At 39.5% G+C, this 144,179-nt stretch overlaps 8 protein-coding genes across 11 annotated transcripts; 4 read left to right on the forward strand and 4 right to left on the reverse strand.

Annotated features, from left to right (window-relative positions):
* Positions 1-18,118: 18,118 nt before the first annotated feature.
* LOC310874711 (alpha-1,6-mannosylglycoprotein 6-beta-N-acetylglucosaminyltransferase B-like) lies at positions 18,119-41,107 on the reverse strand (the record flags this gene model as incomplete). Its single annotated transcript, XM_083787575.1, has 17 exons — positions 18,119-18,317; positions 19,747-19,907; positions 20,885-20,959; positions 21,101-21,217; positions 21,459-21,605; positions 22,278-22,433; positions 22,954-23,096; positions 26,177-26,310; positions 26,907-27,038; positions 27,702-27,865; positions 28,497-28,655; positions 28,784-28,957; positions 31,489-31,559; positions 33,527-33,669; positions 34,010-34,145; positions 38,215-38,330; positions 41,082-41,107. The coding sequence occupies 17 exons, from the start codon at positions 41,105-41,107 to the stop codon at positions 18,119-18,121; spliced, it is 2,253 nt and encodes a 750-aa protein (XP_083643701.1).
* Positions 41,108-49,556: 8,449 nt separating this feature from the next.
* Positions 49,557-61,778, forward strand: tbc1d24 (TBC1 domain family, member 24). Of its 2 annotated transcripts, XM_083788084.1 has the most exons (8): positions 49,557-49,614; positions 49,718-49,817; positions 53,038-54,162; positions 56,614-56,772; positions 57,815-57,878; positions 58,305-58,400; positions 59,421-59,667; positions 60,116-61,778. In XM_083788084.1, the coding sequence occupies exons 3-8, from the start codon at positions 53,171-53,173 to the stop codon at positions 60,271-60,273; spliced, it is 1,716 nt and encodes a 571-aa protein (XP_083644210.1). In that variant the 5' UTR covers positions 49,557-49,614; positions 49,718-49,817; positions 53,038-53,170; the 3' UTR covers positions 60,274-61,778. The 2 variants fall into 2 exon arrangements, with proteins under 2 accessions (XP_083644210.1, XP_083644211.1); XM_083788085.1 differs by lacking the exon at positions 49,557-49,614 and having other exon boundaries at positions 49,815-49,845.
* A 5,681-nt stretch (positions 61,779-67,459) lies between these two features.
* atp6v0cb (ATPase H+ transporting V0 subunit cb) lies at positions 67,460-76,854 on the forward strand. The gene is made up of 3 exons (XM_083787747.1): positions 67,460-67,742; positions 74,513-74,696; positions 75,801-76,854. Exons 1-3 carry the CDS (start codon positions 67,673-67,675, stop codon positions 76,003-76,005), a joined length of 459 nt encoding a protein of 152 aa, XP_083643873.1. The 5' UTR covers positions 67,460-67,672; the 3' UTR covers positions 76,006-76,854.
* Positions 76,855-77,006: 152 nt separating this feature from the next.
* nubp2 (nucleotide binding protein 2 (MinD homolog, E. coli)) lies at positions 77,007-82,991 on the reverse strand. 2 transcript variants are annotated; one of them, XM_083787746.1, is made up of 7 exons: positions 82,862-82,991; positions 82,223-82,338; positions 81,707-81,905; positions 80,822-80,976; positions 80,358-80,411; positions 79,433-79,502; positions 77,007-77,994 (listed from the first exon to the last, which is right to left on the reverse strand). In XM_083787746.1, exons 1-7 carry the CDS (start codon positions 82,872-82,874, stop codon positions 77,855-77,857), a joined length of 747 nt encoding a protein of 248 aa, XP_083643872.1. In that variant the 5' UTR covers positions 82,875-82,991; the 3' UTR covers positions 77,007-77,854. The 2 variants fall into 2 exon arrangements, with proteins under 2 accessions (XP_083643872.1, XP_083643871.1); XM_083787745.1 differs by having other exon boundaries at positions 80,301-80,411.
* A 460-nt stretch (positions 82,992-83,451) lies between these two features.
* On the forward strand, positions 83,452-90,927 carry spsb3b (splA/ryanodine receptor domain and SOCS box containing 3b). The gene is made up of 7 exons (XM_083787072.1): positions 83,452-83,570; positions 84,994-85,090; positions 88,716-88,929; positions 89,205-89,392; positions 89,497-89,599; positions 89,730-89,855; positions 89,992-90,927. Exons 1-7 carry the CDS (start codon positions 83,524-83,526, stop codon positions 90,507-90,509), a joined length of 1,293 nt encoding a protein of 430 aa, XP_083643198.1. The 5' UTR covers positions 83,452-83,523; the 3' UTR covers positions 90,510-90,927.
* Positions 86,669-87,750, reverse strand: LOC310874497 (small ribosomal subunit protein eS1-like). The gene has a single exon (XM_083787318.1). It carries the CDS (start codon positions 87,470-87,472, stop codon positions 86,681-86,683), a length of 792 nt encoding a protein of 263 aa, XP_083643444.1. The 5' UTR covers positions 87,473-87,750; the 3' UTR covers positions 86,669-86,680.
* A 137-nt stretch (positions 90,928-91,064) lies between the features above and the next one.
* eme2 (essential meiotic structure-specific endonuclease subunit 2) lies at positions 91,065-94,591 on the reverse strand. The gene is made up of 8 exons (XM_083787071.1): positions 94,042-94,591; positions 93,810-93,931; positions 93,580-93,675; positions 93,265-93,395; positions 92,798-92,879; positions 92,505-92,620; positions 92,068-92,257; positions 91,065-91,547 (listed from the first exon to the last, which is right to left on the reverse strand). Exons 1-8 carry the CDS (start codon positions 94,508-94,510, stop codon positions 91,392-91,394), a joined length of 1,362 nt encoding a protein of 453 aa, XP_083643197.1. The 5' UTR covers positions 94,511-94,591; the 3' UTR covers positions 91,065-91,391.
* Positions 94,592-98,031: 3,440 nt separating this feature from the next.
* mfsd1l (major facilitator superfamily domain containing 1-like) lies at positions 98,032-110,268 on the forward strand. 2 transcript variants are annotated; one of them, XM_083788337.1, is made up of 13 exons: positions 98,032-98,327; positions 98,695-98,805; positions 100,623-100,732; positions 100,961-101,016; positions 101,218-101,361; positions 101,467-101,625; positions 102,052-102,167; positions 102,438-102,538; positions 102,774-102,885; positions 103,996-104,133; positions 104,223-104,362; positions 106,500-106,611; positions 110,011-110,268. In XM_083788337.1, the coding sequence occupies exons 3-13, from the start codon at positions 100,686-100,688 to the stop codon at positions 110,161-110,163; spliced, it is 1,278 nt and encodes a 425-aa protein (XP_083644463.1). In that variant the 5' UTR covers positions 98,032-98,327; positions 98,695-98,805; positions 100,623-100,685; the 3' UTR covers positions 110,164-110,268. The 2 variants fall into 2 exon arrangements, with proteins under 2 accessions (XP_083644463.1, XP_083644462.1); XM_083788336.1 differs by having other exon boundaries at positions 98,695-98,795.
* The last annotated feature ends 33,911 nt before the right edge of the window (positions 110,269-144,179 follow it).

The following is a 144,179-nucleotide window of genomic DNA, read 5'->3' on the forward strand; positions in this document are numbered from 1 at the left end:
ATTCAAGTTCACGGTCGCATCAGGAAATGTCCTAATTCAAAAGCTTTGGCTTGGATTATATAGGCCTGCCCTACAGCCAGTTCAATGTCTTACATTCACGGTGTGTTCTCAGATGTAAAATAACCGTTTTGTACCCTGAATCTGAAGGCCTTTGAAAGGAAATACACAAAAGAGTTGGCAAATATTCCCTCACATTTCGGGCAAACCTTGAGATACCACAATTTAATCATGAATTGTCATCATCAATAATATGTTATCGGAGACAGTTCTTAGACGGGTGGGAGACTGAGTGTTACGGCTGGAGGAGAGGGGTAGCTGGGATGTGTGTGTGTGTGTGTGTGTGTGTGGGGGGGGGGGGGGGGGGAGGGGGGGCAGCCATGCTATGGGAAAGTGTTTTGGGGAAACCAAATTAGGGAACAGAAAGGCAGGACACAAAGGCCTTTGAGTGTGTCAGACAGTTCGCTTGACATGTGCCTTAAAAGAGATGCTGCTACTAATGCCAAGGAGGGGGGCGAACGAAAAGGAGAGAGGGAGAGAGAGGGAGAGAAATTGAAGAGATGTAGGGAGAAAGGGAATGAGATATCTAGGTTAAACATGGACTAAAATTAAGAGGGAAAGGAAAAGTGATGGCAGGTGACAGGATAAAACTCCAGGAGAGGAGAGTGAGGTCAGGGGGAAGAGGCAGTTGAGTGTGTATTATAACATGCTTGTTACAGAACATACTATAAGAATGCATTGTGTGTGTGTGTGTGTGTGTGTGTGTGTGTGTGTGTGTGTGTGTGTGTGTGTGTGTGTGTGTGTGTGTGTGTGTGTGTGTGTGTGTGTGTGTGTGTGTGTGTGTGTGTGTGCGCTTGGTGTGCGTGCACATACGTGTGTGTGCACATGCGTGAAAAGCTAATTCTTCTTAAATTGTAAAAAGTGGACAACTCTTTGCCAAGCCGTCCTACAATGCACAATAGACTTTAGGCAATCTGCAACAACTTAAATTATGCTCTTTGTTTTTGTTTGTTTGTCTTCTTGACGTGGATACTTTTTCAAAGTTTTATTGCAGCAATAATTTCTCTGTTAGCATTATCATTTCAATATCTCATGCAGTACTTCCTCAAGTTTTCTCTACATAATTTAACCCTTTGTAGAGACAAATCCTGACTGTATTCTCCATCAGAATTCAGCAAACCATCGTCAAGGGCGGGGAACCTTGTATATAGATTGGAGAACGTATTGGCTATTTTCAGCTTTTTTTGTGGATATTATCGACTATTTGAACAATTTCCGCACATGCAACAAAGTATAAAATAGGGTTTAAGTTGTTAATCGACTTGTTGAAATAAAAACATTGACAGACAGCATGGGTGAACTAGTTGCAGCCCTAACTGACAGACCGCATGGGGGTGAACTAGTTGCAGCCCTAACTGACAGACCGCATGGGTGAACTAGTTGCAGCCCTAACTGACAGACAGCATGGGTGAACTAGTTGCAGCCCTAACTGATAGACAGCATGGGTGAACTAGTTGCAGCCCTAACTGACAGACAGCATGGGTGAACTAGTTGCAGCCCTAACTGACAGACAGCATGGGTGAACTAGTTGCAGCCCTAACTGACAGACAGCATGGGTGAACTAGTTGCAGCCCTAACTGACAGACAGCATGGGTGAACTAGTTGCAGCCCTAACTGACAGACAGCATGGGTGAACTAGTTGCAGCCCTAACTGACAGACAGCATGGGTGAACTAGTTGCAGCCCTAACTGACAGACAGCATGGGTGAACGGCAGACGGCAGCATGCCGCAGGCTCTCCATCGCCACACAGAGACGGTAACATGCTTTTTTTCACATGCAGATCCACAGCCTTTGACGCTGCTCCGCCCCTTTATCTTCTGCTCACTCTTTCACTCTCCAGTCTCTTTCGTGCTCACTCTCATCAGCCATGTGCCATTGTGTGCCCCTCCGAATTCACCCTGGAGACACACGCACATGCACATGCACACACACACACACACACACACACACACACACACACACACACACACACACACACACACACACACACACACACACACACACACACACACACAAACACGTTTGTGTTACTATACTTGTACGGACATAGCCCTTTATAGGACGGTGATTTTATGAATGACACTTTTACACATACTTTCTGCCATTTCTATTTTCTAAACCTGGAAATAGTAAATGTATACAAGCTTACAACGCGTCGTGCTGGGATGTGTTGTGAGCTTGTAGATCTGCTATTTTCCTGCGCATGACACTGAGGCACAACTAAGCATGAATTAAGAATATATAACTCTGACCTCTAAATGTCCAATCTGAATATTTTCCTAATTGTAACGTCTAACTCGAAACATAATTTTTAACCATAAAACAATCTTTTGTCTTATGAGGACCAAGAAAAATGTCCTCACAAATTTCTCAAATTCTTCTCTAGCCTACTAGCTAGAACATTTGGTCCTCACAAGTATAGTAACACACACACTCACACGCACACACACTAGCCCTTCCTTGAGGCTGTGTCTGACTCCAGCATGAAATCGATTTCGGAGCCTCCACCCTCCCACCTCCATTCTTCGGCGCCCATTTTCTCTTGCCGTGAAGCGAAACCGTTGCTGTGCCAGGCTGAAGAAAAATACCCCTTCGAACCCACCCAACCCACCCACTCCCATCACATCCCACAATCCCTCAGTGCTGTACCCTCAAAGTGCCCAACTTCCACCTCCTTGTCCAGAATGTCCACCATCCCAACTACCATCTCCTCAAAGTATTTATGTTGTTGTTGTTTTTATGCAAAACTTAATGGAGGAGTTCACCCCAAAGATTACTTATTTTCTATCAATCAACACACCCCATAAAGCCCTGAATTTGTGGAGATGTTTTTGTTGCATTCCGAAGAAAATCATTTGACCGGCAGAGTCCATTTTATCATCAAATTATTGATGGCACCCACCGAGAGACACGCGCACGCACGCACACACACACACACACACACACACACACACACACACACACACACACACACACACACACACACACACACACAGTCACATTTGGAGACCACACATGGTGACTCAGTAACACCATGTGTCACGTTCAGGACAATTCACCTTAATGAGTTGTAGGCAGAACTCTGACCTTTATACGACGTGTATGTATGTGACTACTGAAGTCATCAACCAAAACTGCATAAGCCCATAAGGATACTTGTAGTCTACAAACACATGAAAAGGTTTGGGAATCCCGAAATTGGCCAAAAGTGACCCAAGTAAGAAACAAAAAAGTCCAAAACCAGATGAAAGAGGGATAGAAAGAGAGAAAGAGAGAGAGGTGCGTCGGCTCGGCTTTTATCACTTTTATGCCCCCTTGCCGACGCACACGGCTCCTTCCTAATCCACACTGACAGAGTTTTCACCATCCAGAAAGGTGTGTGCGTGTGTGTGTGTGTGTGTGTGTGTGTGTGTGTGGAGGAGGAGAGGGACTTTCCCCTCTCTCTCTCTCTTCCCCCCCCCCCCCCCCCCCAGCGGCAGTGTTGTTCATCCACCTGACCAGTCGGGGCCACCAAGGCCCCCATTGTCCCACTTATCACCTGGTGGTGAGTGACGGCAGCGCGGCCTCCCGCTCTCAAGAGGAGCGGTTGGGGGGGGGGGGGGGAGGCGGCGGGGGGGCGGGGGCTAGGGGCAAAGAGGAGAAGGTGCAGGAGAGGAGTAGCCTGGAATGTTCCCAGATGAGATGGAGAGGGTGGGGAATAAAACATAAGAGAGAAAAAAGGGAGGGGTGCGGGGTGATGCGGAGTCATATGAAGAAGGAAAAATGGCCGCGGCAAAAGAGGAGAGGCGTTGTATGGTGGGGTGGTTCTTCTTGTCTCTGGCTCGCAGGTGCACGTACGGCGGGAAAAGGAATGTGCTTTGTTGTGATGACTCAATAGAGCTCGACTCGTCAACGAAATTGTTAAAAATAAACACCCGGCGACATCAAACGGTGTGGGAACGGTCGGGGGTCTCGGGCCATTATCTTCCCAGCCCATCTCATAACCTTGTTTTATTTGACAGGATCCAATTTAGCGCGCTGATCTCATCCGAGACTCCGGCGAGGCATGTAGCGTGTTTCCTGAGCAATGAGTTCATGTCTTTAACTCAATTAGCCCCGTGGCTGAAACGGCGTCCTGAGCAGTGACTGACAGACGAGTGTCTAGACTAAACGACACTGCCAGGACGTTGTGACATATCCGAGTCACGGCACAGGTGGATCCCAGGGGTCCGCCCGGACGCTCCGCGGGGGTCAGAGGGCAGTCTGTCCTCTCCGCTCCCAGCCAGCTCCCACGCTTTCCTCTGTCACTCACACGCCTGCCTGTCTGTCTCCCTCTCTCGCAACCAGGTCCCCTTTCGCCCTATCTCTTCCTCTGTCACCATCCCTACACACACACACACACACACACACACACGCGCGAGCATGTGCACGGACGGACAGACGAACGCACTCACTGAGAAAATAACCATATCAAAAGCATTTCTCTCTCTCCTCCACTCACTATAACTCTCTCTCACTCTCCCTTGTGCGCACACGCACGGTCACGCACGGTCACGCACGCACGCACAATCACATTCTTAGCCGTCGCAGCTGCCTGTGCACCTGGGCAGGCAGCTATCATCACTGTGGTAACTGGCATATAGCTGGGCGTGTTACTATCACCTGGCTCATCTGCCAGGGAGAGAGAGAGAGAGAGAATGACAGAGAGAGGGAGGAGAGAGAATGAGAGGGAGAGAAAGGGGGGGACAGAGAATGAGATGAGAGAGAGAGAGAGAGAGAGAGAGAGGGCGGGGATGAGACTAGAGAGAGAGAGAACTAGAAGGGTGGTTGTCTCGACGCGAGTTGTGGGTTTGCGTGGGTTGCTGGGATGAATAGAGTTGGAGGCCATGCAACATGCCATTCAAATTTGGTGTTGATCAGATCCGGCGTTCATGATACTTGGCGTTTTGTTTTAAGAAATAGGCCCCTCCAACTATTTTTGCATGTCAATTAAATTGTCACATCACTCCTGAGATCATGTGCATTTCATTTTAAGGGGATTGACCCCCCCCCCAAGTTTGTGACATCGACAAAAAATATATAGGCCCCTCCCACTACTTTTGGATGCCAAATATACGGCCGAATGGTATGGAGTTATGGACTATCAAAATTCTGTATGATGCGTCAATTTGACAGTTGGAGTTGAGTTGGCGATTTGGAGTTGCAAAGGGAAATGTGGGTTCTACAACCTATGGTTCAAGACAAGAGTTATTATAGGCCTAGTGGGCTATAACGCCACCGTTGCCCCTATAGGGAGAGAGTGAGAGAGGGGGAGGGGAGCAAACTGGCAAATGAGCAATTATTTGCGTGTGTGCAGAGAGAGAGAGAGAGAGAGAGAGAGAGAGAGCATGTGAATACTATAGGGAGTCAGAGAGGCTCTAAGGTGTTGCAGACAGACAGACAGACAGACAGACAGACAGACAGACAGACAGACAGACAGACAGACAGGTAAAAAACCCCACCCACGGTTAAAAGACCACATTTTCCCCTTTTTTTGTTTTTATAAAGGTCAGGATCAAGTTTATAGCAAAACAGGGCAAGGCCACAGTCTTTTAGAAAGCCCCTTCATGGGCTGGTTTAATTAGAGCTGAGGAAGTGGCACAGCTTAACGTGAACCACTCTCCGTGGCTGTTACATCCCATGACTCTGAATGAAAGCAGAAACACTCTCCAATATCTTTGTGTGTGTGTGTGTGTGTGTGTGTGTGTGTGTGCGCGCGCGCGTGTGCGTGTGTCGCGCATATACTCTTATCCGTGTGTGGTATATAAAGGCACCATGTGGCATATGGGCAGGCTTGTCTGCACTGCCTGTTAACCAGGGGAGACATCAAAAGGTAGATTTTATACCCCCCCCCTCCTCCTCCTCCCTTCTCCTCACCCCATGCAACTCATTCCCACCCCCCACTATAAATCCCACGCCAAAAGGAGCCATTTATGGGACAATAACAGCCAATTTATGGGCCCCCAGAAAATGAAGGCAATGAAAAGATGGGGTGTGGGATGAAAGATGACAAGAGCTCTCCCTGAGCTGTAGCGAACGTTGGCTTGTTATTCTCTTCAGAACTTTCTCTTCTCAGGTCTGAGAGAATGCAACAGTGCAAATCAGCCAATGAGAATATGTTGTGTCTAGAGTAGTTTACTCTTCATCTTAAAGGGAAACTTCATCCTTTTTGCAAAAACATATATGTTAATGACGTTTATAAGATTTAGAACACTTTCCTGGGTGTCTTTATGTGTGTAATATGTGGGTTTTAGATATTTTAGATTTTAGCAGTGAGTCACTTACTTCCTGGACTACATGTTGTCTCAGTAAGACAGCCCCCCCCCCCCCCTATTCACAAGGAGGAGCAGTGCACCAAAGCATTATTGGAATTGTAGTCCAGGAAGGATGTGAGCCCAGTGTCCATGACATCAGAGACACTGCTCACTGCTAAAATATCTAAAACCACATATTACACACATAAAGACCCCCAGGAAAGTGTTATAAATCTTCTAAATGTCATTAATATATATATTTTAGCAAAAAGGGTTATTTTTGTTGTCCGGAACAATTCTGCCCCGAGTTTCACCTTTGCGCAGGTTATGTTTGGAGAAAATAACGATACTTAACGATATAAGACATTTTTGCACAAAAGAGTAACTTCACAAACTTTTATACTGGTTGTGGTACATTTTCATCTCGAATTAAACAACATTTGTACTAGTAACTGTAGGAATCTATTCTGGCTTGAATGTCCTTGTCCTTTGCCATAGGGGTTGATAGGAATTTTATCCTATCATGATAAAAAAATGTCAGGGGAGGACTGTAAAAAAAACCCTGTAACTGAATCTAAAGATAATAGCTCTCGTTAGCCGAAGAGCTATAAGCTGTGAGTCTCCGAAGCAAAAGCCCAAACTGCCCCGGATGCTCACAGAGTACATTTACTTTAGGAGCAATCCCATTACAATACTTATACTTAACTTTAGCTTTGACCAAAATACTTTAAGTAAATTAGCAAACATGAACAGAGGGATTACTCCATATAGCAAAAACATTACCTTATTTCCCCAGAAAGAGAGACGTCCATAGCAGAGGGAGGTTTTTAGTCGTTTTATATCGTTTCAGAGAGAAATAGAACATGGATTCACAAAACACAGCATGATAATCAAATACAGAGCCTAGACCCCCGTAGGGGGGGTCTGGTAGGTTGGGTTTCTCTCTACCGTCTCCCAAAATGGAATCCGGTATATATACTTTAACAATCAAAATGGAGGATGGTACAAAGCCGACGTGGCACGACCGAGGAGTATCGTACTCAAAGTATGGAAAAGTACTGGAATGGAAAAATACAAAACACAGAAGTCTATCTAGGCCTCAAAGGATAAATTTGTCAGGGAAGGGGGTGCCGGCCCGGTTGCTATGGCACCCGGCTGATAAGATAGCCATGCGAGGTCAAATTCATGTAGGGAGACAGAAACTGTACAACACTAACTAAGCGCCAAAAGACAGCGTGAAGTCACAGGGGCAACCAGATTAAAAGGGTCAAAAGGTCAAAGGAAAATGGTCAATCAAGCATAAAATATAAACAGATAGAAATTATCTATCAAACCCATCGCATTTTATGCGCGAATGATCATATGACCTTTGACAAAATCAAAACCTCAGGGGAAACTTTACTGGAACAATGAAAAATAAAAAACACAATGATTTCAACTTTACTAGGCATAAAATCCTTAATTAAATGGTACTCGTGGGAAAGAGAAAAAATGGCTTTTCTCTTTTGATGATGATGATGGAGATGATCTTCGGGAGTGGCACCCACCCCAGCAAACCGTTGCAGCCTACCTGGCCGGCGAGATGTGTCATTTGACCACATGAATGTTCATTTTTAGAGCAGTTCTTCTTTTGGCTCGTCATCAGTTCGTTGTCAGAACTGAATCTGCGAGAGTTCTTTTGGCTCGTTTGTCGGAGCCGATTCTTCGCCCCTTCCCCCCCTAATGACAGGTTCACAGATACACTCGATCTCTGCAAACAGACTTGGAGAGGGGAAACGGGGTATTCTGCATGCGCTCCAGCGCGATGTCGCAACAATGTCTTTGGGAGTCCCTTAAGTACCATATACAGGTCAGATATAGAATCAAGTTGATTCCGGGGTGAATTAAATGCCTAGTCCAATCAAACTCATGATGATAAAAACCAAACTAATAAAATGTAGAAGGAAATGTTCCTATATTATATAAATGAAATCAACAATAATGTAATTCAATTGGAGGTGATTAAACGTAGCCTGGAAAGCGTATATTAGCAAACAAATAACAACAACCACATAATAAATTTGTTCCAAATGGGAAATCTATGGGCAACTAGTTAGACTGTTCTGGGGTTGGGCCTAACCAGTGAATTTAGACAGATCTGCACTGGGGAGTCGGGTCTGGTGTCAAACCTTGTATACAAGAATGGAATTTCGAAGTCCACAATCCACCACAAACTTTTCAGAGACTTCCACGCAAAGAGGACTCTCCCTCCTAGTTGTGGGCTTTGAAATTCTCCGCTTGTCTCCCGACCAAGACTCCCACACAGCAGTCAGTCCGTTTCTGTAGATAACAGAACAAAAACAAAGTACAAACTGGTGAATGACATGAAAAACCACATTATATATGTATTCACCTCACTCTTAACCCGCCACAATCTATATCACTGAACTTTTATGGAGGGAGAGCATCTTTAGAACAACAGGTGTTGATCTTAATATACGTATATCACAGTTTATTATCAGGCGAGTGGCAGGAGAATAATAAATGAACAAAACTGGTTCTAAACAAAAATAATAATTACATAGTTTCAAAAAGAGCTAGATAGAGAGGAAAAGTATACATATTTCAGATTTTCAACTTCGACAGACATGTGGGCCTACGTTGGCAACACATGGTACAGAGAGTTAGAGAGAGATTGTCTTCTTGTAGTCAGAGAGAGAGAGTGATAGCTAGATCATTATTTGTCGGTAGACCCCCAAGTTTCTCCGTATCTAAGAGATCTATTTTACCCACCAAACATGTGTCTGTCTTCTGCTTCGATCAATACTCGTGATTTCAAAAAATAGGATAAGAGAGAGAGATGGAATTAGATAGAGAGGTTTGCGACCGTTGAATCCTAAACTATACATGTTATGTTTCAAACCACTGACGCCTCGAAACATTACGATGACTCGCTATGTGCCCGTGGCTTGACTACTGCCGCACACAGACAAATCACCTTTACAACAAATAGCGGCAGTCACGTCCGCTCCAGAGGTTGGCACACTAATCTGAGACACTAGTGGTACACTGTATTAAATCTAAATTGTTGCATATACTAGAAAAATAGTGAAGAGTCACTGAAAAATATCCTGACCTTCCTCCGACGTGTACGCCTACGCGTCGCAAAAGGCTCAGGAAACACAGAGATTATTATGATACTATGTATGGCAAACGGGGAATGCCAAAATGATGAATATTTAACTAATTTGACTATCAACTTGACTAAGAATGTTCATGATTCAAAATCTACATCTCTCTCCTCGTGTACACTCAAGGCAGAAACGAGATCTTGAAAAGGTAGAAAAACGATAAATTTATTGCCTTCTACTCACATACTTCAGAAAAGCTATGTTCCAGTAAAATGCGGGCAAGATATCGGAAATTCGACCTCTATAATGAACATTGATTAGCAACATGAGAAAACAGAAACCCAGAGCAGGCGTTCACAATGGAAACCTCGTAACAGACACGTTTCCAGACAGACAGAGAGAGAGCATGGAGGAAAGATCACCCCCCCCCCCTCACACACACACACACAGGCACAGAGAATGACTCCAAACAGGAAACTTTTTCACACAGGCAGGGAGAGGGAGAATGGAAGAACAGAGAGGTCCCCCCCCCCCTCCCCACACACACACACACACACCCACACACAGAGAGAGAGATAGCGAGAGACAGTACCATGCGTCCACAGAAACTGCCTCCCCCCCCTAATGACACACACAAATCACTGAATAATTATTTTTCAAAGAAATAAGATAAACGCTGAAGCTGTCCTACTTCTTTTAAACAATAATAACAGTTTAACACAAAAACAAATAGATTACTTAACTCAAGAATAGCGCAGGAGATCTCAGGAAGCAGATTTATGGTGCGGACTTATGGACACGCGTGGTCCACGGGTCCAGTTCGTGAAGGCATTCACGAACCCCATAGCTGGTAGTGTCCAAAAGGATAATCCAATGTTCCTGAAGCGATAATAACGAGCAAAAACCACCCCCTCTGAAGATAAATCAGCGGAGCTCTCGGGGAAAAAAAAAGGAAGAAGGAACATTTTTTCCTTATGTGATTCTTTTTGCCTTTTCGGTAGCAGCTAATTAAATAAATTAGACTTACGCACTTCAAAGGAGACTCGAACAGGACCAAGTTGATAGGAATTTTATCCTATCATGAGATAAATAACAGGGGAGGACTGTAAAAACCCCTTTAACTAAATAAAGATAATAGCTTCGTTTAGCAGAGTGCAAAATGAAGCTGCGAGCTGCTCCGGAACAGAACCAAAATGCTCCGGAAGGCTCACAATAATACTTTAGGAGTAATCCCATAACAATACTTATACTTAACTTTAGCTTTGACCAAAATACTTTAAGTAAATAGCCAATATGGACAGGAAGGATTACTCCATAACCAAAAACATTACCTTATTTCCCCAGAAAGAGAGACGTCCATAGCAGAGGGAGGTTTTTAGTCGTTTTATATCATCGTTTCAGAGAGAAATAGAACATGGATTCACAAAACACAGCATGATAATCAAATACAGAGCCTAGACCCCCGTAGGGGGGGTCTAGTAGAATGGTTGGGTTTCTCTCTACTGCCTCCAAAATGGCAGACAGTATTTATACTCTACAATACAAAATGGAGAATGGTACAAAGCCGACGTGGCACGACCGAGGAGTATCGTACTCAAAGTATGGAAAAGTACTGGAATGGAAAAATACAAAACACAGAAGTCTATCTAGGCCTCAAAGGATAAATTTGTCAGGGAAGGGGGTGCCGGCCCGGTTGCTATGGCACCCGGCTGATAAGATAGCCATGCGAGGTCAAATTCATGTAGGGAGACAGAAACTGTACAACACTAACTAAGCGCCAAAAGACAGCGTGAAGTCACAGGGGCAACCAGATTAAAAGGGTCAAAAGGTCAAAGGAAAATGGTCAATCAAGCATAAAATATAAACAGATAGAAATTATCTATCAGGGGTCACAAAATGCCTTGATTAACACAAACAATGGATTCAGCAGTGCTCATTATACTTATACACATACTCTCTCTCACACACACACACACACACACACACACAGACACACACATACACACACAGTATGCGCTCACATGTGAGTGTGAGAGCTAGACCGGATCATGTCTGCCTCAGAGTTACTCAGGTGTGGTGAGCCAGTATCCTTTGAAATTCGGAAAGGTCCATATATATGCTCCAAGCATTGAGGCATACAGAACAGCTCTCTGGATGTCTGCATGCATGTCTGCTGATGGATGTGACAGCATATCACACATGCAGAGCACTTCCTCTTTTAGTCTCGGTCATCGCTGAGTGCACATGGAACATGGCATCGGATGTACAAGCAATGCAGAGATTCACACAATCTCTCTTTCATATAGAGTAGATGGATGCGATGGATGTCGTTATCAAACAAACAAACACAGACTGGTGTTGACACGGATATCACAGTATGTACGTAGTTCTATGGATAACGTAAACATAATAGCTGCAACCAAAGAAAATGTGTTCCAAATTATTCTTCTAGAGAAGAAAAAAACTAAAGCGTAAAATAAGCATAATTTCTGACCAAAGCTGTTGCAGATTACCCGAAGAATGCTGTACATTGTAGGACAGACTGGCAAAGAGAGAGTACGGCACTGTACTATTTAAGAATAATTAGCATTTCAGACATTGTCCCATTTTGAATGCCTCTCTTTCTCACACACACACGCACGCATGCACAGTGCACACAAATGTTTACGTGTAGGCTACATGATTACACAACCTGTAGTTGACACACACTATAGTTGTCTTTGAGGTTCCCTTTGAGGTAACCTGATGACTCAGCAACCTAGAAAGATTCTCTTCTCAGCACTCCACCCTTGCTCACCCCCCCCCCCCCCCCCCCCCTCCCTCCCTCTCTCGCTCTCTCTCTCTTCTTCATTTGGTTTAATAGTGTGTAATAGTTACCAAGTATCATTAAGGCCAACCTCTGTGGCTTCTAGCAGCGTTGTAGGCAGGCCAAGTGTTTGTTGTCGACGTTTTACTGCCTTCCAGGGAGGGGGTTGTTGTTGTTCAGTGTAATCTTGGCACGCCAATAACAGGTTTCAATAAAAGCAGCTGCTTTCTTATGGTAGTAACAGCGCTCCAACACCCTCCCCTCCCCGCCCTGCTCTCCCTTTTCTTCTAGAGTGTTGGGTGGAATAAACAGAGTGGAAGCATCTAAACGTGCTCTAACATCAGTGGCACCCGCTTCTTATGTCTCTGGCTCTCCCTTTCTTCTTGTGCCCACACATGTGTGCATGTGCAATGTGCGGGTGCATCATGCACGCATGCACGCATGCACGCACACACACACGTGCGCGCACACACACACACACACACACACACACACACACACACACACACGCACACACAGACACTTCCCTGTCTTTTCTCTCTCCTCTTACTTTGAAATTTCTCTCCTGTGTCTGTTTATCTCACAAACACACTCACACACGCACATACACGCACGCGCGCGCACACGCACATGCACACGCACGCGCGCACACACACACACACACACACACACACACACACACACACACACACACACACACACACACACACACACACACTTTCACTCTGCTATGTGCCTGTGATACCTGCTCTAGTAGGCCTACAGTATTGTACGGCTTGACCACACTGCCCCCTGTCGGGAATGGTCTGTTAGTGCAGGTCCACAAAGCTGGAGCCTGAAAGATAAAATTAACTTACCACCACAGTAATTGATTAATTTATGGAACATTTTAAACATCATACCCATTTAGGTAGTCTGATTTTTTTCTAGCAACATGGAACAGAGTGGTGCGTTTGTTGGTACGTTACTGCATGGAGTTTGTTCCAGTGTAAGTAGACCTATATGCATGATTTGTATTTTAAAATAAACTAGTTTTTTAAGTGTACAAGACATTTGTATTTAGAGCACTTAACTGCACCAGACAGTGGCAGAAAACAATGGAGGAATGCTTGCACCTCTTTCTCACGCATAACTCAAGGCAAGTCCCAAAGTAAATAAGCAGACAAACTAAGTTACAAAACCAGTAAATCTCTTGCTCATCTATCACCACCAGCATGTCAACGTTTGATGTTAAAGAAACAAAAAAACAAGAAACTACATGCATAACCGTCTACTCTCTTAGTCCAAATGAGTCTTAATTCATTTGACAGCTATGCATGTACCTGACTGAGAAATTGAATATCTTATCAGTTGACACACTCGAGACAAAAAGCTATTTTGTGACTTACTGTATCTCTGATTCTATCTCTATCTCTGATTATGCTATAGCTTCCCCATAAAAGGAACCTAGCTTTCAATGGGGGTTTTTTCTCTGTTTATTTGATCCAGAGACATGACACCATCATTTTGGACAGAAAGCAAACTTACTCATTTTCTCCAAGTACTTTCTTCATCAGCCCCAGATGGTCTTGACTTGCATAATGAGCTATCGATGACTGTACGTTATTCAATCATATGATCTGAAGCATTTCATGAATACACAGTATGATTATGAAGATTAAATGCTCCAAGCTGATTTAATATGGGGTATGAAATTCTATATGACAACGCAGCACACAGAGAGTCATCGATAGTAGAGTGAAGCTGGAGGTTTTAAAACATGGACAGAACAAGGCTGAAGGTTAAAGAAACTCCCCTGTAGATTCTCCCAGAATCTTCACCCATTTTTCTTGGCACTCCTTATTGAACTCCTACCACATTCCTGGAGTTATACAAATGTATGGGAGACGGAGTCCCAGTGTGGCTGGTAAGAGTTCCTATCCTGTAAAATTAAAAAGCTCTCAGACAAACATTATTGAACCTCTACGTTCCAGAATGTCTAACGGGTCTTCTCAGTTTCTCTCCATGTTTCCCTCCAGCATCAATCATGCTTTTCTTTTCTTTTCTACCTTGGTCTGATCAGAAGTGTCGAGTGCAGAAGTGCTGAGTAGGCACATTTGCAGGTTGGCAGTAATGGCCGTTCAAATACCTTGAGATGTTTATGAATATGGAGTATGGAGGAATATTGAGGTACATTTCATTATACCATTTCACCTTTTGTCTTTGAACCTACAGTACTATGTTACGTATGAGATGGGTGGCTTATTTTCACTTACACTACTTATATACCAAATGTTATATTTATGTGATGTTTAAGAATGACACAAACTAAATGAAAATGGTGGTATAGCAGAGTAGCACTGAAGCCTAATATCTCCCTTGGCCAAGAATTTTTGGCCAACATTGAATTTGTGGTTCGAATCCAGATGGTTACAGTGGTGTTTGTAACACCTTTTTGGTTTTAACAGGCAATGACATTAATTTGAATTAATTTCAGTTATGCCGTGTTCAAGAATGAATTGTTCAATATGGTATGAATAATACAGTATAGTCAATATTATGTCTCCACACATAACTCCATGTAAACATTACCCAAGGACACTACAGTATAGTTCTTCTCGGTATGACAGTTTGTTCGAACTTCATACATATAATGGTATTTAATAAAAGAGTACAGATATCCTGGACATCTCATTTTATGTTTGCAGAACACATGCTTTGTTTCAGCAACACTGCCTCACACTTCCAGTAAACCTGGTAATTGCCCAGCACAACAGTAGGGCTATACTTTGACAAGCAGTGGAACATTCCACAAAGACTACAAAGAATATTTTGAATAAAAAAGACATATTCTTTTTTAAACTAAAAATAGTTCCTGAGCAAGTTCTTGATATCGCAATGGCAGAATGATTCACTTGATCCATATGGAAGCAGATTACCGTAGCTGTCAACCACGTACACAGTCACGCACGCACAAAAAGTGTCCTTGCGCAAGACACATCCCTAACCGGTTCCCATGGTGGTGCCTTGCATGGTTTTCTCTGCCGTCGGTGTGAGTGGGTGAATGTAAAATGCTTTTTGGATAAATGCACCTGGCATTTACCAATTATTGCACTGACAATGGACATTTAATCATCAGTGAGGTACTGTACAAAGCATTGGCCATTTTATTGTCTCTCCATTCCACTCTCCCTCTCCCTCTCTCTCTCTCTCTCTCTCTCTCTCTCTCTCTCTCTCTCGGGCTGAGCTCTCTCTCCCTCCCTCGCTATAGTACAAAGTACAGTATGTCCATATTTGAACATAATCAATTTGCACTGAAGTCAGGGAACTCCATGGGTATGTGACTTCAGACACAGACACGATACAACATGAGTGTTAAAATGTGTTCCTATGATAGCCGTTTTCATAGAAAAATAATTTCTCACTGTTTCAATCCACCACTTGACACCAGTTGTCCACTATGGAACAAGTGAGCGAATAGGAATGCAGAGATACAGCAATGCTCCTTGTTTGTTTTATTTGGTGAATTCAATCCATCCTTCTGTGGAAGTCAGTAGGACAATGTGAAACCTTATCAGTAGTTTCAAACACAACTCCTTTCTGTTCACGTCCAATGGCCAGCTGTATGGAACACTAAAAGCTTTGTTGCTACTCGCACAAAGACATTGTGCCGTGTTGTTTTCAAACCCTTTATTTGAACCCTCCGCTATCAGCCCCATGAAGATTGAAAGACAGCTTTTATATGCCAAAACACTTACTTACTTATATTGAATTAGCTTGACTCGTCCAAAAATTACACATAATTTTCCAGCATCTTGTTTCAGAGAAACAGAAGGTTCATGTCCATCATCTTTGGACAGTGCAGCCAATCAAGCAAAAGTCCCATTTGACAAGGCCAGCTGAATTTGCATAACGTCCACTAATGGCAGGTCCAGTGTTGTTTTAGTGGACAGTTTTACAGCCCTTCACCAGTCAGACATACTGTCAACCAGTCCTGGCATGGCAACCCTGAGCAGTCCAATCCCTGAGTGGCAATAAGTGTGGGTCATATAGAGTGTACGGGGGAGCGGGTCCCTCTTTGTTCTGCTAATATTCCCCAAACCGTCTGCCTCAAGAAAACCCCCTAACATTAGTCCAGTTAAAAACAGTGCCTTGTAGACGTCAGCACCAAAGTTGGAGTCGTCAATGCTAGCAGCTGCACCTTGTAAGCACAGCACCCCATCAGTTTCAACTGCGATTATGGGCTGTTGCTTAGCACTTAGTGGTTTAGATTTGTTTCTCTCACATTCTGTCTAGAAGACAGGGGTGATGGGAGAGGCCAGGGAGAGGACAGCATCCTTAACTGCCACACTCATTTGTGTGACCCCTCATTTAATTTTGGCCAAGGGCTGGTTCGGCTCATCGTGAACATTGAGCTAGGTCGTTCTTTACGTAATGGAAGTTGTCAAACATGTTTTCAAATTTGTCCCCGAAATAGTTATGCAGGACTCTACCTAAGGGCTGCACAGATCTCGGTTAGGTGTCGGGCCTTTTTTGGACACAGACCAAGAACGTAATCCAAGCATTTCAATGCATGCAGTGCATGGTAATATGACTAAAGAAAATGTCATTAAATCCTTCCTTCAGTGATTTTTATGAGTGGAAATGACATAATGTGTGTTTGAGAGGGTACGCCCCATGTGGCACTGTCAATAGTCCGGGAATGGGGTGTGGATTATCATGCAGAGGTGGGGGTGTTTTGAGGGGGCCCTGAGGAAAATGGAAATGTTGGGAACCAGTGGTTTACATGATAGTATAATCATACGCTTATGGCCTTGACCTCCCGAAGGCATCCCGAGGTCACCCCATGATTCATTCTGATAATAGCCCTCATCACTTTGGCTGTCAGCCTCTGTCCTCTGAGGCCCAGGCTAATATTCAGACCTGGTCATGCAGTAGAAAGGCTACATGGTAGTAATTCCATGCATCAGTGCCCAGTGTAATGTCAGCATTAGAAGTGATTAGATCCTCCAAGTGCTATGCTGGCCTGAGGTGTGCCTTTGCTGTTGTTATAGTTAAGTTAATACATATGGCTACAATTGGTAGCAAACTAAGAATACTGAAAAAGTATTTGTAGATGATCCCTCTGTCAATTTATGGTACAACTTGAATTATTAATGCTTTGTCTATTCCATTTTGCTCAAGGAGTCAAGGCATATTTAGTTAATTCACATTTGGGATGCCATGAAGCGTCAAATCTTGATCAGGTCTTCAACTTTTGATAATTAAGTAAAGAGGATATGACAGCCATTCAGTTTCTGGTTCCTCGTAATTGCTTTAATTTAGATTTTAAAGGAATCCTCTGTCCCATGGAAAGTTCCTTTTGGCCGATCAGATTAAGAGGAGAAGCCACATCTTTTTTTCACGTCCTGAAATGTGAGCAGGTTGACTGTAGACAGAAAGCTTAATGGATTAAGATAGGAAAGGTTTTGCCAAAACACATTACCCCTTGACAAATCTCCGCCACCTGCCTCTGCTATTGCAAGTGATACTTTTGGCATACATACTCTCAAATGGGTTCAGAAATAGGCTATAATAGCAGATAGATATTGTTTTTGTAATGAACTTTGTCCTGTGTTTTTAAGAAATTATATTCATAATTTTATTCTATCCATAATGAGAGGTGACCAGGGGTTGTCAAAGCCTCATTTTGGAAATCTGTGGCAGTGACGGTTGTAGGTTGACTTTTCCTGAGCTTAAATGTGACCCAGAACGGGCAGGTCTGTGAGTAATCCTTGTCCAAACAAGCCTTTTCTTTGGTCCATTTGGTCTTTGGTCTTTGCCTACACACATGGCTCTTTGGTGCTTACCAACTGTATTCCCGCTGCACATGAGTCCTCACGTTTAGTTGTTCCTAGACACAGTCAGGACACAGTGCCACCTGTCCAGGTAGATGTGCTCGGCAGGGACACAGCCTGCGGAGTGCAGCATCAGAGCCAGCGCAGCTGAACAGCAGCAGCTCTTGTTGCAGGCCGCAGCGGCGACCCCAGGGGCTGTAGGCAGGAAACAGGTGGTTGACTTCCTGCTCCATGTTGGAGCAACCCAGCCCCAGTCTACGAGGAAAACGGCAGGAATTTGATGAAGTTTAGTTACGGTTAAGTTGGTTTATACTTTGTTATCCCCTTGGGGAACTTTTTCTCTTTTTTGGTCTCTGCATTTCAGCCATCCTAACCAGTGTGCAACCACAGTGCAGCGTTTCGAGCCTAAACTGCTTAGGCTGGAAACATCACTTAAGGTGGAGAATACATTTGAAACGTTTAGAGCGTGATCCAGTGTGTGGGCTCTATTTTGGGGGGCAGTGCGGAGTGGCCAGTGGTTAATCAGACCAACGGTTTTCAAGAAACTAAAAAGCCGACAACGGGTACAACGAGTACATCAGATAAAATGAGTTTTGCACAATGGGTGGGGCATGCGTTTCTGACTTGAATCATGCCCGAGTTGGATGGCCGCTGTTTTTGAGGGGCGCTAGCTAGGTGTGTTTGTGTGAATAATAGTGATGATTTGATTGGCTGATCACCCCATAGCAATGATTTGATTGGCTGAGCAAAGTACATACTCACAGTCACACCTGTATACTACTAGCCTATATTTTACCTACTTTAATTAGAGGACAGCAACCCTGTCCTTTCAGATGTCCTAATACTGCCGGTATTCTATCCTACCTGATAGTTAAAGGGACACTTCACCCTTTTTGCAAAAAAATATATGTTAATGACGTTTAGAAGATTTAGAACACTTTCCTGGGGGTCTTTATGTGTGTAATATGTGGTTTTAGATATTTTAGATTTTAGCAGTGAGCCCGGTGTCTCTGATGTCATGGACACTGGGCTCACTTACTTCCTGGACTACATGTTGTCTCAGTAAGACAGCTCTCCCCCCTATCCACAAGGAGGAGCAGTGCACCAAATAATTATGGGAATTGTAGTCCAGGAAGGTAGTGAGACCTGTGTCCATGACATCAGAGACACTGGGCTCACTGCTAGAATCTAAAATATCTAAAACCACATACTGTATTATACACATAAAGACCCGCAGGAAAGTGTTCTAAATCTTCTAAACGTCATTAACATATATTTTTTAGTGTGTCCTCCCTTTAACCCATTCTGACCGGGCACCCATTTTGGTGTCGGCATCACGTTATGCTTTAGCTATTGAAAAATAGCAGATCTACAAGCTCATATCGCGCCACCGAGTGGCGCGATACGAGCTTGTAGGTCTGCTATTTTTGAAGAAAATCGAAGAACGACTGACATTTTTAGAATCTGATCTCAGGTCAGAATGGGTTCATCAGACCAGTGTGTGTGCGGCGGAAACCTCGTATGAATCTGATCTCAGGTCAGAATGGGTTAATTGAATTCAGATGGTTTTCTATGTCTAGTTGGCCATGCAGAAAAGCATCAGTTCTAACTAAAGCATCTCAGGAACAGGATGTACTGGTGACTGACCACAGGTCTTCTGTCTGGATGTTTGCAGTTCTCTCACCTGACGAACGCATCAGGGCTGTTGAGGTGGTGAAAGAGAGCAGCATCACACACCAAAGAGGAGCGCCGACACACACTCACACATGACTGACCCAGGGGGCCCAGGTGGGCCCTCAGAGAGCCCTCGGGTGGCCAGGACGGAGGAGATGCACTGCAGAAGTTCTGGATGGAAGTATACAGAATGAAAATGTTAAGGGTAAGGGGTTAGTGCTCTGCTTGTCTTATGTACTATAAGCCAGTGGTTCTCAACCTGTGCAATACCCCAGACATGACAGTAAAAGTAAAGTGACAATTTAAAGACTTTTAATGCCCAGAAAATTGTAATAATAATAATCAAAGTACTATAGGCCTACTATAAAATCTGGTCATTAATATAAGAAAGAGGCAACCGTGGACTGTGGAACAGAGTCAAACTGAATGTAATGCTTGCTTGTCAGGGTAATGCTTGCTTGTCAGTTCAAATATGATTATTTTAGGGGGTCACTAGTTCAAATATGATTTTTTTTGGGGGGTGTCACTAGTTCAAATATGATTATTTTGGGGGGTCACTAGTTCAAATATGATTATTTTGGGGGGTCACTAGTTCAAATATGATTTTTTTTGGGGGGTGTCACTAGTTCAAATATGATTATTTTGGGGGGTCACTAGTTCAAATATGATTATTTTTTGGGGTTGCGGCCTGAAAAGGTTGAAAAGCACTGCTGTAAGCCACATCTGGTCGTGAAAGCTCACATTTAATTTAACAATACAGTAAGTGAGGTGGCAAGGTCAAATGCCTGTGAGGGAAAGATTTGGTTGGGAAGCACATTTTAAGCACATTTTAACTACAAGTATTTCATTGACCTAGACGTCTATTATATACCAGGCCCTTTATTTTCGCCAAAATGTTCTCCTCAGAATAGGGACAGTCACAGTATGGTTCACGTCGTGTGTGTGTGTGTGTGTGTGTGTGTGTGTGTGTGTGTGTGTGTGTGTGTGTGTGTGTGTGTGTGTGTGTGTGTGTGTGTGTGTGTGTGTGTGTGTGTGTGTGTGTGTGTGTGTGTGTGTGTGTGTGTGTGTGTGTGTGTGTGTGTGTGTGTGAACATTGAACGTTCAAATTGTTGAGATATTATTATGCTGGTTTAATGTTTTAATGTTACCTGGTAAGTGATGTAGGCGTGAACTCTCTCCAGCATTCCATCACATGTAAACTCTCGAGGGGTGAATGGCTTTACCTGTAAAATTGGTTTCGCAATAATGATAAGTACTGTAGCTAAACCGTTTTTACTGTTTTTGAAAAACAATTCAAAAACATTTAAACAAATAAAACAATGGGACGCTAGGGTAAATGTTGTTAAGCACATGAGTTCTGGTACCTTTGTGTTTAGAATAGCCTTGACAGCCTCCTGCACTTCAGTCTTATTGGTCATATCCACTGTCCACACGTAGGGTTTACCGATGAACTCCTCGGCATAGGGATGCTGCGAGGAGATCTACACACATTTGAACCCATTTTGACCTGATATCAGATTCTAAAAATGTCTTCTACATCCTGACAGTTTTCTGAAAAAGCTATGTTTCTAGGTCAGTCGATTTTTCAAAAATAGCAGACCTACAAGCTCGTATGAGCTTGTAGATCTGCTATTTTTAAATAGCTAAAGCATAACATAATGCTAACACCAAAAGGGGTTCCCGCCCCAAAATAGATTACACTTTTTTTTTTTTTTTAAATACCTGTCTCGTGGTGGGTTTGCCTTTGTAAAAATCACTATTGTCAGCGGATCGCGGTGGATTGAAGTGCGGCTGAAGGAAGACGCAGCCCAGCGCTATGGCTTCTAGGGGGGCTGGGCCCTCATAGGGGAACCCAAGGCCTACAAACACCTGAGGGGGAAGCAATAGAGAGTTACACAACAAGATATAGTTAAATTATAGTGGCCCACTGGCCTCTGGATTTGGATGAGGACACTTGACTTGTTTGGACACACAAGACAAGCGAATATGACTCTGATGAAGGCCGCAAGGTCGAAACGTTAGTCTCTCTTTTTGTATGCTCAGCACCTAAATAAAAGGCTCAAATTGTCCGTGCTGCTCCAGTCTCTTCTCCTTATACAAGCGAATATGTGTTTGTGTTAGGATAGATTGAAAATTACTTTTATACTTGGCGTTAAAATACTTAAACCCCAGCATCTCTATTTTTTTTGGGGGGGGGGGGGGGGGCACATTCACCAAAAATAGCAGATCTGCAAACACACTTGTAGATCGGCTATTTTGGTGAAGAGACTTGTTGTAGTAGACTGAAAAAGAACACACCAACTAAAGAGCAAGTAACATTGATACATTCCAAATTTAATCAAGTATTCTGTTACACTAGCGTCACAGCACCCACTTTGAGAAACCCTGGCCTACAGTATGTACGAATATACGTTCATGTACGTACAGTATATGCATTTTTGTCAAGAAAAACATCAAATCGATGTAAACCCCCATATTCAACAGCTGCAGTGACAACCAGACATCTTCTGGTGCCCCTCTCAGATTCAGATATCATCTGACCTTGGCTCTCTGGAGCAGCTGTAAGAACTGTTCCTGGGTCAGTAGGCCGTGGTTTATCACAGAGCTGGGCAGCATGGCGGGATGTCCTGGAGGCTGGTAGACTGTGGCATGGGTCTCCAACGCCTCGCTGATAACATGCACATATTCAGCCTTACCCTGGTAGACATGCACGCACACACGCAGAGAGAGAGAGAGAGAGAGAGAGAGAGAGAAAGACACAATTAATTGTATTAATAATAATTAATACATAATAATAATAATAATAATAATTTTTGTTCTATTTTTATTCTTAATTGTTATATCATTTATTTGCCCTGAACTTTTCCCATGTTCTTGAGTTGCCAAAGTGCTAATTCACCCTTAAATGGTGTGATTTCTTAAGTGTGCATCACCAGCACTTCCGCTCATTGGCAGATCCTGTCTCATGAGCCCGAAAATGGAAGAATTCAATTTGGGGGAAACTGCTTATTGATTGACCATTGTGGATGCTAAACGCACACCAGTCTTAGTAGTGGTGCCAGCACACGGCAGAAACATCTAAAGAGTCTTAAAAAGAGTGGCCAAACTGATAGCCAAAGTGCCGATTATTTATTAGTATGCAGAGTAGGAACCAACGTTTCGGCAGATGCAACTGCCTTCTTCAGGGTATCGAATGAGGGTATTGATTGGCCATTACCTGCCACATGTAGTCCTGTTTGCCATAGACAACTGCCATGTTCTCCTTCCTGTTGTCTTTACGTTCCAGCTGTTCTTTGTCCATCTCTTCCTTTATCGCGTCCTCACTCACAAATCCCAGGAAAGAATTATCAGGAGTATGGGCTGCAGACAATAGAATACAGAGACAGGTTAGCCATGATTCAGTCCCTGTCCTTCGTATTTCTATTTGTGCATGTACTGTAGTATGGAAGAACCAGGCCATTTTAGATATTTTCCCACAAAATACTGCCAATTCTGTAATGGGAAAGGAAATCCAGACAAACGTTTGTTTTGGTGAACTTCATATTCCCTACTGCACCTGTTCTTCTGTTTTCTCCAAAGAATGAATGACCGCAAACATTTACAGCTCATGCCTCTCCGCCCATTTCCACTCTACCATAGCCTAGACCTAGACAGTATACAGTATCTATTCTCCAGGCCTAGTGGTGAAAATGCAATCTACAAATGTGTTAATTAAAGTGTGTGAATGTCCACGTTCACTGTCAAGTTCTCCCAGTAACATCTATCATCAGCAAGAGGGACCAGCAATTACTGTACTTTATGTTAACCATGACAGTCCTTCTCTATGGACATCTAGACATCTTGTTGGAAACACAGAGTCTGTGATGGAAAACACCTCTGTGGTCACATTCTCTTAAAAACAAGAAGAAAATGGCTTTTGGACAGGTAGCATTGATACCCAGGAGCAAGAACGCTAGCGACTGACAGATATATAGTATATGGGGAAAAAAAGAAAATCTGGAAGTTTCTGTAAGCTTGTGTCAAAAAGGAACGGTGCTCTCGGATCAGTCGCTGATGGAAGTGAGCACCGTAGTTATGGGGTCTTGTGTCTGACTGTTTGGATAGGTGGTTTAAACCTGACAACCCCCCCAACCCCTCTGGCCTCTGACACTATGGAGAAAAGGTGTGAGAGATGAGTATTTATTTAACACATGTACTGGAATGTGTCAGCAAGTGTCTGCGGGTGCACACAAGCGTGCAATATTGTGTGCGAACACTGTTTGTGCATTTGGGAGTATTCATGATGGGTACTGGTGTGTGTGTGTGTGTGTGTGTGTGTGTGTGTGTGTGCGTGTCGGACGGTGTGTGTCGGTGTGTGTGTGTTGCGTACATGCATCAAAGATATTTCTCTTCTCTCCACCTCCGCCGTTCCTCTCCTCTCCTTTCTCATCGTGCTTGTTTAAAAGACCTTGCCAAATAATTCTCCTCTCATATGGCCTTCCTCCGCCGCTGCCTAACGGCCCCATTTGTCCCCACTCGTCTCTAACACCTGTCTACAAGCGCCGCTTAACGCGCCTATCTGTCAGATTAGCAGGCAAGCATAGCGACATGCTGACATGTTGGAGATGGAAACATGCGGTCAATAGGGATTCCGCAGAGAAACACGCAGGAAGGACTTTGTTGTGTCTGTTTCTATGGTCTTGGGTTTCGATTGGCTGTTATGCCCGATTGTCACTCTGTCTGTTTGTTTGTTTGTGTGCCTGCCTTCTCTCTCTTTCAGCTGCAATCCATCACACTCAAAGGATGCTCTTCTTTCCTCTTCAAAACAACTCCAGACTCTTGCAAATGTCTCTCATTCCTCAAGACCTTTCTCATCAAGCTTGCCCTTTTCTTTCTTTCTGTCTGTCTGTCTGTCTGTCTGTCTGTCTGTCTGTCTGTCTGTCTGTCTGTCTGTCTGTCTGTCTGTCTGTCTGTCTGTCTGTCTGTCTGTCTGTCTGTCTGTCTGTCTGTCTGTCTGTCTGTCTGTCTCTGTCTCTGTCTCTGTCTCTGTCTCTGTCTCTGTCTCTCTCTGTCTCTCTCTCTCTCTCTGTCTCTCTCTCTCTCTCTCTCTCTCTCTCTCTCTCTCTCTCTCTCTCTCTCTCTCTCTCTCTCTCTCTCTCTCTCTCTCTCCCCCATCATGGTTGACAGACATCCCTCTCCTCCTCTCCCCCTCAACAGGACAAATAAACAGTGTCTCAGGCTGTGGGATGAAGTTTGCCTCTTAGATCACGCTGCTCCAGCTTGTCTCCGTCTCTCGGCAGGGTGGGAGAGGTGACTGGTAGAGGTGTCAGGATGAAAGCTTTGTCTAGGCACCAAGTTTATTTAACCTCAGCTATTAATCCTCCCACCCTGAGGACACTTTAGAGAGCCGTATGCGAGGGATCATCAGCCCTCGTGATGGTCAGAAAAAAGGCTTTTGTAAGCTATACGTAGGTTGCAGTTGTGTGTGTGTGTGTGTGTGTGTGTGTGTGTGTGTGTGTGTGTGTGTGTGTGTGTGTGTGTGTGTGTGTGTGTGTGTGTGTGTGTGTGTGTGTGTGTGTGTGTGTGTGTGTGTGTGTGTGTGTGTGTGTGTGTGTGTGTGTGTGTGTGTGTGTGTGCGTGTGCGTGCGCGCGCGCTCCGGTCTGTCTGGCACCAAGTGTGTACTGTATGAGTCACCGTACATCGCAGAGTCACCATCAGTTCAGCGCTGCAGTTTCACACAGACACAGGGACACATGCTTGTAGGAAGTACACATTTAAGGTGCATTACATGGCATCATTAGTCACACAAAAATGTATCCCGGCAGTGGCTCAGGAGTAGAGTTACCGGATGGAAACCGCAAGGTTCCCAGTTCAAACCCGGGCTCCCCAAGAGTTAATCATATTCAACGGCTTTTGGCATTCAGAGAGTGTAAAAATGTGTGTGTACAAATCACCAAACCAAATGGACCATAACAGGTCCATTTGGTTCCACTTGTACTCTCTCAGAGTTAAGTTGACATTGATTTTACGATATAAAATAAATAAATAAAAGTTATAATAAATTGAGGTCCCAGATATAAATTGCATTTGGGGGTCATTGGCCATGGGGGTCAGTAGCCTATGCTATCAAACTGGGCATCCTTCAAATTAAAATGATGAGAATCACTGCTAGAGCCCTGCCATATATTAGTTAGAGTTATATTAGAGTTAAAGATCTATAAGGGTCCATTTGGTTACCAACTCTCCATCATTTAGCTGGGGACCACCTGGAACCCCCTCAAGGATCACTGGTGGTCACAAGACCAATGGTTGAGAACCACAGTTCAACATCTATTCTAAGCTTAATTCATTCATGAAAATTGTTCGAGCGCGCGAACTCGGCCCCCAAAATATGGCCCTTGAGGAAAATGAATTGGGGAACCCGGATTTACAGACAGACAGACAGACAGACACAGCTTACGGAACATTGTCATGTACTGTAGAGGCTGCAGGTCCCAGCTGCCCCACAGTGTGTTGTAACCATGGCTTTGTGCATAGCTCCCCAGGTTAAAGGCTGGCTCGGTGCCGAATGAGTCCAGGATTCGGAAACGGCACCTGCATTGAGTTGAAGAATAAAGATTGATAGTGAGAAGCCATCCTACATTGAGTTGAAGAATGCAAATTATTACCAGATATTAACCTCGTTAACTACAACACAACGCAATGTGAGCTTTTTCTGTAGATTGGCTATTGGCTAAGAGATTTGAACTCAAGTTCAATAATATATTACATTTAAAAAAGAGAAAACATGCACTCAGTAGCAGGTATACCCCAGGATATGCATCTGTCAAGATGCCATTTACACCTGAGATGTGTATATGCCATTTTAATTTTTATACAGTGCTGTGTTTTTTTCAGACAGTATACCATAATTATTCCCTGCGTGACACGCGCACGTATAGGCTATAGGCTTGTGCGTGTTCAATGGATGAGATGATTAGCAGAAGGTACTGCTTTTATACACATAAAAGTTCATAATTTCTTCATGGTAGCCTACTGATGACGTAGTGTACCACCAGGTTTACAGACAATCCAGCCATTCATTTTCCAGTTATTTTCGGTCAAAAAGACAAACGGGCAGAATGGAGATGATAACCCCGTCCAAAGGGGTACACATTTGAAAAGTATTGCATTGAAAGTGGTAGTTTTACTGGTAGTGCTGGAAGGCCAATCCCATGGCTCCTTGCAGGTGGGCGAGGCCATGGTAGTCGGTATAAATGAGGTCAAAGGACAGGGGCCTCTGGATTGGACAGTTTCCTCGGCCTGGCGCGGCACCTATCAAGCTGAAGAACCAATCACATCAAAGTAACACATACTTCAGGCCAATGATAGAAGGTTAAGGTCGGTTCACACACAATTGACAAGCATGGGAGACAAACTGGATCTAATACATTAGAGTGAATGAGAGCTGGTTGGACCAGCTTGTGAACAAATATATTTCTGATCGATTGGGACCTTTGTCAGTTAGTCAGTCCAGGAATAAGACATATTACAACTACAAGTTGGATTGGATTTGGTTGTCAGACTATCATTGATCGTCAGCCTCACAATACTTTGGCGCATTCAGAAACATACTTTGTGCACGTTCAGAAACATCCATTCCATTGTTCACTTTAAGATACCTTAATAAAATTATACATTATGCACTGCACATAACAAAGCAACAGAGCGGAAACAATGTGTGACATGTCTTTTATTTTCCTCGGCCGATACTTTTACAATGTTTTTGCCATGTTTATAAACAAACTCCCTTCTCAACAGAGCATTTGGAAATGGTCAGTGATAGTGTCATTTCAAATATATATAAATATAAATGTGCAGGAGGCCCGATTCGTCAATCTTTCCAGATGGTCAGAAAGAAAAACATTGAACTCTGCTCCGTTTATAATTCCATGAAAAACCAGTTCGCGGAATTATGATTAATGATATGCTAATAAGAATGCTACCTGTGGAGGTGCTGTAGCGATGTGCTGATGGTCAGATTATGACCCAGGATGGTCAGACAGGCTCCAAGGTCAGCCCACTGGACCAGCTCTCCCAGAGGGCCCCCCCTGTCCACCATGGCCCCGAAGCGCTGCCCTGCAGCCAACACCCCAGGGTAGAGCAGCACCTACAGCGCAGAGGGTGGAGGAGACCCAGTGGGGAGGGGGTTACAAAGCTGGGATTGTACACTCTGAGACCCAAAATGTCTCTTAAATCACGACAGTTTTCTGAAAAACTATATCAGTGGTTCTCAAACTATTTAATGTCAAGGACCCCCAGAATGATCTGTATTTGGCCGCGGACCCCCATCTGAAAATATGTTTTGAGTTACACGTTCGGTGTGAAAGAATATATATTCAAATATGTGCGCACACTATACATTTGACTAATACTATATGTTTTGTTTCACTGATCCTCTGCTTCAATATCCACAGTTGAATCAGTCGGACTCCAGATATCAGCACCTTCAACTGAGGTGGGGTGGTCTTGCTCCTATTTGGACTCACCTTCAACTGAGGTGGGGTGGTCTTGCTCCTGTTTGGACTCACCTTCAACTGAGGTGGGGTGGTCTTGCTCCTGTTTGGACTCACCTTCAACTGAGGTGGAGTGGTCTTGCTCCTGTTTGGACTCACCTTCAACTGAGGTGGTGTGGTCTTGCTCCTGTTTGGACTCACCTTCAACTGAGGTGGGGTGGTCTTGCTCCTGTTTGGACTCACCTTCAACTGAGGTGGGGTGGTCTTGCTCCTGTTTGGACTCACCTTCAACTGAGGTGGGGTGGTGTTGCTCCTCATGTCCAAGGCGGCCCGCGTCCACTGCTCTGACATCCTCTCCACTCTGGAACGGATGAACCTCACTGCGGGACCATTGTTGTTGCTGATCGCCTCGTACAAGGAGCGGACACTGGTCCGTATCTCGGCCTGGGATACAGAAGTGAGATACTTGAGGTGAAGACATACATTTGATACTGTACAGTGTACACAACATAAATGCAATAATTTGATACCCACGCACACTATTAACATTTAAAAAGATCAGCCTGTTATACCTTTTGTGCATGTGAGGGCAGGTTCTGGCGCCATGGCAGTGCCAAATGGTTTGTTCCCGGACGAGGGGGACAGAAGTCTTCTGTTTGACTGAGGTAGGCCAGTATGGAACAGGTGCTACCATCCACCCCATAAAAAGAGTAGCAGGGGTCTGACTGCCAGTGGGACTGCAGGAACTGCATGGCAGCAGGCCAACAATGGAGAGGGAGGGAAATGGGGTTATAAAGAAATAATAGAAGGAGGCATATCCCAAAGTATAAGAGGCAAGTCTTCTTATTTTAACCACTTAAACCTTATTTGCTTTATTGTACGATGAATAGTTTAAATAGCCGACCTACAAGCTCATGTGACGTGTTAAAATGTTAAAACTGTTGTCTAATGACATGGCCAAAATAGGGAAAGTGGTTAAATTGGAAATAGATCCTTGTCATTTGATAACTATATGATTTTGTGCCAAAGGTTCCAAAATTATTAATGCAGTCATCATTATTATAAAAATATTTAGCATTGTCAAATTTATATAAACTACAGTAGTCTCTTGTCATGCATGGGGTTACTGTCAAAGTATTCTTTCTTTTTTCTTGCTACTGCCAACATGGAGAATGGGGTTTAATTACTTCATGGTGCTTTCAGCTTTGCAACACGCTGGGAGTAGAAATGGGAGGGATAGCATGTTCCTCCACACATATACATATGTTATGCCCCCACCCCGTGAAACTCAGGTGAAAATATGTTTATGCTGACTCCATGTGTATCGGAGGAGACGTGGTTGTCTACTAAAATGGTTCTCAACCTTTTCAGGCCGCGAGTCACAAACCCCCAAAAGAATCCTATTTGAACTGGGGACCCTCCACCCTGACAAGCACTTGGAATTTTAGGAGGTGAGGCATTACATTTGGTTTGACTCTGTTTGATAAATATTGTGAAAATAGCAAGCCTGCAATGCCTTGCAACATGAGGCGTTGTGAGCTTGTAGATCAGCTATTTTCTCAATTTATGCCTCTTTCTTATATTATTTGACAATCTGGCCAATGTGTTAATAATAATATTGTGTGTTGATTACTTTTGATACAGTGAAGGTCCCTATACACTGCTGCGTTTTTCTGATTTTTAGCAGCGTTTTTCCGTCGGTTTTACGAAAAATGCGTCCAGTCTGCAAGGACCTTAATGGTCTTTTGTTAAGAATTAAAAAGGTCTTAAAGGTACTGAAATTGTCACTTAACCCTCTAAGACCCGCATTAATTTCTACTTGCAAAAAAACCATGTGGGTCCCGACCCACAGGTTGAGAAGCGCTGGTATACTACAGCCACCTTAACCCATTTTGGGCGGGAACCCCTTTTGGTGTTAGCATTATGTTATGCTTTAGCTATTGAAAAATAGCAGATCTACAAGCTCGTAGCGCGCCACCGAGTGGCGCGCTACGAGCTTGTAGGTCTGCTATTTTTGAAAAAATCGTGAAAATGTGGCACAAATCCTGACAGAATTTAGAAGACATTTTATAAATGGGTTAAGACCAGCAGTAGGGGTTGACAGTGACAGGCCACTATAAACATGGAGAGGAATTGGCACTGACTGAATTGGGGAGAAAATGTAAAAAAAGATCAAAATGTTTTCTTCTTTCTTTCTTCTTTTTTTTTAAGACTGGTGCTTTGTTTATTATACATTTACAAATATTCACATCTGTGAGCGTTCCAGTGCAACCACAGAAGCCTTCTGTGGTTCCTGTTATTCAATCGAGTTCTCAGCTCAGATATATTATTCCTATTTGGGCATTACTCTTGTGCCTAAAAATAAAACATAATCAAAGTACAATATATATATATATATTTTTTTTTGATATTTTTTTGCGGCTTACGCCTTTAATTGGTTTTTTGAAGGGACAGACAGTAGGCTGACAGGAAACGGGAGAGAGATGGGGGATGACATGCAGTAAAGGCCGTGTCGGGCTCGGGAGTCGAACCCGCGGCACATTGCGACTGGATTACCAGTCGGGTGCCCAGACCGTTACGCCACCGCCTGGGCCACAAAGTACAATATTAAAGAAATATAGTGTATAAAAGTGCAGACTTGAGTTCTGTAGAGTTGATTTCTTCACTTAGTGGATCCAATGTACAACACCTTTGCATGTACAGTATGCAGTACCTATATCAATGTGTTTTTTATTTATTTCTTATTTTTTTTTACTTTTTGTACCCAAGTCACAAGGTTGGGCAAGTCAAAATCTGAAGTCACACCTGTATTCATAGTGAAAATGGCAGATCTAGAAGCACAGTATACACATACAGACTCGCGATACGTCTTGAGCTTATAGATAGGCTATTTTTGACACTATTATGATTACACTAACAATAATAATACATTATGCCTATAATGACATGCCTAAAATAGGGATGCCAGGTTGAAAGTGGTTAATATGTTTTCAGAGTATTTAATTTGCCACATATTGGGGAAAATGAGTGAAGCCTGGCTTCAGCCCCTGAATCTCTAAACCGTAAAAAAAAAACTAAAAAAAAATGGTTTTGGTTTCATTTTACACTCTTCAGAGTTAAATATATAGTAAGTGTCCATTTGGTTGCCAACTCTCGGGGACCACCTGGAACCCTAAGGACCACTGGTGGTCCCTGGACCACTGGTTGAAAACCACTGATATAGGTAGTTATTATACTGTACAGTGTACAGTATGTATGTACATTTTCACTTTCTCACCTCCACCTTCTCAGCGCAGACAGGATATGCACGATCCATTGGCACCTCACACTCCTCATCATGGGGGCCTTCTGCGATATCAACCATCACAAAAAAAATAAAAAACATATTTTACGTGGGCATTTTGAATGCATAATTATTCCACGAATACCTGGACTTTGCTAACAACAAGCACATTGTGAAGTTAGCCCAATGCAGGTAATGAACAACATTGGATAATAACAGCAATATATAATCTCTTGGCTGAGAGTGCTGTGAATAGCAGCCATGTATAGTGTTGCCATGCATAAAGGAAGCCCGAGACTAAAGGTACTGTGTTCTCAGAGGCCCCTTCCAGTAAGCCCCCCCACCCTCTCCAGCCAATGTCAATCAACTGGAATGAACTTACACACACACACACACACACACACACACACACACACACACAAACACACACCTGACCCACCTGCCTCCTACCAAACATTCTCCTTTACAATGCTAGCTGTTGCCAAAACACACAGTTCTTAACTGTGTAAAACAACCTAGTAAAAGTGAGAGAGGGGGGAGAGAGAGAGAGCGAGAGGGAGAGCAAAGACAAGAGAACTCGTATTAACAGCCAAGGTGCGAAGGCCTTAACACTGTGATATGCTGTAGACTAGAGAGACTTAGAGAGTGAGGTGGGGGGGGAGCACTTCGTTTGAGAAAACAGGGGAACGAGTCGACAAGCTGGTGAAAGGACTCCTGGGTAATTCAATCGTGGTTTATGGGTGTGAGGTAATGTGAGGGAAACAGGGTGAGGGGTGCTCACGGGGAAGGAGTGTGCGCGAGCTTGTGTGTGTGTGTGTGTGTGTGTGCGCGCTCGTGCGCAGGTGAGTGCTTGCGCTTCTGTGTATGAGGGAGTCTGTGTATATTTAGGAGTGCTTTCAGATTTCGAAAATGTGTGCCACGATTGTCAGCTCAATCGCAAGAACGGGTGTCTGTGGCCCCTGCTTCATGAATTCCCTTATTCAGTGTATAGTGTACACTCCCAAAACTGTCTCTCTCTGCCTCTCTCTGCCTTCCTCAGCACTTCCTCTTGTCCTCCCCTCCCCTCGGGTGTCAACCCGCCCCCACCCTCGCGTGCCAGCCAGGGTGTGTAACCCCATCTGACACCTCTCTGGAGGGCCGTTGCAGGGACATAAAGTTTTTCCTCCCCGTGGTCAGTCGAGCCACGTCAGCTCCGTGGGACCTGTTAAACCCCCCCTGTATTCTAGGACTCATCCCCCAGAACCACCTGCACTTGCTGGCCTTCAACCCCTCCGTTCACACCCTCCATCATCACAGCTTGTTAATTTCTCTGTGTGGTTAACCTCTAGTCTAGTGTGACCATGAACCATAGATTTGACTTAGGGAGTATAATATCACACCCAACCACCACAGATGGCCTGGTAATGAACTTGGCAATCAGTAGGGAGGGGGAAGGGATTTGGTTCCGTGCTTGCCAAAATGCTAAATTAATGCTAAAGTATTAACCACTTAAGCCCTTTATCAAAAAGTAGAATGGCGATCTACAAGTTAATGCATCGCGATTTTGGGGGAGATTCTTTTTGGTGCCTATAGAGCACCGAAGTCTGACATGTATCACATGACGAGTGACGTCAGGACTTCGGCGCTCTATAACGGCATGCCCAGAATATAAAGGGATACTAGGTTGAGAGTGGTTCATTCAGACCTCTCTGTCAAGGGTCAGGGGTGGGGGCAGTTTGACATGGGGTCCAGTTTTATTTAAGTTTAATATATAGCTGTTGTTGTATAGCTGTTATACAAAAAAACGTTCTGGCCTTCACTCCCTTCAGCCCATACATCCAAACAGAAAAGTCCTTTCTGATTGCATTAAACAACGTTAAACTCACTTTGCCATGCACTCGATTTGCCACTCACTTTATGCATGAGCATACCCTCTATACATTTTGTCATCAGATTTTCATATGGCTGAACATCTTTGCACTTTTTAAGGGGACTGTAAGGGGTTGTCTGTTAATTAAGTGGTTGTCTCAGAAAGTGCGTTCTGGTCTTATACCTGCTTGTGTTCCAGGTTCATCGTGTGTTGGTTCTGGTGTTTGAGACTGAGGATGAAGACGGTGGAGCTGTTCCAGTTTCTCGGACATTCTCCTCAGCTCCCTCTCTACTGATCGCACTATGCCTCGGTGGTCCTGTCTGAGACTGGTGTGATGCACACGCACGAGCGCACACACACACACACGCACGTAGGCACACACACACACAAAGAATATTTATTTCAACCACTTAAACCCCACCATCCGTACCGTGGGCAAAGCTTTTGCCGAAAATAGCGTATCGACAAGCTCAATACGCGGACGTATGAGAATGTACCATTATGACATTAATTTGCCATGACACATAGATTACAGTCAGTTATTGTATACTACTATACTCAATCAAGTGGATAGAAGTTCTTGTTTTTCACATGCCATAAGTGTGTGTGTGTCTGCCTGAGTGTGTGTGCGTGCCTGCGTGTGCGTGCATTGCGCCTATACTGTACCTCTGCAGTATTAGACTGATGTCATGTCCAGCAGGCTGTGCAGCGTCTCTCTGCCTGGTCAGCCTCTGTACCTGAGAGCTCAGAGCCTCCAGCCTCATGGACACCCGCTGCACGCTGCGGCCTCGTTGACCTGCAGCTGTGCAGTATAGGACACAATCACCACAAAGGTAATGGAAACAACAGCTTTTATCTCTTCCTGGAAAGTTATAGCATTCTGAAATAAAACACTTTATTTATAAAAATAATAATAATAAAAATGTAAAGAACTGTTTGACATTTTGTTTGAAATACCAAACCAATGATGTCACTGGTAGGCAGGTTTCTTTCATTCTTTTTTAACACTATTTGTATTTTCCATGTTTAACAGACGGTATATTATTCTGTATTATATATGATATGATATACTGTTATTCTGTATTATATATGATATGATATACTGTATTATTTCCCCAATTTCTGAATGAATATTTCTCCTCTTGTCTCTTAAATGAACCTGATTGATTAATACAATTAATCATTTAAAAAAGGAAACAAAGAAAGAATGTCCTAGTAATGCATAATGACAAGGTAAAATCTGTATAATTTGAAATAGTTGCACGCACGCACACACACACACACACACACACACACACACACACACACACACACACACACACACACACACACACACACACACACACACACACACACACATAGACTTATGGCAAGTGAAAAACAAGAACTTCTATCCACTTGATTTTGTATACAATAACTGACTGTAATCTATGTGTCATTGCAAATTAATGTCATAATGCCATATGGTACATTCTCATATTATATGTCCTTTCATACTGTTTCAGATTCTGCTGCACAATACCACACGCTACACTGTATTATGTCACTGCAAGTCCTTTAGTCTGAGAGCAAATGTTGTTCCCATATCATCAAGGCAGGCTTATGTAATGTAATGCTATTTATTTAGGTTGCTGATATAAGTAAAAACCTTGATTATGGTTATGGTGTGTTTTCCATATTATATTCATGGAGTAATGACATCCAATCATTTTTACAGGCTTAACATTTCCAGAAAGGACTATTTTAGGACAGATAAAGACAGTAATGACTTATAACTTCTGACAAGCAAATATTGTTGGAAGGGTAACTGGAGCTTTGCGAGTAATTACAGTCGTCTCGCATTGCTTTGCGGTCTGAGAGGGCCCCCCCCCATATGCACACAAACATGCACACACGTCACGTACGCGCACACATGCACATTAATGTTTATACAGATGCCTTGAAGGGTACGCGTAGCCCTCAGCTCAACTTGATGACGTCATGGCCTGCTGGTTGCTCAGGGGTGCCCAAAAGGTAGATCATGATCTACCAGTAGATCACAAAGGCTGTGCAGGTAGATCACATTTTTTAATTAAAAAAGCATATGCCACTTAAATTAAGGTGGCTTGATTTATTTACATAAAAAGAGCATGTGAGCTCAAACCCACAATTCAAGATTTTAGTTTTAAGAGTGTCTATTTCAAACAATGTGTTTTTTGACTTGGGGGGGGGGGGGGGGTGTCATATTTTGACAGCAGAAACTGCCTGTCATAATTTCACCCCCTCCCTATCTAAGTATTGGACAGTATTAGGATGTTGATATTCATTTTGTATCCATCTTTAGGGCCCCAAATCACACATTAGAAAGCACTAGAAACTGCCTGTCATAATTTCACCCCCTCCCTATTCCAAAGCCCCCCCAGGTACATTAGATTTTTAAACTATTTTCAGCAATGGTATATATCTTTTTTCGGTGGGTAGGTCTTGTTGAGCTCGTCATTTTGAAAGTAGATCTCACGTAAAAAATGCATGTGTGGTCACCTCTGCTCTATAGTCTATACAGTGTTGCTTTGAGGTCACGTTTCAGCACACGTTCTCTTCCCCATCGTTGCCCTGTCATGTTATTCACACATGATGCGTCCTGTACGCCACTCATGTTCTTGCATTTGTTGTGCACAATTGTTCATTCTTGCATTAAGAGAAAGAAATATCAATTTATCTTGTATTTTTAACTGAATAGCTTATCCCAGATTATCTGCAATATAGTTTATCCCATATTGCAGATAATCTGCAATATGGGATGGAAATGTGTAACGCATGCACTTACGCATGCACGACACACACACACGCACACGCAGGAGCGTGCGACATTACCACAAAAACTGTGTTAATGTCACTTGTCTGCTTGCTCAGGGTGTGTGTCAGCACTGAGCAGCTAGGGTGCTTTGTGTGTGTGTGTGTGTGTGTGTGTGTGTGTGTGTGTGTGTGTCGCACGCGCGCGCACACACACACACACACACACACACACACACGTGCATATGGTTGCGCGAGCATGTACGTGTTTGTGGCCTCATCGGTCCTATAGGTGTTTTAATGTGTTATCTTAAACACACTGATGCTAGGCCACCATAGATATACAATATTTAATCACATCATTGAAGTACTCTTTAGCATTTGTGTTTTTTTTTAGGCCTCTGGTAGTTTTGCTTATGTGAGAATTTGCCACAGGGACATACATGAAATGAAGAAACAACTGACAGTTTTGTTTAAGTGGTGCTGGATGAGGCCTTTGATTTTTTCATTTTATGTGCTTAACATTTGGCAGTAAATTTGAACCAGGGCGATCTGTGTGGGTGAACACAGCTTTAAATGTGAACCAGGGCGATCTGTGTGGGTGAACACAGCTTTAAATGTGAACCAGGGCGATCTGTGTGGGTGAACACAGCTTTAAATGTGAACCAGGGCGATCTGTGTGGGTGAACACAGCTTTCCTGGGTTGGGTTTATTTTCCGACATGACCTCAGGACTGGGTGGTTGTTTGTACACAACCCGTGGTGGGTCCCTGAAAGTGCAGAACAATTGTGGGTCTGTGGCTGAGATGCACCGGTGGTTTTGATTGTCTATTCAAACTATTTTCCTTGTATTGAGGATCCAATGGGTGGAATTGTTTATGTTACAAGCTTTCCTCCTGGGTTCTATTCTGAAACTGTTCTCATGCCTGGCTAACCACTGTATCTGAATCTTTCACAGAGTTGTCCATTTGTTTGTGAAACATCACTTTGTCCTGCTAATCCGTTCAATCCCATTGTATACAGACACTATTTTGGAAAATATCTTTGTGCCATGATCAGCTTTTGTCAGTTTATTGTTTATTGTTGTAATTGATTACCTATTAATTAATATAATGGGTCCCTCAAATTGTCAAATGACACACGCTGCCGAGTATGCAATGAGTTGTTCATTACTATTCTGATGTATGAATTATAATAACACATGATCTACTATGTCCTAGAGGTATAAGTATAGGTATAAGATGATACAAATTCCAAATGATGTATAGGCCTACTAGCCTTCTCTCATACCAACAATACTCATTGGGGGCATGCATATAAATAAGATCCATCGGGTATTAATAACTCAAAACTAAAACATTTCACAATATTTTCCAGAGTTTTCTGGGTCTGCTTTGTTGTTTGTTGTTTATTTTATCCATTGCCTGACAATGGCATGTGCAGCAAAAGTTCCATGACAGCCATGGCGCCGGAATATGCTAATTCATACATATTTACGAATTAATCCTCTGCAGGAGGTATGTTGACAATAATCCTCTCGTTGTAACCTTGGAGGAAGGCGCTCTACCCAAACGACCCCATCAACTGCCCCCTCAAATGCACCCCTTTAGGAAAACAGTTTGGCTAGACAAGTGATTTGAACATGCCGTATCTTGGCCACAAACCCACATACAATGATACAACTGTCAATTTGTTCAAGGACCCACCACGAGTTGTGTACAAACCTCCACCCAGCCATGGGCAGACAGCTGTCAGATCAGGTCTAGCCTCCCTAAAGGCACAATACATTTCTGGTAAACATAATAAAAACGATGGAAACTCTTCTGGTATTTTTAGATTCCCACAGTGAAGTGCTCAGCGCTGTATCAGCATGACCTAAAGACATTTTTGTCTTTTTTTTTTGGGATCAACATTATGATCTTGTGTAGCGATGCATGTCTATATGCATATAAGGAAGAAACCTTCTAGTTTGACCCTACAAAGACCCAGTTTCAGTTTCCACAATGCCGACGGAAATGGCGTGCGTGGGTGTGCACTCCATGATATATTGGTATTAAATGTTGTTTTTGTGAATTGTTCATGTATGTACTGTAGTCCTGCCTTGTTCTTCAGGTGCTCTTCCAGCAGGCTGATTGCTGCTCATCTCAGGAGGGACCCAGAGACTCTGCAACAGGAGGCTGAGAACTGACACACATAGACACAGCAGCAGGCAACCACTGGAGGGGGCACAACACACACGTATGCACTCATGCATGCACAAGCGCATACATGTGCACATTCAGGCACACACAGAGGTGGCAGGCCCATGCGCACACACACACACACACACACACACACACATACACACAGTCAGGGACACCAACTTTGCAACATACGATTCACAATTTTGGCACATATGACAGCTATTTCAACTTTCAGTGTAAAACAAGTACAATATTATCACAGTAAGTGACATGAACACTGATCAACAAATGACAAGATAACATTTAAATAACGTGCAAAGAAATCAATTACATTTCTCGGATCAGCATTGAAATTCTTAAAACTACGTGTTCATCCTCCAGACCTCCACATCATCTAGTCAGTTTTGCATTTCATAAAAGCAAATTTTCAGTTTTTTGTGTCTATTTTTCTTTTAAATGCACATGCTTTGGCACATTTATGATAATGATTATGGTCATGGACAATTGTCTGCTGTTTCGTACATTATCCGTTTCTTGTGTCATATATATTGATCAAAATGTACTATACTTGTTCTCTGCTGAATAGTCTTACCCCCAAAATAATCGAGGCATTAGTTCTTTGACAGATATTGGACAGGATGTGTTGCCAGTTTATTTCTTGGCTACTGCATGTTGTCATTGTATTTTTCAACAGCAGTCACTCACTTGTGTCAATTAGAAAAAACTTGCATGCTTTCAGTTTGCGTACCACTATTTTCACCCCCCTTTCAAAAAGTGAAAGAAGCTATAATCGCACTGAAACGTCATAAATCATAGATGTATTATAGACAACTGATCATGATTGATGTCCTATGCTGGACAATCAATCATTGTCATCAACACCATAGTCATTGTTTAGATTGAGAAATACAGAATACTCTGTTACAACATGGCCAAGCAACTTGTTTGTAAATAATGACACAATAACTTGTCTTTCTGATGGCAATTGCATGTTGATGATGATGAATATTTACTCTTGGGTGAAAAACTAGATTTTGAGCAAGTTGTGGTGTTTTGTAAGTAATCCATTGTGTGGTTGTGTTTGTACGAATTGTTTTGAGAAATACACTTGCTGTTTAGCAAATGTTGAGGATGATTTGAGAAATGTACCAAAGCAATTGAGAAGTTTTAAAGTAACTAGGATACCAGCTAAACATTACATATTTGAACAATCAGCCAACATGCATCTGCATAGTATAACAAGCATGATGTCCCTAATCAACTGGTTTGATTTCTAAAGGTTTCTGCAAAATGTCAGGAACACGCACGCACACATGCACGCACGCACGCACGCACGCATGCACGCATGCACGCACGCAAGCACGATCCTCACTCACTCAGTAAGTAATCTGCTTGAATACAACAACAAACAACCAGCATAAGGGACAAAATCTAATTCCTGTAAATTCCATTTGTTTTATATATCCCTGATGTTCAAAAGACCTTTGAAAGCCAAAGTCAGGCTATTTTTAACGAACCGCTGAAAATACAGAAACTGCACAATGGAATAAACAACTGCGGCTCAATGGTATTGTCTAATACATTACAGCCAAACAGCCAACCCTCCTCTGAACGTCCGAACTGCCTAGTGTGGTACAGACTCAAAACACCAAACAATGAATTTGAGTGAATAAAATAAAAATCCCCTCATAAACACACTCTGCTTTGCGTCAAGTGCATTGAGAGAAGGGAGACAAAATTCTTCCATGACCTCAAATTACGACCTCAGCGTGTCAAAATAAACATCTGAAGAGTGATGTGCCATTGTGGCGTGCGTTCATTTGATTCGCTGGTCCAATGGGCTCCCAGCTCTAGTTTTACTGGGGCAGAGAGAGCAATGTAGAAGCGTTTCATCAGGCCAGTCAACCCAGAAACCATGGTCCAAAGAAACATGGGGAATCCAAGCTAAACACATGCTAATACGCATGCATAATATATGCGTGTGCAAAACTGCATGTGTGCAGAATAGTATGAACACACACACACAATTTCAAGGTTGTCCAACTCCCTATAAAACATTTATTCAGCTCTATACCCTTCAATTCTCTTGCTAAAAGATGTGGTTAACTTCATTGTGGCACACAACGTCAGATAAAAGAACTTTGCGTTGGGTTGTTCATAATATATGAGGAAATAAAATGGTTGTGAGCTGCTCAGGGAGACATTTTTATAAAGATTTACATGAAAAGTCGTAGTTGATATACTGTAGATGATGTCATGTAATTTTTTATAAATTCCTTCCTGTTCCTTGTTTTATATCTTTGTGAGATTTTTTGTTTTATTAACTGCGCTCTGTAATGTTTCATATGATCAAAGCAGTTTTTTAGCCTTTCGGTGCAAGTCCAAGTCAAGTCTCAAGTCATTCAAGACAAGTCAAGCAAATGCTTTTTGTGACTCAGCTATAAGTCTGACTTGAGTTTTCTCAAGACTACAATTTACCCCATAATCCAATGTCCATACGCGCAAAGATTGCACTGTTCTTATAATAAGATGTTACTGCACTTCCTCACATGGTATGGCCCTGTGGTAAAGGGCCATAAAGCACAGCGAAAAACAATGTATTTTGCTCTCTGTTAGCACTGCAATAACAAGCAGATTATCCATCAGAGCAGAGATAGGAATAAGGTGATGTCACATGCACCAAGTATGTAAGTAAATGAATGAAACAAGATGCAGGAGTATACTCTGTTTTTTAACTTCCTGTCCTCACTTTCCCCAATTCAGGATTTGAGGCCTGAGTCTTACCTGCGCAGCCGCAGTCCAACACGCATGGCCTCAGGCTGTCAAGAGATGAACACTGCAGATATCTGTAAGTACAACAAATACATTGTGCATGGATATGTAGTACATTCACAGACTTCCACTCACACTATTAAGTGTGAGTGGAAGTCATTTCACTTCAGTCTTTGGGTATGAAAATGAATAATGAACGGTTGTTTCTCTCTTTCCTATGAATGGCAGGTCAGATTTTCCAGCTCAGACGAGCCAGAATAATTTGTTAGGCATAAATAGTGTGCAATAATTCTGTGGTAGAATTTTTATGTATGTAATGACTAAGTCTATTGCAGTGTTCCTGTTGAACAAGTTAATTAGAAAAAACATGAAGTGCTGAACTCAAACACAACCATTCTTCTTTTCACACCCAATGTGTGGTCAAAAAGGAACAGTCATAGAGATGTCTCAAGTCAACACATGCCAGCACGCACGCATGCACGCATGCACGCACGCACGCACGCACGCACGCACGCACGCACGCACGCACGCACGCACGCACGCACGCACGCACGCACACACACACACACACACACACACACACACACACACACACACACACACACACATCTATAGCCTCACCTCCTTTGGTCTTGGTCCCATCCCAAAGGCAACCATCACTCCCTTTTCAAAACAAAACAAGACCACAAAAATAAGGAAAGAATCCTGGGGTCTTGGAAGTCTCTAGCTTCATTTTTGGTTCCTTTTCTCTCTAATTTCCCTCCTTCTCTGGCCTTGCCTTTTCTGTGTCTCCAGGCCTGTGAGTAGCCATCCCGCAGTTGCCCGGGTAACCTGACTCGCCTCTACGGAACACAATACCCAGAGTGCTTCTTGCTCCTTTCAAAGATACAATGGAGCCCACGCTATTGGGTGACATGTTTTCTTTGAGCCGTGCTGGCCAAAGCCTCGGTTGTTGAATTGACACGCAACTGGGGAGCCCATTTTAATGTGTTTAATAAGGTAAATAAGGCCTTCAGCGACTGAAGAGACTCAGTAGACCACACAAATAATGAACTTGCCATACATACGTAATGTTAAGTTAGATGTGGCCTATTACTACAACAGAACCAGGGATCAACGGTCATTTAGACGTTTTAATTCACAGAATAGCCACCAAATCAGAATTAGCATGCTGTGTCAAAATTACAACTGTGAGCACATCTGATCAGGAACGTTTTGCAAAAAGGCAATACCACCAACCATGATCTATTTCTGAGGCCTTGCACGTACCATTGCTGTTAAGGCATTCTGTCTGTATACTGGCTGGTGCCCATGTCTAACAGTACAAAAGCCACTTCAGGTCATCTCAGGTCTCAGACATCTAATTGGTTGAATGGTTAACAGTTTACAAAAGGTACAGAGGTAAAAGGATAACAAGAAAAGCCCTGATGGCCTCATTGGCCTGTTTCCATCGTGGTCCTGTGTATTCAATTCATCAAGACGTATAAAGACATACAATACAGTACTATACAAGAAATCATGCATACTAAAACAGTGGGGGGTACATTTTTTGACAAGCTAGAAGACTTGTCTTGGAGGTCCAGTTGTAAATTGCAGACACGCCAGACAGGTGCTCTTTTATGGCGGTTTTGAGGGAGGGTATAGGTACATGGGCACTAGTCTGTTGAGAATCTTCAAAACAAGGACCATTGCTGTACTCTGTCCTAGTCTACCCTGAGCCATCCCGCCCTATAATGAGCAGGGATTAGGTGAGTCCAAGGTGTGAGGTCTAGTGAGCGGTTTGAGAGGTTAAAGGACAGGTGTGCTTTTTCCTCAATACAGTCGTGTCTACATTGTGGCAGAAGATTAGCATGACCACAGGGTCCTAGGTTAAATCCCGGGTACTGCATGCCAGCATATGAGAAGCAGGGCTAACTAACTAAGATTTGTGCTGCAGCATGCAGCAATCTCCCCATTGGTCTAGCTAGCACAAAAGCAGAAAAGGAGATAGAAACCCATCCATCTTCAACAGCTTATCCGTAGTCGGGTTGTGGGGGAAACAGCTCCACCAGAGAGCTCCAGACTTCCCTCTCCAGAGCAATGACCTCCCTAGGAGGCATCCTAGATGCCGAACCACCTAAGCTGGCTCCTTTCCAGGTGAAGAAGCAGCGACTTTATGCCGCTTATATTCGCAACCTTATTCTTTCGGTCATGACCCACACTTCATTACCATAGGTGAGAGTTGGAACGAAGATTTTGCTCGGTAGACAGAGAGCTTTGCCTTCTGGCTCTCTTTGCAGTGCGGTACAGCGACTGCAATACGGCCCCTGCTGCTCTGTTTCTCCGGCTGATCTCCTTCTCCGTCCTCCCCTCACTCATGAACAAGACCCTGAGATACTTAAACTCCTTCACCTGGGGTAATGTCTACTTGGACTGCACAATCCATCGGTTTCCTGCTGAGAACCATGGCCTCAGATTTGGAGATGCTACTCCTCATTCCAGCCGCCGTACACTCGACTGCAAACCGGTCCAATGAGAGTTGAAGGTCTTGGACCGATGGTGCCTTAAGGACCACATCATCTGTAGAAAGCAGTGAAGCAACCCTTAGCTCACCGAGCCATATCTCCGCCACGACTTTGCCTCGAGATCCTGTTCATGTAAATCACAAACAGGATAGGTGACAATGCGCAGCCATGGAGGAGGCCAACCCCCACCTGGAAACGAATCCGACTTACTCCCGAGCACGCAGCTCTCGCTTTGGGTGTACAGAGATTGGATGGCCCTCAACAAGGTCCCCCTCACCCCATACTCCTGCAGTACCTCCCACAGAACCTCCCGGGGGACCCGCTCATATGCCAAATCCACAAAACACAGACCGGATATGCAATTATGCATATACTCCCACGGTCCCACCTCCTTATATAACCCCCTTCTTTGTTCCCCAACCTGTACATATTTTTGTTATTTTTTACCTTTTATGGTGATTTGAAATTTGTTGTGGGGGTTGGAACAAGGGATGACAAGAAATATTGCTGATGAGTTCATGATGTTGCTGAATTCATGATGTTTATTGTTTATTGTTGAATGAGTAGCCTGGAGTTACTGTATAAATAATACAGCTATGCTGCAGAGAAGTGTAGCCTAACATATTTGACATCACATGGTACAGCTCCTTTGCATAAATGTCCCTTAGGAGCTCTGTAGATAAATATAGGCTACTCAAATATTGGTTATAAGTCTATGTAAACCGTATTAGGACTAATATAACTGCATGGTTTGAAGCAGGACGTCATCAGTTCTGCTTTGATCTGACAACATGACCAACCATCACTCCTGTGTGTCATCATCGGTAAGTAGACTCTTCAAAGCTTATTCATATGTCATGCTGGACAACATTTGATCCCCCCATTGTCTCCGCCGGGCTGGTGTTTTCAGTGTGAGTGAGTGAGTGAGTGAGCGAGAGAACGAGAGAGAGAGAGAGAGAGAGAAAGAAAACACCCACAAAAAACTAAACTAAATTGAAAAAGACGTAAGAAACAAAATAAACAACAAAGAAATCACTATAGAATACAAGACGCAGCAGAGTCAGCACACAGTGAATCAAAGCACAGACCACAGAACTGTCACAACAGAGACCACAGAACTGTCACAACAAATTAAGTAAATTGAATCCCACCACTTCTATTTCATGTATTTATTGTAACAAACATCAATCAATGAAATACAAAAGCCGATAGCTGTGAACAATTTAGGCTAAGTATTAGGACATTATGACTTAAAAGTTAAAACATTAAAATTAAGGACAGTATTGTATGTAATTGTTTTTATCTTCCATCACAGTTTTTATAGTCCTTTAACCAACATTAGCCAAGAATAGCCAATCTACAAGCACACAACATGCCATCGACTGAAAACGTGATCCAAGTACTTTACTAAGTCTATAGTGTTTAGGTTATTAAGTGTTGTTCTACATTTTAGCCTTCAAAACATGCTGCAAAGTCTCAAGACAAACAACCATGGTGGGGTTTGAACTGACAATGTTGGGAACTTGGGGAATCTAAACACTGAGAAAATATTCTCAGAGATGGAATATTATGTGGCCGGGTGGGGTGAGTAGTGTGGGCGTGTCTCTGGTGTGAACTAAAACTTCAGTGGCACCAGAGGAGAATATTCTCAGAGATGGATTCGAATTGCAATTATTGGGTCAAAAAAGGTGCAATGATAGTCAATTCATAGATTGATTGCCAAATTAATTATTGCCTATGCCAAGTGTTTTTCATGGTGTTTTTCATTAAATGAAAAATCTAAATTTTGGTAGTGTTATGGACCTTCGTCTAGGGTGAAGGGACATGACACAATTTGAGAGGAGACAGGGTGAAAAGAACAATTTATTTGTAGCTGCTCTTTTCTTTCAATTGCAGAGAATTTGTACAATTCTGGTTCACAATTCTTCCATTTTTTAACTTCAGAGTGCAGGTGCTGTTCTAACCAAACTAATCTAACTAGAAATCAAAAGTTTACCCCTACCTAAAGGCCCTAACAGAATGTTAAACAAAATTACAATTCTAAATCCCTAACTACCCTAACTAACCAAAATTACAATAAGTTAACAATAGAAAAGACCTGGCACCCCTACATGGTGGAGGTAGGAACCAGGCTTCTTATTTAACAAGGATAAATAATAGTTTACAGACTCACAGGCAACTTAAAGATTACTTCAAACAAAACTGGGCTAAACAAAGCAAATCATAACTTACGGCATAACGAACCAGAAACAAAACAAACAAAATAATAAGAGAGGACAAGAGGGATCGATTCTCTGCTGCTGAATGCTGTCGTCCCCTCCAGAGCAAAAGTTCAACTGAGCCTTTATACAGAGACAGGAAGAGTGCCCAGCCAACAGGAAACTGGTGTTGTCAGGGAGAACCAATAAGGAACAGAGGGGGCAGGTCCAATCAGGGACCTGTCACTCAGAGCAATGTCTGTCAATTCACTTGAGTACTGTAGTAAAAGAAAGACAACTTGTCACATGCCATAAAACATAATAACAAATACCAAACTTATAATTATTATCCTAATTTAATAGCCACCATAAATAATACTTATACTTAAACAAATAACAAATAATCAAAAGGACCGTGGTCCGTAACAGTAGGCAGACATAAATGTTTACCACATGAGTGTGACCGTCAGTAAACATTTTTGATTTAGGTTAAATGGCCTCTTTGCACCACTCAGAGATGGGCAAATGCTTTTTTGCCTTTTATCATTTGTATTTGGTTGGGACGGAACATTTTAAGGTTATTTTATTCATTTTTTAAACTTCAAGGCCTGTCACCGTCTTATCTTTCCGGACTATTACAGCCCTATATCCGAATCAGACCCCTGAGGTCTGCTGACAGGCAGTTGCTATAGTTTCACAAAACCAGGCTAAAATGTAAGCTTTTGTAGCAGCTTTTGCTGCTGCTGTCTCCAGGCTCTGGAACAACCTACCCCTTCTAATTAGATCAGCGTAGTCAACTTCTTCACCCTTGCCTTTCAGCAGACATGTGAGCATGTTTGCTTATGATAATTTATTTTGTTGCATTCATGTGTTAACAGTAATGTAAAATCAGTATAATTATATTATCTCTGGGGTCATTTGATCAAGATGTAGCACTCAGATTTGCTGCCACTCAAATGCTGCTTTCCAATGTTTGCAGGACCTGGGTAGGCAACCCGGTCTGGCGGAGACCTGTGCTCCAATGATATTTATATTTATTAAAGCATCAGGGACCAAACAACACATTGCCAATATCTTGTAAATGCTCTCTTTTTAGAATCCAAGGCACAGGTGAATATGAACTAGGTAGCTTATGTTTTGGTCTGCAGTGTATCAATCTGGAAACCCATTTGGTTAAAAGGGAATAATAAATTGTTGTTTTTAACAAAATATACCAAATATAAATTTCTCCTGCTGTTAGCAGAATCTAGAGATTATCAGTGGATTGACTCTAAATAAGGTCAAGTTCTCCTGGATGCCAGGAGAGGGCGCCCTAAGTCCACTTAAATGACGTACAAGGATAAATACATTGACCGACTGACTGACTGACTGACTGACTGATGGATCCCGCTAGGGAAATTCTGATGTCAGAGCAGCACTGTCTGCAAGCAATAGATATGAAACACAGGATAGGTAAAGGTTAAGAGTAGAGATACATTTAAGATTCAAGAATACAAAATAAGAACAAAAATACAAAATAAATAAAAAGTTGATAGCCTACATTCTGGTCTGGCCATCTACATTAGGGTCACTGGCCTAATTTATGAGCTGTAAGTAAATACCCCTATGGTAAATACTGTGTGTGTGTGTGTGTGTGTGTGTGTGTGTGTGTGTGTGTGTGTCAACGCTATTATGTCCTGCTACGTGCATAAGCGGAAGGATTTGATAAGGATAAATCCCTATAAGCTATAACCTAAGGCTTACTGGCTCACCGTACCATCTGTCTCTTTCTTTCTCTGCCTCGTGCATGCGCGCACGCACACTATCCATCTGTACTGTATCCAATTCAGGAGTTAAAATGTCTCCTGATTCTATGCCCATTACACGCCACCAATGTACTCCCTCCCTGAACATGATGTGATGTTGTCCCAGTGGGCAGTGGAACACGGTGGCCTACTGGCCTCATGTGACATGACAGTCAGCAGTCTTCAATGGCTGCTGGGTCAGTACCAGCAACAGCCCCAAGCTCACAGCAGCCTGCTCTCCTGTTCAAATAGCCTACTGGGTGCATGGTGTTATTTGATTCTGGGTCAAATGAACTCATACTGTTGTATATCATCCCTATGCCATTTGGGGAAACTATCCAAACCACCAGCCAAATTGTTGGCTGTGACTGATACACTTACTCAGCCATTTTTACAGGTAATTATAAGCATCATTTCATGGTTCTTTCCAAATTTTAAAAAAAAAACTCCGGCTGAAGAACCACTCTGGAACCCGTTATATTGTTAAATAGGAAATAAGATTTACCCATATAAATAAAAGGGTACCCAAGTACCCTTTGTTCAAACACAGATTTCCTAAATATATTTAAACTTATTTAATATTCATGAGTATTCCAAATGATAATTAACATAGGTAATGGGGATAACATAGGTGGTTGGGTATTGGGGCGAGATATCCACGCTTTGGGGGCGAGCTACGACTTGGGGCGAGCCGTCTTCACTTTTCGAAATTCCGGGGCGAGCCGTCTTCACTTTTCGCGGGGGCGAGTTGGCAATGTTACCTTGTTCTTCACATATGAGTTTCCAGCATTAATGATCTGTTGCTCTGTCTTTAACAGTGGCTGTGTAACCCACAAACCACAGTGGTTTGCACTTTGCAGAGAAAAACATTTGTGTCCTTTCTCAATTCCAAAGAGGGAAAAAAACAGAGTTGATTTCTCGAGAGGTATAGGCTACACGTACACATTTGCTTTTAAACACCACCAACTCTAGACAGATCAATCAGGGAAACACAAAATAAAGACATGAAAAACCTCAGCAGAATTCAAGAGGAGCCCATGGAAAACACAGGAAGGAAAAACAACCTTTTAGCCCAAGTCTTACTGAGAGGCAATTATTGTCCCATATTATTGAATTATCAGTAATAACTGTCATGTGTTCTGGCGGGTGCTTTGAGAAGTGGACAAAGCAGGGTGTTGTTGCCTTTGGTTGGGTACTTCCTGACCTTGTCAGTGCCTGCCATTACCTGGACAGCGTTGCTAGTAAACAAGGCAAATTTCACATGTAACCAAAGCAAAGTCTTCAGAGAAAGCCTAAGGTTAGATGTCATTTCATGTCAAGCTGCAGGTCGTGGTGAGAATACATGATCTGTATCCTATTCTTTACCAATAATAATGCTGCCATAATGTATGTAGGCCTACAGCTCACAAAGTGCTTTACATACAATAAAAATCAACAAAAACACAAACTGTACAATAGAAAACAGCAGACAGAATTACACACAAAGAAGATAAAAATCAAGGACATTCCGCAAATGCTTGTTTAAACAGAAGTGGGTTTTTTTTCTCCCAATGCCCACAGAAGCTGCAGTGCTTAGAACCTGTGGAAGGGCATTCCAGAGTATGAGAGCTACAGAAAGGCTTTGGTTATTTATTTGGTACGAGTGATGACTACTACTAGACAACCTGGGCGACTTAACTTTTCTTATAGGGTCCTGCTCAGCAGGTCAGTTGGATATGCCGGTGCTTTACCATGCTCTATATGTGAGCACCACCAGCCCCCAGGACCTTGAACCCAACCCTGAAAACAACAGGAGGCAAGGAATGATGTGGCACGTGACCTTTGGCTGGACCTGGTTTGACTTTGTGTATGTGCGTGCGACGCGTGCGTGTGTGTGAGTGAGAGAGAGTGACACAGTCTAGACAATTGTGGACAAACTATATAACATTATACAACAGCAGATGAGTTTGAAATAAAGTGCAAACTGTGTGTACTGATAGGATAATGTGTTTTTTCTTTTAGGTGCAGTGACAAAGTTTTGAAGCTGAAAGGAGGCCATTTCCATTTCCAAGGATGTTGTGTAAGCATAAGTTGGTGTAACTGTGACTATGTGTGTGCTATATATTGCTAAATACCTCGGATGATTTTAGCATCTGTGACCTGAACTATCTTGTCTGTTTCAGTGTTCCACCATGGATCCTCCCAGAGGCTCACTGCGCATGCGCGAGCGAACTGGATATGAATGCTGCTGCTCCACACGTCTCCAAGACATCTCATATCCAGGTAGGAGTGTCTCTTCTTATCTTCACAGGTATTCTTTCGTGTCTTTTAATATGTTGTCTTTCGACTTTTTAAGGAAAACAAAAACCCGTTGGCCCTGTCTTTCGTTTGGTCTAATATGTACATTGGCTTGCAGCAAATCAACTCCACACAAGAGCAAACTCGGCGAAAGCCCTGGGACCAAATTTCATTTGGGGTTGGCATGTTTATGTTAGCTAGCAGAGATAGAGATTGTAACGTTGCTGCGTTGAAACAGATGTGGTGTTATTTGATATGTGCATTAATGTATGTGTGTCGCGCAATGTGCATGTAACGTAGCTCTGCTGGTGTGGACTGTACTTGCTGTTCAATGCGCTGAAAAGGTTTCTTGCCTGGCTAGCTAGCTTGCTAACTACAGGTATGAATGAAAAGGGTGAATTAGCTTAGTTTGTGTGGTAAATCCTTAACTGAGACACGGTGTTTTATATAGAATGTTCGGAACTTGCCAGTTTTCACAGTTTGGTTCCGCGAATAGCCGAAAGATGCTTATTACAGTGATGCTTCCATTTTACCAAGCTATCCATTTAAGAAGAACAACATGTATAAAAATTCAAAAGCTGAACGATTACTTTTAAATGTCAGTGTACACGCCATTGCTGCAGTGGTGTGACTGTGAAGTGTGAACTACTTGATAAACATTGACAGCTGTACACTGCAGATTCTCGTTTGTACTGTCTATGCAATAGCTGTGCTGGGATCAGTTCTTACTGCTGCACTGGCTCTGTGGCTCAGTTCCCAACCGAGCTTGTGTTAGTTAAAACCTCCAAGCTTTACAGTAATTAACCGGTGACGTAGTCCATGACCTGCGGTGGCACTGGCAATAAGATTCACGCCCCTATTCCTAATCGGCACAACAAGAGAAAAGTAATTTAACTGAATTTCTGAACGACGCATTTCTTTAACTTTCAGTTAACTAATTCTTGTTGTTGCATCATGTTAACATCTGGCCAAGTATGATGACATCGGACCAGTGCATATCTTATTAAAACTATGATGGCAGTCCCAACTGGTTTTGGCCAAAAACAAAGTTGGTGCATTAAAAGGTTGTGCACATTTCCCCTTGGTATTCAACAGTAGATGTGCAATGTGCATGTCTAATTCAGAAGCATAACACTCTTTGGTGCAGTGCAGCTCACCAGGTGGACTTTAGAAGAACACTGGCCCCATGCAGTTCATCCTACTCCAATATGATGCTAGTGTCTGTCACATCACATGACCCTAGCCATTAACCTTTTGTTGATGCTGACTTTGCTGTTCTAATATTTGATGAGACCTCACTGACTTGACTTGGTGTTGCTTAACTTCCATTCATGCATAAGTTTGAAGGTGGGTTTTCGTGTCATCCTCAAGATGCCTTGACATTTTTTTGTATTTGCTATGCCATACAATCATACATGGTATAGGTAGGTAGTCTACACTGGAATACGACAGATGACACGAGGGCTTTGCTTTGTGAACGTTTTTCAAGTCCATTTTAGGCCTAGCACAATTCTTACTTAATTCAGTGTGCTTTCCATTAAAAGAGTAAAAGAAAACATTCTGAACAAAACATACATACAACATATACTAAGTACTATTAACCCCCTTGCCCCATCTTAACACTGCATGTAACGCCCGGAATTCAAACTCGGGTGTCCCGCATGAAAGTCCAATATCCTAACCACTAGACCAAAGGGATATCCCTATATGGACCCATTGGACCGGGGGAGATAATAGACTTTTGAGGCCATCAGGCAGAGGCTCTGAGCCACCCTGCTACACACACGACACAAAATGTTGGATGTTGAGCCAGGCAGATGGATTCTGAGACACTTTTATTGCATGAGCTGAGCTCAAGTATATGAAACACAGGCCAATGTGTAGTTCTCTGGAAAGAGAAACTAGACCATATTATTTATATGTTTATTTATTTGATATGGACATAACACTTTGCAATTGCTCATTGCACAGTTGTACAAATTGTAGATGCATCGTTTACAGTGTGTTAGCACATGTGCTAATTTTCACCACTTGTCCACAGGAGACTTTTCAAAAAAATACAGTGACACTAATAGTTTAAAAAACCCAATCAAATAAAAAAATTTGACATTCTAATAATATATATACACATCCGTTTATGTCATAGTCACAATATGTACTCGTAAAACATATCATACAGTGCCAGGTCAGCATGGAGGGGCATCTTGATTGAGTTTTACAATGTAGTGATTGTTAAAGAATATCGTAAGGCCAAAGATGAATCACAGCCTTACGTCAATGTTTGTCACAAGACAGCTCCTTCATAATCGAGCATAATGGCACTCTCAAGGAAACATATAGGCCAGGGTGGCTACTGGGCACCTGCCTAGTTATTGCATAAACCCGAGTTCCAAATCCAACTCCCTTCCCTCTGACTTTGATTTCCTTCCTCTCTATGTACTACTATCTAATACAACAACAACAACAGGAAAACTTAGAATAATAATCTTGACAAGTTATGATCAGTATCAAAAGATCAGGTTATCAGCAATGTTTGGAGATTGGACCTATTGTATCTTTTGGAGATTTTTGGATTATCTGCGATTCTGCATTCAGATTTGGTTCAGTTTAGTAACATCCAGAGTCAGATACTTTTGCCATGTATTGTCTTTGCTTTCATCCAGAATTGTCCGGACGGACAGTAGGTGCAGTGGCCAATCTGACCATAATCACTAACATAGGCTTGCCTATAAACCCTGTAAGTTATATTTCTGCATCAAAGGTCGTCTTCTGCAGTTTTCTTTCTTATCACGTGGCATGACTAGGAAACCTCACACAGTTCTGTTCTATTTAGGCTATGCATCAGTGATTTTGCTAGCATTTCTAATCTCTAGATGTGTGACATACAAAATGTCCATGTCTCCAATTTGCTTTCTACGGTGAACCCAGATCCTGACATACCTCCTTGTATGAACTGAAACCCAGTGGCAGAACAGATCTGGTTAAACATGCCTGCAAATTGTATGTCTTGGTCTTCTATTTAGATAAAATGGATACAGATTACCAAGTCGGCCAATTAAATAGGAACCGAGAAGCTAGGACGACTCTTAACAAGAAGTTGACCTTCCTTTTTCTCAGAGTCTGAAATACAGATAATTCCACCATAATTGTCTAACCTTTTTCAGAATAATATATTCTCATTAATTCTCTTTTATCTGCATTTCAGGGGCCACATCATGGGCAGCTAAAGGATCATTAGAACTAGTCCGTTGTGTGGAGGACGGAAGACTTGGTATACACCAGTCCCTTGACCCACTGTGGTCACTGTGGCCTTGGCCATAGCTTCAGGTTCTGGTACAATGGCTGAGGAAGACTATGGCAGCTTTGTGGACTGGGATCAGATGGGGGAGATGGCTAAAAGCAGCGGCCCCACCAATGTGGACTGTAAGGACCTGAAGGAGTTCAAGCAGATGGCTCGGCAGGGCTACTGGTCCAAGAACCACAAACTGCGTGCACAGGTCCTTCAGCAGCTCATCAAAGCCATTCCCTGTCGCACAGTAACCCCAGATGCAGCTGTCTACCGGGACCTCATGGGAAGTGCAGCCACCAAGAAGCCCTCCTCAGCCATGCCGCTGCCTGACTTTGTGGATGGGAGCCCCGTCCCACATTACTGCCTGAAGTCTGAGGCCGTAGCATCCGTTCACCGGGTCATCTCCTGTGTGGCGGGACAGTTTCCGGACATTTCCTACTGCCCGTCGCTGCCTGCTATCACGGCGTTGCTCCTGCACTTCAGTGCAGACGAGGCACAGTGTTTTGAGCATGTCAGCCGCATGCTCTCCTGCAACGAGCAAAGCAGACGACTACTGGATCAGACCTATCTGGCCTATGAGTCCAGTTGCATGACCTTCGGTGACCTGGCCAACAAGTATTGCCAGGCAGGTCACAAGCTGATCGTGGCCACAGCACAGGATGTGATGGAGGTCTATGTAGACTGGCAGCGCTGGGTGCTGGGGGACCTTCCCTTCAGCCATGTTGCCAGAGTCCTTGACGTCTACCTGGTGGAAGGTTACAAGGTCCTCTTCCGGGTGGCCCTGGCCCTCCTCAAGTTCTACCGCAAGCACAAGGTGGGTGCTCAGGCGAGCCAGGCAGGCCAACAGGAAAAGCAGGACACGGGGGGAGTGAGGAAAGACATTCAGGCCTTCATTAAAGGCATCGCATCCACTGTCACCCCGGAGAAGTTACTCGAGAAGGCCTTCTCTATCCGCCTGTTTAGCCGCAAGGAGATCACCCTTCTGCAGAACGCCAATGAAAAGGCCCTGCAGCAGAAGGGCATCACTGTCAAACAGAAGCGGTATGGTGTACTTTTGTATGCACTACACTGGGAGGATTGTTATGTTCTTTGTTTGTATGCATGTCTTTCAGGCTCATCTATTCTTTGTCAAGTAAGATTGAATCCCACATTCTTGAACTTCTTTCAGAAATGGTAGTTGATGCCACAAACGTGACAATTATCCAAACTTAATTTGCATATGATCATTGAATGTGTACACTACACACCACGGTGAATGAGTTTGCAGTATATTCTGTTCTGGCAAAGCAAGGGATCTGGTCTCTCCGTAGTCATGTTTGAGAATAGAATGCGTTCATATGCATCACACACCTTGTGTGTCTCAGCTGGGTTAAATCATTTGCACAGGATGATGTCAGTTGACGGGGTCATACACATTGTAAACCTGCATGGGCCTACGTGACTCATGCTAGTCACGTAGGCTGAATATGGTATTCTCCATGACGAGATGTACTGATGTAACGGTACTGGCCAATATCTACTGGCTGTCCAAGTCGTTTTCCCCTGCTTTCAAAATCTGGCCTAAGTCATGGTGTTGTCCTCCTCGACCTTCCTTAACAGATTTGTTGAAACAACCGTGGCATCTCCCACGCTCTGTAAATGCTGCTGACTCCTATCTCAGACCCATTACCCAATGCTGTGCTTTGCTGTCTTAAGGCAGGATGGCTTCTAACTGCACTTTGGCAAATGATCTGGATGTGTACAAAAAGGCAGCTTAGCCTTTTACTACCCTACCTGTACAGTTTGTTTGTAGTGACATGACAATATCCGCTGCAAAGCCTAACCAATAAACCAATAAAGACATTTCTGACATTTCTTTGAGACTATTTTAAACTAGTTTTGTACTTTCTGTACAAATAAATTACTACATGTAAATAACATTCTGTATCTGGAACAGGAATAAAGGAATTTGGTTTAGGCCATTATGACACTTAAAGTAACTGTTAATGCTAGCATAAATAAAGAGAGAGACTGTCAAATCCAATTGGAGGTGGTATGCTAGGAATGAGAGTTATGCCTTAGAATTGCACAGAAACGGTTACTATAAGCAGGTCTTTCGGTTAGTAGCAAGCAATTTCAATTGGTAAATTGGTCAGGGAGTCCAGTCTTTTTACAGTATGGCTTCAGGGCCCAGCCATATAGAACAATGTTGGTCTGTAATGTATGCATGTCCCCACTCCCCACGAAGGTAGTGTATGTCTCCATAAAATGAACCAATCACAGTGTACTACGCACATAGACACAGAAATACTTCGGTCTTTCCTATCTTATCTCTCTTTAAGGGGGAGACAGTGCATCACAGCCTCGATACTTATATAGCCCTACCACTCCAAGCTTTCATTCCATGTGTCACATCATATATGTTATATTAATATCTATATAAAACTCTTGTGAAATTGCTGATGCTTGAACCCGGCACACTGCTCTGCATGGTGAATTCGTCCTACAGTCTCTTGAAGCAGATCTATCACGTAAATGTCAACATCTTCATAAATATACAATTTAAAGTTGGCAAAGGGCGTTAGTGAGGGACCTGACCAACTATTATTGATGCTGCATTCACATGGAATCAGGCAAGCGGTAGACGGCAAACCGGAAGTCATTTTAGTGGACGGGAGCAGGACGGTAAACGGAACAGGACGGCAGTCGGAAACGGCGACGGTAACGGCAGACAGCATCAATGTTAAAATATTTAATCTTTTTACCGTTATGTGCCGTCCAGCAGGTTTTTCTGTCTACCCCTTGCCTGATTCCATGTGAATGCAGCCCTTGCCTGATTCCATGTGAATGCAGCATTAGTCAGTTTGTTGATGCAGTCAAAGCAGTCTGCCATTGAAATGAGGGACTTATTGTTCCCTGAAGGCTTGTGTAAAAATGTAGTGTAAAGTTGTGCATCTGGTGACTTGCATGGTGACTTACATTACACGTATACCTACAAAGTGCAGAGAAGCAACGGCGTTATTATACTTTGTCTTGTTGTTAGATAATGCTTTCTGGCACGCAGTGGTTTAATTTGTACATCCTTTTGTCTCACCATTCTGTTTGTCTTTTCTCTGGGTTTCCCGCCTTTTTCCATCCACTGTCTCATCTTCTCTCCTACACATCATGCACATCCCACCACTTCCTGTTCGTTGGTTCTTTTACAGTAATAGGTGGGTTTTATTGCATTCCATTTTATTCTATTCCATCTGAACCTCTATTCTTTTAAACTATTTTTTCCCCCTCATTTGTGAATGAATGCTCATCAAGTCTAAAGTTCCTTGCACTAATGTCTGCTTTAGTCATGCCCTGGCCTAGACTGTGTATACTATGTAGAAGTCGAATAGACAGTTCATCAGCAATCATAATATCCTTCAATATCTCAGCCACACATGTGCTTTGCTTTTAACTGGTCAAAAGACAACATCACTAACACTGATCTTCCCTTTCTCCACCTTTTCTGGGGGTCTCCAGGGGGAATGTACAGCTGGCGCTGAATCCCGACACCTTCTCATCAGAGATAGTCAGCGCCAAGGAGATGCACGACATCTGGTCGTGGATCCCTGAACGATTCGCCCTCTGCCAACCCCAGCTCCTCTTTACCACCTCAACTCACGGCTGCAGCATTAACAGGTACACCACCCTGCTATGCTCACATTAGTACTGTTGGCATTATCCAAGGGTTAAGATTGTGGATTTGGAACCAGAAATTGCCTGTTTAAATCCCTGGACTTAGAGGTGAACTCTGTGTTCATTCCATGTGTCACAACATATATGTTATATTAATATCTATATAAACTCTTCAGTTTGTGAAGGAGATGATTGTCTCCACTCTTTCAACTGCCAGTGGTGCAGCTGCTGCAGTGCTCAGCTTTGTGTGTATGTCTGTCTGAGCAAGGAATGACAGACATCATCATTGTGATAAAGCACATAAGTGATTATTATTTTTTACTAGTGGCACATCCATAGATTTTAATATACGAGTGTGAATTGAAGCGTGTTACAAGACAAGTTGTTTTTATTTTTCAAAAAAATAATCTCACAAGCCACACATTTTCCATTATGATTGGCTTGAGTGGTATGTTTATTAATGTCCCAGGTTATAATTCTGATCATAATCACACACGCCACTATTGTTCCATTATGATTGACTCTAGTTAAGACTTTATTGGTACAAACCAAATGACGATTAGGAAAATGTTTATCAATGAAAACTGAGGCTCTCAAATAGGCCAACTGCCTACTCATAGGACCAAACGTCCACTGTCTCTGTCACTTTATTTCAACACTTTATTTACTTCAAGTAAAGGACAATTTATATAATTTGTTTGCATCCTAAAGAGCCTCGGTTTTCATCTTTCAGTGTGCAAGCCCTTTCTTTCTGTTCATGGACTTTCATGCTGGCCTCTCGCATCTGTTTTCAGCCCTATAGTAAGCCTTAAGTTTAGAGCGCAAACATCTATACTTCTTTATCAATGAAAAACAGACTGTAGGATAAACTACCAACAAGTGTTGTTAATATTTACCCACTTTATTGGTTCACTGTGCGTTTGTGCTCAGAAAATGGACTAATCCAAAGTGCACAATTGCCCATAAAGTGAGGCATTTTTAGAAACTGATGATCCTCGGTTCAGTCTTAAATCATCTTGTGTTATGGTTTTTCTTATTTCTCCAGGTTCTACTCCCATTGTGAAGGCTATGAACCCACCCTTCTCCTAATCCGGACGACCGATGGTGATGTAAGCACTATACACATGCTGTCTTATACCTCTTTTAACATTCTACATAAATATTCAGCCATTCATCTGTGTTTATATATTCAATTGAACATTATATGTGGACTGGCCGGATTAAGACTTTATAGACACTAGGCTCAAGAAAACCTTACTTTTCTGGATATATTTTGTTGACCACAACAAGGCCCCAGCATTTCATCACCCTGCTTGCCTTGTGCACTGCTGCGTTCGTCATGTTTCTCGCTCTCTCTCTCACACACACACACACACACACACACACACACAGTCACACACACGCACGCACGTGTGTGTGTGTATAGGATCAAAAAGACCATCACCGTTTGTAAGAAATAATAATGGCCAGTGTTTTCCAGACTCCAGTTTATCCTGATATAAAGTCTCTTCTGTTTTTCCTGGATGTTTATCAAGGTGTGCGGCGCTTTCCTCTCCACGGACTGGGAGGAGCGGAAGAGGGGAGGCAACAAACTCAGCTTCTTTGGCACCGGGGAGTGCTTCGTCTTCAGAGTTGGTCCATTCATAATTCCTAATACTACCTTATTTGACTGAATAACATTGTGATCTGCTGACTGTAATGTTTGTTCTTTGAAAGCTAGTTTGTGGTTAAAACTATGAACTCCCTAAGATATACTTTATTAGAGTCCTTTCTTTTTTCACATTAGTAACAAGTGGCAGAATATCATCACCAGGGGGCGCCATTTACTTGCTGGTGACAGTGAGACGGGACTGTATCATATGGCTCTCATGGCTCATATCCACTTTCTGCTCCCCAAGGAGAAGCCATGTTTACGGGGCAAGAGTCACAAGACCTTCGTCATATTCATGTCTTTCTCGGCAACAAACAACCACATATCAAGTTTCTTGGTTTTGGCAGGTGGTGCTACATTAAGAAGTAACATCCATTGTTGCACCTGGGCTAGAAATGTCACACAGACTGGGGCCTCTGATGCCTTCTGAATGAATTATTAAACTGCCTATCTATGTTGATGTACAGCTCTGTGAGCTTTCGACACACACACACACACACACACACACACAAATCTGCACAGCCAGCCACACACACAGATATACACAGATCAGAAACTCCAGTAACCTGACCTAATAGTATCTGATTAGGGCCTCATCCGACACCAGATGATACAGCGACTGAGAGCAGCCTCTGACAGCTATCAGATAAACATAGGCGAGGGGAGTGATATGGAGAACTTGGCCATATGGGCGGGAAGACGAAGCTCTCTCTCTCTCTCTCTCTATATATATATATATATATATATATATATAAAAACTTTAGAAACAGCCTCAGTCCTAAATGGGTTTTAATCATGTTATACCTCATACATTAGTAAAAGGTTTTAACATATGTTTGTCCATTTAAGAATCAGGATCAGGTTGTCTTTTTAGATGTGTTGGTATCTGTAATGTAATTAAATCTAGTTAAATCTACTTCTAGTGACCCAGTGTTATCAAACGATCATGTTATTGAGAAACTCCTGACAGCATTTGACACAGTTTTGTTTCTTTGTGTAGTTGAAGCCAGAGATAGAGCGATATGAGTGGGTGGTGATTCGTCACCCCGAGCTGGCTTCATCCACCAAGGATCAAGGCCTGGAAGACACAGCGCCCTCAGAGGGCCAAGATCCAGGTACCAATAATCTGCTACAGAGTGAGAGGCCTGCCGGAGACGTGTCCCCCTTCCTCTCTGCCCGTCATATCAAACTCAACTCCAGGAACACTTCCATGTTCATGGCTGGCAACTTTGACTCAATCATAGTGGGTGAGTGGGCAACTGCAAGTTTTCCCCCCTTCTCTGTGGAGATACTGTGCCCGTTGTGTTATCGTCTATATGAGTCATCTCAGGTCATTGTGATAAGGAAGCTTGGGTTGTGTATACAGTATAAATGCATCACTTGTATGGATGGCAGTGTATATTTTACAGCAGCATTATGCAGTAAACACTAACAGACCAAACTCACTGTGACAAAGTCCAATGAGATGGCCATTCACTTCACTGTCAGACTGTCACTTAAATAGAGCAGACAAATGAACCGTATCCACTCCACTGTAGTGTCTAGTTGCTAAGATATTAAAGATATACTGTCATCATCAGTCAATAACCTATAATTATCTATTGTTATCTTTGTAGCTATTGTCCTACAGCCCTATTTGCCAACTGCTATGTACAATTACAGTACCAGCACTAATGTTGTTCTCTGTCTGACCAGGAGGGGGAGGCGATGGTAATGCTCTCTACATTGATGCTGAGCTGAACCATGGACGCACAGCCAGCTGCTCCACCTTTGACAACCCGCCCCTGTGTGCAGAGAACTTCATAGTCGGTCTTCTGGAAGTATGGGGCTTCCAGGATACCATGGCCCCATAATGGGACAAGTAAATGTTGCTGCACAAATTAATGAAGAGTTGAGAAGAACCATTTCAGTACATCATTTATTCTGACCCCCCCCCCCCCAAAAAAAAAGAAAGAAAAAGTAATAATATAAATGATGGATAATTATTATGGACTTAAATGGTTCTTCATCTCAACTCTTCAGATTCATTAAATGCATACAAGCATGCAATACTTAACATTTGCACACACAATATACATTAAATATGGAAACACTTAAGGTTGTACTCGTACACAGTACAGCACCATATGAAACGTCCATCTACTGCGTAAAACGAAACCGAAGACACAACAGGGATATGCAAACAAAACAATTTCCATCCAGCAAATTCATGTTGAAAACATAATTGTTAAAGTTTAATATTTTATTTATTGATGCACTTATTATAATTTGAATATATCTTCGTGGTTTTTCTTTTGTATTAAAGATTTATAATTGTGGTATATGTATTCATATTTTTGTTAATCCTCTTTGTAAGGGTAATTAATGTACTTCATGTTTAACTATTCAGGTTTTTCTCTAGTTACAGCCTACACATGATATTCAGCTACTGAACTATTCGTAATATCCATAATAATTTGTGCTCAGCTTCCCATTGGAAACCTTTGAAATTCCTGATTCTTGTTCAAATGTGTAGATTGGTTTAGCGAAAGTCGCCAAAACTGTAGCTAGCTTCTACTATCTTTGTTGGTGGGGGGTGTACTAATAACAGAATGCATTGTGTCTGATGCTGTTTTCATCAACTAGATATGTTCATGTGATGTCTCATCAACATGTGGGGTCATGTTGATGAACTGACGTTTGTATTGGTTAAATAATGTGAAGTGTATGGTGAAGCTTGATTTTCAAATACAGTCGATACAGGTTTGTGTGAGGGCTCATGTAAAATTTGCTGAAGACCAGTCATGTTTATCCTCCCTCTTACACACTTGTACATACAGTATTTGGGACACCCATCTGATGAGTTGAATCTGAATTGGACTTTATGATGGCGTTGCTCGCCAAAAATAGCTTACCATATTTCCATTTAATATGACAAAACAGTGTAAAAAGTATAATTGGTATGAAGTAGGACTTATTGTGGTGCTTTTTTGACGGTATATATATATGGAAGTATTAATGTTGAATGTAAATGGAGCCATTGTAAAACAAGTCTCACCAGCTAAACTGTTCTGCTACTGCACTCTAAGAATCTTTTAGTGTTTATGTGAATATTTGGTCATGATTGGATGAATAAGTTGTGGGATATTTTTTTATTTACAACCAATAGTGAAGTTAAATGCAGTGTGATCATCTTCTCTTCGATCTATCCGTCCCTCAGTCATGTGACTATCAAGTGAAGTCTAACATTGTAATGTTGACTACAGCCTCTGTGGGTTATGCAACATCTAAATAGCTGTGTACATGTGTATGTTTCAGGTTCTGTTCCAGTGAAAAGTTATTACATGTGAAAGTACAATAATACACTTATGGCAAATGACTCCTTGTTATGTTTTCATTTGTATTTCTTTGCCTGTGCTGGCTGTTCAATTTTGTACTACATTTATGCTTGAAGGGGAAGGTGGCAATTCTATGGACTCTGTCACAGAAATGTGTCAGATGCCTTTTGCAATCACATGACCTATACTGCACGTATAGTACATGCCCCTACAGTAGATGTTTTTTCCCTTTTACTTTGCTACTACAGATTTTGTCCAAACCTCACACAAATCAGTACACATTATCTATGGAGTCATGTGATCAAGATGCATGAGTCCCATTTCAAGGATCCCTTTCCAATTGGCTATGACTGCCTTACAAAGTTTGTGGCCACTGGGTAGGCAACCAGGCTTGGCAGAGCAATATGCTCTGAGGAGTACATTTTTATAATTCGCCATTGAGTTGACTTCACTGCATTACTATTATAAATGTATATTTTATATACAAACAATTTTAACACCCTCTGGAAAGTTTTCAAAATGTGGAGTCATGTTGACCTGAGGATGGTGTGGAGATGAGTTGTCCTCCACACCATCCTGAGGAAGTTGTAAAGATTAGGAGTATCTCTAGGGCACGTCTTACTGTACTCTACAAGTTGATCAGGGTGCCTGTTCATTGGGTGTGGAAGTAGGGAGGATTAGTGTGTATTAGTTATGTCCTCCCAGTGAAACTCCCTCTATCAGAGGAGACACATTTGGGGAGAAAATTGTCTAGTCTAGAGTATTCATATCAGATACTGAATATGGTTAATCTCATGTATTGTACAGCACTGTATCATCAAATGGGGATAAAGCAGTAGTTGGATAATTATAGAATTAAAAACTAAATCTTAAAGGACAACTTTAGTTTTTTCCCACAAAGGTTCATGTTTTTTCATTTGCCGCTTTCTTTAGTTTTAGCGATTTTAGCTATTTTTGACGGGGGAAGTTGAATATGGGGCTATGTATTTTTTATTATTATTATTTACTGTAGTCCTAGTACTAGACCCCATAAAATTACATCTGGCCACAAAAGATCACAGGATCTATTGAATGTGAAAGGTGAGGTGACAAATGGACAGACACTATATGGCATCCCCCTAGTACCCCCCTTTACATTCAGTAGATCCTGTGATATTTTGTGGCTAGATGTAATTTCCTTGGGTCTAGTAGGACTATCATAAATAATAAAGAAATCGCCAAAAATAGCTACAATCGCTAAAACGAAAGAAAGCAGAAAATGAAAAGATATTAACACTCATCTTTTACTTTCTCTAATAACCTAAAACATGAATCTTGGTTGGAAAAAAAACAAAGTTATCCTTTAAAACCACAATGTGTGCCAATAATTAATTCAGAATAAAAGAAAATCTATAGTTCAAGGGAATATGGAAGACTTGTCAGTTTTTACTAATACGTTAGTCATTGGAAAAACAGCTTCTTCATTGGAGGCACAATTGTGTATTTTTGTTTGTATGTCTTGTGGAAGTGGGTGACTCTGAAGTGCATGACTGGGATATTTTTGGCCAGCAGTTTTAGCTTCCACAACTAGATGGATTATATTAAGTGCTGACAGGTACCAGAAGAAGAGACCATATCACTCCTTCACTGGCCTCTCTACACTGGCTCCCTGTCAAACACAGAATAGAGTTAAAAATTCTTCTTCTTACCTACAAAGCTCTCAATGGTCAGGCACCACAATATCTCAAAGATCTCATTGATCCTTACAAACCAAATAGAACACCAGTGCGTCTACAGTATGCAAAAATGCTTACTGTTCCAAAAATATCAAAAGTTACAATAGGAGGCAGGGCGTTTAGGTCCCAGGCACCTCAGCTGTGGAACCTTCTCCCGGCTTCGGTCCGTGGGGCTGACACGCTCTGCACATTCAAGACTAGGTTGAAAACCTTTCTCTACGACAAAGCCTATAGCTAGAGTTGTCTCCAAGTCTGGCTGGATACCATGGTCGTACATTGTTGTGTGGGTCTGTCTCCCAGCAGTACTTGTAATATACACTATATAGGCTCCAGTAAGGCCTGCCACTAATCCAACATCCGGGGAATCTCTCCCCGGAGTCTCTTTTCGTCCTCCCCGTCGCAGTTCTGTGGACCTCTAATACTAACCCCCAACTGACTGAATGAGCGTGACCGTGGATCAGGCCTCTTCATGGAGCCCACCAGAAGTGTGACCTGGACCCGGCCTCACAGAGCTCGACCAGATGTGGACCAGATGTGGACCAGACCCCTCCACGGAGCCCACCTGTCTATTTCTGTCTATTTCTCTCTGTCTATCTCTCTCTCTCTCCCTCTACCCCCCCCCCCCCCCCCCCCGACACGGTCGAGGCAGATGGCCGCCCACCCCAGAGTCTGGTTCTGCCTGACGTTCTTTTCTCCTCTCCTAAAAGGGGAGTTTTTCGTTGCCACTGTCGCAAATTCGCAATATTGCTTGCTCTGGGTGGATCTTTGTTGGTTGTAAATGGAACACATTCATTATATTCGGATTGAGATTGCAGTTGCATTTCTGTATAAATAAAATGTTATTGCAGTCTATTTGCAGGGGTGTGGTGGTGCAGCAAAATGTGTTGGAGTGATGTACAGAGGAGAAGACAGAAAAGTGGTGGTGTAAGTCCTTCTCTTAAGTGGCACTGACTTCCCTTTTCTTGCCAAAGCAGTGCTGTCCATTCAGGATTCTCACACGTGTGCATGCCTATATTTAGATCCTTCTGGGTGTTGGTCAGGCCAGAGCCTTAGGTCAGGCGCAACTGAAAACTATGTTTTCCAGCCACAACAATGTAAAATTATTATAACCTTCCCCCACCGGCACCCCCCTTCTGAACATCAACAGGAGATTAACAGATAGTTTTGGCTCAGATTTATTAGGGTTATTATATGGGATGCTTGCTTTCAAAGAATATGTCATGCTCTTCACGCTCCTGATGACATCAAAGTACGGTATGTCTTCGTTTTGAAATTGAATTATGGCATCTGCAGTGTACGTGCGTCCTTGAATATAAGTGTTGGCAGTCCATCCCATCCAATATTAAAAGTATACTGTGACGGGCGGCAGGCCCATACTGTACGGTATATAGGCAGGCAGGACCACGGCTACATCACTCTGACATAACCATAAACAAACTCAACATGCCCATACAGTATAGGCATTAGGCATATATGGAGATCCGGTTATCCGGTGCCCGCTGCAAATCTTTCCAATATGCATTTGTCCAGAACCACAGATTTAACCAATATGTCCATATATGGGCATGCCAATATGCAGGGTATGGGCATATATGAATGACATCAGGGATCTACTTTTGCAGCACATCTCAGTCTAGTCGAGTCGAATGGGAAAACACTCCCATTCGACTCGACTAGACTGAGATGTGCTGCAAAAGTAGATCATGATTTATTATCTTCAATTAAATAGAATCACCATCCATACAGGATTAAATCTATTCCTCTGGCATGAGAGAACACTGTCTTGAGTATTAGTAGTAGTGAAAATGATTGATTTGTCCAGGCCAATAGAAAGCGAGATTACAGAGTTATACTTGTATTTGGTTATGCACTGAACCTAACTTATCTGGGACAAATGCCAAACTTCAAAGTGGCTTAGCTCAGCGACTTCCTTTCCTGAGCAATCTGAGTATAGGGCTCTGTGTTGCTCTTATTGCATCTGTAGGATTAATAGCCTATATTAAAACTAAAGGATGGTGACTGTCAATCACATCAATATACAGTAGGATGTATATATATTTATTAAGTTATACTCTTATACTCTTTCAGAAGCAATAGGCAGCCACTGCACTGCCTGGGGACCAGCAGCTCCAGCTCTATAAGGTCAGTATCAAGGGCACTGGTACTAAATGTACGCAACATATTTTGGTGTGGGTGAAACCCCACATGAACATAGGGGGGAGAACATGCAAACCCCATATGAAAGCTCCCAGGCTTGACACCATACTCTTTGCAGGTACAGTATCTGAATGGAGCTTCAATGGAAGCATATGCATAAGCATATGTGAAGAATTCTTACAATTCCCTCTTCAAAGATCACTCAGTTTAACAGATAGGGAATCCTTTAATCTGAGTGATGGGGGGATAAACTGTAACCCTGAAGGCTATCAGTCTGATCTGTGTGTTCGATCTGTCTAGAAAAACGAATGGGTATTTACAATAAGTGGAATATTATGGGGTTAAGGGTATCATATTACAGCATTGTGTCAACATGGGCTCTTGGCCTTGCTTGCTATGTATCCCACACAAGTCATCATAAGCATAACACACACTAGCCATAATGGAGAGGCCATCCCCTACCCAAATCATGTCCCTTTCGACATCAGAGTAATGAGATTCCAGGATCAATAAGTGGTCAGCAGAGGGGCCTAATATACATTCAAGTGGGGCTTTTTTCATTTCACATCCAAGAACCGTCTGTTTCCGCTGCATACTGCTGAGTCTCGTGAATTGGCGGTTGCATTTCGGTCAAGGAAAAGGTAGGCTATACAGTACAGTAGCCTAGTACAGTATGAACATGGAGGGAAGGCGGGAAGCCTGTGATGGTGGTGTAGAAATTGCATCACGGGTGATGGGGTTTTACAGTGGCATGGTGGGGGGAGGGGTCCATTTATGGCATTGCTGCTACTGACTGAATAGAAGATGCAGAGGGGGCGGAAGGATGGAGATGGGATGGGATGGGGAAGAGGCAGGGGGACTGCACAACCTCTTTGTGACTCACGCACTCCGTCACTCTCATGCAGTGTTTAGGCACATACTATCGTTCTCTCTCTCTCTCTCTCTCTCTCTCTCCGTGCTTGCTGGAGGGATTCTCGTCTCCCTCCCCCACCACCACATGGAGTCATGGACACATAACCTCACAATCTCTCACTCATGTTCCACATCACTTCTGCATACCACAGTTCACTGTAAAGTGTAAACCACCCTACACTTTGTGGGAGTGTTCAGGTTACAAAATGCGTACATGTATTTCAATATAATTATGTAACATTAGGTACTAGCCTATTTCATTATTTGAGCAGGTGTAGATATATCATGTGACAATAAATCACAACAAATCCTGATGTTGAAAAGTGCATGTTCAAATTTCATATTTCATGTCATATCTATACCCTTGCTTTTATTGGAGACCACGATCGAATATGATATGCCTTATATATTGCCTTATATTTGCATCCACATTCCACACCCTGTGCTTTTAATCAGACCCCTCATTTCATTCCTCTGATTCTGAAGCATTCTGAATCTGAAGGAGGGAGCCTTTCATATCAAAGGGAAAGCCTGCAGCGGAGAATTCCAAATGAATGGGTTGGGGATGACCTTCAAACGAAAATGTATGGGTGAATAAAATAAAATAAAACATTTTTACTCATGGATAAAATCGTGTGTATATTTGTTAACGTAACACTCTCGTCTAACACACACACTGCGCGCTGCAGTAAATGATTCATGGAGCGAAATGCACCCTACACCCAGCGGATAATGGTTTGGTCCACACGGTCATGCCCCTAATTTGCGCTCCGTCGCGAGACGGTGTCGCGCGCCGAAAAAGCCCGATCCACAAGCTCACCACTCGTAGAGCCGTAGTGCTTGCCGTGAGCTTGCAGATCGGCTATTTTTGGCACGCGCCACAGTCGTACGGCGAAGCATAAAAACCAGGCTGAAGTCAGGTGACATTTTCCGCTTCGCCATTTTGTGCTGCTGCCTGCTCGCTCCCCGGTCGGTATTTATCACAGAAGTCGTGACTGGTTGCGTCCACACTGCTGTTCTAACGTTACCCTGCTAGCTCGTTTGAAACTCAAGACTGTGGCCTTCGATAGCTTTAGGGCAACGCATAGCAATAGTTGTCATTTTGTAATTTTTTTTTTATATAGATATATAGGTATATTGTGTGAGAAAGAATGTCCGAAAGCCCCGAATACTCGCCGTTCTTCGCAGTGATGGGAGCCTCTGCGGCCATGGTGTTCAGCGGTAATTAATTTATCACTTTCAATGTTTTTGACCGTCAATTAAAAACGCGTTCAGTTTCTTTGCTTCTAACTAATGTTTGCATTCATGTGTCATTCTCAACGGGCTGCTATGTACGTTGTCAACCTTGGTAAGTTCCTTTAAACCAGCGTAGCAAAGGCCAGCTGCTAACTAGCTAGCTAGTTCGTTATGCTTTAACGCGAGCTACCCTATCCATGCTAGGAAGCCCCTGATTTCTTTCACAAATGTTCACAATGTTTTAATGATAGTATATGTACTAGTAGCACATTAGTCTGTCTGCTTTAATTGATAATTTTGCCAACAAAGTGAGTTGTCTTGCTTGGGGTCACTATACTAGCGCACCACAACCATAGAGACCATAACCCAATAGCTAACGGGAACTAGCTAACAACATTGACCAACTTGAACGGGAAGGAAAAATAACTGTTTCAACAGTGGCAAATATGTATTATCACAATATGCTGTCCTCAGCATCATATTAATGAGGTCTACAGGCTACATCTGTGTTTATAGTTGTGACCTGGGCTGCGTAGCGCCTCAATCACCCCTTTTTTCCCTGCAGATGCGACACTGCTGCTTATTGCTTACCTGGCAGTAACGTTAGGCGCCATCTAGCTAATTATCTTACTGTTAAATTATGCTCATCATAATATCCTGACAGGGTCACGTACTTCATTTTATGAAGTCAAATCAAACAGTTATCGACACATATCGCCTGTCAGAAATGCGTACAGAAATGTATGTACCGAGGTTTTCCATTTGAATCAAACATATTTACATACATCGTGTCAATGGTTAATATCATGAACTAAATGCAACTTTATGGAACTAATCATTTAACCACTATGGTCAGCTGGGGACTTCCTTGTAGCACAAAGAAGGAATGACACATGATCACATGATCATCACATGACTCTACTTCTGAAGTTCTGACATGGAAGACATGTTGTAGTGTTTACCAAAAAAATATCAATAAGTCAGTCCTCAGGAAATTATGTTAACAGATCCACCACAAAACATTGGTTGTTACAATTCCTTCTGATTTCATTCTCCTTAAGCAATAAGGGCCTACATTTTGGCACATGTCCTATTTAATCATAGCTTTTTATCTCCTAATCTAGCTAGTTCTAATGTCATTCTATTAACATATGATGCCCAGAAAGGTTTGTAAAAGGTAATTAATTTAGTCATGTTTAATATCAGATATGGCGAGTTGATTCTTCTCTATCTACATGGCACGGTGGCTGAGGCTTATGTGGCCTCAAGCTACAAACTGTCATGTAGCAAAACTACTGACAGTTGCTTGTGGCATTTTGGCACTGGTGGCAGCTCTATGTTAGATGGGGACAGAGGGCTTTTCAGTGGGCAAGCAGACACCAGTGAACAGTAATGGATACAAGATAAATTACACCACGTATCCTTACTACAGTACCACCCATTCATATCTCAAGTACTAGCTGGAGAACATAAGATGGCTTTGCTTTAAAAAAGTACATGACAGCATTGCATGTCCCATATAGATAATTTGGAAATCCAGCTTCTGCAATCTGTTTCAATGTATTACTTATTTTAAGGAGAGTTCAGTTCAGTGGCATGTAAATTTGTTATGAGACAACAACCTATTGACTCTGTTAATATGGTGAAACAGGAGAAAAGTATTCCATAAGGTAATAGACAAGATATTGTAAGCTCTTTACAAGCTGGAGGTTAGAGCAATCCCATGTCTTATCAGAGCTGAAGTATAATGGGTGATGGCCAAGTGGGTGTGCTTGTGCTGTGGTGGCCCTGTGGGTTCTAGTAGGCGTGATATGTGATTGTAAAGGAGTGACTGCTCGGGAATTGGCTAGTAGTGGATGGGAGGGCTGAAAGTATTGGTGGTACTGGTGACACAGAAGACATGGGGATGGAGAGTTGATGGAGCCACTTGATCAATCAGACTAGCTATTAAGCAATTTAAAATGTTATCAGAATTGCAATCTGGAAATTACATTGTCACACTGAGTAATAAAAAGATTATGGCCATAGTGTTGTGGATCTTTACTTTGTTTAAATTATAGATCTATATTGTTTTTCTAAACTGCGTGCTTATGGTCGAAGCAATAGCTTAAGGGTCTCCTCAGTGTTTAACCTTGATCAGTGTATTAAATAGTTATAAAATGTGTTTATGGAGCAAGGTTAAATGGTTTCAATGGTAGTTTCAGTGCAGTAAACATTACATTTGAGTTTGTTATGAAACTGTAATCAGTGTTGAACATCTTTTTAGTTTGTTTTATTTGACAATTGAATTGATAAGACAGTCTTGACATGGATGACACAACACAGTAGAAATGTATTTCCATGGTGATCTTTGATAGTAATCCACCCCACCTTCAGTGGATTTGGGAAGATACCATTCCTGTAATGGCTCTGATTATTAGGCTTTGTTTACCCTGTCTGGTCATATAAGTACAGAGCTTGACCCTTTCTTGCCTATATCTTTCTCTTTACTATCTGCCAGTATAGGCGGCAGTTTATGGAAAATGATAATCCTGATTATTTTTTACTAGAAAAACTATTGGCTCTGTGATTGGGGTGTGTCTAAACATCACCTTGCCTATGAAAGATTTGTCACTTGTCTAGTTGCAACATTTTATTATGTAAATATCTTATTGTCACATCACACAGGTTTACAGAAGTGGGTGAAATTCTTTCCTGAGGGAATGGAGGAAAAGAACACAGGATAGTCTCTTTACAAAAATGGAAACAAAATAAAAACACATGCAATAATATAGATTAGTAGTACTATTAGTAGCAGTATGTTATGTACAGTCATGGCAGGCTGTTTTGTTTAGAACATTACTAAACATACGGATCATGTACAGGTCTAACTGTACATAACGTGCTGCCCTGAGGTGGGGTTTATAAAAAGTATCAGCAAGCACTGTCCTTAAGTGCAGTTCAATAGACCAGTTTGTGCAATGGAGACATGTTTCACACATCCACCTCAGGTAAAACAAACACGCAAGGTAAATCTGCAAGGAAGTATGAATGTAATTTACAGGGCGGAACCCAGTTTTATATATCTAATCCGTATTTGTTTTACTGACATTGTATTTGTCTTCTTTATAGAAAAGTTATATTATATTTTGTTTTTTCATTCTCATGCCAATGAATATGCATGTAGAAACTCATGATTTAGTTTGCAGCCATGCTGCTCATGGGGAGTGGACCGTTTAAAACCTGCTTTCAAAGACTGCTACTATTCCAGGATGGAACCAACCTGATAAGTACATTTGAGGATTGATTAGCTGAAAATGGTGCTGTCAGGAATCACTGCTGCCATTTGTTTTAAAATGGCTTTAGCAGCATTCAAACTCTTGGGCTACTCTACAACAATTCTCCTAGCAAAACAAGTTGGTATTTGCTCTGCTGCCAGCTCAAACTGTTAAACAGTCTTTGTCTGCTAGCCATTATATTAATGAATTATATTTTTAACATTTAACATTTTTTAACTCACGATAGTCTTGTCTCTATAAAAAGGACAGGTGTAATTAGTTATAGCAGCCCATATATATGTTGCTTTTTCCTCATTGTGATTCACAGGTGTATTAGATCAGTGGACGATCTCGAAAGTCGAGACTCAAGTTGATGGGGTGAAAAGTATTAGCCATTAGCCCACATTTCAGATGAAACCAAACATGGTGTCCTGTGTGGGTGTTGTGCATGCTGTATCATCCCTAGCTAGCTAAGGGGATGTCTTGTTTGTGATGTCACGCCAGCATTCATTCACGCAGTGAATGAGTAACTATGTGATCAAATGATGGTAGGGAAATGAGCCAAAGCTCTTTACCTTGCATAGGAGATTAGGATTAAAGCCAGGGGTGGTTCCTTTCCTATACAGCAGTGGCAGTCTTTCATCACACCTTTTTTAGGAATCCTCTTTCTCCGTCCGCCTGTACTCGTCATGTCTCACTGATGCCACGCTCACTGGGCGGAGGTAGTACCTAGTGTTACTGACACTGTTGGTGACAAACATTACCGTACCAATGGGAATGGATGGTGAATGTTTGCTCCAAAGGGGTCCGTTTTAAAGGTTTCATGACATTATTTTTTTGTTCTTTTAGGTTTTATTGCACCCCAAAAAACGGAACTTTGAACATTCTGTGGATTTTCTGTGGTCTGGGGGTCGAAGCCATATGGGATTTGCAGGCTGTGACATCACAAACGGCAGGATAATCAGAGTACTTGTTTGAGCCAGAAAACCACAGAAAATCTACTGAATGTTAAAATTTCAGGTTTTTTGGGTAATGAGATGACTGTTTTTCTGTTAGCCGGTCAAAGGTGGTTGGATTACAAGGATATAAAAAAGATGTATCTGCACTGACTGGAATTATAGCTCCTTCATCATTTCCCAAAAAGGTGTAAAAGATATTGATCACCATCATCTCCCTATCCAATGAGATGTTATGGTATTGGATTGCTCTGCAGATTTTGACTGACTTGACTACTTGACCAGTTCCTCAAGTAGCTATTAAGTCATGTATCAAAAGCCTGTTTGATGTATGAATAGTCTGGAGTCGGTATATATTGTTTCAGCCAAAGTGAGCCTTTTTAAGGCTTATAAAGAGCATATGAGAGAGGCTTATATGATAAGTTCTGCAAGCCAAGGTCAGCTCATACTGATGCATTTTTACACATATAGATGACAAAGTCTGTGCAGATGGCACCACGTCTTGTATTGATGTATTTCTGGGTTCATATAGTTTTGCGAAAAGAGCTGAAAAGATGTAATATTGACCTGAATCATCACAGCAGTCCTGATTAATAGGTGGCCGTAAGCACTGCAGTTGGGGGAGGAGGTGGCGGGCTGCCATATGTACATTTGAGGATTGGCCTGTCACATCCTCCGGCATGCCTTCTTCTCCTCTAGGACTGAGCCATCTGTCAGAAAGCATCAGAAGAGTGCTGGAGGTTGAAGGACGTTGCCTAGCACAATGAATCGTGATGAGGGTGTGACTAGATAAGGAGGCAGGCTGCTTCAAGTTAAGTTGCAGTATGTAAAGAGCTGGTTCTTTAGATGAGGTGTAGAGTATTTGGTGGAAAACATTTATTTTTTGGCAGTGCACACGAGGCATTTTCCTCATTACCTCATCTCCTTGTCTATATTAAGAGTAAGACCCTCAAAGGCTCAGCTCACTTCACACTATTTTTGTTACTTGATTTTATGTTTGCAGCTCTTGTTGCCACATTGCATTAAATGCCTCAATATCACTGCCTGTTCCAGGCATGTTACAATTATTATACATAATCACCTGATCGCAAATATTTGAGCTAATTATCCATTGAAAATAAATTCTGATATTTAATTTACTAAATGTTTTAAATCCAATCTAAAGTTCACAAAGCATCACACTGCTACTTGTTGCAATCATTAATTTGAAATTATATGTATGACAATAATCGACTAAAACGTCATGATTGTGATCTTTCCTCTTCAGTAGAATGAGCTTAGGATGAAAGTGAATAAGGTGTAAATGCAAGCTTTCCCATCACAAAAAACCATCAAAAGTACAGAACCTTTTATTTTAGCCTCCTATGTCGGCTGTTTCATGTCCTGGCTGCTGCTTTCTGAAAAAATGGCACACATTAAATTATTTCAAGCTGTAAAAATGTTAAATTTACAATTAGTGCTATTGGAATAATTGTAAAATCACTGATGCGTTTCCTCAGTGGTAGCTAACAGTAGTGTGCTTCAACTCTCCTAAGATGGAAGGGCAGGAGCTGTAAATGCTACAGGAGACTGCACGGAAGCCGTTGTGGATCAATTCAAGGGAGGCAGTGCTTTGGTCATTACCCTTCAATGAGCTGTCAAGCTGCTGTGTGTGTGTGAGGAATGCAGACATATGAATGAGCACAGCCACAGACGGTTTCTCTCTTCGCCCCTCTTTCTTGACACGCCCAGGCTCTGCTGATGTCATGATCACATCACAGGCAGTTTTGAGATTTCCCCTACAAGTTTGTCCAGTATTGTGTTCGTCTGTCTTTTTGTTCTGGTAGGAACTTACTGGTTACTTAAGAAACCTTCAGTCAGTGATATTTTGGTTATGTGCATTCCCCAAACAGCCGACAGTGCTCTCTGCTAGTCCAAATTGAATATGTAGAACTGCTAGCCTGTAGTCACTAGTCAGAAATGATGACGCATCCCCCTTTCCTGTCTGTGATTGCCATCCTGTACTGATATGGCTGTCCCAGAGATGTGATGTCCTGCCTCACTTGTGACGTCACACACTGCCTCTGTGCTGCACCTAATAAGAGTAGGAGTGATTTAGAACACTGCAGCTCTGTGGCACGACTTGTTGAGATGTTGTCTGCCTCTGATTTAAGACTGAAAAAAGAAATCCACTCTGCCTAATTGAGGACAATAAGTGGTTAAATGTTGAATGGCCACTGACAGTCATTATTTGAAATGAGGAGCATCAAACCTAAAGACGGATGTTGTAGTAACGCCTGTGTAGCTACTAAAATGTGGTAACTGCTTCCCTTTTTGAAAACAGGCAAAATTTCCCTGTTTGAATCATCTTGGCTTTTCAAAAGGAACTAAAGCAAACCGACTTTTCCACATTATTGCACAATCATTTAATTTCACTTCCTTAAGTTAATACTGAAGTGTCCCTGTCATTGACCGTATAGGCCTTCCAGCTGTCAATATTTATTATTCTGCACTTACCTTTTATTTAAGTTTACCAATTATCCATTTCCGATTACCTTGCCAGCCTTGGGAGCGGCCTACGGCACAGCTAAGAGCGGCACAGGGATCGCCGCCATGTCTGTGATGAGACCGGAACTCATCATGAAGTCCATCATCCCAGTTGTCATGGCGGGTATCATAGCAATCTACGGCTTGGTAGTAGCGGTGCTGATCGCCAACAGCATCTCGGAGAAGATCCCCCTCTACAAGTGAGTTCTCTTTTCCCTTGCAACCACCCCTGTCTGTCACCAATACTACAGACTTATATTAAAGCACAAACCATACCAATGATTCGCCATGCAACCATTATCCCCAATGGCTGTTGCATTGGTGCGGTTGACCTTAAAACAGTTTTGTAGCGACTAGTTTCATTGGTGCTGTTTGGGCTTTGTGTAACATGATTAAAATTGTTTGTAAACCACCAGTCTCCTTATCAGAAATCCTGTCACTTTGGCGCCTTCCTGGGTGTTGGTGTGATGCTCAGACATGCACATCTGTAAACATGCACCTGTATGGGGAACAGAAAATTGGCCAAGCGACCAACTATAGAAAAAGTGTAAAACGCTAATGCCCAAACCACACCAGTTGTAAACTTTCAACTAATCATCACAACTCCTTGCAACAACTCCTTGTTTTAAGGTCAACCACGCCAATGCAACTCCTTGCAACTGCCATTGGGGAAAATGGTTGCGAGTAGTGGCATGGTGAATCATTGGTGCGGTTTGGGATTTAGAAATCCCTGTGGGAGTTATGTGCGATTAAGTGGCTTATTTTCACTTGATGAGAGCAGTATGTGCCCTTATGGTCAGATGATTAAATCTTTATTGATTTGTGTTTTCGCCAAAAGGAGTTGCACTGTCTCCATGGTCTATTTGGGCTAATGTAAATGTACCTGTCATTCAAAACCATTTAAATAATATTTCGTTTATAAGTTTGTACTGACTATTCTGATGCATTCATTGCTCCAATAGCTAAACTCTTCTGACTTTCTCCCTTTATTTATAGTGTACAGTTTTATTAATATTGAGAATGGAGAAATATTCCAGTATGAGAATGCATAGAACAACCTTATTGGAAACTACACATGCTAATATACAACTTGTCCATATAAAACATTACAAACTTACCCTGTATGCTCCTAATTTGTATGCTCCAGAGTGTTTTCTCTGAAAATGTGCGAATTCTGATTACGTATGTAATCAGTATGTTGCACTTCTTACCTTGCAATTTGTGTCAGTCATGCTACGTATAATCTAAAATGGATGTGGGTAATTTTCTACGTTTAAAGTGTTTTATTAATTTTTTTTGTATAGGAGTTTCCTCCACCTGGGAGCTGGGTTGAGTGTGGGTTTGAGTGGGCTGGCAGCAGGCTTCGCCATAGGCATCGTGGGAGACGCAGGCGTAAGGGGCACAGCTCAGCAGCCCAGGCTGTTTGTGGGCATGATTCTTATCTTGATCTTTGCTGAAGTGCTGGGTCTCTATGGTCTTATTGTGGCCCTCATCCTCTCCACGAAGTAAACCCAAGCATCGCCACTACCAAAACCTGTCCTATGTGTTGCTGCTGGAGAAAAGTGTAAAATGGGGTGTAAAAAAATGGTGACACAAAAAAAAGACAAGAGGCAAAAAGTGAAGGTGGGGGGGAAAATAAATAAATATAAAATGGCTCCATAAATATGGTCTTATCTCTACAATGTGTACAGTCGTCCCAATTTGATAGTCATCTTCTTGTAAATGCGCAATGTAGTGATTTGTCTGTCCTGTGTGTGCGTGTGTGTGTTTAAAAACAATTGTATGATGAAGATTCTGTTATTTTGTTTTTTTCCCCCTCCACTTATTAAAGGCCTTCAGGCCAGCCGAGTTAGTTTGGCTTCTGGTCTTAAGAGAGCTTACCACTGCTTCTCTCCTCTCGCATTGATTCGGGAGTTGACACAATTTCTGTTCATGTTGGATCTATTTGTAAAGAGAGTAAAAAAATGTGTGTATGGACTTAGCTTTTTGGGGGGTGGGGGTTGTTTTCAACTGATTTTATTTATGACTTGTTCAAAAATGGTTCAATAGAGCAAAAGTCTTTAATTCCCCATGGTATATAGTATATATACAGACATGCATATTATAAATATCTAAATAGATTTAATGCACTGTGGGTTAATTGTCATAAGTGGTTGGAATTCCTTTGGATGTACTACTTGGTTTAAAATTTGAGATTGCCTTTAGTATGTGGCTGGAGTGGGACTTTTGTGTGTAACTGTGTTTTAATCATTACGCAAAACATTCTCAAACACTTCAGTGTTTTTCCTGTAGTACTGCTGTTTGATTGCATTAAAGGTATGTGTGCCCAGTGTTGGGTGTCACAGGTGTAATTTCCAATCGCATCTCCTCTCAAACTTATTCATACCCCTCCCCTCATCTGTGTGGCTGTAGTCAGTCTCCACCACATTCCCACCATGAAAACCTGCATGGAGTTAAGTGTTCAGTTTGGTATGAAGTTGAAGAAGTAGACCCATTTTTCAGAAGATTTAGTCCAGATCCAAAAAGCACCATGATTTTTTTCCAAAGATGTCACTTCTTTAAAAACAAGCATTTGCTTAAAATCAGGCTATATTGGTATCGGGTGTGGCATATGGCCCACTACCAGAGATTCTATTTGACAGTTTGTTCCTCTTGGAGGAAAATTATAAAGTAATTTATCTGGAATGTTTTCTGTAAATGGGACTGCTGCCGATGCATTTACTAGAGCGCCAATCTAAAAGCCTGTATTGCCACTGGTATTCAAATTATTCTGCTGTAGTGTTGAGAATAATGTTTTCACAGTTGAATTAAAGGAAATTCCAACTTAGATTTTTCAGCATTAAAATTGTTTTTAATTTCATTTTCAGTAATGCACCATGTCAAATACATTTCCAGCACATTAAATGGGACGTGTTTTAGGGATCAATTTTAGGGAGTATCTCAATCTGTTCAAATAACAAATCCAGGACAGTTGTCGGTGGTTTAGGCTGTGGTGTACACCAAGCAGCTGAAAACTTCGGTTTCAGCTTTTTTGGAGGTCTATACTTTGCACCAAAAATGGGCAGATCTACAAAGCATAACACCTGACTTTCAGCACAGATCAGCAACACTTCCCATGACCAATGCATACAAGGCTCTAAGTATGGTCAATATTGGCTCAGAATAACCAAATATAGGCAGCTGACTGATCCAGTTTAGTTTATTAATTTCCATTGAACATGAAACTATGCAATAAGCTTTGCATTAGGAATGTTTAATTGTGATCCAAGTTTGTTCAGACTGGGGTTCCATTAATTCATGTTGCATCCAACTTGACAGTGTTTTTGTATGGATCATTTCCAGAGCAGAGTTCCACAGTTCAAGCTGCTTCCAGGCTCTTCAGTAGAGTCTGACAAATACTATTGATAGCCCTGAAGGTGGCAGTGTCAGGAAATGACTCAATGAAGTTTTTGCCTTCCTCTATACTTGTGCTGAGCAGAGGATCCAAGGGCACAGAACCTAAAAATGAATAACACACACTACTGATGAGACTTCACTATATCATTACAGGTTTGATGTTAGCCTTGTATTCAAGTTACTTTATTTTCACTTTTACCCTGTCATTTAACTAGGATTAATGCCATTTACTCTGATCTTGCACTTGTCATTATGGATAAAAGTGACTGCTAGATGCCTAAATTGTAAATGTAATCGACTTACCACTACGGTTATCATTCACTATGAACCAGCACCAGGCTACCACTGAAAAGTTTAACTTCAGTGCGCCAATACTAGTCAGATAAGAGAAATTGGTATCAAGTGTGAAAGGTAACAGGTACGGTCGCCCCTTTTCCATCTCGCCCCACTACTCTACCTAGCTGTAAATAAACATAACTGCTAGAAGGTCCTAAATGAACTTAATTAAGCAGTCACCGTCTCTGTGACATTAGTTGTTCTTTAGTATAGTATAGAGATCGACTACCTATACAATCAAATCTATACAAGATAATTTCAGATTTCAGAGAGGGAGGGAAATACTAAATGAACTGTTAACTACATTAAAACATTTCGCGGGGGCGAGTCGGTAGGTATTCGTGTATAATAGTGTAGTGTTAGTTGGGCTGAAATAAACCTTTCTCACAAGACTAGATTAGCACGTCCAGTTTACATAGCTGGATAAGGATTATGTACTATAAGACTATCATGACAAAGATTACTTCTCATTACAATCACTTTGCATTAGACACTTCATTAACCGATTGACAAGCTCATAAAGCAGTGAAAATGTTTAGTGATCTAATAGTCAGAAAATGTCACATTGTCACAAATATCAGCAACCCTGAATTGCATTGAATTGAATGGGACTATGGGGTGTTGTGCTAATTCTCTTATTTCCATCGCTCAAAAATCTATTTTATTTGTATATATATCCTCTCTTCATAATGTCAATAGTATCCCAAGCGGCAAACTTTACTACTTATTTCGATGTAAATAAGCAAATTAGCACAAAAACCCAACCCCCATTGAGAGCTTATGGTAGGGGAAATAGCCAATAATGCACTTTTGCACAAATTAACACCTGGACCTCTTTACTTTGGTGGGGACGTAACAACTACAAATAAAGGTAAGAAAGCCTTCTAGTATGGAATTCTCCTTTAAATGCCCAATGACTAGTGGGTGAGGAGCATACTCTAGGTGAGGAGGGATGCAGAATAATGTGTAGTGAGTGACACCTTGTGGCTTTATGTGGTATTACCATTTCTTTCCATTTAACCACTAAACGTACTTTGTTGACCAGTTTCTCCCAGGGATCTCTTTTTCCCTCTACACTAAATCTTTTTGCTGAAACATTGTGTTGCAGCGTGACTGACATGCTGTAAGCTTGTAAATCTATTTTTGCTGAATATATATATATACCCCAGAATAAGGATTCTAGGGTTCATATGTTAATCCTCACCTAGGAACGGGCATCCTGTCAACTTGGCCAGCTCCTCACCACCGCCCTTGGAGAATATATTGCTGCATTCCTGAAAGTGACAACACAGATACAGGTAGTGTTTTAATACTTTGAATACTTTTTCAATTGGCCACTGGAATAGTTTTGAATTTGTTTTCAATTAACCATTTCATGTAGGTAAATTAATGTAAAATGTTTACTGGACTTGAAACAATTGAAACTACAGCCGCACTGGTTCAACTGGTGATTACGTGTTAATGTTGGGGTTAATTCAGCAGCACATTACAATAACTACCAGCAGTCGATACCGTATGTCTTGTCATAACCTAATGTACTCCTGCAGTCTCCAGTTTTGTTAAAAGAAAGTGGAAAATTCCTCCATATATAACAATATATTGTCACCATTACGATGCTGAACTGTGAATATTAGCCTTTGAGCCACACGATCCCTGCCCAGGTCTATTCCTGTCTATTTGGCCATGTTGAGTAGTGTGGTGACAGTCTACTGTACAGTAGGCTTGTTGTCACCCATGGTTAAATGTCTAAAGTTATTTATGCTTCACAAAATTCTTTACAGGCAATTTGTCTCTCAACATTTTCTCTCAGTTAATTTTAAGTGTAAAAACAAAACAACATTACATTCTAAAGAAGCATACATGCACGCACATATACACACATTTGTATACATATATAAACCTCCACGTTTTTATATTCATAGATTAACAAGACTGGGCTCAGAATTTCAATTTTTGGTTCATTGTTTAGCACTACTAAAGACATACATAACTTTCAAAGAGGTAAATATTATGGAACATTCATGTTCAATTTTATTGATAGTGTGTGCACTCAGATGATAATATTTACTCACAGAACAGTGCGGGCAGGCAAAGCCACTCATGTTCTCTACAATTCCCAGGATACGCACACCGGTTTTCTTACAGAAGGTGATCTCTCTTCTCACATCCCCTGTTGAAACCGCCTGAAAACACAAAACCACCATATTTACTACACAAGTTGCTGGTTTGCCTTCATAGCAGCAAATTGAGGATGCAACAACATTGACATTCTTGGTCAATGGTGATTTAAACACCAATTTAAAGGTGAACATCAGTTTATGCCACTGAATGAGTTCAATGAATTCACATTTTGCATTTTATTGGCATACAAGAGCATACGTTTCAAAATATAATTCCTGTAATTAGCAGCATTATCGTGTTGGGATGTAGGTATTGGTGCTGACAAATACTAATTTACAAGAAATTGAGCTGTCCTGTCAGTGTCCACTTTTACAGTCATGAACACTATTGACATAACCCCCACAATGATTTTGAAGGCATGTCAAATGCATGTTTTCTTTCCATAGAATGGAAGGTTGAGGCTAGTCTATACCTGAGGTGTTGTGACCAGAATGGCTCCGTCCACTCTGTGCTTCTTCAGGTTCTCCACTACAGAAATGTGTTCATCAGATGTCCCAGGGGGCGTGTCCACCAGTAACACATCCAGCTCTCCCCACGCCACATCAGACACAAACTGACCAATGAGAGCTAAAGAGAAGAACGCAATTAGGTCATGTTTGTACCTCAAATATGACGTAAAGTTTGCCCTCAAACACGTCTCAATATTTGCCATTTACGATGAAAGGTGAAATTAGGTCAAATGTCCGCCAAATATGATGTAAATTTGTGGCAACACAAACATTAAATGCCATTGACAATGAAGGGAAAATATAGACTTAATCTGCTAACCAATCACATAAATTCAGCTGTTCATTAGATGATGTATAATGATAAGACCGCACCTAACTTCACACAGGTGTGATTTTTACTTTATAATTTTTATCCCCCGATTTTTTGTAACCCATGTTTTTCACCCAGTCTAGTGTAATCCTGGACGCTACACTTTCTCTGCTAACCTGGGGAGAGCAACGGAAGTCTTTTAACCTGACTGGACATAGCGCATGGAAGGAACACGTTATTCCCCTCCATCACTTGCCCCGGCTGGCCAGAGGGAGGCAGTTTACTAGCCCAGGTAGAAATAAAAGGATTTATTCAGCTGCTAGGAGGATGTTTACTTGGTATCCTATTTATATTTACTTACTTGTTTTCTTGGCAGACAACTTATGCTGCTGTTGGTTGACTAGACTCTAGTCACTAGAGCTAAAAAATGCCTACAGTAAATTGTAAAGGTTGCTCTAATCATGGCAAGGTCAGGTTTGAGCCTTGACAAAAGTGTCAATTACTAGTGGTTGACAGCTTCAGGCCAAGTATAACATACCATTCTTCTTGGGTCCCCTCCATACCACTGCGTCATCCGGGTCCTCCAGTAGGAAGCCAATAGACATGAGGGCCAAAGTCTGCTGAGCATCAGTGTAGACTGGTACCCATCCCGAGTCACATTGGTGCACCTCAGGCCGACCAACATTCAGCATGCGAGGGATACTGGGCCCACACAGGTCAACATCCAGGATACCGACCTGATAGGCATTGAGAACCATGCAAGCTAAATATTATAATACATGCAATTAACTGTATGCCACATGTGTGTACTTTACACACAAAAATTAGGGGGGATGAGTTGAAACCATACAGATTCAGAATCTTTGTCTATACCTCTACCACACACACACTCTCTCTTTTGGGCCCCGTTGCGGGCAGATAATGTTTTCTGTATGAAGCTCTTGGAAAAGTGGAGATATTTTACTAAACACAAACATGTTTTCTGTCAGAACTTCTATTCTGTGTTTTGTGCGATTTTAGGGCTCACTCACACACACCATGTTGCTGGCCTCACCTTCTTCCCTGCATGTCGAAGTGCCAGTGCAAGTTCTGTGGTCATGGTACTCTTGCCCACTCCTCCTTTCCCTGACAGCACCAACACCACACGCTGGACCCCAGACATATTGCTCTCTGAGACATGGAGAAAAGGCCACTAAGATAATTGAGGACTGGACTGTTGATGTCATTGGTAAAGACCCTAACACTCGTTTGAAGTATCACTGGTGGTGAGATGATATGGTACAACTGACAGTGACAGTCGGTCATGAGTTCATCTTCTTAAGTAGGTCATACTGTCATCACTGTATGATACTTAGGTTGTGAGTGACACGTGTATTTATTTCAAAGTAATGCATGTAAAGTAAATAAAGAGAAGTATTAATGAAGCATAGTTGTACTGTTGCTAACGACGTTAGCAACAGTACAACTATGCTTGACATTGTTTTGTAATCGTTAGCCACTGCATAACGTTAGCCTAACGTTATGCAGTGGCTAACGATTACAAAACTATAAACTAAAACTACTAGAAAAACATATAATTTGCTTGTATTTGTACTTGCTAGATGCTGTTTTTGAATTTCAGAATACGTAAACTATTTAGGGGGCTTTCCTGGGTACTCGTACTTGACTGGCCACAACTTGTCTTGAAACATACCGTTTTCTGCCATAATTCTGGTTGTTGATCACTCCGTCCGATCCTTATATACTCTAAGGTCCGATCACTCACTCACGCTCTTAGCTAAGCGTGAACGCTGCGCAGCAAATTGCTTCCGCACCATTGTCACATGCTCCGCGTTCAGCCAATCAGACAAGTGTGTATTTTAGATCGTGAGTGCATGTATTATTTTTTTCACATTTTCATGATATTATACTACTAAAGTAAGGGGATTATTTATTTATTCTTCTGCTACACGCAGTGTGTGTGTGTGACTGGGTGTATTGGATATTTGTTTATAATATCTCAACTATCAAACAATCAATAAATCAGTTTTATCACTTTAACCCTAAATACGTATAAGATATTTTCTAAAATTCTTCAATGTGTCAAGTATGGGACTGGGGGCTGCAGGCACAAAAGCAGAAAGTGAAAATATTTATATTCCTTCAGTGGACCATCGCCCCCCCCCGATGGTCCACTGCCACTCCTCCCACCAGTGTCTTCATCCAATCAGTGTTAGATGAGGGCGTGGACAAGTATTGTTTACGTCTGGTTGAAAAAAAAAGCCAACCTAACTAACCTGCCACAAGGTCCAAGACCAAGACCCAGACAGACACTAGTAGTCTGACTCGGATACACGCTCAGCCTCACGCAGCAAGATGAGCCATTTGAAGACAGGTTATAAGCGGACCACGGCCACTATAAGGTAAGAAGAACATTACTTGTTTGTTTCTCATTAGGTAAATAGGTCTACAGGTGTACACCCACAGTTCATCATACAGTATATCACTCATTGATAAGTTTGTTTTATGCATGTGAAATTAATTGATGCAGGAATTTGCCTACTTACTTTAATTTAATACTAGAGTAAAATATTATAGCGCAAACATTCCCTTGCATTATCAGGCTATTATATCATTGTCTGTTCATACTATGATAAACTGAAGCTCTGGTCAATAGCTCTAATGCAACGCATTAGAGCTATGGACCAGAGCTAAACTGAGACAGGATAATATTTGCTTGTTTCATACAGTGCACTGGGAAAGTACCATAGGCACGTGTCCTATCAGAATGTTAGCATTTCAAGTAGGCCTACTGATTAAATTGTAGCATTTTCAAGGACACTGATTATGTCTATGCCTTGACACCAAACCACAAATTGCATTCACATCACTGTTTGACATTTTAATATGCAATGCACTGCGTTACATTAGACTTAAAGTCAGTTAGAGCACTGATTTGCATGGTTGGGTAGTTTGTTATGGCTCCCCAGATGATGTTGCTGTACTGTATATGTAGGCTAAGGCCCAATTAAAGTGAGACTCCTGCACCTGCTTGGAGAGCAGTCAGGTGCTAAGTAAGTAGCCCTGGTCAAGTGCGTCAGCGAGTCAGTGAGAGACTCGCTGACGCACTGGACCAGGACTAGGTGCTAAGGTGCATGGATGGTCACATGCCATGAGGCTGAGCTACATTCTGTGGTATGCTGTGCTGTGATATAGCTGGTGCATGATTGTGTGTACGTACAGCAGCTAATTCAAGTTAATTTCTCATGCTGACGTGAGTGGGTGCAGGCTTGTTGTAAACTTGCAGTGAAAACCTACACCCACTCTGCCCTCAATGGCACATGACTGATGCTTCAGGTCAGCATGACTTCCCAGTGAAAGACTACTGTACAGTTAACTCCACAAATGGCACACATAAACACCTGAATGAAAAGCACCCATAATTAATCGGTGCACCAATCCATGAAAATGGTCAGACACTGTTGACTGACACTTCTATAGGCCTATAGGCCAGCTAGTGCACCACCTGCCAGAGTGGCTAAGCAGAGGGTCAGGTTTAAAGGTTGAATGAGTGCACTGCACGTGTACACCTTCTGTTACTAACAATAGCATATGGGACACTAGGCTAGCTAGCAGTCCAAGATCAGACTGGCTGTCCTCTCAAGGCTGTTTGTGCAGTTTCTTTCTAGGAAAGATGATTGGGGAGACAGGGTGAGGGTATTCTTACTAGGTAAAGATAATTTTTCTTATAAAGTATAATGACTGCTGGCATAGCAGTGATGCATTCAAAGTAGAGATTTTAATTAAAGGTATATATCTGTGTCCTGTCCTCCCTGTCATCCACAGGGCTGGTATGGTGGAGAGGCGGGTGCACCAAGAGTGGACCGAGACACAGCGGGAGACAGATACCATGGCATCTGAGCGGCAGGACCGCATAACACAGGTGAGAAAGCAGGAATTTAAGAGATAGATGCCTAAGAAATTCTAAATGCTTTTGTTTTCTAAACTGTAAAGCACCATTTGGAAGGTGACCTCAATTCCCAAGGCTACCAGTGGTAGCTCAAAATAGCTCTCAGTCATATGAGGTGTCCCAAAGGCACAGGAGGATCTGTATTTTTGGACCAAATCTATTTTTACTACCTGGTGCACATGGCATCTCACACCAATAGGAAGTCACTGAGGCCGTCCTATAGGCTCTTTCAGAATTTGATTGATGGCCTTCTCAAATAGATAATTAGAATATGTGCAACTACTAGAAAATTCAGGAATCCTATTAATAGATTTAAATGGACTACAATTACACAGCCCCTTTATAGTATTCCCATCCTTTCATCGTGCTTTACAATCTAATTCGTTGCACTTATTGGATTTCAAGTACTAGTTTATTTGTATAAGGGACTGACCATGTACAACATGCATTAATCTCAAGCAAAGATATATGCATATATGTATATGATGTATGCTATAAAAGAAAATATTACTAGCTAATTTCCATTGATTTCACATTCACCCATACTGCAACGACACAGATACACTGTTCTATAGAAGATATTTTTTTGTCGTTTTTTGCCTTTATTTAATTTTTTTATATTTTTTTTTATCCCATTTTTCACCCCTGTGTCAATCATCTAATGTGATCCTGGGCTCTACACACCCTCCGCCAACCTGGGGAGAGCAACGGACTTAACTCATGCTTCCTTCATGCTTGAGTGTCCAAGTTGCTCCTTTACACCTGATAGGGGGGAGTTTCCCTGGTTGGACGTAGCGCGTGGAAGGAACACGTTATTCCAACCAGTTCCTTTCCCCTCCATCAGGCGCCCCGGCTGGCAGTTTAGAGACCAGGATTACTGCATGTTTTTGTGAGGGTACCTACCCTAGGGGACACGGGGAGAACATGCAAACTCCACACAGAAAGGCCCTTTCGCCAACCCCGCCTTCGGGTATGGGCACTGATGACGCAGAGGAGGAAACACGCCGCCAGCACCCACAGCGCCCCGAGCGGGAATAGAACCCAGGACCTTCTAGCTGTGAGGCGACAGCACTACCAACTGTGCCACCGTGCTTTGCCTTTATTGATAGGGTACAGTAACTAGACAGGAAAGGCAGAGAGAGATGGGGAGTGACACACGGCAAAGGCTGTCAGGCTCGGGAGTCAAACTCGCGGCACGCCGTCCGGCTGGCTTGGCAGCCTAGGTGCCCAGACGGTTGAGCTAACTGTCCAGGCCAACACTTTTCTACATTATATAATTTTGTGGTACACTAACTGTTAGTGACTAACACATTCACACACCGACTGACAGCAGAGGCGACCATGCAAGGCACCAGCCTGTTCACCAGGAGCAATTACAGTAGTGGTTCAGTGTCTTGCTCAAGGACACTTGGAAACAAAGCCAAACTCCTGAGCCACTACCGTAGTAGATTAACTTAACCCCTCCACCCCTGTCTCAGAGCCAAAGACAATGAATTGCCATGTCTATAAGACTTTTATTTTTTCCACATTTACTTTTATTTTATTTGTGACATGGTGGTTTGTTCAGACAGTCTCCTGAATGGGGGGTTCGTAGCCGTCAGCGCGCTCCACCTTGACCCCTGTCTCGTCACCAGTGGCCTTGGCAGCACTGCCGCCACCACCATCGCCATGCAGCTCCATCAGTTTTCCCAAGTCAAACTTTGGCTTCTTCAGCATCTTGACCTTCCTTACAAAGACATCGTGGAGGGGATAGATGGACTGGCATGCCTTCTCTATGTCCTTGCCAACACTGTCAGGGATCAGCTTGTTAACGACTTCCTTCAGGCCATTGGTCTGGACCTCATGGGTCATGATCGCCATCATCTTTTTGCGGATCTGGCGGACCTGTTGATGCTGGGCATACGACGTCTTCCTGATCTGGTTGGTGCGTTTCTTTGTGAAACCAACACAGAAAAGACGGAGCAGGTAGCCGTCAGTGGTCTTCACATCCACATTGGCCTCAATCATAGTCTGCCATTTCTTGACCATGGAGCACATTTTGTCACGGGTCAGGTCCATGCCGTGGAAGTTTGTAAGGCAATTCTTTCCCTGGACGTCCTCTGTGATCAGCTTGAATTTACGGAAGGCTACCTCATCGCTCTGCAGGTCAGCAAGGCTCACCTCAAACACGCGGCCTATGAGACCTTCTGAAGCGATTCTGGTTCCCTGAGTCCTGGTGACCAAGGTCTTGCCAATATTGCGGATTATGAACATGCCTGGTGCCTTGACATCGTACCAGTCCTTCTTGGAAAAAGGGTCCACGATCTTCTTTTTGCCACCTTTTTTGGTCAGTCTCTTATTCTTGCCGACTGCCATATTGGCTTACAGGGAGTGAAAGAGGCAGAAGTAGGGGCTACAGCGAAAAATAAATATATTCTCCTTACCCTTGTGCGCTGTTATGAAGGCTCACTTTCGGGTCATGGGTATTTTGATAGGTCGCCATAGATATATAGACTATATATAGAGCTATCTGACATATCTAACTAACTAAGTCCAATCTGGGAACCCAAGTCTGACATCACAAACTCCATATTTGGGCGTGGTTGATCTAGAGCTCCATATATGCTAATGTGAAACTCCATATACGACGTATATAACTGACTCATTGTGACATCAGTGAGATGTCACAGGATTTGTCAGGATTTATTTTGACAGCTAATTTTGATTTAGTTTATCTTTCCACTAAATCCACTAAATATCATACGATTTTAGTTGACTAAATCTAGTTGATTGCAAAAGATATGTACATATAGTGATCCAGGCGCATCGCGCATGCCACATATAGGCTCTGGCCTGACGAGTCCCGTTCATGACGACCTTTGCTGCATGTCTCTCCCCTTCTCTCTCTCTCTTCCCGCTTTCCTGTTAGTCTTCACTGTAACTATATCAATAATAAAGGCACACATGCACGCACACGCACGCACGCACGCACACACACACACATATATATATATGATGGTGTCGTAATGCCTGATTTTACATTTGGTTGCTTGCTGAAAACTTGGCTGTGACACCTTTTGATCTGCTATTTTCAGAGGTCAACACCCGAGTGCAACAAATTACTTACTACTTAATATTCTCCACTAGTCCCTCCCTAACATTTTAGTCTAGTTTGTATCTGTTGATGAAATTGTCAATATATTTAGTCTTAGTCATCGTAGCTAAGTTTTTGTTTCGTTTTTATTTAGTTTTCGTCAGTGAAAAAAGGTAGTTGTCATAGTTTTGGTCAACGAAATCAACACTGTGGCCGTCACCCCTTGAGAGGAGATGCAATCAGTGTTACCCCAAATCTACCACCATCTCTAGGACTACAACCTTCAAGATCACCGACCAGCTCCCACCAGGAGAGTCCAGCAGCTTCTGTACGAATCAGGATATTTGGCCTTACAACCCAAATAACTCTGCATTGTACAGGGCTCTTTAGATCCATACTTAATCACCAGGGTTGACATCTGTTCTTATCGGACACCACTGCGGCAGGTCCTACCCTTAGACAACCCTGGACCCATCACCTTCACTTTGAGTAGTAATTTATGTGTGTTCTGTTTATGTCAACTAGAGTGGTGATTTGGACTCTGGGGACTCTGAAGTAGAGGACTCTGAGTACTCTGACGTGGATTACCCAGTCCCTGAAATGATGGATATGCCCCTCACAGCACCAGTGGTGGGGGAATCTTTCTGCCAGTGTGACCTCCAGGAGGAGCCCAGCCCTTTGGCTCAGGAACTGGGCTTCAACCCTGTCAATGAGTGCCTCTGTGGGGAGGAGGACCAGGGTGAGCAAAGCCGATCAGTTATAACACACCACAGTTCATAATAAACAGAGACATGGCCAAAGCATTTCTGGGGGTCTCCAGCCAAAAATGTTGGGAATCCCTGCGATTAACATGTATAATGAATGATACATGGGTAGAATATAACTAAATATTGATCAACATCAATACAAATGTGCTTTGGTGATGACTATAACCCCCTGAAATGAACAATGCTACTGTATAACAATTTAGATACCTATACAGTAAAGTGTAAGTTTTTTCCACTGCCTCCTCAGATTTTGACTGGGTGTGGGGTGATTGCTCCTTGTTCCCTGGGCTCTCTCTGAGCTGTGACAACAGGAAGGTGACCTTTCACTCAGACTACAGCTGTGGTACAGCAGCCATACGTGGCACTAAAGAATTGGGTGATGGTCACCACTTCTGGGAAATCAAGATGACCTCTCCTGTCTATGGAACTGATATGGTAAGTAGTAAGTACTGTCACTGTATTTTCGTGAATTTATCATCCCCCCAGGTTACCTCTATAGTTTTGTGTAATCTTCTTTTCACTGTGGATTATGTTTGTAGATGGTTGGCATTGGAACTTCAGAGGTGAACCTGGACAAGTTCATGCATAGTTTCTGCAGCATGCTGGGCCATGACGAGGCCAGCTGGGGACTCTCCTACTCAGGTGAGCAGGGTCAGTTTCGGAAACACTATGAAGTCAACTGGTGTAAATGTGTTGAGAACTTTTTTTAATCTAAGTTATGGATGGAAAAAGAATACAGCCTGTTAACTTACTGTTTATCACTTATTTGAAGGTCTGCTCCACCACAAAGGGGAAATGATGACATTTTCCTCAAAGTTTGGTCAGGGTTCTATCATGGGGCTGCACCTGGACACCTGGAACAATACCTTAACCTTCTATAAGAATCGCTGCCGCCTAGGTGAGTGTCACTGCCGTTTCATGAGGCCTGATTAGCAACACTACATTTTAGTAATGACAGCCATCTGACATTTTTCACTGAATACCTCCAGTATTGCAACACGACTTGTCTCATCTCATCCCCTCCACCTTCCTAGGTGTGGTTGCCACCAGACTCCAGAACAAGAAGTTCTACCCCATGGTTTGCTCCACGGCTGCTAAGAGCAGCATGAAGGTCATCCGTGCTCGTTATGCACCCACCTCCCTGCAGTATCTCTGCTGTGCTCGGCTACGGCAAGAGCTGCCTGACTGCCCTGACCTCCTGGGTGTCCTGAATGTGCCGCCCGGCCTGAGAATCGTCCTAAACATGAGGTTCGGCTGGGTGTTCACCCTACGCAACAACTCCGAACACTCAGAGCAGCCCAGGGACTCGTCTGAGGAGTTTATGCATGAGGAGATGAGTCTGGGTGCCATCTCCAGGCCTGTATCCCCTCGGAGAGCCTGGGCCTCCCCGAGCCCCTGTACTAGCCCAGTCCCATTTCAGTGCCCCTGCCTGCTCTCACAAGAGGCTCAGGCCTGTGTCTGTCGCTGCACTCCCACTCCCTCTAGTAGTGACTATGAGAGCTGCTGTTCTGAGCCAGAAGATTACCAACACAAAAAATGTCGCTGGAGCTGAACATTCTAGCCAAGAGCAGAAAGACGTTTGTTTTGCACTTTGTGTTTTTCTACCATTGCCATCACCATCTACTGAGTATGTTGGAGAATCTGAAGATTATATGTTCACTGTCTTGTGTAACATGAAGGACTTTAGCCAATGAACAAGTAAAGAAAAGGGTGAGCAGCACATGTGCAATTCAGGATGTGTAAGACATTTGTTGGGGAAGGTCATCTAGGTTCATATACAAAAATGACCAATGTCTTTGGAAGGGCCTCATGTTATTAGAATCTGGCAACCACATCATTGTGAATGTGTAAACATATAATGCTTCTGAGCAAAAATATTTTCTTATCGATATTGTGGAAATGTTACATGGAACATAAAATGTAGTTAGACTTTCTTACTGAAGCAATTTGGTAAAATACAAAATGTTCAATGCCACTTGTTCTGTAATCTATGTAACTTGAATGTTCTACCCTAGATTTTAACTGGGGTACCTCACATAAATATTGACATTTTTACCACTGAGATAATGGACCAATATTGACTTACTAGTATTTGAACGACTTACTGTAGTATCTGATAATTTACTGTATCTCAAAATAATGACTTTAAAATAACTAAAAATGTGATATAAGGCAGTTGAATTTATGGATCATATAGTAATCTATTTACACTATAACTGTAGTGATACGAATTCATTATTTACAAAACAATGTCTCCATAATGCTCTTGAAGTTCAAGGGCATATGTATAGTGTTTCATTATGAAGATGACTGAACATGATGCAAGAAAATTACAGGTGTATATATAACTGGCATACAAACATCTACATTTTCACATTAGCCAAGGTGTTCCAGGGGTCATGCCTTCGTCCATCCGATATGATCCCAGGATAAATTAATCTAGAACCAGCTGGGGGTTCTGGGCTGTGAGGCAGCGGTAGACTCTGGTTGAGATGTCGGGTCCGATCCGCCTCTCCTTTCCTCCACCTTTCACCAAGAGGTCTGCCAACAACCTCCTCTTCTCCTCCTCTGATTCCATGCTCTGGTAGGTCTGAGGACAGTAAAACATTGAACACTTTTAAAAGTGACACTGTGTAAGGCCATAAATCCATTTTATAAAACAAATCATTGAGATGATGTCTATCACAGTCTGAAAAAAAGTTATGCTCTTGTCAAAGAATTACTCACCTAGTAATGTGTATTTTACATTGTATGCTTTATTTGGATATGAGAGTGTAGATAGAGGGGAGGCATACATGACAAGACATGTTGGATTCAAACTGGTCTTTGCAACTCAAGAGGAGAATGTGGTAAGTGCACTAACTAGCTGTGCCTCTAGTCCAGGAACACCCAATGTTAGCTTTTTCAAAGGTAGTGGATTTCTTGTTGATTCTGTTGATCTTGGAAAATCTCCTTGTATGTTTCCTTGCTGCTACAATATCACTCAATATGTATGTTGTTGTAGGCATGTACATTGTTGCTCAGCATTACGCTTTTCACCATACATGAATCCAGCAATGTACAGTATGTATAATGTTTGACTATCACTATATACAGTACACACAATCTACCTGCAACAGTAGTTGTGGAGATGGGTAGGCTGTGGTCACAACAGTCGCCACAGCTGGGCTGACCCTGTTCAGTTGTTGGATCTGCCTGCTCCACACCTGGCGCAACCCAGAGCCATCTCTCTCCACTCGTGCCCCACTGGCCCACGAGCCATCCACACAGAAGGGCAGCTCCACCTTCTCTGTCAGTAGTCTGGGAGGAAACGGAGGCACAGACATGTATCTGTGAGGTCAACCATAGTCACATGCTGAGTTGGGTGTGTTTCCCATTCTGCTACTGCCAGATGTGGTTGAGGGTTTATAGAGATATAAGAATGTGAAGGACGGCATCGGTAACTTAGGCGAATACCTCATGACAAAACAAATCTAAGGTATAGTGTTAACAAGCTCTATGAGAAGCTTGTTGTGAGCACAAGTCTTTAATGATAGTGGGTACCTACTTGAATGGCCGCTTGGCCAAAGCCTTGGTGACTGAACACACATGTGCAGTGACTTCCTGCCAGTCATATAGGAAGGCCAATGAAATATTCTTGTAGATTTGCAGATACACAAGCACCTAAAAAGGACAGACACACTCAAAGAGAATAAGAGATCCTCATTTTCATGGATTTGCAACCACAATATGGCTGAAGTGGAGCCAAAGGCAGTCAAATTGTAAAACGACTCAAGTTTATCTCTGTAAATGGCTTATAGCAGGTTAACTAGATAATTGCAACATTCAAAGTCAACTGACCTCTTCAATGTCTAGGTCTTCCATCCCCAGCTGTGACTGCAGTGTTTCACCTATTGTTTGGCCTTCCCAGGCCTTATTCCTCCTGGTGGAAGTGAATACAGATAAGTTAGTCTCGTGTAACCATTTGGTGACATCTAAATTCCATGAACAGGTCAACCCTGGTTGACCCACACATAAAGGGACACTAAAGTCTAAAACCAAAGTTATCCACTAGCCTAAAAGGTAATCGCCCCCTGGTCTGGGGAGATATTAAGCTTTTGGTCTCCAGCAAGAGGCTCTGCTACATAAACAATTCGGAGATTTACAAATTAATATCGACAGTATTTATTTGTTTTGCAGTGGGTGCAAGTTTGTTGGAGCTGTTTTTTTCTGTGGTCCAATCTTGCAAAAAATAGTCACTTGGCAAACCATCAAGTTAATCTTCCATACAAGACAATAGGAAAGACGTCATTCCCAGATATACTGACCAGTAGTTCAGCTGAGAGTCCATCACTAAAACAGTGACTGTCATTTTTGCGTTAAGGTTAAGACACTCATACAGAGGGGCGAGGAGAAATTGAGCTCCTGAGTCGGAGTCCTCTCCATCATTTTCTAGTATCTGTAGTGGTTGACAACAACATAGGAGAACATAATAATTTGTGGTGGACACAGGTATAACCACTATCATTGTCATCATTATTATCAGTGTCATTCCTAAACTAAAACAAATGGACTGAATCCATCATGGACACAACAAACCGGATTAATGGTGAGTGTAATGGACTCAACAAAAAGCAGCTCACCTTTTTCACACAGATCACCATGTCCATGAAATCACTGAGCCCCAGGACCAGAAGAACTTGCTCTTCCTCAGTTATCCGCTCAGCGTCCTCCCCATGCTGTACAATCAAACGGAAAAATACAAGATGCCAAATTGGGCTAATATAGCACAACACTTTTGCGTTGAAATCATCACACAAGTGAAATGTTGTGTGGAGAGGAACAACTCTGGAAATCTTAAAGAAGTGTCAACCTGAGGTACATCTCTCATCCAGGTGATGCTGAGAGGGACCTTCTGGCTCTCAATGTTAAACTTCCACTTGTAGATTTCCAGGGCACCCACCAAGATGTCAGAGCCATCGTGTTGTAGAACAGCTGTTAATATGACATATAATAAGGAGAGAGTACCAGTAAATAATGAGATACACACATATTTGTTATTTCAGAAGTCTTTGTAAATCGTTATACTTGGTCCAGTCTCAAACCTGGATCTATGCACACAGTCATGTGCTTCAGACAGTTCTCTGGTCTGAGACTCTTCAGATACTCTGCTTCTTCTCTCCTCTTCTGTTGCTCCTGTCTCTTCTCCTCGTTACCCTTGGCTTTAGCTATCCTCTGTTTCTCCCTGGCCTCCTTCCTCTCGTTGGCTTTATGCGTGTCATCCTCGATCTCCTTTTTGGTGCGACGTTTTCTTCCAGGACTAGGGGAACTAGACTTGTGTCCTCCTGGAGGACACAAAGTGGATTGACTATATTCACTTTGAGGTGTAGACGTCGACAGGGTCTTGCACTCTTTGTCTGAAGTTTCATTTTTGCAAGCTGAATTGGCAGATATATCATCATCATCATTGGCATTGCACTGATCATCGCAATTTATATCGGGCTTTGCTTCAGCATCACTCTCGTCCTCTGATTCGGAGATTTCCCATGTTTTAGCCCTGCGTAAAGAAGACATAACATAATAAGCCTAGATGAAATATAGCTGCTACGTTATACCGGTCATTAAAACATACACAGATCCAATGTCTGCAACATTTGCAACGTGGAATTGTTTACAAACAATGATATCCAAGCCCTTTAAAACTGGGTTACGTATAGACGGTGTGCTGAGAGGGACAATTCAAAACGCGCTCTTCAGTCATGTCTAAAGTCGCACGGCAGTCATGTTGCAGACAAAAGCGACACCAACCGTCCCAGCCAGGTGGATGCGTACAATGCATTACTGCAGTCAGTGCAGTGATGCGACTTTTTTGATTGATTGAAATATTTATTAACAGTTTGCAGAATTACAGTACATTCAAGTACAACTCAAACTCAATACAAAACTGTTAACTGTGAGTGGACGACCGCATAAAATCATTTCTATTGTTAAATAGAGCGTCGCAGTCCTTCCCCCTTTCCAGACCCGGAAAATACTTCCCCGTTAATTTTCCTGAAAAAATATTTATTTAAGAGTGCGGACAAAGCCAACTCGAGTTGTAACAAATCATGACAATAAACACAATGTTTTGGGCCGATCAAATAATTAGAAAGAAGATTGATTGATTGTTTTATTAACAGTTTGCAGAATTACAGTACATCTCAAGTACAACTCAATACAACAACTGTTAACTGTGAGTGGACGACACCATAAAGCCTTTATGGTGTCGTCCACTCACAGTTAATAAAGCATTACACCATTTTCAATTCATCAAAACAATTAGAGACGTACGAATATACACATAACTATATAGTCAAAACAGGAACTCATCATAGGTAAAAAGGGAAAATAAACATAGCCTACCGTGAGGAGAAAAAGGGGTGGGTGGGGGATTCAGATTTTACGGGGGCCAGTTTCGAATTGCAGCCGTCCGTAGGTGCCATTTGAGAGCGGTTTTGAACTTGAATGAGTCAAGGGATTCGCATGTCTTATTGACTGTTGGTAGGGCGTTCCACATTTTTGTGCGAGGTTTAAGTTCAATAAACACATTATGAATTAATGCAAATAATTTTAAACACGTACTTGAAATATTCATGAGTTTGTGTTATTTTTAGATGCAATTTAGAGAAAATAATTGTATGCAGCCACAGCCAGCCAATCAGAATAAAGGACCGTGTAAGCACGGATGTGACGCTGACGGTAAGGCACGAGCTAGGGAGCGTCGTTGGGCTCCGTCTTATGAGCAAATTTAAGACTTCCGCTCTGAGAGCTAGCAGATTTAAGACATCCGGTTGCCTTCAGAATAAAATAATATTTTTAATTCGTTAATTAAATAACTATTACGTTACATTATTAGTGTAAAAGTGTGTTCTTTTCGTTAAGAATCACCCAAAAAGGATTGTAGTTTAGCCCAGCCGGGCAATAGTTTATTATAAAGTCCCGTGCTAAGAGTAGTAATAAACAACCTGTCAGCTCAGTCTAGTGCAACCAACAACAGGTACCGTGCGTACCGTGCGTCACGCACCTGTATAAGCAAGGTTCCTAGGTTCCTATCTAAGCAATAAAGGTTCCTATTTCATCAAGCAATAATACACCTATTATAACAATTAGTATTATTATTACATTACAGTTATTGTAAAGACACACATTATGTTTCTGTGTAAAAATAAGTAATTAAATTACTAATAAGTAATTAAATAATAATAAAAGTTATCTAAATGGATAAATGCTATTCACTGGAGTGCATGGACTTTATAAAGTGGACACTGGACAAAAGAGGCCTCCGCGAGGCAACTATCTGGACATACCCACGCGTTCGGGGAGATGTCCTCTACCACACCCCACTCTCCGCTAAGCGGGAGAGGTGTAAAATTCACAGCAGCAGACCTTCTACTGTGGTCAATGCTGAAAAAAGTACCGTTTCCGGACCCAGAATGGACACTGGACAAAGAGGCCTCCGCGAGGCAACTATCTGGACATACCCACGCGTTCGGGGAGATGTCCTCTACCACACCCCACTCTCCGCTAAGCGGGAGAGGTGTAAAATTCACAGCAGCAGACCTTCTACTGGGGTCAATGCTGAAAAAAGTACCATTTCCGGACCCAGAATGGACACTGGACAAAGACGGCTCCGCGAGGCAACTATCTGGACATACCCACGCGTTCGGGGAGATGTCCTCTACCACACCCCACTCTCCGCTAAGCGGGAGAGGTGTAAAATTCACAGCAGCAGACCTTCTACTGTGGTCAATGCTGAAAAAAGTACCGTTTCCGGACCCAGAATGGACACTGGACAAAAGACAGCTCCGCGAGGCAACTATCTGGACATACCCACATGTTCGGGGAGATGTCCTCTACCACACCCCACTCTCCGCTAAGCGGGAGAGGTGTAAAATTCACAGCAGCAGACCTTCTACTGTGGTCAATGCTGAAAAAAGTACCGTTTCCGGACCCAGAATGGACACTGGACAAAGAGGCCTCCGCGAGGCAACTATCTGGACATACCCACGCGTTCGGGGAGATGTCCTCTACCACACCCCACTCTCCGCTAAGCGGGAGAGGTGTAAAATTCACAGCAGCAGACCTTCTACTGTGGTCAATGCTGAAAAAAGTACCGTTTCCGGACCCAGAATGGACACTGGACAAAAGACGGCTCCGCGAGGCAACTATCTGGACATACCCACACGTTCGGGGAGATGTCCTCTACCACACTCCACTCTCCGCTAAGCGGGAGAGGTGTAAAATTCACAGCAGCAGACCTTCTACTGTGGTCAATGCTGAAAAAAGTACCGTTTCCGGACCCAGAATGGACACTGGACAAAAGACGGCTCCGCGAGGCAACTATCTGGACATACCCACGCGTTCGGGGAGATGTCCTCTACCACACCCCACTCTCCGCTAAGCGGGAGAGGTGTAAAATTCACAGCAGCAGACCTTCTACTGAGGTCAATGCTCAAAAAAGTGCTGTGCCTTGGGGCATTGACATGAAATCACTGGCCTATTGATTGATTGATTGAAATCTTTATTAACAGTTTGTAGAATTTACAGTACATTTTAAGCACAAACTCAATACAAAGACTGTCAACTGTGAGTGGACGACCCAATTAAGCATTACACTTGTTTACAACAGGGTCCACATTGTTCAATTCATCAAAACATTTAAGGACATACAAACATTTAGAGACATACAAATAGACATTTCTCTGTAGGTAAAGAACAGAACAGGAATTCATCATATGGGAAGCAAAAAAGGGAAAAGATACAATATACAGTGAGGGAAAATGGGGTGGGGGGGTGGGGGGGATTCAGATTTTACAGAGGCCAGTTTCGAATTGCAGCCGTCCGTAGGTGCCCTTTGAGAGCGGTTTTGAAGGAGTCAAGGGATTCACATGTCTTAATGACTGTTGGTACTCTAGAGGTTACTCTTATTTTGAAGAGATCGTCCACCGGAAGCCTTAAATCTGTTCATTAGATCTGTTCACTAGACGCTGCCGCGTCGTTGCACGTCGAGTGTTGCGCCGTGTTGTCCTGTGCACAGATCTTAGGCACAGATTTGACAACCACCTCCACCCGCAGCACTAGTGAGAGGACTCAGGACGCTTGTGTATGAGCCCCATCCATTATGTTTATGTTATGTTTATGTTTTAAGACTCGGGCAGTTGGGCACACCGCCGCTACAAACAAACCATAGTACAGTCATTTGCCAGGCAGGCTCCACTGATACTACAAACAAGTGCTATATCATACATGTTGTTCTACTCGTCATGTATTGTAGACAATAAAGGAGGACTTTCAAAGGTTCTTTTACCAGAGTTCATTCCTTATTTTACCATGGCGCAACCGGCTGAGAGTGGTATGTGTGACATGTTTGCTTGTTTCTATTCAGATTGTCTTTGTCATCATATTTGTAAAAGTGAAAAGTCAAAAATTTTGCTCAATGGATATCGTTTATTTAGGATGATGGCTAATATAAATTATTAAACTTATAAATGCTATTTACTTTAATTAATTGATGTTATTCATTTGTTTTCCTTGATTTAAGATATAGAGCAGTATTCACCCCATAGATTCACCCTAAGAAACCTTTACACAACCCCCAAAGCTTTGTCCGTTTTGTCGTACACAAATAAGTTTCAGCTGGTGGGATCAACACATCTTACAGAAAATCTAGTGTGTCTTCTTATATTATAATGTGCATTCTCTTCTGTTTTGTCTGTCAGCATATTATCGCTTTGTGGTGCTGTTCTTCAACTGCTTGTTGACATTTGGCTCCTACTTCTGTTTTGACATACCAAGTGTTCTACAGGACCAGTTCCAGGGAGTAAGTACATGTTATTACTCTTTTTGAAGCAAGTTTGTTAAAGGCTACCACCACTTCCAACACATTTGTAACATTTTGTGAGATGTAGCCGCAATTTGCAACACTAGATTGTTTTATAGAGATGAATCTAGAGTTGCAATACCCTTAGCCCCTTTCGGGACCCTCCATAAAGCTTTTCTGAAATTTGGATGAGTTTTATGTAGGGTCCCTGCTCATAACTATATTTTCGTATGGGAATTCTGGAACGCGGCCATAAATATTCTCTCTAAGATCGTATCTGCGGCGTTTGACGGCCTTTTTTAGTTTAAGTTATTCTGAATTCGTGAACTATAAGTACCTATACAAACCGCTGCGAATATCTCCTGTGGCGCGGAAGCCGTTAAGTATTTTGTTTGACCGATTTGGTCGCTTTATTTCTTCTTGTTTGTTTACCGTTTATTGTACCGCCTCCCGGTGTGTGGTTGGCTTGTGCGGCTACGTCCCTGCCTCTGATCTGCTCTGTCATAGCTATAGCGCCACTAGCTAGCCAGATAGGCGGTACAATGAGGTGTCAATAAACAAGGAAGGAAGAGAAGAATCAAAGCGACCAAATCGGTCAAACAAAGATTAAAAATACTTAACGGCTTCCTCGCCACAGGAGATATTCGCAGCGGCATGTATGGGTACTTATACTTCACATATTCAGAAGCCCTCACACGAATTTTTTTTGTCAAAGAGCGCAGACAGGCGTTATCCACGTTGTTTATGTTTTATGTATGTCCACGTACCAGGTGGCAGGATACTGCTGGAACAGAACCCAATGGTCTGTGTCGTCAAAAAGTCAGAAACTTCAGTACCATTGGGTTCTGCTTGGAGGGCTACAATACCCTCATTGACACGACAGCCCATTGATCCAAATAGAAATTTCCGATCATAAACTCACCAACATTGCAGCTGTAAGGGCAAGCTTGAATTCAATCTGCAAAGTTGGTTTCATAAAAATCCACCGTAGATCATGTTATGAGATACTTTATGTCTAGAAATTCTGTGCAGGTGATTCTTTTTCTAAGTTTTGGAGTTTGGAAGCACTCGTCGTATGTCACTGAACAGCCCTGCGTACCACCTGTTTCAAATTTGCAAATAATGCAGGAGGCAGCAACACGATGCGTTCTTGAAAACGAGTGCTTCCAAACTCCAACACTTGAAATGTAATCACCTACACAGAATTTCTTGACAGAAAGTAGCACATAACATGTCGACAGTGGATTTTTATGAATGCTACCTATGAAACACTGCAGATTGAAAGAGGATAATTCAAGATTTCCCTACAGCTGCAATGTTGGTGAGTTTAATGTTGTAAGTCGTTTAATACAAGCAGATCGGACATTCGATTTGGATCAATGGGCTGTCAATGGAGGGTATTGCAACTCTAGATTCATCCCATTATAAAATAATCTAGTGTTGCAAATTGCGGCTATGTGAGATGGGCTACTGCAGGGTTGCAGATTTCTCTAATCTCACCATCAGTGGCTATATCAACAACTTTGATATATATTAAAGTCTCGTTTTATTTAGCTGCTTTAAAAACCCAGTGTGAACAAAAAAGTGTTATTCCACTTTTATTTGACATAATAACATCAGCGAGTTTAATCTTAAATTAATTAATTGCACATCAGATCAGACTCTCTACAATAACCCTGTTCTATTTACATATATTTGGACACAATATCTGTTAATCAGCACTTGTAACATTATGGTGTTTGGAAGATTTTAAAATGCTTTCCTCGGCAAGAGGGACAAACGGGCTAGTCAATACATATTGTCAATGACTTCCCTCCATTGTGACAGAACCTGACATGTGCCAATACAACAGTGATCAATGGGACGGTGGACTGTGTGTTGGGACTGGGGATGACTCCTCAGCAGTATAATCTGCTGTATGCCATCTATGCATGGACGTAAGTATGTGTATGTATAGTATAGTGGAATTGGAGTCATATTATCTGCAATTGTAGGTAACTGGTTATTTGTTGAATCTTATTGACGAGAACGGAGTCGCATTCCGACGCACCACCATTCCGACTACATGGCTTCAGCGTCCGGTTAGGGTTAAGGTCATGGTTAGTAATGAGTGTGTCGGAGTGTGTAACCATTATTGATTAGTTATGTGCCTTTTATCTCCACAGCAATGCAATAGTGGTCATCCTGGCTGGGTTCATGATTGACAAATTGGGAAATCGCTGTAAGTTCAAGTCCATCAGAGTGGCTAATTTATACGAAATTACAACATCAAAAGTTACAAACGTTTTGTTTTTCAGTTACATTTTTCTAGTAAAGTTGCACTTATCCCAGTCTGTTGCATTTCATTTTCAGCTCTGTGGGTCTAGCAAAACAAGCAGAATGCATTATAATTGGATCTCTTTCTGTCCCTCTTTCTATGCAGTCGGGGTCTTCCTCTTTTCTTTCTTGTGTGTTTTGGGCTCATCAATCTTTGCACTGGGCTCCCACTTCAAAGGAACTCCATACCTGCTTCCCCTCATGCTCACAGGGCGTCTGATTTTTGGCTCAGGCAATGGATCCCTGACAAGTAAGACTGGCTAATAAAAGGTAGAGAAACTACATTTTGGTTCGCAATTGGGATAAATTTGTGATCTCTCTCTGTTGCTGTCTCTGTTTCTTGCTCTCCCTGTAGTTGTTCAAAATCGTATCACAGCATTCTGGTTTAAAGGGAAGGAGCTGGCCTTAGCCTTCGGTATAACTCTGGCCTTTTCTCGCCTGGGATCTGTGCTCAACTTCTTCTTCACCCAAGATTTTGAGGAAAGATTTGGGATGCAGTGGACTCTCTGGGGAGGTAAGGAACAGGTGGTGAAGCACAACAAAAATAAAATGGCCGTAGGGATGAGATCAATATTAACCTAGTGTCACACTGTCTATGAATAAAAAGGATAACTATGTAATTTGTCTCAGATCTCACTTGACCACTTGAAACCTCTAGACTTATTGTATAAAGACAGTTTTTTTTCATCTATACCAAATCTCTTTGGCCAAAGATAGCCTATCTATGCATTGAGTGAGCTTGTAGATCTGCTGTTTTTGCCCCCCAGAATAATGGATGATGGGGTTCAAGTGGTTATTTTCTCTCTCTTTATCATTTTGTTCCTCAACATTTTGCTTCTTTGATCTGCCATTATTGAATAAACAAGCAAACAAATACAACTAAACTAGGAAAGCAATGTTGTAGTGCTACACAAAACAAACACGATACTTTGTGTTGTAGGTGCGTTGTTGTGTGTGCTGGGCTTTATGGCTGCCATCACGGTCAGCACTCTGGACAAGGTGGGGATGAGGCAGCTGGGACTGTCTGCTTCCATGCTGGAAGAGTCCCGCAAAGTGGTAGGGATAGTAGCCTTTTGCAAGAGCCTGGTCCAAGTATCAGTGATCTTTACCTTCCCTCCCCTCATTCAAATACCGATACTGCGATACATACTTTGTTGTTTGAGTGTAAATTCATTCATTAACGTGTGTGTGTGTGTGTGTGTGTGTGTGTGTGTGTGTGTGTGTGTGTGTGTGTGTGTGTGTGTGTGTGTGTGTGTGTGTGTGTGTGTGTGTGTGTGTGTGTGTGTGTGTGTGTGTGTGTGTGTGTGTGTGTGTGTGTGTGTGTAGAGGGTACAGGATGTGAAACTCCTCTCTCTCAGATATTGGCTGCTGGTTCTCACCATCATGTTCTTCTACAACGGCATATTCCCCTTCATCGCTGATGCCAGGTAAAACCATCAACAACGGACATGCGTTGTGACTCAACAGTGCATTTGAGATTTATTGTGCATTTAATTGTGCATTCACAATTGTACCATCTAGATTAGTCATATTTTGCACTTTATGCTCCCCTCTATCTTTTTGTAACTGCACAACTAAGTTTTTCACCCACCTTAGTTGTAATGTGATGTGACAATAAATATTGATTCTGATTCTCTTTAACATGTTTATGTTTATGTGCAGTAAGTTCATTCAGGACAAGTACAGCGGCTATAGTCAGAAGGAGGCTGCCTATATCGCAGGTGCCGTTTACGACAGCTCGCTGATCCTGTCGGCCAGTGTGGGCATTCTCATTGTAAGTCACTGTGACAATATTACAACATTGATGAAGACTTATTTAGTTTTCTAATTCTTTATATAATCACTAGTGTTTGTATTCCAACAGTGCTGTTGATCGGCATAAATCACAGTTGGCTACACCTTATACCTATTGCCTCTCTTTTGTACACTCAGTCAAAATCAATCACCATAAAGAACACACGTTGTTAGGGTTGTCACGATTATTACATTTTACTAGTCACACAAATAATTGCAATTAACGAATTACTGTAATTGTGTTTTTGTCATTGAACACTGGACCATAATGGATACAATTTGAAGATGCATGGGCAGATATGACAAAACAAAGAAATGACTGACACATTTAATAACTTTATACATCAATAGAGGGGGCACGGTGGCACAGTTGGTAGTGCTGTCGCCTCACAGCTAGAAGGTCCTGGGTTCAATTCCCGCTCGGGATGCTGTGGGTGCTGGTGGCGTGTTTCCTCCTCTGCGTCATCAGTGCCCATACCCGAAGGCGGGGTTGGCGAAAGGGCCTTTCTGTGTGGAGTTTGCATGTTCTCCCCTAGGGTAGGTACCCTCACAAAAACATGCAGTAATCCTGGCCAGGGTGCCTGATGGAGGGGAAAGGAACTGGTTGGAATAACGTGTTCCTTCCACGCGCTACGTCCAACCAGGGAAACTCCCCCTGTCAGGTGTAAAGGAGCAACTTGGACACTCAGGCATGAAGGAAGCATGAGTTCAAGTCCGTTGCTCTCCCCTTGTCCCCCATATATGGGGACTAGGTTGGTGGAGTGTGTGTAGAGCCCAGGATCACATTAGATGATTGACACAGGGGTGAAAAATGGGTTACAAAATCGTGGGATAAAAAATATATTTAAAAAAAACATCAATAGTGGAAATAGCCGATCTACAAGCTACGAGCTTGTAGATCTCCACAGTTTTTTACACCAAATATTAGAAATTATCTCAAATAGTTGCAATTAGGTGACACTGATTATGTATTAATTGTGGCAGGCCTGCCTACCTCTTGTGTATTATTTATGTAATCCACGTTCATAGCTACTATGAACTACATGGCTGCGTTCTCTTATGTCTCATTGTGTGCATGAATGTGTTGCAGGACTATGTTGGTCTGCGTGGGGTCTTTGCGCTGGCCTGTGCTGTCCTCACCCTGCCCGTGTTTGGACTGCTGGCCTTCACCTTTGTCCCTCCACTGGTTTCCACCATCTGGCTGGGTATCACCTACTCCTTCGCTGCTGTGAGTCTTCTATTACATCAGTGGTTTTTTCTTCATATATTCATTATATCTGTTGTCTATCAATTCTAATGACCCGTGTTGTTTTTCAGTCCAGTATGTGGCCCTCGATCCCGCTGGTGGTCCCTCAAGCAACTCTAGGAACCGCCATGGGGCTGGCTACCTCCATACAGATGATTGGCATCGGACTGTCCAATCTGGTTGTCGGAGAGATTTTGGGTACCAAGTCCAGGTATGTGCTTCTTCACATCTCCATGGCAATGCTCTGATGGAGTCTGACATGTCTACGATATGGGTGACAGTTTGACTGTGATGGCCAAAGCATATGATTCACATCATTTTCATACTTTCACACAAACCATTCAGTGCCTATCTGCCCTGTGGATGAAGGCATTGTAATTCCTGTAAGAGTTTTAAAAAAATCTTGTAAGAGACCACTCCTATCAGGATAGAAATGTTTAATCATGGAGTCATGGTGATCTCTCAGAAATGAAAATTGGGCTCACCATTATGGGTATTTCGACAATAATTGGTGGACATCTTGGATTGATGCAAATTAAACAAGGATTTCTTAGTACTTTTAGTATGATTTGCCTGGCCGTAGGGCTCCAGCATTCAGGCATGCACCATTCTCTTGGTGATACCACAAATGCACTCGCCCACTTGTGTGATCTGCAGTTTATTCACTGCAAACGAACCCTACTATAACACCCTCATTATGTAGTTGTGTACGGATTGTTCTTGCTGACATAGTGTGATCACATCCTGCAGTGACATGAGGAAGTTACTCTTCTGTTTTTCCTTACATATTGCACTTAATGCATGTGCAAGTGTCATGGTCATTGAATGTGTACTTTCAACCACAATTCCAACCCAATTTACTGATGTCCACAGATCTAAATGCAGATTAGTCACTTAGTCACTTTAGTCACCTTTCCTATTGTGGAACGTGTGATTGAAGCCACAATTAGTCTTCATAAGAGTCTGCTAAATGCCTAAATTTGAGGGTGGCTGTGGCTCAGGAGGTAGAGCAGGTCATCCAATGAACCATGGGTTGGAGGTTCGAATCCTGGCTCCTCCTGTCTACATGTCAAACTGTCCTTGGGCAAGACACTGAACCCCACATTGCCGCCAGTTGTTGCCACCATTGGTGTGTGAATGGGGGAAGTGAGGACGCTGGCGTTAACTGCTTCACCTCCCAATGGTCTACAATGGTCCATTCATTCAGAATTGACCATTGTAAAGTGCTTTGAGTAGGCATATGCATAGAAAAGTGATATAGAAATCCATTATTATTATAAATTATAAAATAATTAACCCTATTATCATAGTCACTTTGATCTTTTCCTTTAGCCATCTTGCTCAGAATTTTTAGGCCAAATTCTGATTTGGTTTTGGGGTCTTTTTTCCAATAAGACATGAGGCCGATTCTACAAATGCTTTCTAAATTAGTAGTTCTCACGCTCTTCTTCTTCTTCTTTCAAAAATGTTCCAAAATACGTGCCATGCTGTGAGTGAGCTTGTACATCTGCTATTTTTGACGCAAAAATCTAAAATAATACAGATGCTGTCACGGTTTAAATGGGTTAAAGCCATTCTAAATATCTGTATATTATAGTATGAGTAAAGTATGTACAAGCCAAGTCAAGCCACCTTTATTTATATAGCACATTGGAAAAACAACAGAAGTTGACCCAAAGTGCTTTCCATTTAAAAATGACATTAAAAGACTAAAAGAAATAACAACGTAAAAATAAACTAAATAAAAATAAAAGCAATACTTCATACAAATACAGTACAACACCACCAAATGGAACATAAGAGCAATACAATTTAGACAGATGTTATAAAGATTCAGTGAATAGAGAAGTTGAAATAGTCCTCAGACTGAACTGAAGGCAATGGAGAAAAGAGTTGGATTTAAGTGAGTGGATTTAAAGCTTCCGATGGTGGCTTGGTGGGGCTGGACTTTATGTACAGTGGAAGACTGTACTTTGGAAGATTAAAATATATATATATATATATATTGAGGCGCAAGACCATTTCGGGCTTTAAAAACAAAAAGTGAGGGGCGCTATCGTCTTACATCATCGTGATAACATAACATGCATATGCCGATTTGCTCAGTGACAGACAAAACGAACATTAAACTCTGTTCATTGTTAATGGCATTTCATGTTTGTCTCTAGACAGGACAAACATTAAACCTGTATAGGAGGGGCTAGCGCCCCTCAAAAATATAACAAAATAAATCAAATAATGATGTGCTTGCACATCCTGGTTCCAGTTAAAATGTCTTGCAGCTGAGTTGAAAGTATAATGACTTGTAATATGCTCATTGATTGTGTGTTGTCCATTCTGTTGTGCAGTGAGACGAAGATCCCGCTCTGGCGTTGGCAGAGAATGATGATCTTCATGTTAGCCAACACCATCAGCTGCATTGTCACCTCAGTGCTGCTTAACATTGTAGACCACAGACAGGTTAGTCGTGTTGATCTATTCTATGTTATGGTTGAATTTATCAAGATGGCCTACTTGTGTATTCATGTATTCTCTTCCCGGACCTGTCTATTTGTATCTTCTGTCCATGTGACTGTCCTGATACACAGACACAGAGATTCTGTGCATTTATTGATAGATTATAGGTCAGGAACTGTGTCTTGTTTGTCAGTGGAGTGAGTATTAACCCACCAGGACCTGAGGCTGATTATACGAATGTCTTCTAAAACCTAAAAGTTTTCTGAAAGACGTATCTTTCTACCGGTATACACAGCATCTGTGGTGCTCAAAACGTTCTCATGTCAAGGACCCCCAAAATGTATATGTATTTGGCGGATTTAAGTTAAAATGTTTGCTTGAACAAATTATTCTCAAAAAAATGTAATATCGTGGAAAAGTTCATTTCCGTAATATAATTTAAAAAGTAAACCTTTCATATATTCTAGATTCATTGCGCATAAAGTGAAATATTTAAAACCTTTTTTGTTTTAATCTTGATGATTCTGGCATACAGCTTATGAAAATCAAAAAGTCCTATCTCAAAATATTAGGATATTTTATGAGACCACAAAAAAAACATTTATAATACAGAAATGTCGACCATCTGAAAAGTATGTCAATTTATGCACTCAATATGTGGTCTGGGCTTCTTTTAAACAAATTATTTCATCAATGGGGTGTGGCATGGAGGTGATAAGCCTGTGGCACTGTTGAGGTGTTATGGAAGCCCAGATTTGCTTTGATAGCAGCTTTAAACTCAGTTCTATTGTTGAATCTAGTGTCTCACACCTTCCTCTTGAGTCAAGGGGGTTGATTATCCAGTTCCAATAATATTACATATAATATTACAGTTTTTAGAGCTGGGGGCGTGGGGAATGTCATATAGCAATTTTGGGCATGTTAAGAAGCGCTTTCGACACCGCGTGGATTGCGCAAAACGGCCTTGAATTAGTCATGGGAGTGTTTAAGGAGTGTTTGAGACGTACCCAATCAACATTTCCGTACTATTCTCTTTACCAGTCAGCTGATGTCACATACGGAATGCGCACTTTTAGTACAGGCATTATATGGGAAAAAAGGGGTCAACCTCCAACTAATTGCAAAAAAACCAAACTCAGCTGATTTTGGATCTTACATATGTCCTGAATAACATACAAAAGGTTGCCTGGAATTGTCTGAGGGGAAAGTGTTGAAAATTACCTGTACAGTATGGCCACCATAGACATCCAATATAATTTCAATTTTTCCTTTTGCTTTAAGTAGCATGTGACATGTCAAACTAGGGTGTTTTCACGATGCTGAGTCCATTCCAAGCATTAGTTTTGCATAAAACCTTGGGCTAATAACGGCCATAGCCGTCATCACAAATGTGATGAGGTCAGCACATTTGGGCAAGGGGCTATGGCCGGTATTAGCCCAAGGAGTGTTTTTATGCAAAACTAATGCTTGGAATGGACTCAGCATCGTGAAAACACCCTAGTTTGACATGTCACATGCTACTTAAAGCAAAAGGAAATTTTGAAATGATTTGCCTTATATTGGATGTCTATGGTCATACTGTACATACTGTACAGGTAATTTTCAACCCTTTCCCCTCAGACAATTTCAGGCAACTTTTTGTATGTTATTCAGGACATATGTAAGATACAAAATCAGCTGGGTTCGTTTTTTTTGCAATTAGTTTGAGGTCAAATTACATTATTACTATTTGGGGATCGTGGTATTACATTTCTTCAGGCTGGCACCATAGAAGACATGACATGACTTTGTCACATTTGGGTTAATTATTCCTATTGCACTGCATGCTGTCTGTCACCTTTATGCCTCAAAATAATTTGTTTCTATTGAAAAACACCAGTAAAATAACGTTTATTATATTTTAAATAAATAGGTCTATAAAAATAAGCGCATATAACAGGGGTCTGTAACCTATTTTAAATGAAGTGCCATGTTTTTATTTTCTAGATAGTGAGTCTGCCATATCCAGATTAATTTTAATGACACCACATTAAAATAAAAAAACATATTTTGATTGTCCACAAATATAAAGTTTTCCTTCTTTTTAAATATGTTCTTGCACATTGTTATAATGATCATTATATATCCCCCTGCAGTCAGAGTTCATAGTTTTAATGAATGAATGTGATGCATTGTGAGCTGGTAGATCTGCTATTTTCAAAAGTAATCTTGGAAATCTTTTATTTAATTTTTGGATTAGCCGTCCTTAGTTGGGCAAATGCATTCATCTGGGGATCCTTGACATGGGAATGTGATGTCTGAGGATCACTGGTTTAAACAACATTAGGAGAAAAGCCCAAATAACCACTTTAGAAACAAGAAAAGCAACCACAACTAGTACAACTACCAATATTTACAAGCAACTTTACAGAAAAAGAAGCCGCTTATAATAAACAGACATGGCAACACTCCAGCAGCCTCCCAGAGCCGCTCAAGTGTAAAATCAAACAGTGCATTTTTCTTTTAAGAGGTGGTCAGACCCACGTCTTATCGTTATGCGCTGAGTGTTTTTAGGTCAAGGGGCTTAATAGCGAATTGCGCAAAGCGAAAATAATTAACATATGGACACTCCCACAATGCTAAAATATTCAGGAACGTCGTATGCCATATGTGTGTGCGTTCAACACGGGACGATAAGGCTTTCATAATACGATTGTGCGCAGAGCGAGGCCAATTTATGTATTACCACATGGTAAAACGCACCTTCAAAATCCAGCCCAAGAGGTCTTAACAATTCAACCTAGATTCTCTGTGGGGTTCAGGTCAGGACAGTTGGCTGGTCAGTTAAGCACAGTAATACCATGGTCAGTACACCAATTACTAGTAGTTTTGGCTCTGTGGGCAGGTGCCAAGTGCTGCTGGAAAAGGAAATCAGTATACCATACATACCCAATACCCATCAGTAGTAGTAGTAAGGGATAATTGTCAGTGGTCATTGTCGGGAGATATATATATACCGATATATATATATATACTGTATATATGAAGGTGTGTGCGTGTGTGTGTGTGTGTGTGTGTGTGTGTGTGTGTGTGTCACGCTATGAGCTTGTATAATTATCTGCTATCTTTGAATAGTTCAAATCTAACAGGACAGATGCCTTCCCCGGTTTTAATGGGTTAAGTGATTTCTTTACACACCTGATTATCAGTGAACAAAGAATGGTCCATTGATTTAAGCTTATTTATTGCCTGGACTCTGAGAGATACCCCAGAATATATTATGCCTTCTAAAATATTAACAGGTAGTTCTGTATAAATCTTCCAGGTAATGTCCAGTGTAATGTTGTGTAAATCAATGGGACTTTGACTAAGTTTATGTTTTTGTTTTTTGTTTTTTCCTTTTCTTTTCTTTTTTCTCTCCAGGGTGGAATTCTGAACAAGACGACCAAGAGGTCTGGAGCCCCGGCCACCAGCAGCCCTACAGACAGAGAACCTCTGGTAGATGGAGAGGAAGGACAGAGTGAGGAAGAGCAAGATGACAATAACACAATCCGCTCTCGTTCTGTCAGCTCCTGAGATTGACCATGTACCATCTGTGGCCTTTGACATTTTGCTCCATGTCCTGTATTTCTCTTTTTTATCTTTCTCTCAGTGTCTCAAAATATTATGACGGGAAACTCATACATCACCTAATCTCAACTCAGTTTTCGTGCCTGTAATCTGACCAGGTGTGTTGGCCTTTTGGCCAAATGCGAGAAATGTAACCGTTTGTCGCAAAAACATGAATTTTGGGGGTTAAATCCCCTCCGAATTACTTACACATGATCTAAGGTGTGACTTGAAATTGTAATTGGCTGGCAATATTAGTGGGAGGGCCATATGAAAGCCACTGCGGCAACCACACTCTGCAATTTTTTTAAATTGCGAATTTTCTAGTTTGTTATTGTCTTTGTTGTTGATCATTTGCACACTTTAATGCTACAGTATCTTGGGTCGGTTCATTGGACAGCTTTCACGGTCACTTTCGCAATTCGAACGAATCAGTGGCATACTGTTTAAAGGTATTAATCATGTTTACAGATAACACTAGCTGTGAACAAGCTAAAACAAATTGTTGTTTTGAAGCTATGTTGAGGATTCTAAACGTCTTGTTGACCAAATTTTAACTAATTTAGAATGATTATTTTTGTTTAGAATCTTTGGTTACAAGTCTTGACCGTGACAGGTTTTTCCCTGTAATTCATTTCATTTGAGAAAAACTTTTAGGTCCAGTATTTTGTATGTTTATGTTACAATTAAATGGTTTTGTATTTGTGTTTTGGTTTCAGTATGTAAAAAGAAGGGAATTTGAACTGTTTTATATTGTTAAAGCAGCAAAAATAAAATGCTGTTCATCCGACTGTCTGCATAGCAAGTATCGTACAAGGAAATTAATTTCTTTACATGCTTTTGCATGTAAAGTTGACTGAAGACTAAATGATTCATCCCCTCTTGTGGCTGTTCATAGAAGTGTACGATCAGTACTGTATAAGAAACGGTTAGCCTGTCCCGTAATTATGAAGAGGATCCAAGAAAAACGGCGTGCTATAGTATGCCGTACGATATGGGCTATAGCCCATGGTCCAAAATTAAAAAAACGAGGATTAAAAAAAATCTAAAAACGATGGGCTATAACCCATCGTTTTTTTCATTTTTTTCAAATCCTCAATGATGAAAAACGGCGTGCTATAGTATGCTGTACGATATGGGCTATAGCCCATGGTCCAAAATGATGAAAAACGAGGAAAAAAAAAACGATGGGCTATAAAATTCAAAAAACGAGGATTAAAAAAAATCTAAAAACGATGGGCTATAACCCATCGTTTTTTTCATTTTTTAAAAATCCTCAAAAATGATGAAAAACGGTATGGGCTATAGCCCATGGTCCAAAATGATGAAAAACGAGGATTAAAAAATAATTCAAAAAATGATAAGCTATAACCCATCGTTTTTTTTTTTTTTCATTTTTTTTCAAATCCTCAAAAATTATGAAAGACGGCGTGCTATAGTATGCCGTACAGTATGGGCTATTAGACAAGCGTCTAAAAATGGGATAAAAATGTCAAAAAATAGACGTCTAAAACACGTCTAAAAATAGACGTGTTTTAGACGTCTATTTTTTGACGTTTTTTATCCCATTTTTGACCATGGGCTATAGCCCATACTGTACGCGGCATACTATAGCAAGCCGTTTTTCATCATTTTTGAGGATTTGAAAAAAAATCAAAATAAAAAAAAACATGGGTTATAGCCCATCGTTTTTTTGAAATTTTGAAATTTTTTTAAACCTCGTTTTTCATCATTTTTAAACATGGGCTATAGCCCCTACCGTACGGCATACTATAACACGCCGTTTTTCATAATTTTTGAGGATTTGAAAAAAAAATCAAATTTTCAAAAAACGATGGGCTATAACCCATCGTTCTTTTGAAATTTTGAAAAAAAATTAAACCTCGTTTTTCATCATTTTTAAACATGGGCTATAGCCCCTACCGTACGGCATACTATAACACGCCGTTTTTCATCATTTTTGAGGATTTAAAAAAAAATCAAAATTTCAAAAAACATGGGTTATAGCCCATCGTTTTTTGAAATTTAGATTTTTTTTTAAACCTTGTTTTTCATCATTTTTAAACATGGGCTATAGCCCCTACCGTACGGCATACTATAACACGCCGTTTTTCATCATTTTTGAGGATTTAAAAAAAAAAAAAAAAATTCAAAAAACATGGGTTATAGCCCATCGTTTTTTTTAATTTTTGAAAAAATTTTAAACCTCGTTTTTCATCATTTTTAAACATGGGCTATAGCCCCTACCGTACGGCATACTATAACACGCCGTTTTTCATCATTTTTGAGGATTTGAAAAAAATTCAAATTTTCCAAAAACATGGGTTATAGCCCATCGTTTTTTTGAAATTTTGAAAAAAAATTAAACCTCGTTTTTCATCATTTTTAAACATGGGCTATAGCCCCTACCGTACGGCATACTATAACACGCCGTTTTTCATCATTTTTGAGGATTTGAAAAAAATTCAAAATTAAAAAAAACATGGGTTATAGCCCATCGTTTTTTTGAAAATTTGAAAAAAAAATTAACCTCGTTTTTCATCATTTTTAAACATGAGCTATAGCCCCTACCGTACGGCATACTATAACACTCCGTTTTTCATCATTTCTGAGGATTTAAAAAAAAAATCAAAATTTCAAAAAACATAGGTTATAGCCCATCGTTTTTTTGAAATTTTGAAAAGATTTTAAACCTTGTTTTTCATCATTTTTGAGGATTTGAAAAAAATTCAAAATTTCAAAAACATGGGTTATAGCCCATCGTTTTTTTGAAATTTTGAAAAAAAGAATTACCTCGTTTTTCATCATTTTTAAACATGGGCTATAGCCCCTACCGTACGGCATACTATAACACGCCGTTTTTCATCATTTTTGAGGATTAAAAAAAAAAAAAAAAAAAAAAGAAACGATGGGCTATAACCCATCGGTTTTTTTTTTTTCATTTTTTTCAAATCCTCAAAAATGATGAAAAGCGGCGTGCTTTAGTATGCCGTACAGTATGGGCTATTAGACGAGCGTCTAAAAATGTCTAAAAATAGACGTCTAAAACACGTCTAAAAATAGACGTGTTTTAGACGTCTATTTTTAGACGTTTTTTATCCCATTTTTGACCATGGGCTATAGCCAGGGGGGCAGTCAGCCAGATATTTCGTGAAGCCTCATTTGAAATCGGTAGTTCATATAATGGCCTGTTGTGGCGCTGGACTGGACCCAAAAAGCCCCATAGCTCCATAGAGGCCCATGTATTTTGGCCCAACTTCACCTAGACTGTAGTACCTTAATAAACATGGTCATGAATACTTTCTTCTTCCAGTCACTAGTTTAAAGTCTCATTTCTAATGTCATAATATTCTTTTTGGAAAATTATGGTCCCATTAATTAAAATAATGACCATAAAGTCGCGTATGTTCTGAGGGGCGTGGCTACCGTTACCGTCTATGATCGGGATTCCCCTCCCACTCAAGAGTCTACTCCTCCCACTCGAGTCAAAATAAAAACCAACGGACGATATAACCCATCGTTTTTTTTTTTTTTTTCATTTTTTTCAAATCCTCAAAAATGATGAAAAACGGCGTGCTATAGTATGCCGTACAGTATGGGCTATTAGACGAGCGTCTAAAAATTGGGATAAAAAATTCTAAAAATAGACGTCTAAAACACGTCTAAAAATAGACGTGTTTTAGACGTCTATTTTTAGACGTTTTTTATCCCATTTTTGACCATGGGCTATAGCCCATACTGTACGGCATACTATAGCAAGCCGTTTTTCATCATTTTTGAGGATTTGAAAAATAAAAAAATAAAAAAAATAACGATGGGCTATAACCCATCGTTTTTTTTTTTTTTCATTTTTTTCAAATCCTCAAAAATGATGAAAAACGGCGTGCTATAGTATGCCGTACAGTATGGGCTATTAGACGAGCGTCTAAAAATGGGATAAAAATGTCTAAAAATAGACGTCTAAAACACGTCTAAAAATAGACGTGTTTTAGACGTCTATTTTTAGACGTTTTTTATCCCATTTTTGACCATGGGCTATAGCCCATACTGTACGGCATACTATAGCAAGCCGTTTTTCATCATTTTTGAGGATTTGAAAAAAAATCAAAATTTCAAAAAACGATGGGCTATAACCCATCGTTTTTTTGAAAATTAAAAAAAAAAAGAAACCTCGTTTTTCATCATTTTTAAACATGGGCTATAGCCCCTACCGTACGGCATACTATAACACGCCGTTTTTCATCATTTTTGAGGATTTGAAAAAAAATCAAAATTTAAAAAAACATGGGTTATAGCCCATCGTTTTTTTGAAATTTTGATTTTTTTTTAAACCTCGTTTTTCATCATTTTTGACCATGGGCTATAGCCCCTACCGTACGGCATACTATAACACGCTGTTTTTCATCATTTTTGAGGATTTGAAAAAAAATCAAAATTTAAAAAAACATGGGTTATAGCCCATCGTTTTTTTGAAATTTTGAATTTTTTTTAAACCTCGTTTTTCATCATTTTTAAACATGGGCTATAGCCCCTACCGTACGGCATACTATAACACGCCGTTTTTCATCATTTTTGAGGATTTGAAAAAAATTCAAAATTTCAAAAAACGATGGGCTATAACCCATCGTTCTTTTGAAATTTTGAAAAAAAATTAAACCTCGTTTTTCATCATTTTTAAACATGGGCTATAGCCCCTACCGTACGGCATACTATAACATGCCGTTTTTCATCATTTTTGAGGATTTGAAAAAAATTCAAAATTTCAAAAAACGATGGGCTATAACCCATCGTTCTTTTGAAATTTTGAAAAAAAATTAAACCTCGTTTTTCATCATTTTTAAACATGGGCTATAGCCCCTACCGTACGGCATACTATAACACGCCGTTTTTCATCATTTTTGAGGATTAAAAAAAAAAAAAAAAAATCAAAAAACATGGGTTATAGCCCATCTTTTTGAAAATTTGATTTTTTTAAAACCTTGTTTTTCATCATTTTTAAACATGGGCTATAGTCCCTACCGTACGGCATACTATAACACGCAGTTTTTCATCATTTTTGAGGATTTGAAAAAAAAATCAAAATTTCAAAAAACGATGGGCTATAACCCATCGTTTTTTTTTTAAATTAAAAAAAAAATGTAAACCTCGTTTTTCATCATTTTTAAACATGGGCTATAGCCCCTACCGTACGGCATACTATAACACGCCGTTTTTCATCATTTTTGAGGATTTGAAAAAAAATCAAAATTTCAAAAAACATGGGTTATAGCCCATGGTTTTTTTGAAATTTAGATTTTTTTTAAAACCTCGTTTTTCATCATTTTTGACCATGGGCTATAGCCCCTACCGTACGGCATACTATAACACGCCGTTTTTCATCATTTTTGAGGATTAAAAAAAAAATCAAAATTTCAAAAAACATGGGTTATAGCCCATCGTTTTTTTGAAATTTTGAAAAAATATTTAACCTCGTTCTTCATCATTTTTAAACATGGGATATAGCCCCTACCGTACGGCATACTATAACACGCCGTTTTTCATCATTTTTGAGGATTTTAATTTTTTTTTAAATTTAAAAAAAACATGGGTTATAGCCCATCGTTTTTTTGAATTAAAAAAAAAAATTAACCTCGTTTTTCATCATTTTTAAACATGGGCTATAGCCCCTACCGTACGGCATACTATAACACGCCGTTTTTCATCATTTTTGAGGATTTGAAAAAGATTCAAATTTTCAAAAAACATGGGTTATAGCCCATCATTTTTTTGAAATTTTGAAAAAATAATTAAACCTCGTTTTTCATCATTTTTAAACATGGGCTATAGCCCCTACCGTACGGCATACTATAACATGCCGTTTTTCATCATTTTTGAGGATTTGAAAAAATTTCAAAATTTCAAAAAACGATGGGCTATAACCCATCGTTCTTTTGAAATTTTGAAAAAAAATTAAACCTCGTTTTTCATCATTTTTAAACATGGGCTATAGCCCCTACCGTACGGCATACTATAACACGCCGTTTTTCATCATTTTTGAGGATAAAAAAAAAAAAAAAAAAATCAAAAAACATGGGTTATAGCCCATCTTTTTGAAAATTAGATTTTTTTTAAACCTTGTTTTTCATCATTTTTAAACATGGGCTATAGCCCCTACCGTACGGCATACTATAACACGCAGTTTTTCATCATTTTTGAGGATTTGAAAAAAAAATCAAAATTTCAAAAAACGATGGGCTATAACCCATCGTTTTTTTTTAAATTAAAAAAAAAATGTAAACCTCGTTTTTCATCATTTTTAAACATGGGCTATAGCCCCTACCGTACGGCATACTATAACACGCCGTTTTTCATCATTTTTGAGGATTAAAAAAAAAATCAAAATTTCAAAAAACATGGGTTATAGCCCATCGTTTTTTTGAAATTTTGAAAAAATATTTAACCTCGTTCTTCATCATTTTTAAACATGGGATATAGCCCCTACCGTACGGCATACTATAACACGCCGTTTTTCATCATTTTTGAGGATTTTTTTTTTTTTTTAAATTTAAAAAAAACATGGGTTATAGCCCATCGTTTTTTTGAATTAAAAAAAAAAAATTAACCTCGTTTTTCATCATTTTTAAACATGGGCTATAGCCCCTACCGTACGGCATACTATAACACGCCGTTTTTCATCATTTTTGAGGATTTGAAAAAGATTCAAATTTTCAAAAAACATGGGTTATAGCCCATCATTTTTTTGAAATTTTGAAAAAATAATTAAACCTCGTTTTTCATCATTTTTAAACATGGGCTATAGCCCCTACCGTACGGCATCCTATAACACGCCGTTTTTCATCATTTTTGAGGATTTGAAAAAATTTCAAAATTTCAAAAAACATGGGTTATAGCCCATCATTTTTTTGAAATTTTGAAAAAAGAATTAAACCTCGTTTTTCATCATTTTTAAACATGGGCTATAGCCCCTACCGTACGGCATACTATAACACGCCGTTTTTCATCATTTTTGAGGATTTGAAAAAATTTCAAAATTTCAAAAAACATGGGTTATAGCCCATCGTTTTTTTGAATTTTGAAAAAAAAATTAACCTCGTTTTTCATCATTTTTAAACATGGGCTATAGCCCCTACCGTACGGCATACTATAACACGCAGTTTTTCATCATTTTTGAGGATTTTAAACATTTTAAAAATTTCAAAAAACATGGGTTATAGCCCATCGTTTTTTTGAATAAAAAAAAAAAAATTAAACCTCGTTTTTCATCATTTTTAAACATGGGCTATAGCCCCTACCGTACGGCATACTATAACACGCCGTTTTTCATCATTTTTGAGGATTTGAAAACATTTCAAAATTTCAAAAAACATGGGTTATAGCCCATCATTTTTTTGAAATTTTGAAAAAAAATTAAACCTCGTTTTTCATCATTTTTAAACATGGGCTATAGCCCCTACCTTACGGCATACTATAACACGCCGTTTTTCATCATTTTTGAGGATTTGAAAAAATTTCAAAATTTCAAAAAACATGGGTTATAGCCCATCGTTTTTTTGAAATTTTGAAAAAAAAAATTACCTCGTTTTTCATCATTTTTAAACATGGGCTATAGCCCCTACCGTACGGCATACTATAACACGCCGTTTTTCATCATTTTTGAGGATTTGAAAAAAATTCAAAATTTCAAAAACATGGGTTATAGCCCATCGTTTTTTTTAATTTTGAAAAAAAAATTAACCTCGTTTTTCATCATTTTTAAACATGGGCTATAGCCCCTACCGTACGGCATACTATAACACGCCGTTTTTCATCATTTTTGAGGATTTTAAACATTTTAAAAATTTCAAAAAACATGGGTTATAGCCCATCGTTTTTTTGAAAAAAATAAAAAAAATTAAACCTCGTTTTTCATCATTTTTAAACATGGGCTATAGCCCCTACCGTACGGCATACTATAACACGCCATTTTTCATCATTTTTGAGGATTTGAAAAAAATTCAAATTTTCAAAAAACATGGGTTATAGCCCATCATTTTTTTGAAATTTTGAATTTTTTTTAAACCTCGTTTTTCATCATTTTTAAACATGGGCTATAGCCCCTACCTTACGGCATACTATAACACGCCGTTTTTCATCATTTTTGAGGATTTGAAAAAATTTCAAAATTTCAAAAAACATGGGTTATAGCCCATCGTTTTTTTGAAATTTTGAAAAAAAATTAACCTCGTTTTTCATCATTTTTAAACATGGGCTATAGCCCCTACCGTACGGCATACTATAACACGCCGTTTTTCATCATTTTTGAGGATTTGAAAAAAATTCAAAATTTCAAAAACATGGGTTATAGCCCATCGTTTTTTTGAAATTTGAAAAAAAAATTAACCTCGTTTTTCATCATTTTTAAACATGGGCTATAGCCCCTACCGTACGGCATACTATAACACGCCGTTTTGCATCATTTTTGAGGATTTTAAACATTTTAAAATTTTCAAAAAACATGGGTTATAGCCCATCGTTTTTTTGAATAAAAAAAAAAAATTAAACCTCGTTTTTCATCATTTTTAAACATGGGCTATAGCCCCTACCGTACGGCATACTATAACACGCCGTTTTTCATCATTTTTGAGGATTTGAAAAAAATTCAAAATTTCAAAAAACATGGGTTATAGCCCATCGTTTTTTTGAAATTTTGAAATTTTTTTAAACCTCGTTTTTCATCATTTTTAAACATGGGCTATAGCCCCTACCTTACGGCATACTATAACACGCCGTTTGTCATCATTTTTGAGGATTTGAAAAAAATTCAAAATTTCAAAAAACATGGGTTATAGCCCATCGTTTTTTTGAAATTTTGAAAAAAAATTAACCTCGTTTTTCATCATTTTTAAACATGGGCTATAGCCCCTACCGTACGGCATACTATAACACGCCGTTTTTCATCATTTTTGAGGATTTGAAAAAAATTCAAAATTTCAAAAACATGGGTTATAGCCCATCGTTTTTTTGAATTTTGAAAAAAAAATTAACCTCGTTTTTCATCATTTTTAAACATGGGCTATAGCCCCTACCGTACGGCATACTATAACACGCCGTTTTTCATCATTTTTGAGGATTTTAAACATTTTAAAAATTTCAAAAAACATGGGTTATAGCCCATCGTTTTTTTGAAAAAAAAAAAAAAATTAAACCTCGTTTTTCATCATTTTTAAACATGGGCTATAGCCCCTACCGTACGGCATACTATAACACGCCGTTTTTCATCATTTTTGAGGATTTGAAAAAAAATCAAATTTTCAAAAAACATGGGTTATAGCCCATCATTTTTTTGAAATTTTGAAATTTTTTTAAACCTCGTTTTTCATCATTTTTAAACATGGGCTATAGCCCCTACCGTACGGCATACTATAACACGCCGTTTTTCATCATTTTTGAGGATTTGAAAAAATTTCAAAATTTCAAAAAACATGGGTTATAGCCCATCGTTTTTTTGAAAAAAATTAAAAAAAATTAAACCTCGTTTTTCATCATTTTTAAACATGGCCCCTACCGTACGGCATACTATAACACGCCGTTTTTCATCATTTTTGAGGATTTGAAAAAAATTCAAATTTTCAAAAAACATGGGTTATAGCCCATCATTTTTTTGAAATTTTGAATTTTTTTTAAACCTCGTTTTTCATCATTTTTAAACATGGGCTATAGCCCCTACCGTACGGCATACTATAACACGCCGTTTTTCATCATTTTTGAGGATTTGAAAAAATTTCAAAATTTCAAAAAACATGGGTTATAGCCCATCGTTTTTTTGAAATTTTGAAAAAAAATTAAACCTCGTTTTTCATCATTTTTAAACATGGGCTATAGCCCCTACCGTACGGCATACTATAACACGCCGTTTTTCATCATTTTTGAGGATTTGAAAAAAATTCAAAATTTCAAAAAACATGGGTTATAGCCCATCGTTTTTTTGAATTTTGAAAAAAAGATTAACCTCGTTTTTCATCATTTTTTAAACATGGGCTATAGCCCCTACCGTACGGCATACTATAACACGCCGTTTTTCATCATTTTTGAGGATTTTAAACATTTAAAAAATTAAAAAAAACATGGGTTATAGCCCATCGTTTTTTTGAATTAAAAAAAAATAATTAAACCTCGTTTTTCATCATTTTTAAACATGGGCTATAGCCCCTACCGTACGGCATACTATAACACGCCGTTTTTCATCATTTTTGAGGATTTGAAAAAAATTCAAATTTTCAAAAAACATGGGTTATAGCCCATCGTTTTTTTGAAAAAAATTAAAAAAAATTAAACCTCGTTTTTCATCATTTTTAAACATGGCCCCTACCGTACGGCATACTATAACACGCCGTTTTTCATCATTTTTGAGGATTTGAAAAAAATTCAAATTTTCAAAAAACATGGGTTATAGCCCATCATTCTTTTGAAATTTTGAATTTTTTTTAAACCTCGTTTTTCATCATTTTTAAACATGGGCTATAGCCCCTACCGTACGGCATACTATAACACGCCGTTTTTCATCATTTTTGAGGATTTGAAAAAATTTCAAAATTTCAAAAAACATGGGTTATAGCCCATCGTTTTTTTGAAATTTTGAAAAAAAATTAAACCTCGTTTTTCATCATTTTTAAACATGGGCTATAGCCCCTACCGTACGGCATACTATAACACGCCGTTTTTCATCATTTTTGAGGATTTGAAAAAAATTCAAAATTTCAAAAAACATGGGTTATAGCCCATCGTTTTTTTGAATTTTGAAAAAAAGATTAACCTCGTTTTTCATCATTTTTAAACATGGGCTATAGCCCCTACCGTACGGCATACTATAACACGCCGTTTTTCATCATTTTTGAGGATTTTAAACATTTAAAAAATTTAAAAAAACATGGGTTATAGCCCATCGTTTTTTTGAATTAAAAAAAAATAATTAAACCTCGTTTTTCATCATTTTTAAACATGGGCTATAGCCCCTACCGTACGGCATACTATAACACGCCGTTTTTCATCATTTTTGAGGATTTGAAAAAAATTCAAATTTTCAAAAAACATGGGTTATAGCCCATCATTTTTTTGAAATTTTGAAATTTTTTTAAACCTCGTTTTTCATCATTTTTAAACATGGGCTATAGCCCCTACCGTACGGCATACTATAACACGCCGTTTTTCATCATTTTTGAGGATTTGAAAAAAATTCAAAATTTCAAAAAACATGGGTTATAGCCCATCGTTTTTTTGAATTTTGAAAAAAAGATTAACCTCGTTTTTCATCATTTTTAAACATGGGCTATAGCCCCTACCGTACGGCATACTATAACACGCCGTTTTTCATCATTTTTGAGGATTTTAAACATTTTAAAAATTTAAAAAAACATGGGTTATAGCCCATCGTTTTTTTGAATTAAAAAAAAAAAATTAAACCTCGTTTTTCATCATTTTTAAACATGGGCTATAGCCCCTACCGTACGGCATACTATAACACGCCGTTTTTCATCATTTTTGAGGATTTGAAAAAAATTCAAATTTTCAAAAAACATGGGTTATAGCCCATCGTTTTTTTGAAATTTTGAAAAAAAATTAAACCTCGTTTTTCATCATTTTTAAACATGGGCTATAGCCCCTACCGTACGGCATACTATAACACGCCGTTTTTCATCATTTTTGAGGATTTGAAAAAAATTCAAAATTTCAAAAACATGGGTTATAGCCCATCGTTTTTTTGAATTTTGAAAAAAAAATTAACCTCGTTTTTCATCATTTTTAAACATGGGCTATAGCCCCTACCGTACGGCATACTATAACACGCCGTTTTTCATCATTTTTGAGGATTTGAAAAAAATTCAAAATTTCAAAAAACATGGGTTATAGCCCATCGTTTTTTTGAAATTTTGAAAAAAATTTAAACCTTGTTTTTCATCATTTTTAAACATGGGCTATAGCCCCTACCGTACAGCATACTATAACACGCCGTTTTTCATCATTTTTGAGGATTTTAATTATTATTTTTTTTTCAAAAAACATGGGTTATAGCCCATCGTTTTTTTGAATAAAAAAAAAAAAATTACCTCGTTTTTCATCATTTTTAAACATGGGCTATAGCCCCTACCGTACGGCATACTATAACACGCCGTTTTTCATCATTTTTGAGGATTTGAAAAAGATTCAAATTTTCAAAAAACATGGGTTATAGCCCATCATTTTTTTGAAATTTTGAAAAAATAATTAAACCTCGTTTTTCATCATTTTTAAACATGGGCTATAGCCCCTACCGTACGGCATCCTATAACACGCCGTTTTTCATCATTTTTGAGGATTTTAATTTTTTTTTTTTTTTTTTAAACATGGGTTATAGCCCATCGTTTTTTTGAATTAAAAAAAAAAATTAACCTCGTTTTTCATCATTTTTAAACATGGGCTATAGCCCCTACCGTACGGCATACTATAACACGCCGTTTTTCATCATTTTTGAGGATTTGAAAAAGATTCAAATTTTCAAAAAACATGGGTTATAGCCCATCATTTTTTTGAAATTTTGAAAAAATAATTAAACCTCGTTTTTCATCATTTTTAAACATGGGCTATAGCCCCTACCGTACGGCATCCTATAACACGCCGTTTTTCATCATTTTTGAGGATTTGAAAAAATTTCAAAATTTAAAAAAACATGGGTTATAGCCCATCATTTTTTTGAAATTTTGAAAAAAGAATTAAACCTCGTTTTTCATCATTTTTAAACATGGGCTATAGCCCCTACCGTACGGCATACTATAACACGCCGTTTTTCATCATTTTTGAGGATTTGAAAAAAATTCAAAATTTCAAAAAACATGGGTTATAGCCCATCGTTTTTTTGAATTTTGAAAAAAAAATTAACCTCGTTTTTCATCATTTTTAAACATGGGCTATAGCCCCTACCGTACGGCATACTATAACACGCCGTTTTTCATCATTTTTGAGGATTTTAAACATTTTAAAAATTTCAAAAAACATGGGTTATAGCCCATCGTTTTTTTGAAAAAAAAAAAAAATTAAACCTCGTTTTTCATCATTTTTAAACATGGGCTATAGCCCCTACCGTACGGCATACTATAACACGCCGTTTTTCATCATTTTTGAGCATTTGAAAAAATTTCAAAATTTCAAAAAACATGGGTTATAGCCCATCATTTTTTTGAAATTTTGAAAAAAAATTAAACCTCGTTTTTCATCATTTTTAAACATGGGCTATAGCCCCTACCTTACGGCATACTATAACACGCCGTTTTTCATCATTTTTGAGGATTTGAAAAAATTTCAAATTTTCAAAAAACATGGGTTATAGCCCATCGTTTTTTTGAAATTTTGAAAAAAAAATTTACCTCGTTTTTCATCATTTTTAAACATGGGCTATAGCCCCTACCGTACGGCATACTATAACACGCCGTTTTTCATCATTTTTGAGGATTTGAAAAAAATTCAAAATTTCAAAAACATGGGTTATAGCCCATCGTTTTTTTGAAATTTTGAAAAAAAATGAAACCTCGTTTTTCATCATTTTTAAACATGGGCTATAGCCCCTACCGTACGGCATACTATAACACGCCGTTTTTCATCATTTTTGAGGATTTGAAAAAAATTCAAAATTTCAAAAACATGGGTTATAGCCCATCGTTTTTTTAATTTTGAAAAAAAAATTAACCTCGTTTTTCATCATTTTTAAACATGGGCTATAGCCCCTACCGTACGGCATACTATAACACGCCGTTTTTCATCATTTTTGAGGATTTTAAACATTTTAAAAATTTCAAAAAACATGGGTTATAGCCCATCGTTTTTTTGAAAAAAATAAAAAAAATGAAACCTCGTTTTTCATCATTTTTAAACATGGGCTATAGCCCCTACCGTACGGCATACTATAACACGCCGTTTTTCATCATTTTTGAGGATTTGAAAAAAATTCAAATTTTCAAAAAACATGGGTTATAGCCCATCATTTTTTTGAAATTTTGAATTTTTTTTTAAACCTCGTTTTTCATCATTTTTAAACATGGGCTATAGCCCCTACCGTACGGCATACTATAACACGCCGTTTTTCATCATTTTTGAGGATTTGAAAAAAATTCAAAATTTCAAAAAACATGGGTTATAGCCCATCGTTTTTTTGAAAATTTGAAAAAAAATTAAACCTCGTTTTTCATCATTTTTAAACATGGGCTATAGCCCCTACCGTACGGCATACTATAACACGCCGTTTTTCATCATTTTTGAGGATTTGAAAAAAATTCAAATTTTCAAAAAACATGGGTTATAGCCCATCATTTTTTTTAATTTTGAAAAAAAGATTAACCTCGTTTTTCATCATTTTTAAACATGGGCTATAGCCCCTACCGTACGGCATACTATAACACGCCGTTTTTCATCATTTTTGAGGATTTTAAACATTTAAAAAATTTCAAAAAACATGGGTTATAGCCCATCGTTTTTTTGAAAAAAATAAAAAAAATTAAACCTCGTTTTTCATCATTTTTAAACATGGGCTATAGCCCCTACCGTACGGCATACTATAACACGCCGTTTTTCATCATTTTTGAGGATTTGAAAAAATTTCAAAATTTCAAAAAACATGGGTTATAGCCCATCGTTTTTTTGAAATTTTGAAAAAAAATTTAAACCTCGTTTTTCATCATTTTTAAACATGGGCTATAGCCCCTACCGTACGGCATACTATAACACGCCGTTTTTCATCATTTTTGAGGATTTGAAAAAAATTCAAAATTTCAAAAAACATGGGTTATAGCCCATCGTTTTTTTGAATTTTGAAAAAAAGATTAACCTAGTTTTTCATCATTTTTAAACATGGGCTATAGCCCCTACCGTACGGCATACTATAACACGCCGTTTTTCATCATTTTTGAGGATTTTAAACATTTTAAAAATTTCAAAAAACATGGGTTATAGCCCATCGTTTTTTTTAATTAAAAAAAAAAAATTAAACCTCGTTTTTCATCATTTTTAAACATGGGCTATAGCCCCTACCGTACGGCATACTATAACACGCCGTTTTTCATCATTTTTGAGGATTTGAAAAAAATTCAAAATTTCAAAAAACATGGGTTATAGCCCATCGTTTTTTTGAAAATTTGAAAAAAATTTAAACCTTGTTTTTCATCATTTTTAAACATGGGCTATAGCCCCTACCGTACAGCATACTATAACACGCCGTTTTTCATCATTTTTGAGGATTTTAATTTTTTTTTTTTTTTTAAAACATGGGTTATAGCCCATCGTTTTTTTGAATTAAAAAAAAAAAATTACCTCGTTTTTCATCATTTTTAAACATGGGCTATAGCCCCTACCGTACGGCATACTATAACACGCCGTTTTTCATCATTTTTGAGGATTTGAAAAAGATTCAAATTTTCAAAAAACATGGGTTATAGCCCATCATTTTTTTGAAATTTTGAAAAAATAATTAAACCTCATTTTTCATCATTTTTAAACATGGGCTATAGCCCCTACCGTACGGCATCCTATAACACGCCGTTTTTCATCATTTTTGAGGATTTTAATTTTTTTTTTTTTTTTTTAAAACATGGGTTATAGCCCATCGTTTTTTTGAATTAAAAAAAAAAAATTAACCTAGTTTTTCATCATTTTTAAACATGGGCTATAGCCCCTACCGTACGGCATACTATAACACGCCGTTTTTCATCATTTTTGAGGATTTGAAAAAGATTCAAATTTTCAAAAAACATGGGTTATAGCCCATCATTTTTTTGAAATTTTGAAAAAATAATTAAACCTCGTTTTTCATCATTTTTAAACATGGGCTATAGCCCCTACCGTACGGCATACTATAACACGCCGTTTTTCATCATTTTTGAGGATTTGAAAAAAATTCAAAATTTCAAAAAACATGGGTTATAGCCCATCGTTTTTTTGAATTTTGAAAAAAAGATTAACCTCGTTTTTCATCATTTTTAAACATGGGCTATAGCCCCTACCGTACGGCATACTATAACACGCCGTTTTTCATCATTTTTGAGGATTTGAAAAAAATTCAAAATTTCAAAAAACATGGGTTATAGCCCATCGTTTTTTTGAATTTTGAAAAAAAGATTAACCTCGTTTTTCATCATTTTTAAACATGGGCTATAGCCCCTACCGTACGGCATACTATAACACGCCGTTTTTCATCATTTTTGAGGATTTGAAAAAGATTCAAATTTTCAAAAAACATGGGTTATAGCCCATCATTTTTTTGAAATTTTGAAAAAATAATTAAACCTCGTTTTTCATCATTTTTAAACATGGGCTATAGCCCCTACCGTACGGCATCCTATAACACGCCGTTTTTCATCATTTTTGAGGATTTTAATTTTTTTTTTTTTTTTTAAACATGGGTTATAGCCCATCGTTTTTTTGAATTAAAAAAAAAAATTAACCTCGTTTTTCATCATTTTTAAACATGGGCTATAGCCCCTACCGTACGGCATACTATAACACGCCGTTTTTCATCATTTTTGAGGATTTGAAAAAGATTCAAATTTTCAAAAAACATGGGTTATAGCCCATCATTTTTTTGAAATTTTGAAAAAATAATTAAACCTCGTTTTTCATCATTTTTAAACATGGGCTATAGCCCCTACCGTACGGCATCCTATAACACGCCGTTTTTCATCATTTTTGAGGATTTGAAAAAATTTCAAAATTTAAAAAAACATGGGTTATAGCCCATCATTTTTTTGAAATTTTGAAAAAAGAATTAAACCTCGTTTTTCATCATTTTTAAACATGGGCTATAGCCCCTACCGTACGGCATACTATAACACGCCGTTTTTCATCATTTTTGAGGATTTGAAAAAAATTCAAAATTTCAAAAAACATGGGTTATAGCCCATCGTTTTTTTGAATTTTGAAAAAAAAATTAACCTCGTTTTTCATCATTTTTAAACATGGGCTATAGCCCCTACCGTACGGCATACTATAACACGCCGTTTTTCATCATTTTTGAGGATTTTAAACATTTTAAAAATTTCAAAAAACATGGGTTATAGCCCATCGTTTTTTTGAAAAAAAAAAAAAATTAAACCTCGTTTTTCATCATTTTTAAACATGGGCTATAGCCCCTACCGTACGGCATACTATAACACGCCGTTTTTCATCATTTTTGAGCATTTGAAAAAATTTCAAAATTTCAAAAAACATGGGTTATAGCCCATCATTTTTTTGAAATTTTGAAAAAAAATTAAACCTCGTTTTTCATCATTTTTAAACATGGGCTATAGCCCCTACCGTACGGCATACTATAACACGCCGTTTTTCATCATTTTTGAGGATTTGAAAAAATTTCAAAATTTCAAAAAACATGGGTTATAGCCCATCGTTTTTTTGAAATTTTGAAAAAAAATTTAAACCTCGTTTTTCATCATTTTTAAACATGGGCTATAGCCCCTACCGTACGGCATACTATAACACGCCGTTTTTCATCATTTTTGAGGATTTGAAAAAAATTCAAAATTTCAAAAAACATGGGTTATAGCCCATCGTTTTTTTGAATTTTGAAAAAAAGATTAACCTAGTTTTTCATCATTTTTAAACATGGGCTATAGCCCCTACCGTACGGCATACTATAACACGCCGTTTTTCATCATTTTTGAGGATTTTAAACATTTTAAAAATTTCAAAAAACATGGGTTATAGCCCATCGTTTTTTTTAATTAAAAAAAAAAAATTAAACCTCGTTTTTCATCATTTTTAAACATGGGCTATAGCCCCTACCGTACGGCATACTATAACACGCCGTTTTTCATCATTTTTGAGGATTTGAAAAAAATTCAAAATTTCAAAAAACATGGGTTATAGCCCATCGTTTTTTTGAAAATTTGAAAAAAATTTAAACCTTGTTTTTCATCATTTTTAAACATGGGCTATAGCCCCTACCGTACAGCATACTATAACACGCCGTTTTTCATCATTTTTGAGGATTTTAATTTTTTTTTTTTTTTTAAAACATGGGTTATAGCCCATCGTTTTTTTGAATTAAAAAAAAAAAATTACCTCGTTTTTCATCATTTTTAAACATGGGCTATAGCCCCTACCGTACGGCATACTATAACACGCCGTTTTTCATCATTTTTGAGGATTTGAAAAAGATTCAAATTTTCAAAAAACATGGGTTATAGCCCATCATTTTTTTGAAATTTTGAAAAAATAATTAAACCTCATTTTTCATCATTTTTAAACATGGGCTATAGCCCCTACCGTACGGCATCCTATAACACGCCGTTTTTCATCATTTTTGAGGATTTTAATTTTTTTTTTTTTTTTTTTAAAACATGGGTTATAGCCCATCGTTTTTTTGAATTAAAAAAAAAAAATTAACCTAGTTTTTCATCATTTTTAAACATGGGCTATAGCCCCTACCGTACGGCATACTATAACACGCCGTTTTTCATCATTTTTGAGGATTTGAAAAAGATTCAAATTTTCAAAAAACATGGGTTATAGCCCATCATTTTTTTGAAATTTTGAAAAAATAATTAAACCTCGTTTTTCATCATTTTTAAACATGGGCTATAGCCCCTACCGTACGGCATACTATAACACGCCGTTTTTCATCATTTTTGAGGATTTGAAAAAAATTCAAAATTTCAAAAAACATGGGTTATAGCCCATCGTTTTTTTGAATTTTGAAAAAAAGATTAACCTCGTTTTTCATCATTTTTAAACATGGGCTATAGCCCCTACCGTACGGCATACTATAACACGCCGTTTTTCATCATTTTTGAGGATTTGAAAAAAATTCAAAATTTCAAAAAACATGGGTTATAGCCCATCGTTTTTTTGAATTTTGAAAAAAAGATTAACCTCGTTTTTCATCATTTTTAAACATGGGCTATAGCCCCTACCGTACGGCATACTATAACACGCCGTTTTTCATCATTTTTGAGGATTTGAAAAAGATTCAAATTTTCAAAAAACATGGGTTATAGCCCATCATTTTTTTGAAATTTTGAAAAAATAATTAAACCTCGTTTTTCATCATTTTTAAACATGGGCTATAGCCCCTACCGTACGGCATCCTATAACACGCCGTTTTTCATCATTTTTGAGGATTTTAATTTTTTTTTTTTTTTTTTAAACATGGGTTATAGCCCATCGTTTTTTTGAATTAAAAAAAAAAATTAACCTCGTTTTTCATCATTTTTAAACATGGGCTATAGCCCCTACCGTACGGCATACTATAACACGCCGTTTTTCATCATTTTTGAGGATTTGAAAAAGATTCAAATTTTCAAAAAACATGGGTTATAGCCCATCATTTTTTTGAAATTTTGAAAAAATAATTAAACCTCGTTTTTCATCATTTTTAAACATGGGCTATAGCCCCTACCGTACGGCATCCTATAACACGCCGTTTTTCATCATTTTTGAGGATTTGAAAAAATTTCAAAATTTAAAAAAACATGGGTTATAGCCCATCATTTTTTTGAAATTTTGAAAAAAGAATTAAACCTCGTTTTTCATCATTTTTAAACATGGGCTATAGCCCCTACCGTACGGCATACTATAACACGCCGTTTTTCATCATTTTTGAGGATTTGAAAAAAATTCAAAATTTCAAAAAACATGGGTTATAGCCCATCGTTTTTTTGAATTTTGAAAAAAAAATTAACCTCGTTTTTCATCATTTTTAAACATGGGCTATAGCCCCTACCGTACGGCATACTATAACACGCCGTTTTTCATCATTTTTGAGGATTTTAAACATTTTAAAAATTTCAAAAAACATGGGTTATAGCCCATCGTTTTTTTGAAAAAAAAAAAAAATTAAACCTCGTTTTTCATCATTTTTAAACATGGGCTATAGCCCCTACCGTACGGCATACTATAACACGCCGTTTTTCATCATTTTTGAGCATTTGAAAAAATTTCAAAATTTCAAAAAACATGGGTTATAGCCCATCATTTTTTTGAAATTTTGAAAAAAAATTAAACCTCGTTTTTCATCATTTTTAAACATGGGCTATAGCCCCTACCTTACGGCATACTATAACACGCCGTTTTTCATCATTTTTGAGGATTTGAAAAAATTTCAAATTTTCAAAAAACATGGGTTATAGCCCATCGTTTTTTTGAAATTTTGAAAAAAAAATTTACCTCGTTTTTCATCATTTTTAAACATGGGCTATAGCCCCTACCGTACGGCATACTATAACACGCCGTTTTTCATCATTTTTGAGGATTTGAAAAAAATTCAAAATTTCAAAAACATGGGTTATAGCCCATCGTTTTTTTGAAATTTTGAAAAAAAATGAAACCTCGTTTTTCATCATTTTTAAACATGGGCTATAGCCCCTACCGTACGGCATACTATAACACGCCGTTTTTCATCATTTTTGAGGATTTGAAAAAAATTCAAAATTTCAAAAACATGGGTTATAGCCCATCGTTTTTTTAATTTTGAAAAAAAAATTAACCTCGTTTTTCATCATTTTTAAACATGGGCTATAGCCCCTACCGTACGGCATACTATAACACGCCGTTTTTCATCATTTTTGAGGATTTTAAACATTTTAAAAATTTCAAAAAACATGGGTTATAGCCCATCGTTTTTTTGAAAAAAATAAAAAAAATGAAACCTCGTTTTTCATCATTTTTAAACATGGGCTATAGCCCCTACCGTACGGCATACTATAACACGCCGTTTTTCATCATTTTTGAGGATTTGAAAAAAATTCAAATTTTCAAAAAACATGGGTTATAGCCCATCATTTTTTTGAAATTTTGAATTTTTTTTTAAACCTCGTTTTTCATCATTTTTAAACATGGGCTATAGCCCCTACCGTACGGCATACTATAACACGCCGTTTTTCATCATTTTTGAGGATTTGAAAAAAATTCAAAATTTCAAAAAACATGGGTTATAGCCCATCGTTTTTTTGAAAATTTGAAAAAAAATTAAACCTCGTTTTTCATCATTTTTAAACATGGGCTATAGCCCCTACCGTACGGCATACTATAACACGCCGTTTTTCATCATTTTTGAGGATTTGAAAAAAATTCAAATTTTCAAAAAACATGGGTTATAGCCCATCATTTTTTTTAATTTTGAAAAAAAGATTAACCTCGTTTTTCATCATTTTTAAACATGGGCTATAGCCCCTACCGTACGGCATACTATAACACGCCGTTTTTCATCATTTTTGAGGATTTTAAACATTTAAAAAATTTCAAAAAACATGGGTTATAGCCCATCGTTTTTTTGAAAAAAATAAAAAAAATTAAACCTCGTTTTTCATCATTTTTAAACATGGGCTATAGCCCCTACCGTACGGCATACTATAACACGCCGTTTTTCATCATTTTTGAGGATTTGAAAAAATTTCAAAATTTCAAAAAACATGGGTTATAGCCCATCGTTTTTTTGAAATTTTGAAAAAAAATTTAAACCTCGTTTTTCATCATTTTTAAACATGGGCTATAGCCCCTACCGTACGGCATACTATAACACGCCGTTTTTCATCATTTTTGAGGATTTGAAAAAAATTCAAAATTTCAAAAAACATGGGTTATAGCCCATCGTTTTTTTGAATTTTGAAAAAAAGATTAACCTCGTTTTTCATCATTTTTAAACATGGGCTATAGCCCCTACCGTACGGCATACTATAACACGCCGTTTTTCATCATTTTTGAGGATTTTAAACATTTTAAAAATTTCAAAAAACATGGGTTATAGCCCATCGTTTTTTTTAATTAAAAAAAAAAAATTAAACCTCGTTTTTCATCATTTTTAAACATGGGCTATAGCCCCTACCGTACGGCATACTATAACACGCCGTTTTTCATCATTTTTGAGGATTTGAAAAAAATTCAAAATTTCAAAAAACATGGGTTATAGCCCATCGTTTTTTTGAAAATTTGAAAAAAATTTAAACCTTGTTTTTCATCATTTTTAAACATGGGCTATAGCCCCTACCGTACAGCATACTATAACACGCCGTTTTTCATCATTTTTGAGGATTTTAATTTTTTTTTTTTTTTTAAACATGGGTTATAGCCCATCGTTTTTTTGAATTAAAAAAAAAAAATTACCTCGTTTTTCATCATTTTTAAACATGGGCTATAGCCCCTACCGTACGGCATACTATAACACGCCGTTTTTCATCATTTTTGAGGATTTGAAAAAGATTCAAATTTTCAAAAAACATGGGTTATAGCCCATCATTTTTTTGAAATTTTGAAAAAATAATTAAACCTCGTTTTTCATCATTTTTAAACATGGGCTATAGCCCCTACCGTACGGCATCCTATAACACGCCGTTTTTCATCATTTTTGAGGATTTTAATTTTTTTTTTTTTTTTTTTAAAACATGGGTTATAGCCCATCGTTTTTTTGAATTAAAAAAAAAAAATTAACCTAGTTTTTCATCATTTTTAAACATGGGCTATAGCCCCTACCGTACGGCATACTATAACACGCCGTTTTTCATCATTTTTGAGGATTTGAAAAAGATTCAAATTTTCAAAAAACATGGGTTATAGCCCATCATTTTTTTGAAATTTTGAAAAAATAATTAAACCTCGTTTTTCATCATTTTTAAACATGGGCTATAGCCCCTACCGTACGGCATACTATAACACGCCGTTTTTCATCATTTTTGAGGATTTGAAAAAAATTCAAAATTTCAAAAAACATGGGTTATAGCCCATCGTTTTTTTGAATTTTGAAAAAAAGATTAACCTCGTTTTTCATCATTTTTAAACATGGGCTATAGCCCCTACCGTACGGCATACTATAACACGCCGTTTTTCATCATTTTTGAGGATTTGAAAAAAATTCAAAATTTCAAAAAACATGGGTTATAGCCCATCGTTTTTTTGAATTTTGAAAAAAAGATTAACCTCGTTTTTCATCATTTTTAAACATGGGCTATAGCCCCTACCGTACGGCATACTATAACACGCCGTTTTTCATCATTTTTGAGGATTTTAAACATTTTAAAAATTTAAAAAAACATGGGTTATAGCCCATCGTTTTTTTGAATTAAAAAAAAAAAATTAAACCTCGTTTTTCATCATTTTTAAACATGGGCTATAGCCCCTACCGTACGGCATACTATAACACGCCGTTTTTCATCATTTTTGAGGATTTGAAAAAAATTCAAATTTTCAAAAAACATGGGTTATAGCCCATCGTTTTTTTGAAATTTTGAAAAAAAATTAAACCTCGTTTTTCATCATTTTTAAACATGGGCTATAGCCCCTACCGTACGGCATACTATAACACGCCGTTTTTCATCATTTTTGAGGATTTGAAAAAAATTCAAAATTTCAAAAACATGGGTTATAGCCCATCGTTTTTTTGAATTTTGAAAAAAAAATTAACCTCGTTTTTCATCATTTTTAAACATGGGCTATAGCCCCTACCGTACGGCATACTATAACACGCCGTTTTTCATCATTTTTGAGGATTTGAAAAAAATTCAAAATTTCAAAAAACATGGGTTATAGCCCATCGTTTTTTTGAAATTTTGAAAAAAATTTAAACCTTGTTTTTCATCATTTTTAAACATGGGCTATAGCCCCTACCGTACAGCATACTATAACACGCCGTTTTTCATCATTTTTGAGGATTTTAATTATTATTTTTTTTTCAAAAAACATGGGTTATAGCCCATCGTTTTTTTGAATAAAAAAAAAAAATTACCTCGTTTTTCATCATTTTTAAACATGGGCTATAGCCCCTACCGTACGGCATACTATAACACGCCGTTTTTCATCATTTTTGAGGATTTGAAAAAGATTCAAATTTTCAAAAAACATGGGTTATAGCCCATCATTTTTTTGAAATTTTGAAAAAATAATTAAACCTCGTTTTTCATCATTTTTAAACATGGGCTATAGCCCCTACCGTACGGCATCCTATAACACGCCGTTTTTCATCATTTTTGAGGATTTTAATTTTTTTTTTTTTTTTTTAAACATGGGTTATAGCCCATCGTTTTTTTGAATTAAAAAAAAAAAATTAACCTCGTTTTTCATCATTTTTAAACATGGGCTATAGCCCCTACCGTACGGCATACTATAACACGCCGTTTTTCATCATTTTTGAGGATTTGAAAAAGATTCAAATTTTCAAAAAACATGGGTTATAGCCCATCATTTTTTTGAAATTTTGAAAAAATAATTAAACCTCGTTTTTCATCATTTTTAAACATGGGCTATAGCCCCTACCGTACGGCATCCTATAACACGCCGTTTTTCATCATTTTTGAGGATTTGAAAAAATTTCAAAATTTAAAAAAACATGGGTTATAGCCCATCATTTTTTTGAAATTTTGAAAAAAGAATTAAACCTCGTTTTTCATCATTTTTAAACATGGGCTATAGCCCCTACCGTACGGCATACTATAACACGCCGTTTTTCATCATTTTTGAGGATTTGAAAAAAATTCAAAATTTCAAAAAACATGGGTTATAGCCCATCGTTTTTTTGAATTTTGAAAAAAAAATTAACCTCGTTTTTCATCATTTTTAAACATGGGCTATAGCCCCTACCGTACGGCATACTATAACACGCCGTTTTTCATCATTTTTGAGGATTTTAAACATTTTAAAAATTTCAAAAAACATGGGTTATAGCCCATCGTTTTTTTGAAAAAAAAAAAAAATTAAACCTCGTTTTTCATCATTTTTAAACATGGGCTATAGCCCCTACCGTACGGCATACTATAACACGCCGTTTTTCATCATTTTTGAGCATTTGAAAAAATTTCAAAATTTCAAAAAACATGGGTTATAGCCCATCATTTTTTTGAAATTTTGAAAAAAAATTAAACCTCGTTTTTCATCATTTTTAAACATGGGCTATAGCCCCTACCTTACGGCATACTATAACACGCCGTTTTTCATCATTTTTGAGGATTTGAAAAAATTTCAAATTTTCAAAAAACATGGGTTATAGCCCATCGTTTTTTTGAAATTTTGAAAAAAAAATTTACCTCGTTTTTCATCATTTTTAAACATGGGCTATAGCCCCTACCGTACGGCATACTATAACACGCCGTTTTTCATCATTTTTGAGGATTTGAAAAAAATTCAAAATTTCAAAAACATGGGTTATAGCCCATCGTTTTTTTGAAATTTTGAAAAAAAATGAAACCTCGTTTTTCATCATTTTTAAACATGGGCTATAGCCCCTACCGTACGGCATACTATAACACGCCGTTTTTCATCATTTTTGAGGATTTGAAAAAAATTCAAAATTTCAAAAACATGGGTTATAGCCCATCGTTTTTTTAATTTTGAAAAAAAAATTAACCTCGTTTTTCATCATTTTTAAACATGGGCTATAGCCCCTACCGTACGGCATACTATAACACGCCGTTTTTCATCATTTTTGAGGATTTTAAACATTTTAAAAATTTCAAAAAACATGGGTTATAGCCCATCGTTTTTTTGAAAAAAATAAAAAAAATGAAACCTCGTTTTTCATCATTTTTAAACATGGGCTATAGCCCCTACCGTACGGCATACTATAACACGCCGTTTTTCATCATTTTTGAGGATTTGAAAAAAATTCAAATTTTCAAAAAACATGGGTTATAGCCCATCATTTTTTTGAAATTTTGAATTTTTTTTTAAACCTCGTTTTTCATCATTTTTAAACATGGGCTATAGCCCCTACCGTACGGCATACTATAACACGCCGTTTTTCATCATTTTTGAGGATTTGAAAAAAATTCAAAATTTCAAAAAACATGGGTTATAGCCCATCGTTTTTTTGAAAATTTGAAAAAAAATTAAACCTCGTTTTTCATCATTTTTAAACATGGGCTATAGCCCCTACCGTACGGCATACTATAACACGCCGTTTTTCATCATTTTTGAGGATTTGAAAAAAATTCAAATTTTCAAAAAACATGGGTTATAGCCCATCATTTTTTTTAATTTTGAAAAAAAGATTAACCTCGTTTTTCATCATTTTTAAACATGGGCTATAGCCCCTACCGTACGGCATACTATAACACGCCGTTTTTCATCATTTTTGAGGATTTTAAACATTTAAAAAATTTCAAAAAACATGGGTTATAGCCCATCGTTTTTTTGAAAAAAATAAAAAAAATTAAACCTCGTTTTTCATCATTTTTAAACATGGGCTATAGCCCCTACCGTACGGCATACTATAACACGCCGTTTTTCATCATTTTTGAGGATTTGAAAAAATTTCAAAATTTCAAAAAACATGGGTTATAGCCCATCGTTTTTTTGAAATTTTGAAAAAAAATTTAAACCTCGTTTTTCATCATTTTTAAACATGGGCTATAGCCCCTACCGTACGGCATACTATAACACGCCGTTTTTCATCATTTTTGAGGATTTGAAAAAAATTCAAAATTTCAAAAAACATGGGTTATAGCCCATCGTTTTTTTGAATTTTGAAAAAAAGATTAACCTCGTTTTTCATCATTTTTAAACATGGGCTATAGCCCCTACCGTACGGCATACTATAACACGCCGTTTTTCATCATTTTTGAGGATTTTAAACATTTTAAAAATTTCAAAAAACATGGGTTATAGCCCATCGTTTTTTTTAATTAAAAAAAAAAAATTAAACCTCGTTTTTCATCATTTTTAAACATGGGCTATAGCCCCTACCGTACGGCATACTATAACACGCCGTTTTTCATCATTTTTGAGGATTTGAAAAAAATTCAAAATTTCAAAAAACATGGGTTATAGCCCATCGTTTTTTTGAAAATTTGAAAAAAATTTAAACCTTGTTTTTCATCATTTTTAAACATGGGCTATAGCCCCTACCGTACAGCATACTATAACACGCCGTTTTTCATCATTTTTGAGGATTTTAATTTTTTTTTTTTTTTTAAAACATGGGTTATAGCCCATCGTTTTTTTGAATTAAAAAAAAAAAATTACCTCGTTTTTCATCATTTTTAAACATGGGCTATAGCCCCTACCGTACGGCATACTATAACACGCCGTTTTTCATCATTTTTGAGGATTTGAAAAAGATTCAAATTTTCAAAAAACATGGGTTATAGCCCATCATTTTTTTGAAATTTTGAAAAAATAATTAAACCTCGTTTTTCATCATTTTTAAACATGGGCTATAGCCCCTACCGTACGGCATCCTATAACACGCCGTTTTTCATCATTTTTGAGGATTTTAATTTTTTTTTTTTTTTTTTAAAACATGGGTTATAGCCCATCGTTTTTTTGAATTAAAAAAAAAAAATTAACCTAGTTTTTCATCATTTTTAAACATGGGCTATAGCCCCTACCGTACGGCATACTATAACACGCCGTTTTTCATCATTTTTGAGGATTTGAAAAAGATTCAAATTTTCAAAAAACATGGGTTATAGCCCATCATTTTTTTGAAATTTTGAAAAAATAATTAAACCTCGTTTTTCATCATTTTTAAACATGGGCTATAGCCCCTACCGTACGGCATACTATAACACGCCGTTTTTCATCATTTTTGAGGATTTGAAAAAATTTCAAAATTTCAAAAAACATGGGTTATAGCCCATCGTTTTTTTGAAATTTTGAAAAAAAAATTAACCTCGTTTTTCATCATTTTTAAACATGGGCTATAGCCCCTACCGTACGGCATACTATAACACGCCGTTTTTCATCATTTTTGAGGATTTTAAACATTTTAAAAATTTCAAAAAACATGGGTTATAGCCCATCGTTTTTTTGAAAATAAATAAATAATTAAACCTCGTTTTTCATCATTTTTAAACATGGGCTATAGCCCCTACCGTACGGCATACTATATCACGCCGTTTTTCATCATTTTTGAGGATTTGAAAAAATTTCAAAATTTCAAAAAACATGGGTTATAGCCCATCATTTTTTTGAAATTTTGAAAAAAAATTAAACCTCGTTTTTCATCATTTTTAAACATGGGCTATAGCCCCTACCTTACGGCATACTATAACACGCCGTTTTTCATCATTTTTGAGGATTAGAAAAAATTTCAAATTTTCAAAAAACATGGGTTATAGCCCATCGTTTTTTTGAAATTTTGAAAAGAAAATTAACCTCGTTTTTCATCATTTTTAAACATGGGCTATAGCCCCTACCGTACGGCATACTATAACACGCCGTTTTTCATCATTTTTGAGGATTTGAAAAAATTTCAAAATTTCAAAAACATGGGTTATAGCCCATCGTTTTTTTGAAATTTTGAAAAAAAATTAAACCTCGTTTTTCATCATTTTTAAACATGGGCTATAGCCCCTACCGTACGGCATACTATAACACGCCGTTTTTCATCATTTTTGAGGATTTGAAAAAAATTCAAAATTTCAAAAACATGGGTTATAGCCCATCGTTTTTTTAATTTTGAAAAAAAAATTAACCTCGTTTTTCATCATTTTTAAACATGGGCTATAGCCCCTACCGTACGGCATACTATAACACGCCGTTTTTCATCATTTTTGAGGATTTTAAACATTTTAAAAATTTCAAAAAACATGGGTTATAGCCCATCGTTTTTTTGAAAAAAATTAAAAAAATTAAACCTCGTTTTTCATCATTTTTAAACATGGGCTATAGCCCCTACCGTACGGCATACTATAACACGCCGTTTTTCATCATTTTTGAGGATTTGAAAAAAATTCAAATTTTCAAAAAACATGGGTTATAGCCCATCATTTTTTGAAATTTTGAATTTTTTTTAAACCTCGTTTTTCATCATTTTTAAACATGGGCTATAGCCCCTACCGTACGGCATACTATAACACGCCGTTTTTCATCATTTTTGAGGATTTGAAAAAAATTCAAAATTTCAAAAAACATGGGTTATAGCCCATCGTTTTTTTGAAATTTTGAAAAAAAATGAAACCTCGTTTTTCATCATTTTTAAACATGGGCTATAGCCCCTACCGTACGGCATACTATAACACGCCGTTTTTCATCATTTTTGAGGATTTGAAAAAAATTCAAATTTTCAAAAAACATGGGTTATAGCCCATCATTTTTTTTAATTTTGAAAAAAAGATTAACCTCGTTTTTCATCATTTTTAAACATGGGCTATAGCCCCTACCGTACGGCATACTATAACACGCCGTTTTTCATCATTTTTGAGGATTTTAAACATTTAAAAAATTTCAAAAAACATGGGTTATAGCCCATCGTTTTTTTTGAAAAAAATAAAAAAAATTAAACCTCGTTTTTCATCATTTTTAAACATGGGCTATAGCCCCTACCGTACGGCATACTATAACACGCCGTTTTTCATCATTTTTGAGGATTTGAAAAAATTTCAAAATTTCAAAAAACATGGGTTATAGCCCATCGTTTTTTTGAAATTTTGAAAAAAAAATTAAACCTCGTTTTTCATCATTTTTAAACATGGGCTATAGCCCCTACCGTACGGCATACTATAACACGCCGTTTTTCATCATTTTTGAGGATTTGAAAAAAATTCAAAATTTCAAAAAACATGGGTTATAGCCCATCGTTTTTTTGAATTTTGAAAAAAAGATTAACCTCGTTTTTCATCATTTTTAAACATGGGCTATAGCCCCTACCGTACGGCATACTATAACACGCCGTTTTTCATCATTTTTGAGGATTTTAAACATTTTAAAAATTTCAAAAAACATGGGTTATAGCCCATCGTTTTTTTGAATAAAAAAAAAAAAATTAAACCTCGTTTTTCATCATTTTTAAACATGGGCTATAGCCCCTACCGTACGGCATACTATAACACGCCGTTTTTCATCATTTTTGAGGATTTGAAAAAAATTCAAATTTTCAAAAAACATGGGTTATAGCCCATCATTTTTTTTAAATTTTGAATTTTTTTTAAACCTCGTTTTTCATCATTTTTAAACATGGGCTATAGCCCCTACCGTACGGCATACTATAACACGCCGTTTTTCATCATTTTTGAGGATTTGAAAAAAATTCAAAATTTCAAAAAACATGGGTTATAGCCCATCGTTTTTTTTTTTTTTGAAAAAAAAATTAAACCTCGTTTTTCATCATTTTTAAACATGGGCTATAGCCCCTACCGTACGGCATACTATAACACGCCGTTTTTCATCATTTTTGAGGATTTGAAAAAAATTCAAAATTTCAAAAACATGGGTTATAGCCCATCGTTTTTTTGAATTTTGAAAAAAAAATTAACCTCGTTTTTCATCATTTTTAAACATGGGCTATAGCCCCTACCGTACGGCATACTATAACACGCCGTTTTTCATCATTTTTGAGGATTTTAAACATTTTAAAATTTTCAAAAAACATGGGTTATAGCCCATCGTTTTTTTGAAAAAAAAAAAAAAATTAAACCTCGTTTTTCATCATTTTTAAACATGGGCTATAGCCCCTACCGTACGGCATACTATAACACGCCGTTTTTCATCATTTTTGAGGATTTGAAAAAAATTCAAAATTTCAAAAAACATGGGTTATAGCCCATCGTTTTTTTGAATTTTGAAAAAAAGATTAACCTCGTTTTTCATCATTTTTAAACATGGGCTATAGCCCCTACCGTACGGCATACTATAACACGCCGTTTTTCATCATTTTTGAGGATTTTAAACATTTTAAAAATTTCAAAAAACATGGGTTATAGCCCATCGTTTTTTTGAATAAAAAAAAAAAAATTAAACCTCGTTTTTCATCATTTTTAAACATGGGCTATAGCCCCTACCGTACGGCATACTATAACACGCCGTTTTTCATCATTTTTGAGGATTTTAAACATTTTTAAAATTTCAAAAAACATGGGTTATAGCCCATCGTTTTTTTGAAATTTTGAAAAAAAATTTACCTCGTTTTTCATCATTTTTAAACATGGGCTATAGCCCCTACCGTACGGCATACTATAACACGCCGTTTTTCATCATTTTTGAGGATTTGAAAAAAATTCAAAATTTCAAAAACATGGGTTATAGCCCATCGTTTTTTTGAATTTTGAAAAAAAAATTAACCTCGTTTTTCATCATTTTTAAACATGGGCTATAGCCCCTACCGTACGGCATACTATAACACGCCGTTTTTCATCATTTTTGAGGATTTTAAACATTTTAAAATTTTCAAAAAACATGGGTTATAGCCCATCGTTTTTTTTTTTTTTTGAAAAAAAAATTAAACCTCGTTTTTCATCATTTTTAAACATGGGCTATAGCCCCTACCGTACGGCATACTATAACACGCCGTTTTTCATCATTTTTGAGGATTTGAAAAAAATTCAAAATTTCAAAAAACATGGGTTATAGCCCATCGTTTTTTTGAATTTTGAAAAAAAGATTAACCTCGTTTTTCATCATTTCTTTCATCATTTTTAAAATTAGAATTTTTTTTAAACCTCGTTTTTCATCATTTTTAAACATGGGCTATAGCCCCTACCGTACGGCATACTATAACACGCCGTTTTTCATCATTTTTGAGGATTTGAAAAAAATTCAAAATTTCAAAAAACATGGGTTATAGCCCATCGTTTTTTTGAAAAAAATTAAAAAAAATTAAACCTCGTTTTTCATCATTTTTAAACATGGGCTATAGCCCCTACCGTACGGCATACTATAACACGCCGTTTTTCATCATTTTTGAGGATTTGAAAAAAATTCAAATTTTCAAAAAACATGGGTTATAGCCCATCATTTTTTTGAAATTTTGAATTTTTTTTAAACCTCGTTTTTCATCATTTTTAAACATGGGCTATAGCCCCTACCGTACGGCATACTATAACACGCCGTTTTTCATCATTTTTGAGGATTTGAAAAAAATTCAAAATTTCAAAAAACATGGGTTATAGCCCATCGTTTTTTTGAATTTTGAAAAAAAGATTAACCTCGTTTTTCATCATTTTTAAACATGGGCTATAGCCCCTACCGTACGGCATACTATAACACGCCGTTTTTCATCATTTTTGAGGATTTTAAACATTTTAAAAATTTCAAAAAACATGGGTTATAGCCCCTCGTTTTTTTGAAAGAAAAAAAAAATTAAACCTCGTTTTTCATCATTTTTAAACATGGGCTATAGCCCCTACCGTACGGCATACTATAACACGCCGTTTTTCATCATTTTTGAGCATTTGAAAAAATTTCAAAATTTCAAAAAACATGGGTTATAGCCCATCATTTTTTTGAAATTTTGAAAAAAAATTAAACCTCGTTTTTCATCATTTTTAAACATGGGCTATAGCCCCTACCTTACGGCATACTATAACACGCCGTTTTTCATCATTTTTGAGGATTTGAAAAATTTTCAAATTTTCAAAAAACATGGGTTATAGCCCATCGTTTTTTTTAAATTTTGAAAAAAAAATTTACCTCGTTTTTCATCATTTTTAAACATGGGCTATAGCCCCTACCGTACGGCATACTATAACACGCCGTTTTTCATCATTTTTGAGGATTTGAAAAAAATTCAAAATTTCAAAAACATGGGTTATAGCCCATCGTTTTTTTGAAATTTTGAAAAAAAATTAAACCTCGTTTTTCATCATTTTTAAACATGGGCTATAGCCCCTACCGTACGGCATACTATAACACGCCGTTTTTCATCATTTTTGAGGATTTGAAAAAAATTCAAAATTTCAAAAACATGGGTTATAGCCCATCGTTTTTTTAATTTTGAAAAAAAAATTAACCTCGTTTTTCATCATTTTTAAACATGGGCTATAGCCCATACCGTACGGCATACTATAACACGCCGTTTTTCATCATTTTTGAGGATTTTAAACATTTTAAAAATTTCAAAAAACATGGGTTATAGCCCATCGTTTTTTTGAAAAAAATAAAAAAAATTAAACCTCGTTTTTCATCATTTTTTAACATGGGCTATAGCCCCTACCGTACGGCATACTATAACACGCCGTTTTTCATCATTTTTGAGGATTTGAAAAAAATTCAAATTTTCAAAAAACATGGGTTATAGCCCATCATTTTTTTGAAATTTTGAATTTTTTTTAAACCTCGTTTTTCATCATTTTTAAACATGGGCTATAGCCCCTACCGTACGGCATACTATAACACGCCGTTTTTCATCATTTTTGAGGATTTGAAAAAAATTCAAAATTTCAAAAAACATGGGTTATAGCCCATCGTTTTTTTGAAATTTTGAAAAAAAATTAAACCTCGTTTTTCATCATTTTTAAACATGGGCTATAGCCCCTACCGTACGGCATACTATAACACGCCGTTTTTCATCATTTTTGAGGATTTGAAAAAAATTCAAATTTTCAAAAAACATGGGTTATAGCCCATCATTTTTTTTAATTTTGAAAAAAAGATTAACCTCGTTTTTCATCATTTTTAAACATGGGCTATAGCCCCTACCGTACGGCATACTATAACACGCCGTTTTTCATCATTTTTGAGGATTTTAAACATTTAAAAAATTTCAAAAAACATGGGTTATAGCCCATCGTTTTTTTGAAAAAAATAAAAAAAATTAAACCTCGTTTTTCATCATTTTTAAACATGGGCTATAGCCCCTACCGTACGGCATACTATAACATGCCGTTTTTCATCATTTTTGAGGATTTGAAAAAATTTCAAAATTTCAAAAAACATGGGTTATAGCCCATCGTTTTTTTGAAATTTTGAAAAAAAATTTAAACCTCGTTTTTCATCATTTTTAAACATGGGCTATAGCCCCTACCGTACGGCATACTATAACACGCCGTTTTTCATCATTTTTGAGGATTTGAAAAAAATTCAAAATTTCAAAAAACATGGGTTATAGCCCATCGTTTTTTTGAATTTTGAAAAAAAGATTAACCTCGTTTTTCATCATTTTTAAACATGGGCTATAGCCCCTACCGTACGGCATACTATAACACGCCGTTTTTCATCATTTTTGAGGATTTTAAACATTTTAAAAATTTCAAAAAACATGGGTTATAGCCCATCGTTTTTTTGAATTTAAAAAAAAAAATTAAACCTCGTTTTTCATCATTTTTAAACATGGGCTATAGCCCCTACCG

The sequence above is a fragment of the Protomyctophum parallelum genome, assembly GCF_964188405.1.
Source record: "Protomyctophum parallelum genome assembly, chromosome: 17".
NCBI classification, from domain to species: Eukaryota; Metazoa; Chordata; class Actinopteri; order Myctophiformes; family Myctophidae; genus Protomyctophum; species Protomyctophum parallelum.

Coding starts and splice junctions, on each gene's coding strand:
- nubp2 (XM_083787745.1), bottom strand. Junction 80,412..80,821: donor TTCTGGTCACAACACCTCAG/GTATAGACTAGC, acceptor TTGTGTTTTCAG/GCGGTTTCAACAGGGGATGT. Junction 79,503..80,300: donor TTGCCTGCCCGCACTGTTCT/GTGAGTAAATAT, acceptor TGTCACTTTCAG/GAATGCAGCAATATATTCTC.
- spsb3b (XM_083787072.1), top strand. CDS start 83,524: ATGAGCCATTTGAAGACAGGTTATAAGCGGACCACGGCCACTATAAG. Junction 88,930..89,204: donor CTGTGGGGAGGAGGACCAGG/GTGAGCAAAGCC, acceptor CTGCCTCCTCAG/ATTTTGACTGGGTGTGGGGT. Junction 89,856..89,991: donor TAAGAATCGCTGCCGCCTAG/GTGAGTGTCACT, acceptor CCACCTTCCTAG/GTGTGGTTGCCACCAGACTC.
- mfsd1l (XM_083788336.1), top strand. CDS start 98,222: ATGTTGTTCTACTCGTCATGTATTGTAGACAATAAAGGAGGACTTTCA. Junction 102,539..102,773: donor CCCTTCATCGCTGATGCCAG/GTAAAACCATCA, acceptor GTTTATGTGCAG/TAAGTTCATTCAGGACAAGT. Junction 102,886..103,995: donor CCAGTGTGGGCATTCTCATT/GTAAGTCACTGT, acceptor AATGTGTTGCAG/GACTATGTTGGTCTGCGTGG.
- eme2 (XM_083787071.1), bottom strand. CDS start 94,510: ATGTCTTCTTTACGCAGGGCTAAAACATGGGAAATCTCCGAATCAGAG. Junction 92,258..92,504: donor TTGGCCAAGCGGCCATTCAA/GTAGGTACCCAC, acceptor GTTTCCTCCCAG/ACTACTGACAGAGAAGGTGG. Junction 91,548..92,067: donor CTCCACAACTACTGTTGCAG/GTAGATTGTGTG, acceptor TACTGTCCTCAG/ACCTACCAGAGCATGGAATC.
- tbc1d24 (XM_083788084.1), top strand. CDS start 53,171: ATGGCTGAGGAAGACTATGGCAGCTTTGTGGACTGGGATCAGATGGGG. Junction 56,773..57,814: donor CACGGCTGCAGCATTAACAG/GTACACCACCCT, acceptor TTATTTCTCCAG/GTTCTACTCCCATTGTGAAG. Junction 57,879..58,304: donor TCCGGACGACCGATGGTGAT/GTAAGCACTATA, acceptor ATGTTTATCAAG/GTGTGCGGCGCTTTCCTCTC.
- LOC310874497 (XM_083787318.1), bottom strand. CDS start 87,472: ATGGCAGTCGGCAAGAATAAGAGACTGACCAAAAAAGGTGGCAAAAAG.
- atp6v0cb (XM_083787747.1), top strand. CDS start 67,673: ATGTCCGAAAGCCCCGAATACTCGCCGTTCTTCGCAGTGATGGGAGCC. Junction 67,743..74,512: donor TGCGGCCATGGTGTTCAGCG/GTAATTAATTTA, acceptor TTACCTTGCCAG/CCTTGGGAGCGGCCTACGGC. Junction 74,697..75,800: donor GAGAAGATCCCCCTCTACAA/GTGAGTTCTCTT, acceptor TTTTTTGTATAG/GAGTTTCCTCCACCTGGGAG.